The sequence below is a fragment of the Vicia villosa genome, linkage group LG1 (genome assembly GCF_029867415.1).
Source record: "Vicia villosa cultivar HV-30 ecotype Madison, WI linkage group LG1, Vvil1.0, whole genome shotgun sequence".
NCBI lineage: Eukaryota > Viridiplantae > Streptophyta > Magnoliopsida > Fabales > Fabaceae > Vicia > Vicia villosa.
The window spans coordinates 205,345,080-205,489,258 of NC_081180.1; the positions used below are offsets into that span (position 1 = coordinate 205,345,080).

Genomic DNA, 144,179 nt, shown 5'->3' on the forward strand with positions numbered 1-144,179 from the left:
ATGTCGAAGAACTCATCGATATCGATCTACCAATCCAAAAACTCCTCCACTCCCATCGTCCCATAGAATAATGAAATATCAAATATAGAAAGTAACATCTCAGCACCCGTTCTCTGTGTATATCCGCCTCTACCTCATCACTAGCAGCCTGATGTGTCGCAAGAAGCTCCACATCATATATCCGCTGCATGATGTGAAACCTCACGTGCGCCCCGCGGATCCTCTCCACCTCCTCAAGCGCATCATAAGGATCAACCCTCGGCTCCTCCATCAGCATCTCCATCGCTTCCTCCTTCGTCAGTCAGCCTACCATGACTATAAAGGGTAGCCCTAATAGGTAGATGCAGCAGACATGCAATGTTGTTCAGAGTAATGGTGATCTCGCCGTGAGGAAGATGAAAAGACGAGGTCTCAAAATGTCACCTCTCCGCAAATGCCATCAGCATCTCGTTATGAATTGTCTGGAAGTCGACTGTGTAGAGGTCCCTCAGACCAAAAGCTGCAAGTGGATCCTGAAACCACGACTCGTCCGGCGGCACGAGAGCATTAATCTTCCGGGCGTGGTTGTAGAACCACTAGGGTTCCGTCTCCTTAAATTTTCCAAAAAAAAAATAATATGAATAAAAAAATAATAAGTAATAAACAAATTCATAAAGTGAATTAAAAATAATAAGTAATAAACAAAGAAACTTTACCTCCCTCTCCTAGAGATTCCTAGCCGAATGATTTGTATACCCTATAAGTAGGGACGGATCTATAGGATACCCCGGGTACCAAACATGCTCTGGCACCGGATCATTCTTGCGTACCTCGGCAGATGGCACCAAAGATCCTACAGCATCCGTCATTGGCACAGGCACATATATAGAATAACCGTCACGTCGACGTCTGCGGGCGGCGGGCATCTATGAGGAATCCTCCTCATCATCGCGAGACCTCTATGATGCAGTAGTACGAATGAGGAAAAACCGACTGGAACGGGTGTGGTAGGTACATCGGGTGTGGCAGGTACCTGTCTTGGAACAGTAGCTCTATCTGTCACCTATGATACTACACGCATCTGTTCACGCCGCACAGATGCATGATATGCAGTCCTCCCATGTATAACCCTGTTAGGATGGCCGGCCATAATGTTTGCATTATCATTTAATAAAATCGAGTAAGTTACTAGGTACTTATAACAAGAAAAAGAAAGGAAAAAAATCAGCACATAACCTTTCGTAGATGCATCTACAAAAGTGTCTTACATTTGAAAAAATGGGTTTATTCCGTAGGTGCATTTATGGAACGATCCAATGTTCTACTCTTCCGTAGATGCATCTACGGAACATACTTAAACCTCCATTACGCAACAATGGCGTCTGATCACTGTAGTAGGGGGTTAAAAACCCCATTTTAATGGATTGATCTTCCATTTTACACTTGAAACAATACCTAAATTATCTCTAAACTATATTTCTAACACTACTCAATCATTCCTACAACTAAAAATCGAATTTAATCTCTATTTTTAAAATCTTTAAAATAACTCGAAACTTCGAAAACTTACCGATTAAATGTAGTTTGGAACTTCTTGAAATGTACTGGTAGTTGATCTTGACGTTCCCAACCGAACTCGAGAGGAAGAAATGAACTTGTTTTGCAGTTTGCGTTTTTTGTGTTTGAGAGAAAGAGAGGTTTTGGAGAATGAAAAAGTGAAGAGTGGGGGAGAGAAAGAGTTTGGCGTGAATATAACATCAAATGTTTCCATAGATGTAGCTACAGAAGCTTCTGTATATACATCTACAGAATAAAACAATGTTAAACAAAAAAGTGCTTCCGACCCGGTCCTGGCGGGCTCTGGGCTTTTTAGGGCTGGGCCAAAAAGACCCTGTATAATATGGGCTCGAGATTTACTATCCGAGCCCAGCCCTAGATGGGCTTCGGGCTACCCGATTCTAAATTGGATTTTTTATTTTAAAAATTAAAGTAAAAACTCCATAAAATTTATTATAAATAAAATTAAAAATTATATTTTTTTAAAACATAATATATTTTTAAGCACTATATTATCTCTTATAAATACTATAATGTGTTTCTAAATACAATATATGTCTAAATTGTATAAAATAATACTTGAATATTTATTATAAGAGAAAAACTAATATAATATGATGAAAAAATGTTGATTATATTAATGTATAATATTTAAAAGAGAAATATTGAATAGAATAGAGATAAAATTTAGTGAAGTGAGAAAAATCAATATGTTATTTTGGAGTAATATAATATAAATTTATTAATATATATTTTTCTAATTTATAATTATGCGGGTCTAATGGGCTACCCACGATCCATATGGGCTAGCCCTAATAGGTAGCGGACTTTTCAGAGTTTGGCTAAAAAGGCCCTGAAAAATATGACTCTAATTTTAGGAAATTTCTTTGTAGACCTCCCAGCTTTCTTGGTCACCCGCGGTGAAATCCTCAAAATGCCCATTTATTTCGGAAATGCATCTCCTGAAACACCTTTTTTTTTACCTAAAAACATTGATTTCGAAAATACATTTCCGAAAACACCACTTTGGAGATTCATTTTCGAAAAAATGCGTGTTTGGCTGTTTAAACAAAACAGTCTCCCCCCATTTTCATTTTACCCTAAACTTCAAATTTTTTGGACTTCTCAAGCATTTGCAGAAGCACACTACAAAGACTAGTTCAAGACAACATTCTATTTCTCTCCAACATTCAAAGACCACTTCTAAAGCACCTTCAACAACACCTCAAATCTATAACTTTTCAAAACTTAAAATTATGGATTGAAATTGATATTAGGGGTGTTAGAAATTAGTACAATGTAGTATATTTAAGTTATTATATGTCATTGACTATAGTTGGATAGGAAAAATTGCATTTTGAACTACTTAGGGTAAGGTGTGGAGGTTCTGCAACAATGGAGTTCACAGGGGGGTTTCAGAAGTACATTTCCGAAAACACCTCCTTAACCAGTTTCGGAAATGTACTTCCGAATTTAACCAAGATGTTTTTTTTTTTTTAATTTTTTTAATTGTATCACATTCTAATGGATTTCAATTTTTTCAAAAAAATGACAGTCGATCCCGCACGACTTAGAACAGGATAGGGAGACTCAGACAGCGTCGGCTAGACGCGAGCGGGCGACACAGCTGGCATCGACCCAAGGATGGGGTAGAGTACGAGTACCCATCCATATGGATAAGCCTGGTTCCTCATCTGGTTCAAGGAGTCGCCTGACTCGGGTGTCTTCTTCCCATCAGGAGGTACGGGAGGATGAGGAGGAGGTGATACCTGATGTTGACCCTCCACACGGGGAGGAGGAGGAACAAGGCTACCCGGGAGGTCCCAGGGACACTTCCTTGCTTATTTACTACCACGACTACGTCGTTGGACGTGTTTGGGAGGGACAGTTTTTTTTTTAAATTGCACTTTATAATTTAACCGTTTTTTGTTTAGTTTTTTATTACACTTTATAATTTAACCATTTTTAACTAACAATATTTTTTGTTTTTTGTTTTTGTGGTGACAGGATAGGCCGACGCTAAAATCCGTGAACCTCGCGCGGAAGATGTTTGATTTGTTTAAACCAGATGACTAGTGGTTTAATGATGTGGTAGCTGGTTCCGGGCTCGGCGGGTTGTGCATGACCGGGTATACTGACATCAGGATGATTAGCAGGAATAGGAATCTCTTGCACAATAGGAACCCTTTCATTTCCCAGTGCTTGGAGGGCTTCCAAAATTGCATCAACCTTACCCTTCATTTGGTCCATTTCCTCTCGAATAGCAGCTTGATCTTGTTCATAGTTCTCCATGATTCTTCTTCTGTGAGCTCTTGTCAAATATCGGTGTGGAGGAATCATCTTGACTGATCTGATGGAGAGGAAGAATGTAAGAGTCTTGGTGACCATGGATGCATATGCATGAATGCAAAATGTTAATGATGATGCAAATGCAGCAGAAATCAGGATCAAGGATCAACGACTCTTGGATAATAGCTTCTCATGGTCAATAAGATATGGTCGAATCCTCCAGATTCAGAGGTTCGATGTTGCTTTCTGGATAAATAGCTTGTGCATAAGTCAAAGATGGTCGAATCCTCCAAATTCAGAGGTTCGACGTTGATTCTGGTAGATAACCTTTGCATAAGTCACATAAGGTCGAACTTTCTAGATTCAGAGGTTCGACGTTGATTATGATGGATAGTCTGAATGGCATGGGGGAGTATGGAGGCATGTTTTCCTGCAAAACAAAATTTCCCAACCCCTCTCACAGGTATGGTCTAGTATAAGGTAGGTCACAAGGTCACCAGCGTTAACAGTTCTCCTGAGACACCATCATTGTTGCAAATACATGCCAACAATGGTATCCCATTTGAACCTCAACTGGTTGTGGGTCTCATGATCGCAATCAACAGAACCTGACATTCTGCTGGCGTCATGACTATCCACTTTGTCCTAGGTAGCCTAAGTAACACTTTGGCCTTGGTATTGGGCCTTTTGCCTCAAATCAGTAACATTCCATCCAAACGGAACAGGATAATAATAATCCATAGTATAGGAAAATGCAATGCATGAAGAAATAAAGCAATAAAGCAATAAAGCAATAAAGCAGTAAAGCAATAAAGCAATAAATAAACACCCAAAGAAAAGAAAACAAACAGAAGCTAGGATCGACTAAGATAAAGTCCCCAGCACAGTCGCCAGCTGTCACACGCTTGCGAGAAATGATGAATAGAGTCACCACTAATATATTCATCCCATAGAGGGAAAGGAATATCAGAAAACCTGGAATAAATAAAGGATAATAAAAGGTTTTGCAACCAAAGATCGGGTAAGAAGTCGGTTACGCAAGGGGAAGGTATTAGCACCCCTCACGTCTGTGGTACTCCACAGGATCCACTTATGTTTGTTCTAATCTAAGGGTATGTAAATCTAAAGCTTAATGCTAAGGGAATGCATGCAAAAGAAAGAAGAAGAAACACGGGGAAAATAAGGTTTATAAATAGTTGTGCTCGCTTAGGCCCCGCGACCTAATGCCTACGTATCCTTTTCAGGAATCAGAGCACTGTAGTTCGGCTCTTTAGTTTTTGTTTGTTTTTGTGTTATTTAGTGGACGGAGTTACATTCGCAATCTAGCATCAGGAAGCAGCTCGATGAGTGGAGTCTTATGCGTTACCTATCTGCGATCGAAAGGAAGCAATGTGTCTGATTAAGGGGAAGAATGCCCTTAAGGCAAGAGAGAGTAGAGAGAAGATTGGTTTGTGTTTTTTATGTAACTTCATGGTGAACAAAACCCAATACAAGGTTTTGCACCACTTCATTACTTTGTTTTAGTTTGAACCTTTATTAGGTGTTTTAGATGTTTTTGATTGGTGATTTTTAAGGGGAATTAGTATGCGAGTTGAATCACATAAAAGTGTGTCATACCCCAAAATTTACCCTACTTTGTTTAATATTTTGTTCTATTATTTAGCATATTATTACCATTATTGTTTTTTTCTAACTTATGGGAGGTGTGTATAAAAAATAAAAATAATAATAATAAGGGTGTTATTGGGCTTAACATTTTGATTGTTAAGCCCATTCTCCTATTAAACAAAAAAAAAGGGGGAGGAAGGGGTGTGTTTAGCATTTATTTGGGCCTATGTTGGAAGTTAAGCCCACTAACACTTTTTTTTATTAATATATTTATTTTTTTGAAAATAATAAGGGATATATATTTGTTTTCAGAAATTAACATTATGTTTAAATTATGGTTGCATTTTCAGAATTTATTAACTAACATATTTTGTTTTTATATTTATTCTGATTAATAAAAATTATATATTAATTTTTTTTGCTTCATTTTGTACTAATTATTTGACATTTTTGTTTTTTATTATTAATTAGATTTAGTAAAAATATATATAAAATATATTATAAAAATTGTTAAGTTTAATTTTATTGTTTTAATTTTATTTTTTGGAGTGTTGACCAAAAGTCAACTGGGGTTACAAAAAAACACCATGTTCATCTTTCTTCAAGCTCGCGGCGGCCGCCACCCTGCAACATCCAAACCCTAATTTTCAACCCAGGCCCAGTGGTATCAACCAAATCAAATTGCAAAGTTCGTGGAAAGAAAAAAAATCTTCATTCAAATAACAAACTTATTACAGAATCAATTACAAACAAGAATCAAATCAAAGAAATTTAACTCTAAGCATTAAATCCGAATCAAAACAAAAAAATACAAATCAAATCTTCCTAAAAACTAAAACAAATCAAAATTAATCTGAATCAAAGCTCTTAAAATCGATTTCCTAATTCGTTTAACCTAAAAAATACTATAAATCAAAACCTAACTCTAACAGAAAAAGGGAGATGAAACAGAAAAGAAAGGAAGTAGAGTCAGAGAAGATCAAAAGTTGTGCGCTGCCGTTAACACCTGCAACAAAATGAAAGAAGGATCAGATCGGAAACTCGGAGAGGAAAATCGAAAAGAATTTCTGGGGAGAGGTAACCGAAAACTTCTTAGCCTCTATTTATCTGCATGCATGTTTGATTGTGTTTTCTTCTTAATCTAGGGTTAGGATTCGTTTGATTTGGGGTTAGGGTTTTTGAATCTCGTGTTTTTTGGGTTTTTCTGGGTTTAAAAATGAATATGGGGTTTGGGAGGGATGAAGATCATGAAGATCTTCATCATCCTGGGTTTTTCTGGGTTCGAACGTTTGAGTATTTGAAGATTCCAGTTGATATTCAACCGGAAATCTGGAGGGGGCGGTGGTTTACGGTGGAGCTTATGGTTGTTTCTGCGTTTGGTCTCAGAAGAGGTTGAGAGAGTAGAGAGAAGGGAGAGGCGTAAAGAGAGAATGGAAAAACAAAAATGAAATGGATTTTAGAAAGAAAACTATGTTAATCTCCCCTGGGCCGTTGGATGAAAGCCATGTGGCCTCCTGATGGAAAACATGATGGAAACATAAGATGAAAAACCTCGTGTTGGTTTGTGGGGTTAGTCAGTAATCCTGAAAGTAGTTTGGGGCGTTGCAGACACTACATTTAATCTTGATGAAGTCAAAATATGATGGAAACATAAAAGGGTTGTAAGAAAAAAAATCTAAAACCATTTAAAAATGATGATCGTGCATACTTTTTAACTAACCCGAAAATTAAAAAAAAAATAAAAAGTTTAGGCAACAAACAACAACCGTGGCCAAAAGTAAATAATATAAAAAATAAAAAAGTTTAGGCAACAACTAAAAACCGTGGCCAAAAGTAAATAAAATCGTTATTAATAATATTACAAATCGGATAACTTGACTGCAAGTTATCCGGTGAAGAAAAATTACAATTCGGATAACTTGACTGCAAGTTATAGGGTGTGAAATGGTAAATATTAAATAATAAAATATTTTATAAATTAAAAGGATAAAATTGAAATATTTTAAAAAATTGTAGGAGTAGAGGATAATGATAACAGTACTAGGTGTAATTTTCATTCAGATTTTGTTGATTTCATTTTCAAATAATAAAAAAAAAGAAAATTAAATTAAATGAACAAAACAAAGAACGATGCGTTTCATGTATATGAGATTAGGGTTATTGAGTGTGACGATTCAACTTTCTCTTCAGACTCTCTTCTCCCACCCGTCTCTCTCTTCCACACCGGCGATTCCGCCGCGAACGCCGCCCTTACATCGCCTTGAATCACCAATCCTCAAACGCGAACCCAACCTCAAATCTGCCATAGATTTCTTGATAAAGCCAACTGAATGTTTAGATTTTGCGTAACGTAAAGAAAACCTAGTTCTTCAAAACTTTGATTAAACGGTGTTCCGGCACGTAATCACGCGATTGACAAAGGATAACGCATCCGCACCACAAGCAAAATGTCATGGCGAGAAGATTCAACGATAAGCAAGGAATTAGAGCTACCTACCAACGGAACCGAGGTTCGTTCCGGACGTTGTTGATGTCGAAGATGCACGTAGAAGATAAAGTCAGAGATGAGGTAATAGTTAGCTTCCAATAGTCTTATTTTCTTGATTGCCCCTTTTTGCTTGAGTAACTCTACTTCTTTCACCTTCTCCTTCCACTTTCGACTTTCTGTGTTCTTCTGTGTGTGTTGTTGTGTTGCGTGAGATTGAGAGTGTATGAAGAAGTTATGGAAGGGAGTGGCGGCTGAGCTCAGGTTGGTTCAGAGCTCAAGGCAAGCTCTAAGCAACCCTAGTGGTGAGCTTTGTGTGGCGAAGACAGGGGAGAGAGATTGAAGTTGTAGAGAGGGAGATGAATATGAGGGAGAATCTGAAGGTGGTGGTGAATGAGTGGAGAAAATGGCGTATGTAGAGAGGAGAGTGGTTCATAGTGAAGCTCGATTATATAGGTTGAGGAGATTGAAGAGTGGCAGTTAGAGAAGAGAACTGAGAGCTGTTAGATTGAGGGAGGAAGTTATGAGATTGGAGGGTGAAGATTGAGTTGGTTAGAGCTTGAGTTGTGAGTTGGAAAATTTGGTTAGGAATTGGTTATTTCTGTTACATGTTGGTTGAAGTCAGTTAGGGTAGTTATATGTTAGGAGATTGGTTTTTCTGTTATAGGTGAACTCTGTTTTTTGTTAAAAGTCAGTAGGTTAGTTATATGTCATGCGGAGCCGCGAGAATTTGCTGATGGTTAATTAGAAATCATGAACTACTGAACTGATTTACATGGTTCCCTTTTAGTAATGCTCTTTGATCGATTCATCTGTTTTGGTGTTTGGATATGTGAAAAGTTAGAGTAGAAATTTTGGTACTGATGATTTATTGATGATGCCCTTTGAATGTTGTATGTCGTCTATATTTTATGAATGAAGCCTGAGTTTGGCCACTGTATTGCTGCAAGTACCACAAGCTTATGAACTGAATGTGTGACTGATGGTTTCAATGTGAACCGAATCTGATCCATTAACAAATGTGCAGGGCTGTAGCTTTCTTGGTGACGACGGTTGCTCGGAGTTGGAAGTGAAACTGCAGATTAAAGTCCGAGACTGAAACTGTCACGAGGTGAATGAGATTCTTTTTTCCTTTTCAGATTTTTTGTTACAACTATCCCGTCATCTCAATTCTGAACCGACGTCTTTTTAAGTGTTGCATTATTTTATATCAGAATATGATGAATGGCTTGTATGTTATGAATTGTTAGGGTAGAAATTCTGTCTTGGCAATTAGTTTTTGATAAGCTGTTGGAGCAGGTGAGCTTGAAAGAATGGAGTAATTGGCTTTTTGGTTTGGCCTTGAATGCAGTGTTGGTTTGAAACTGTTTCATTGGGTTTTTCTGGATGGAAATACAGGGTTGGAGTTTGGTTAATTGTGTTAGGGATGTTATAAAGTCTGTGATAGGTTAGCAAAGTTAGAAATGCTTGTAGAATTGTCATGGATTTGAGATGTTATGAATGGTTTTTTGATGTTGTTATTGGTGTAATGCAGGCTGGTGGTGTATATGTTGTATGGTATCTGGCTGCAGCAGGTTAATGTGTTAGTAGGCCTGTGGCTGTCTTGCAGGAACATAGTAAACTGTAAACCTAATGATGGGGCTGCTGCTGATGTTGAAGCTGTTGTTAATGTTGAGGCTGTTGCAGGTATAGTTTTTGTTAATAAAAACTAGTAGAAGACCCGTGCGTCCGCACGGGTAAAAGCATTTGTATATCCTAAATAATTTATTTTTATTTGAAATGTAATAAAAGTTAATGAAAATTTATTTAGGGTAGAAGGATCAGATTATAATAGTAGGTACAAATTACACCAAGAAAATATCAAAATTTTATATACATTATTAAAATTGTTTAAAATGTGTTGCGGTGTTTCTTTTCTCTAAAGCAATTTATTGACCTCTTTTTATTGACCCATTATAATAATATTCTTCACTGATATATGCACCAAAAGTAAAATGACTGTAAAAACATTAATAGAATTGGTATAAATTTTGTTTTTTCTAAGAATTTGTACTAACTATGTACTAAGCAAAAATTAGTTTCAGCATCATAAAATTATACAGAGAGACAATATTGACTTGGAAGAATTTTCAACATTATATAAGCTAAAATTAGTTTCAGCATCATAAAATTTTCAACATGACAATTCCCATTAAAGTAATAACTATGTACTTTTATTAAGAGAGAGAACATTGACTTGGAAGTAGGGGTGGGAATAGGCCAGGCCGGCCTACAGGGGCCTACGGCCCAGCCTACATAGGCCTAGGCCAGGCCAGGCCTATTTAATAAAGAGACCAGGCTTAGGCTTTTTTAAAAGCCTATTTTATTAAATAGGCCAGGCTTAGGCTATTAAAAAAGCCTATGAAGCCTTATAGGCCGGCCTATATTTTCATATATATTAAAGATATGCTAAATAAATTGGTTCATGTATGCATATATATTAGAAAAAAACTGAATAGACTATCATATATATATATATATATATATATATATATATATATATATATATATATATATATAAAATAAATGCTGAATAGGTTCACTTATATATGTATAAATAGGCCGACCTACAAGACTTCTTAAGTTATATAGATTAATTGAAAACTTTAATGAGATACAGACTTTTTAAATAGGCTTTCAGGCCAGGCCAGGCTTTTAAAAAGGCCAGGCCAGGCCAAAATACTGAGCCTATGATAGGCCTTAGGCCAGGCTTAGGCCTTTAAAGTTTATCGTAGGCCAGGCCCAGGCCTTCTAAAGCCTAGCCTAGCCTAGCCTATTTCCACCCTTACTTGGAAGAATTTGTTTACCAATAAAAAAGATAGAAAATCTATAAATATATGATAAAATACTAACATAGAAAATGTATTAATTCATCTAATAAACACGTTGCTGCATATCAGGATTTCAATTTCAAAATGACAACGTTGCTTTGTGCTTTATTTGTAATCCTGTTAATGTTCTCCAACTAATTTGTGGCTGAAAAGCATGGATGGTGATGTGGCTATAGGATTATCATTGTAACAACTTATAAATCATATTGTGTGGCTTCGTATCGTATGCATTTATTTACATTTGCAAAAAGAACAATGAAGTTTCACACCATTTGTCTTAGTTTGATCAATGCGGATATTTATAATAGAAACTAAAACTTATCAAAGTGAACAACCTCATATCTGCTTACTCACAACATGGACAAGGCAAAGAATTTGTTTTAAGTTTAGTTGCTTCTTCCCACTGACCTACTTATGCACACATATTTGATAAAAGCACATAAACTGACATGTTGTTATGTTCTCTTTCTAAGAGATCAGTCTAGTAACCTTTCTTCCAAATATTAAATTACCATGAACTTCACATATTGGAGTGTGCTTTAAAATATCCATCTACCATTATTCTTTCTGCCTCATCAAGGTAACCACGACGATCCAACATATCAACTATGCTAGAAAAATAATCCACACTTTGGCACAAATCCATAAACTTTCACCATGATATCAAAAATACGGGTAACATCTTCAACTAAACCTGAATGATTTCAAGCTCAAAGTATTGCAGTAAAGGTATCTTCGTCTGGTTTGATTCCAGGGGTTATCCACAAGTAATGTAGCATGGACAAATATTTTTAATTCAAATATAAAAAAAAAAAATTTAAAACATAAAACAAATATTATAGTAACTAACTTTTTTGTAGTTCACAGTTTAAGTTTGTATAGTTTCTTTTGAATCTAACTGTACCAAATGTAAATTTTAAATAGGCAAAAAGTCAAATAACCCAAGTAAATGACAGTTGACATGAATTAAGCAACCTACTACTGTGCAGGCTGCAAAAAGATGTACAACAAAAACTGATCAGTGAGATTTATGACAGCAAGGTATAAAGATTTTCTAGTGCTTGCATTAGAAAAGTAAAACATTGAACAGGATGTCTGAACACTTTCTCGTAAAAGAGGAGTGAATCCCGTGAATCAATATTGCATTAGGCTAGAAGAAATGTATATTTTACTATGTAACAATGCCAACATCATTGAGCAGTCGAAATGTTAACATCAATGGTAAGAAAGCATGATGGTGGTAAGAAAGCATGATGGCACCAGGGAAACTTTTTTCACAACAGTTCATGTAGCATGCTTTTGGATCAAATATATGCACAAATTGTATTAAATAATTAAAACTCAGCCAAAAGATAATAGTGGTAGTATAAAGTAGTAGCTGGCACATGAGACAGGTCTCTGAAATGAGTTTCATCATAAGATGGAAGAGGAGAGGGTTGTGTGAAGGAGAAATGAGGATATACTACAAAGAAAAGAAAGAACAGGAGGATAACATCCTCACTCTTAGTGGAATTTCGACAATATATTAAATAAGCTACATGGATGTTGTTAGCAGCAATCAACATCACTCGAGCCAAACACAAATCATGGTGTGTGCTCAAAACACCTTGTACAAACAAATTAGGCTCGAGAAAAAATGGTTTATAAAAATGGCTCACAAAATTTATTGTTTACTTTGCAATTCATATTTGTTTTTTGCGTTCTTTAAAAGATTGCAGAAAAAGTGATCAAAAAAAAAAAAAAAAATTGCAGAGAATATTATGGTGGTTAAATTACTAAAGCACAGCCAATATCAATGCAACTATTAAAAAAAAAAAAAAACACACACACACACACATATATATATATATATATATATATATATATATATATATATATATATATATATATATATATATATATATATATATATATATATATATATATATATATATATATATATATATATATATATATATATATATATATATATATATATATATATATATCAATTTTACATTAACATGAGAAATTCAATTCATACCATCAATTTCAAAATACACTTACAAAACCGCGTGATACGTCAAAATATTAAACTTTTATTGGATTTAAAGTATAAAATTGGTTATATCTTAAAAATTAATTAGACAAAATTAATTGGTTATATCTTAAAAATTAATTAGACAAAATTAAGAGTATGTTTGAATTAAAAGACAAATTTTAAAAATCATAATGCACACTGAAGACCTTGATTCTACCCATTTCACCACCAATTAAACCGTACACTAAATTGACATATCAACGCATATTAAAAAAGTCTTGTTTTTTTTTTTTGTGTAAGCAAGATTCATTAATAATGGAGAACTAAATGTTCTCAATATCCAATTACACAAACGAGTAAAACCCGCAAAAAGAAATTACAAACCAATTTAGAATTACGATAGGAATAACAACGGATCCTTGTTAAACTCGTAAAAACTACAAATGGGATGAGTAATATCTCCAATAAAAGAACATTTCCAAACCAATGATTTAATCTTCCACAATGTATTATTCACATCCCAACTTTCATTTCGAAAACAAATCTCATTCCTACTAAGCCAAAGAATTCACATAGTAGCGAGCCACACCACACCTAATTTACCCTTCTTCACCTTGTTCTTTTTACAAAAAGAATACCAATCCATAAAACACGTTTTGCACTCTTCTTCCATCGCCCTCCAAGGCTTCCCAATCCAAGATGAAATTTCCCTCCACACCACCTCCACACCTTTACAAACCATAAAAGAGTGTTCCCGGTTTTCCGGATTAATCCCACAAAAAACACACTTTAAATTATCCGGAGTTAAAACTATACCTCTAACCAAGAGTAAATCCTTAAAAGGAAGCCTATTTACAAAAAACCTCCAACCAAAAGCTTTGATTTTGTAAGGGACATCCAACTTCCAAATTAAAGACAAAACCTCATTGAACTTCTCAAAAGGCCCACGGAATCCGCTTACTAACAAAAAGTCTATAACAAGACGCTACGGAGAAAAAGCTATCACCCGAACCCTTCCAAAAAACCTCATCCCTCCCTATACAAGCCGGCCTCCATCCCACAAGAGAATTTCGAAAAGAGACCCAAATCAAATTCAAGGAAACACAATTAATTTGAGATTCCAAAATGCCACAATTTCCCCATTCCCAAATGCCGTTGTTCCACCCTCCCATACTCGCCACCGATACTTTTTTCAAAGCCGAAAGAGAAAATAACACCGGAAACTCCTCTTTCAAACTCAAGTTATTCCTCCACTTTGCCTCCCAAAAAGGGGTAGCATACCCATTACCCAATTTAAAACCACAATTACCGGAAAAAGGATCCTCCCCCTCAATGCTACCAAGCGAAAGTAAATCTTTCCACCACCAAGAAAAAGAAGGAGTAGAAGAAGAATAGAAAGAAGAGTTATGAGAAGAAAGAGAAGACATACCTCCACAATAGCTTTTCATGGTGATGTCACCATACCGGGCTTTCAACAAGTTATACCAAAGCGAGTTCTCTCCCTTAATAATTCTCCACCTCCATTTGTTAAGAAGGGCCATATTAAAATCCGCGACATTTTTTATTCAGAGACCTCCGTATTCAAGCGGGAGGCAAACATTCTTCCAACTAACCCAATGAATATGTCTTTTATTATCCTCCACCACCCCTCCCCAAAGAAAATTACTTTGCAATTTTGAAATCTCCTTCACCACTTTTAGGGGCATCTTATAGAAAGACATCGTGAATATGGCAAGCGAACCAAGAATAGATCTCAAAAGGGTTAATCTTCCTCCCAAACTAAGGAAACGGTTCTTCCAACCCGCAAGGCGCTTCTTCATCTTCGATAAAAGAGGCAACCAAGAAGTGTATTTCCTCGGATTGCTCCCAATATTAATCCCAAGGAAAAGAAAAGAACTATCCTCCACTTTACAAGAAAGCACATAAGCGGCGGCCTCAAGAAAGTTTCTAGATACATTTAAACCAATCAACTTACTTTTATGGTAATTGATCCCAAGACCCGAAACCATCTCGAAAGCCTTCAAAACCACTTTAATAGCCCACACTTGCTTCCAACTTCCCTCCCCTATCAATAAAGTATCATCCGCAAATTGAAGTATATCCACCGCCACGTTGTCATTAAAATCCACTCCTTTAAAAACACCATTGTTTATCGACTTCCGAACAAGACCCGTAAGGCCTTCGACTATGAGCACAAAAAGGAAAGGCGATAACGGATCACCTTGCCTTAAACCTTTCTCAACACAAAACTCCTTTGTCGGACACCCATTAACTAAAACAGACATATTACTATGAAAAACCAACCTCTCCATCCATTTCCTCCACCTCTCTCCGAACCCCATTCTTCTTAACATATATCTAAGGAAATTCCAAGAGACTTTATCATAAGCCTTCTCGAAATCTACCTTAAATAAAAGGCACCCTCTACCTTCTTTCTTCGCAAAATCCACTACCTCGTTAGCAATCAAAACCCCATCGAGGAGATGTCTATTCGGAACAAAAGCACTTTGACAAGATGAAATAATAGAATGAAGAACCCTCTTCAATCTCCCCGCCAAGATCTTTGAAACCACCTTGTACATACATCCCACTAAACATATGGGCCTATAATCATCCAACGAGATAGGACTATAAGACTTGGGAACCAAAGACAAAAAAGAGGAAGTAACCGCCTTAGAGATGAAACCACCGGAATGAAAGTAATTAAGAAAGTTAAAAAAGTCCTCCTTGATGAAACTCCAACACTTCTTTATAAACATAAAGGAGAAACCATCCGGACCCGGACTCTTAGAAACACCACAACTATCTATGGCTTCTTTAATTTCCTCCTCTTGAAAAGGCCTTTCAAGAAACGTCGCATCATTAGAACTAATGCAATTAAAGGGAATTCCATCCAAAAGGATTCTATCCGAATCTTCTTCCAAATATTTATTAGAGAAATGCTTCCAAACTTCCTCCCTAACGTCCTCAACCTTGTCCACCATACCTCCTTGAGTAACAATGGGACCTAAATGATTAAATCTTCTTCTTTCTTTCACAACTTTGTGAAAAAACGCACTATTCGAGTCACCTTCATTTAACCATTTGATTCTAGATTTTTGAACTAACATATTCTCTTTTATCCTTAAGTTCAACCAAAATCTCTTATTGGCCTCTTGCCTACCTAAAAGAGACTCTCCAATCAAATCCCCCGTCGAGTCCTCCAACCTAGAATCCCCCTCATTGATATCTCTCACACCTTCTTCCACCTCCAAATCAATTCTACCAAAAACCGTCTTGTTCCACCATCTCAATCTATGTTTAATCCGGGAAAGTTTTTCTTTGAGCACATAATCACCTCTTCCTTCCACCACCATATCCTTCCATTCCTTTTCAACAAAAGGAAGAAAAGAACTAAAAGTAAATCATTCATTGTTGAATTTAAACGGTTTAGGTCCCCAATTAAGCTTATCCACCACAAGCCACACCGGGCAATGGTCCGAAATATCACGATCCCCGACTAATTGACCAACAACTCCCCAATCATTAATAACATTGTTCGACACAAGGAAACGATCAATCCGACTCATGGATCTACCATCACCACTATACCAAGTAAATTTTTTTCCTTTGCTAGGAACATCCACTAACCCACTATTATCAATAAACTTTGCAAAGAGCTCCGAACCCGACTCCATATCCCTCAACGATCTTCCTTTCCTTTCATGAACGTTTTTAGACGCATTAAAATCCCCTCCAAAGATCCATTCCCCATCCGAAAAAGAGCTTTTCAACTTTAACAAATTGTCCCATAATTCCTTCTTCTTTAGAAGAACACAAGAAGAATAAATATTCACAACATAATAAAAATTATCCTTCCACTTCACCTTTATCCCTAAGTAACCCTCTCCTTTAAAACTATTAAGAACTTCCATCCTATCCTTCCTCCAAAGAGTTAGAATTCCTCCCGATCTACCAATCGAGTTCGAAAAGGAATACCCCACTTCCAAATTACTCCACAAACCCCACGCAATAAAATCCTCCATCTTTGTAATTTTTGTTTCTTGTATCATAAAAATATCCGCATCCCCCTTTTTAATAATAGAATTGATCCTTCTCCTCTTAAGGGCATTCCCTCCCCCCCTAATATTAAAAGTTCCAATTATCATAAAGACGGCGTTGAAAGCTTCTTCCTTGGGACAATTATCAAATGCTCCTCTATATCCGATCTCCCCTTTTTATCAAAATTGGTGAATCGATCTTTCAAGTTACTCAGACCCAACTCTTCGCATGCCGACTTCATTTTACCCTCCACGTCTTTGTTAACAAAACCCCACTATTTTGGATTATTAATGCCAATCAAAACATTCTCTGAAAGATTCTCATAACAAATACTTTCTCCGCCACTGTGAGTTGAAACTGGATCAAAAAAAGGTCCCTGTAACGAGCCTGAAGGAACACCTCCCTTAACCTTCTTTGAATACCCATCACTAATTTTTTTCTTGGTCCTGTTTTTAATAATTTTCTTTCTCTTCAAACAGCTCCCAGCCCCTAACTCCATAAGGTTCCTAAATTTTACACTTTTGGGGCACAAAATTTTCTTCTTAGGCACACACTCAGTTGCTAAAGAAACAGGCTTTGGGTCCACAATCCGCCGCGATACAGCCACCGCATCGGCCTTCACTCCATCCGGAAACCCCATCTCCCTTTCATCCCTAACCTTTTCCAGAGCCAAACTGCTATTAGTAACAGCAGCCGCAGCAGAATGAACCTGTCCAGTAACAGTTCGAGCCACCTCCTCCCCTACAGTAGAAGAAGACGCTCCCAAACCGTCCTTCTTCTTATTCAAAACCAGACCATTACCCACTAGAGAATCGACCTCGTCGTCACAACCTACATGACCTACTGAACGGACCGCCTCATCAAAACATCCATTAGGAGCATCAATATTGGAATTCGGAACAACAGAGATATTCGAATCACCCACTAAAACATTATTAGCTAAAGCACCAGAATAACCATCCTTACTAACAGCACTATCCGATATCCGCGATACCGGATTCACAACCTTTAGAACACTCGAAAAGGCTTCAATACTATCTACCGATTCATCCTCAACCTCAATGTATTCTTCGGACCAGACACCTCCAAAACTAATTGAGTCAGAAGAAGCTGAATTACAAGCAGAAGATTTGATGTTACCTGACCCTGATCTGGATTGTGTCGATTCATGTTGAATTGCCAAACGGAAAATCTTGCCGTCAATTGAAACATCCACTGAGTCCGGAAAAACCACATTCATCTCCACTATCAATTGGATTCTAGCCATCTCCATTGTAATACGATCTGTAGTACTCGCATCCACACAAACCAAAGAGCCCCATTCCTTTGCTAAAGTCTGGAAGAAAGCAGAATTCCAGGCCACAGCCGGAATGCCCCAAAAACGAAGCCACACAGTTCTGTATGGGTCAACCAAATCATGCTTCCATTCAGAAATCTCGGTGAACCAATCCTGCCACCATACCTCACCTTCCTTCGTAAAATCAGCCAAAGAACCTTCCTCAATCTCCTCCAAAAGACACTTGGTTGCACCAAGAGGAATCACTTTAATAGCAAAGAATCCCGCTCTCTCCATCTGTGATTGAATCCCCAATCCCGACCCAGGAATCCGAAGCGTCCCGACCAAAGCTTTTGATAATCTAATTCTATCTTCCACCAACGAAGAATAAGCCAAAAGAGGTTTCTTATTCACTATCTTATCCCCACCCTCAAACCTGTCAGCCACCACATCGACAAAAGAACGCGGATTTCTCCTTGACGCATCAATCACGGAATTCGCTCCCTGACCTTCAAAAAACCTCCCTCCATTGAAGCTAGGAAGAACATCGTCCTTCTTCAACACTCGGCGAGGAAATCCCTCAGCAACTTTTCTCGAGAATCTGGGGACGTTAGCATGTATCTTGACACCATCGAAAGACACGTTATCAACCTTCACCGCCAATAAGCGAGCATCTGTAACATCGACAAATCTCGCGAAGCCGAAGCGTTTTCCCACCTTGTTCCTCCTGGGCGAAATTGCAACCTCAAAGATTTCCCCAATACACCCAAACACCTGAAATAAATCCTTCGCCTCACATCTGTCAGGAAAATGTGAAACATAGATCGATTCTAACCTCTTCATCGCCTTCATCTTACCCACCGAGAACACATCCCATTTAGGGATCCAAGCTTTGAAATGTTTCTTCGTCACAGAATTCCAAACCCCTTCCGTGCCGACAGCGTCACCGGACATGGCTACCCACCTGACTAAGGCCAATGGTAAACCCTAACAGAAATCCCAGATAAAACCCCTCGACAAGGTCCCTGTTCCTAAGAACAGGAGTTTAAACCGAAGACGAAGAGTTTAAGAAATCTCTGTAAACAGGCCCCACCGCGCCTTACCAGATCGATAGCGAGAGGTTGCCGGATATCTTTTAGGTCTATAAATGTAACATTAAAAAAGTCTTGTAATATCAATATGAAAACATAATCAATATTAAAAAAAAATTGCATTTTGATGTAGTTTTTACAAGTTATGAATTGAGCTACATTTATATAGGTTAGAAAGCTTTAGAAATATATATTTTAATCAAACGTTGGACAATCAAAATATACTGTTAACACTTATTTCTAGATATATTATTTTACATGATGTAATTCAAATTTATAAATTTGGCTGAGAGATATTGCCCCTCCTTTAATCCTAAGACAGTAAACTCTTGAGATATTATTTATGAATGTGATGTAAGAACATGGCAACACAGACTTTTTTTACTGACACACGCTGAGGGATTCGGCAATAAATGTGATGTAAGCTACAAGAATGTTTTGGTGGTTGAAAAGTTATTAAATCTGGGTGGTTGAATAGTTATTAAATTTGTGTATAAAATCTTAAATTCGTTTAGGTGGTTGAATACTTATTAAATTTGTGTATAAAAAGCACCCAATTTGTATATAAGTAGAATGTTACATGTTAGAATTCACACCTACATTTATCTATTTATGAAGTTACATGTTACAACACTTAACCAACCTAACCCACTGCAAAATCTTTAACTCCATCTTCCTACTGCTCCCACTTTTTCTTATCTCTCAAAACCGATCTCGAAATTCATTTCTCCCCCATGAAAACACTGCTGAAGTAGGTTCATTTCTTCCCCCATGAAAACACTGCTGAAGTAGGTTCATTTCTCGCTCATCATCACCTAATTTCTAGATTATTTTCTTTTTTACTCTTAATACTTTATTATCTTTTGAATTTTTTTTCTTCTGTTGATTAACATTGTACTTTCCGTAGCAGTTATTTGATGTTGTTGCTGCTGTGCCAAGAGTACATTTGAGGGAAGAGAGGAGATAAGGCAGCGTTGAAGGTAATCGTTTCCCCTTCTATCAATCTAAATGATAATAGTCACATTGGATGAAAATATCCTCTCGTTTCATACTGACACCTATTAGATAACTAGTTGAACACCAAGGTAAAAATTCAACAATCACTTATAAAATAATAACTTTAATTCCAAATGCTTCTCTTACAAATTAATCAAGTCACTAGACTCTATAATAATGAGACTTTGAAAACATTAATTTGTGCACTACATACATAAGATTCAAAATAGCTCAAGAATAAAAATAACAAGCAACACGGTTGAAATATTACCCATTATAAGTCTTGATAAGGAGGGAAATATAGAACTATGGCTATCATTCTTCAATAATGAAATTTAAGGGCTTTTCTAGTTGTGTCTTGGTTTTATGTATCACCACGAGTTCCATCAAATATGTACAATCCAATAAGATATCTTATCTTCTTTGGATGTACCTACAAGACCAAGTGAAAACCATAATAGTATGCATTAGCAATAATATGACTGATTGCTCTTAACACTTACTAGTACATTCACCACAGTCAATGAACCTAATTAAGCATACTTAGACAATAATAAAAAATATCAGAAAGAGAAACATGCTTAAAGTTATAAAGTAACATAGAATTATAAAAAAATTTAAACTTAATGTAGCATACTAAACAGTAAACACACATCATATGCAAATTGAGAAAAAAAACCCAAAACAGAGCATAGTAATACAAAATATGTAAGTAGAAGACCAACCAGAAACTTAAAGAACCAATCTTACCAAACTTGATTTTTGTCAATTTGATAACATGCCTCACACGGAAAAAAATCAGTGACAACACCAAATTAATGAACCTTCACTTTTCCTGTAAAAAAATCAAAAAAAAAAAAATTCAATTTAAATATAACGTCTAACAAGAATAGCTTTTAAAAAATTAGAAAAGAGATAAGTCTCTTACTAGAAGAAGAATATTGGCCTTCAAAAGGTATGATTTTACTGAATTACGTTGGAGCTCTAAAAGTCTTGCATCATCCTTCTAACCCAGTTGAACTATATGTCAAGAATCAACTTAGTATGTGCAAATAAATTTTAGAAATATGATAGTATTTCAGTATAATACAAATAATCCAATAAAACATATATGACAAGTGTTGCAGAATCAAGCCCACTCCATGGCCTATGTTCTTAGGATGATGACAATTTGTGTATTAAATAGATATTTGCTAATCCTGATTAGAAAATATTATCATTGCTATAAGAACAAGAAAAAATGAAGAACACCTATTATGTTTTTCTATAACAGAAGCAACATTTAAGTAGCTCAGAACATGACATAGTGAGATAAGCACAGTGAATGGCGGCCGTGACTCTTGAGAATTAGGTTTCACGTGAATAAAGGGGCTCTTCACTCTTTTAATTCTTATTTTTAGTAACTCCATATATAGTTTATAAATATAAAGTAAAGTAAAATTGTAAATGACTCATCAAATTACGAGAGCTTAAACCCTCCCTAAATAGTTTAATATTTATCGCATAAAATAGAAAAAGTCCTTTTCTATTCTAATTTGAAGGGGTTTTTCAAAATCGCCTCAAAATAACCCCCACAAACCAGCGCATTTTTTGTAGTGATATATAGGTTATGTGTGTGGTAGGTATTGAATTAAATGTAATGTTAATATAGGTTATTTATGTTGATATTACTTTTGTTTGCAGATTCATCACCATGAACCCCTCAAACCCTCCCTCAAATCCTCCTCCAAATCCTCCCCCAAACACTCCCAATACAACAATTCCTAAACTCTTACAGTTTTTATTTGGCCTAATAGGTTGTTTTTCTTTGGCTCTTTTGTTAGGTATGTATCTCATTTCAGGAGATACTAGGAGTTTAGTAGGTGATATAAAATGTAATCCAAATGTAAAATTTGTAGGACTTCTTTTTATTTTTGAAATATTTGCTTTTTCTTGTTATTTTGTTTCTGCTTGTCTTACTGCGGCTCTAAGAGCATTGTTTGGTAATCCTCAAAGGTTTACACCAGCATTTATTAGCAGGTTTAGATTTGCGACACAAGTTTGTCTAGGGTTTTTTGGGGTCGCCAACCTTTTTTTCATCCTCTCACTTGTATTTATCATTGAGACCCGACTAGGACTCCTCTCATGCCACATTGCATTATCGACACTAGGGGTTTCCGTGCTTGTCATCCTCACTGGTGGTGCTACCTTGACGATTGTTATTTGGTTTGGTAGAGAGATTCATAAACAAGTTGTTATTTAGGTATAAGTATTTTAGCTTTTTTATTTTAGTTTTTATTATGTATTTTTAGCTCAATTTGTTTGCATCGTTTTCTTTATTTCATAACTGCCCAATTTTCTTCTTCATTCTCCTTCAACCGATCCTCTTCCAAATTTCAAAACGGTTTCTTCTCATTATTCTACAACCGTTTCATCTGCCATGACTCACATACATAACCCTAAATACTTCATGCTCCTTTACCTTAGCGACACAAAAGCAGATTCAATCAATTGATTAGGTCTAGCAATAGCAACGAGAATTTCTGAGCTGCCACTCCTACTCTCTTGAAGCAAATTGTGATGATTGTTCCTCTGGATCAAAAGTTAGATATGCTATGGACTTTCATAAAAGACCCATCTACAGTTCAGAACAATTGTCTTTCTATCAAGTTGTAAAACAGGTAACTCCACTTCTCTCTCCTTTGTCAAGGAGATTTTTCTACTTGATTGGAATCACATTTTTTGAAAAATAGCTCTTCAAAGAAGTTTACAAAATGAAAAATTAAAAACAGTTTGCAGCTGAAAAATTAAGTACTCAATCAATCTGGCCCTTAGTCTGCATTTGTGGAACTTCTGTTCTGGTTTATCAGCTGTACCGTTGAAGTGCTTCCATGGGAGGATGAAACAAGAAAAAAGAATGGCAATATATTCCGCGTTCTGTGAGAATCACTCAGTTCTCTTCGCAACTGATGTGGCTGCAAGAGGCCTTGATTTTAATAAAGCAGTTGACTGGGTTGTTCAGGTGAGTGTTTTGCTTCTTGCTTCTTGTCTCAATACTTTTCTAACAATGTTGTTTTGGTATTTTTATAATTTCAATTGGGGCATACAAGTCTTCTGGTTTCACATTGCTGAGACTGAGACAAGTGGACATTCTTAATTGAAGCTTGTGATGGCTCGTGAAAAATTCACAATCTGATTTGTTTTAAGTAGGATTTGTGATATTTCTTGGTCGGAATCATTTGGTGCGGAGAGTCTTGAGCTTGTACTTTTTCTTTTACTGATTTAGATCTTTCGTATGCAGACTCGTTTATTAAAGAAAAAAAAGCTCAAGATTAACGTGCATAGACCACTTGGAAATCGGGTTGTATTCGATGACGAAGGCAACACACTCCCTCCACTAGCCAGGATTGCTGGCACACAAAGTGGCTAGGATTCATTGCTAATTGATCCAGGTATGTTCAACTGAAGCCATATTTTAACATAAATACTACCTCCGTTCCTTTTTATAAGAGAAAATTCATTCATTTTTTAGGTTCATTCAATAACTAATGTATTTGGTCTATTTATAGACTAGATACATTGATTATTCAATGAACCTAAAAAGTGAATTGTCTCTTATAAAAAGGAACGGAGGTAGTAACAATTTTTACAATCAGATCCTTTTACGTTTAAACTCCAAATTTTCTCCCTTTTCTATTGTTTTTCTTTTTCAAGCTGATTCAAAACTTAAAACCTATAACTTCAATCTTACGGTCTTTTGTTTTGGAAGTCAAATTGGACAAAGGAAATATGGTGTCCCATTCTATCTTTTTTAGTAATGGTAACAAGCATCTGGGCATTTCTTTCGTTATTTTTATAATTTTATTTAAATGATAAATTTTTTTAAAACTTTAAATTAAGTGCACAAGTAAAGAAAATGACAGCCATTAATTCCCAATAGATTCTGTGACATGGAGTAATACAATTTCTTTGTATGGTAGTATGATACCCCTTCTTTTGTTGTATGTGATCATTGTTGAGTTCAACCTAATCATGGCTAGTCCCCATCTGTTCACAATATGTTATCATTCCTAAAGCATGCAATATATTATTTATTCGGACATCTAAGTATCCGATCTTCATGCAGAACAAAAAGCTGAATACTATAAAAGGATGCGAGAGGATTTGAAGAAGGCAGACAAGGAAGACAAAATTGTGGTTGTGCGAGAGGATTTGAAGAAGGCAGACAAGGAAGACAAAATTGTGGTTGTGTAAATATATTGGTTTTAATATTCTCGCAGTCACTCCCCAGCTAGTATTATATGCATTTGTAGATTTCTAGACTTGTGTTGCATGTTGTCATTATTGGGTCTTTATTCTAAGTATGCACGCTTAGTTGAAAAGTGTAATATAGTTCATTGGTTTCTTAATTTAATCATTGTGTTCTTTAAGTTGTTCCGCAATATGCATTAAATTGCATATAAAGTAAAGGACTAAACACGTTAATAAAATGAATTAAAAGAGAAGGCATCTACTATAATGGTTTAAACTATGTATCAAGCATGAAATTAGGAGTAAAGATCCTCTCCATTTCTAAAAAAAAAGAATTCTCCATTACTAAAGTTTTGATGTAAATAAAAGATATATTTGCACACATTTCAAAAAATGGTGACATTAATTACACATTTATACATCCAAACTGATCGTACCTGATCAGAAGAATCGTTGCTGGCTGCTCGGACTAGATCTTTTAGGAAGGAGGAGGGGGTGTACCTGCAAGGTACTCCGATGCCAAAGTGAGTAGACGAGCAAAGGAGTGCAAGTACTAGCTAAAGGTTAGAAAGAAGTGTGTACCTGACCCTCTACTGAGAGAGGGTATTTATAGCCCCCAGCGCTGGGCCATGATCACGCTAGTGGACTGGATTTCCAGGCCCAACTAGGAGACTGCCAGGTTTCCTAGGCGAAAATATCGGAGGTGCGTGATGCCCTCTGTCCTGGTTAACCGCTCCAGAATCCAAGGGAGACGCGGTCTTATAGGGGCCACGTGGACTCCGTAGTATTCGGAGGATTGGGTGTGAAGGACCACTGCGCGGAGCAGGGTCCTCGGCAATTAGATGCTCGCGGGGAGCTGTGTGCCGAGCATCCACCTGCTCGTGGACAGCACTGTGCCGAGCACCAGCTAGAAGACGGAGAGTGGCGCCGGGCAAAGCCGAGACGAGCATGAAGCATCGTCTGCCAGTAGCTTAGGTTGGTTTGGGCCTTTAAGCCTAATGGGCTGAAACTAGGTGGGCCAAATCTTGGCCCAGCCCAGAACAGGAGCCCCCGAAGTCGGAGTTCCGAGGAAGGAGCTTCGAGTTTTACTTCTGCTGACCGGCCATCCCGAGCAGCGTTACCTCGAGGAGAAAGTCGGAAGGTCGCGCGTGGAGGGCACGCGCTAACGTGGCAGTGTAATGATTGCCTAGGGGTAGGAGGCGGCGCCTAGGGAATCTGTGTCAGCCGACGTGACGTTTCGTATTCCGGGCAAAATCTCCTATAAAAGGAACGAGGCTTCTCATTAGGGCATTTTTTCGCCTCTGTTCAAGTGCTCGGCGTCTGTGGTCGATCTTCAAGCCTCTCATTCAAGAATTTCTTCCAGCAATCGAGTTTTCCCAAAATCATGTCTGGATCAGGTACGACTGTGTTCCTACTGGACTTTGAATGATTTCCTGCATTTTTATGATAAGTCTAGCTATGAGATTATGCCATTTTTTGCCATCTAAGTCAGCATATTGCTGGAGTAGGGTATCTTCCTCGGGTTATTCATGCGATGCCCGGGGGGAACCAATGTAAACGTTAGATGCTATTTGTTTTCCGCCCGGCTTCTTCATGTCTCAACTCGTCGTATTCATAGAACGGACGGCATGTTTAAGTTTCCAATCGGTTCGTTCCAGAACGTCGCCGGCCTTATTGAGGCCCCGTTGAGTCTTGCCGAGGTGGACCCAAGCGTCCTGGCCGCTGTCTTGGTCGATTCATTGAAGGGGTTTGGTCGGTGGCTTAATTGCTCGCTGTTCCACCCTTTCACTTGCCTCGCGGTGGAAGGGTGGATTTGATGACCGGTCGAATTCATTTTTTCCTTCTGCGTGCAGGTGAATCAGGTTCAGGGTCCAGCTCGGAGTCAAGCTCAGGGTCTAGCTCGAGCTCGTGGGATGAGTCACAAAAGACGAGTGCGAGCAGCTCCGAGGTCGAGGTGGTAGAGGTTGATAGCGCACCTCTTTCAGTGATAGAAGAGGGTGACGATGAGGGGGTGTCCCCGGGGTCTGACGAGGAAGTCGGGTCCGACGAGGATGTCCCCATGACCCCCTTGTTTGAATATGACTTTAAAGTGGACCTAGATTGGGTGGCCGAGGAGCCCCAACTGGAGGTGTCGTGATACACCGAGTCGCTGTCCGGCGCGTTCCGTGAAGTTGAAGAACGAGGGCCGAGCGATGAACTGAACTTTCAGGTGGTATGCCCGTCCGCCGATGAGCGCATTTGCTCTCACTTCCATGGAGATAGTTTCGCCATGTATGAGTATGTTTTTCGGGAGCTCGGATTTCGTCTGCCGTTTACCAGCTTCCAGGTTTCGCTTCTGGCTCGTCTTGCACTAGCCCCGTCTCAACTACATCCGAACGCCTTTGCTTTTATGCGAGCCTTCGAAATTGTCTGCGAGTATCTGGGCATCGGGGCTACGACCGACCTGTTCTGCCGGTGTTTCAGAGTCCAACAGAAGGTGGCCGACGGGCGGTATGGCTGGGTTTCCTTCAAGAATGCCGACCGTAAGCTCTTCAAGATGTTTGTTGACTCGGTTAAGGACTTCAAAGACCGGTATTATGTCATTCGTCTGCACAGCCGGGCAGCCTACACTTCGCTGTCGAAGATGGTGACAGTGCGTGGCGAGGACGGGGCCCCGGAGAGGGACGAGGAAGGGAATGTTCAGACCAGACTCTGCAGTGTATTCCCCTTTGTCTGGTGGAAGGCCCACTTCAGTTTCCCCCCAAAACATTATGCTCGGGAAGACGGGGATTTGGACGAGCAAGATGCAGCATCGTACCTTCGTCTTTGCCAGTGGGTGGACAGCTTCACCCTCAATTCGTGGGTATCGAGGACCGGGGAACCTATTTGTGACGAGGATGGGGTCCCGAAGACAGAAGTTAGAGCCATCAACACCCGGGCTCTTTTGATGTGCCGGACGACGGCGGAGATGAAATCGTTGTTAGGTGGATTTTTAGTCTTTTTATTTTGTTTGTTGATTGCTGCTCGGCGCTAACCTGTTTGTTTTGTTTTGTTGGTTGATGCTCGGCACTAACCTGTTTGTTTTGTTTCAGATGCTATGCCCTTGAAGGAAGACAAAGTTCTGAAAGCGGCCCAGGATGGAAAAAGACTCCGGGCGTTGAAGAACAAGAACCGGGGAGCGACCTCGGGTGACCACTCCGGTTCTGCAGGCTCCCCCCTGGTAATCCCGGAAGGCGGGACGCCGAAGAGGCCGCGTCGAACGGAGACGCAACGAGATGAAATGTCGGCTCCAGGACCTGAGCGCGGGTTTGTTCTCCCCCTTGCTTCAACGAGGGCTTGTTTTTCGAGAAGTTCCCTTTGTCTGTCTCCCCGGACGAGGTCCGTCGAGTGGAGGGGATGTCCTCCTCTGCTCGTCAGAAGCAGTTGGCCGGCGACAGTGCTGCCGTCATGAGGGTCATTGGCATGGCCCAACTGTTTGCTCAGGGGGGCGGCGTTTCTGCTGATGTTTTGAAGAAGGTGGAGGACGAGAAGCGGATCGCCGAAGAAGAAGCTGTCAGGCAAAAGGCTCTTCGGGAGAAGACGAAGAAGAGGATGGAGGATCTGCTGAAGCTGAAGGATGATGAGTTGGAGGGTGAGAAGAGAAAGGTCACCGAGAAGGATGAGGAGTTAGAGAGGGAAAAGAAGAAGGTTGCCGAGCTCGAGCAGGTTTGGGATCCGACGCCGGAGGAATCTGCCGACGTGGCGGTGTTGAAATCGCGGGCGGAGTTCGTCGAGAAGATCGACGACCTAAAGATCGAGCTTGCCGATATGGCTGAGGCGGGGTTCAACTGCGCCGTTCAACAGTTGAAGCTCTTGAATCCGGATCTAAAAATGGACAACGTTGGAGTGTCGAGCAGGATTGTGGACGGCCAGCTGATCCCCGGCACACCTGAAGACGACTGAGTTTTAGGGCCTGCGCGTCCTTGTTTTCTCGGCCTGCGTGCCATTAATTTTATGATGATTTGTTGGGGCTGAATCCCGGGATATTTGGGGCCTGCGTGCCCGTCTTTCGTTGTAATATTAGAACATCGTCGGCCAATTTGGTCGGCAGTTAATGTCCATCAATTTTTCCATGTTTGTTTTAGCATTGTATGCTTTAAATTGTTTTTGCTGCATGTCCGTATATCGTCTTTGATTGTAGGCTTTGCTCGTATGCTCCGAGGATATAGTCCATACTTAGAATATTTTACAGCGTTTTGAACATGATCGTCTATTCCGATTGTATGTTTTATACTTAGAATATTTTATGGCTTTCGGTTGTGCTCAAGTTCTCCGGGGACTTGCTCCAACACTTGGTTGTTTCGATAGCAATATGCCGCAGTCGAGCATACCAAAGAGCTGCCTCAATATTTAGAATAATTGAGGGCTGTTGGTTATCCTTGGACATCCCGGGGGTATATTCTAATACTTGGAATATAATTGATAACAATTGAAATATGCTCGGCCTTGGTTGGTTGCCCGGAGGTGTAGGGAACGATCCGGGGGCGCAGAGCAGGTGTGCGCTATTAGCGAGCGCGAGACCGCGGTTGGGGCCAAGCGTTCGCGGCGTGAACGATCCCATCGCGAGCTGGGGTTCTGCCATGCAGGTACTTCCACGGAGGGTCTAGGTGTAGAATCCGCCGAGGGGTCGGTCCGTCCATCTGACGAGGGGGATCGACAGTTGCTGTCGTGGAATACTCACGTCCGTACCGACAACGTGGATCCGTGCCCGTCTGTTACCTGTGTTCGGGCCAGGTGCCGGGCGTTTTAGTTTATGTTTAACTGTAATAACGTCTGAGTTTTTCAGCGTTCCAGGGTCGAGCAAGTTTTTCGCCGAGAAGATTCTCGAGGTAGTAGGCGCCATTCTCGGTTTTGTCATAAACTCGGTATGGGCCTTCCCAGTTCGGGGCTAGTTTGCCCTCGCGCGAGTCTTTCATGTTTCTGCGGAGTACTAGGGCGCCGATTTCAAATTCGCGCTTTATAACTTTGGCGTTATGGCGAAGAGCTATTTTCTGTTTTAGTTTAGCTTCTCAGAGAGAGGATCCTGCTCGGATCTCCTCTACCATATCGAGCTCTTCCCTCATGGCCTCTTCGTTAAGTTCTTCCTCGAGGGGGGATTCGGTGCGCCGAGAAGGTTCTCGAATTTCCACGGGGATTACGGCTTCGGTGCCGTAGGTTAATCTGAAAGGAGTCTCGCCTGTGCTCGAATGGGGCGTCGTTCTATACGCCCAAAGTACACTATGCAGTTCTTCGACCCAAGCTTTTTTAGCTTCGCCGAGCCTCCTTTTCAGTCCTCGGAGGATGACTCGGTTGGCTGCCTCTGCCTGCCCGTTCGTTTGAGGGTGTTCGACTGAGGTGAAGTGCTGTTTTGTGCCGAGCTTGGTCACGAATTCTTGGAACTTCCTGTCAGTGAATTGGGTGCCATTGTCGGTGATTATAGCCTGTGGTACCCCGAACCGAGCGAGTATGTTTCGTTTGTAGAAGCGGAGCACGTTTTGAGACGTGATCTTGGAGAGAGGTTCGGCCTCTATCCATTTCGTGAAGTAATCTACGGTGACCACCAGGTACTTATTCTGGTATGATCCGACCGGGAAAGGGCCGAGGAGGTCCATTCCCCAGGTGGAGAAAGGCCAAGGAGAGGAGAGGGACTTAAGCTCGTTGGGGGGAGCTAGGTGCATGTCGGCATGCCGCTGACATCTGTCGCATTTCTGAACATGCTCTTTGGCGTCCTGCTGCATGGTCGGCCAATAATAACCGGCTCTGAGGGCTTTCCTCGCCAGCGACCGGCCGCCGAGATGCTGGCCGTTGATCCCTTCGTGAAGCTCTTGTAGTACTTCCAGTGCTTGCGAGCCGTCGATGCATTTAAGGAGGGGGACGGAGAAGCCTCGTCGATAGAATTTATTTTCGATGACTGTGTACGAGCAGGCTCTCCTCTTAATGGCTGAGGCTTCCTTCGGGTCGTCGGGGAGCTCGCCGTTCGTGAGGTATTTGTACACCGGGGTCATCCAGCAATGGTCGTCTCCGATGGCAAACACTTGTATGGCTTGCGTGTTTTTACCTATGCTTGGATCGGACAGGATTTCTTGTATCACCGACTTGTTCCCTCCTTTCTTTCTCGTGCTCGCAAGCTTGGATAAAAGGTCGGCCCGAGAGTTGTGTTCCCGAGGGATGTGTGCGACGTCTGCCTTTGTGAATCCTTTCATTTTTTCTTTGACGAGCGATAGATACTCGGCTAGTGTTTCGTTTTTGGCTTGGTAATCGCCGCTAACTTGGGACGCGACCAGTTGAGAGTCAGTAAAAATCATGACTTCCCGAGCGCCCACGTCCTCGGCGAGGCGTAGGCCCGCTAGGAGGGCTTCGTACTCGGCCTGGTTGTTCTATGTGGTGAAGGATAGGACTAAGGATACTTCGATGACGAGCCCCTCGTCGTTCTCCAAGATGATACCGGCTCCGCTGCTCGCGTGGCTTGAGGCGCCATCGACATAGATGGTCCATTTATTCTCGGTGGGTGTTAGGGAGTTGGAGATCGTCGTCATCTCGGCCACGAAGTCGGCGAGTGCTTGGGCTTTTAACGCTTTCCTGCCCTCGTATTGTATGTCGAACTCGGACAGTTCGAGGGACCATCTCAGCATTCTCCCGGCCATGTCTGGTCGGATGAGAAGTTGCTTGATCGGTTGGTCTGTCTGGACGATGATAGTGTGGGCGAGGAAGTAGTACCTCAGTCTTCTGGCGGCCGTTATTAGGGCCAGTGCGATTTTTTCTATCTGTTGATAACGCACCTCGGGCCCTTGTAGGGCTTTGCTAGTGAAGTACACTGGCTTCTGCCCGTCTTCCGTTTCTCGGATCAGGGCCGCGCTGGCCGCCTCGCCTGAAACGGCCAAGTAGAGATAGAGAACCTCGTTGCTGTCTGGTCGGGATAGCACCGGGGGTTTGGAGAGCACTTGTTTGAGGTGGGGTAATGCTTGTTCGCATTCCTCGGACCACTCGAAAGCTGCTTCCTTCCGAAGAAGCTTAAAGAATGGAAGTGCATGCTGGGCGGATTTCGCGACGAAGCGGGATAATGCCGTGAGCATTCCGTTTAGTACTTGGATGGATTTTTTATTGGTGGGGGTAGGGAGGTCCGAGAATGCTCGGCACTTATCAGGGTTGGCTTCTATTCCTCGTTCTGTTAAGTAGAAGCCGAGGAATTTGCCTGCCCGTACTCCAAAGGTACACTTTTCCGAATTGAAGCGCATCTTGCAGGACCTGGCCTGCTTGAAGACCCGCTCGAGATGTATCGTGTGGTCGGAGTCTTCTCGAGATTTGACGATCATGTCGTCCATATACACCTCGAGCGTGTCGCCGATTTCTCCTCGGAAGACCTTGTTCATCATCCGCTGGTAAGTTGCCCCGGCGTTCTTGAGTCCGAAGGGCATTACGTTGTAGTAATAATTGCCCGATTCGGTCATGAAATCCGTGCACTGCTTGTCGCATCTCGCCATGGGAATCTGGTTGTAACCAGAATAGGCGTCCATGAAAGACAACAGTTTATAGCCGGCCGAGTTGTCGACCAGTCTATCAATATTAGGTAAAGGGTAGGCGTCTTTTGGACATGCCCGGTTAACATCAGTATAATCAACACACATTCTCCATTTTCCATTAGATTTTTTAACAAGTACAACGTTTGAGAGCCAAGTTGAATACTTGGCCTCGGAAATAAAATTTGCCTCTAGGAGGTCTTTTACAGCTTTCTCGGCAGCCTCCGCTTTCTCGGGAGACTGCCGACGCCTACGTTGTACTACGGCCTTGGCGGTCGGATTGATGGAGAGGTGGTGGCAGGCGACCTCAGGGTCGAGTCCGGGCATCTCTGCTGCGCTCCAGGCGAACAGATCGGCATTGGCTCGAAGGCAGGCTACGAGTTGCTTCCTCGGCAGGTCAGGGATGCCTTTGCCGATCTTCACTGCTCTGTCGGGGTTGTCCCCCAGGGGGATCAGCTCGAAATCTCCGTCGGGGACAGGCCGGACGGGATGAGGGGCCTTTGATTGTGTCTCTTCCCCGGTCTTCAGTTCTTCTTGTGTAAACCTTGCATCGAGGTCGACTGAGCTGACGTTGGCCGTTGGATGCGGATCTTCCCGAGGATGCTTGTCTTCGGCCCTTGGTTTTTTGTTGGAGCTGGTCGGAGGGGCGATCAGCTCTAGTCCTTTGACGGAGGCATCGAAGATCCTCCTCGCAGCTTCAATGTCGGCGTTGATGGTGGCCACTTTCCCTGTCCCCGTGTAGAACTTCATCTTCAGATGGACCGTGGAGGGCACGGCGGTTAGCTCGGCCAGTGTTGGGCGTCCGATGATGCAGTTGTACAATGTTTTGCAGTCGATCACCAAAAACCTGGTTTTGACTTGTCTGGACGCTTCCCCTTCCCCGAAGGTGACAATCAGCTCGACGTAGCCCCACGGTTTGGTGGTGGCTCCATTGAAACCCTGGAGGTCGGAACCCACATAGGGAGTGAGGTGCGAGTCGTCCAGCTGAAGCGTTCGGAAGAGGTGAGAGTACATGATGTCGACCGAACTACCTTCATCTACCAGGACCCGTCGAACATTGAAGTTTGCCATTCTGGCTCGGACGAGGAGGGGAATGGTGGCGTTTGGAGCTCAGCCGGGCAGTTCCTCGAGGTAGAAAGTGATTGGTTCTGACTTTCCTCGGAATTTCCGCAGAGTAGGGCCGAGATCGGCATTGGCGCTGAGTAGCTCGTCGAACTTTCTCTTGACTGAACTGACGGTGAGAGAGCCGGGGTCGCCGCCGTTGGAGATGACCATTGCGGTGGGGAAACGTTCCCAGGTGCTGAGGGCGGTCGTCACGCCGACTGAAGGGATGAAGTCTTCTGGTCGGGTTACGGACAGTGCGACTTGAAGCGGTCTGCTATCTGGTGAGTTCCCCTTGTCAGAGTCCCGAGGGACATCTCTTCGGGAGGGTTCTCTCTTCTTCGTGTACTTTGATAGGAGTCCCTCTTTGATCAAGGTCTCTATGGCATCTTTGAGATGTATGCATTCGTCGGTCAGATGCCCGTGACTCTTGTGGTATTTGCAGTATTTGGATTTGTCTGTCCCCGGTCTTGTAGGTTTTGGCTTCGGGGGCCTGATGTTGGAGTTCTTGAACTCGGTGTTCTGGCAGTCGGCCAGGATTTTCTCCCGCGAGGCGTTCAAAGGAGTGTAGTCGTTGAACCGTCCTGCCGGTCCTCGGCGCTCTTTGGCATCTCAGGACCTGTCGTTCCTCCCTTTGTCCTGTCCTCGGCGTGATCCTGGATCCTCGAGGTTTGAGCTGCGAGCAAAATCACTGCCCCTCGAGGCTTTGATCGCGGCTGCCTCGCCTTCCTCAAAGTCGATGAATGCCTTTGCTTTGCGGAGGAGGGCATTCATCGAGTGCACCTTCTCAATCTTAATGGCCTTCTTGAAGTCACTGCCGGGGAGCAGTCCTCGCTCCAAGATGTATCTCTTCATGTAGTCGGCCGTCTGCACTTGGACGGCCTCCTTGTTGAATCTTTCAAGGTAATCCTGAAGAGGTTCGTTGGGTCCTTGTATCACGGCCTCGAGATTGGCTTCCGATTTCGGTTGTCGTCGGGAGGCTGTGAAGTGACTCAAGAAGAGTTCTTTGAGCTCGGTCCAGGAATGGATGGAGTTCGGAGGGAGGTTCCTGTACCAATTCATCGCTCCCTTCCTGAGGGTGGTCGGGAAAATGCGGCACTTGATCGAGCCTCTGACGACGTGATAGTCCATGACCGCTTCGATGCTCCGAATATGGTCGTCGGGGTCAGTGGTCCCGTCGTACTGGTCCAATACTGGCGGTTTTTCCATCCCCCGAGGGAGGTGGGCTCTCCGGATACTGCCGGACAAGGGGCTGCGGAAGTCCTCCTCGTCGCTTGGTCCCGGTGAAGTGTAGTGTCTGTTTCGCCGGGGTTTCCCTTGGTTATTGTCCGAACTGGTACGGTTGTCCCGAGGGGGACGTTCGCCAGGTTTCGTTGCAGCTTTGGAAGGGCCCCGATGATCCTGTTCGGGGGAGGAGCTTCTCGCTTCAGCGGCTTCTGGCCTCTGGTTCTTCTTGCTCTTTCTTGGCGGAGAGCGGGAACGTGTCCTCCGACGGCGATATCTTCTTGGTGGAGACCTTGAAGAGGATGGGGAACGCCGACGGTACCTCCTTGGCGGTGAGCGCGAGGAGGAATAAGAGCGTGACCTGTAGTGCTTCCTCGGAGGGGAGCGACGTCGTCGCTGTCTTTCCAGCTCGTGAATTCGGTCGTCCTGAATTCGGAGGAGACTGTTTGTTAGTTGTATTTCTTTGAGCAGACGGACGGTGATGGGGTCAGCGTCCTCGGGAATGTTGAGCGGCTCCTCTTCTTCTCCGTGACGGGCTCTCCGCCTTTCGGAGGTGTGGGTGAATGAGGAAGCAGGCTGCCCGTCTCTGGTGTCGGCCTCATTCACATTCTGGGCATGTTCTGGCCCATTGTGAGTTCGGTGCTGCCCGTCCTCCCCGTTCTGAACGTGTCCTTCGGGAGGGACTTGGTCAATGTTCTGAACCTGTTGGAGGCCCTGCAGCTGCTGGATGCTATGGATCTGCTGCCTCCTGGGTGGTGAGGCTTCATGCCCGGGCCTTCTTTGCCTGGTGGGGGTATGCCGATTTCCCACCTGTCGACGACGATTCGCCCCGTCACGGGTGGACTCGTCGATCAGGTGTTGCAAGAGGAAGGGATCAGCACTTGGGATGTTGTTGTCAGCCATGACGATTGGAAAAGGATTAGCTTTGATCTTTGTTTTTCTAAAGACGGGGAGGCAAGTTTCCCACAGACGGCGCCACTGATCGTACCTGATCAGAAGAATCGTCGTTGGCTGCTCGGACTGGATCTTTTAGGAAGGAGGAGGGGGGTGTACCTGCAAGGTACTCCGATGCCAAAGTGAGTAGACGAGCAAAGGAGTGCAAGTACTAGCTAAAGGTTAGAAAGAAGTGTTTACCTGACCCTCTACTGAGAGAGGGTATTTATAGCCCCCAGCGCTGGGCCATGATCACGCTAGTGGACTGGATTTCCAGGCCCAACTAGGAGACTGCCAGGTTTCCTAGGCGGAAATATCGGAGGTGTGTGATGCCCTCTGTCCTGGTTAACCGCTCCGGAATCCAAGGGAGACGCGGTCTTATAGGGGCCACGTGGACTCCGTAGTATTCGGAGGATTGGGTGTGAAGGACCACTGCGCGGAGCAGGGTCCTCGGCAATTAGATGCTCGCGGGGAGCTGTGTGCCGAGCATCCACCTGCTCGTGGACAACACTGTGCCGAGCACCAGCTAGAAGACGGAGAGTGGCGCCGGGAAAAGCCGAGACGAGCATGAAGCATCGTCTGCCAGTAGCTTAGGTTGGTTTGGGCCTTTAAGCCTAATGGGCTGAAACTAGGTGGGCCAAATCTTGGCCCAGCCCAGAACACAAACTATAGTAATGGACACCTCCATTTATTTTAAGAAATGGAGAGGATCCTAACACTGAAATTAGATACAATGCATGATAAATGTCAAACTATATATATATATATATATATATATATATATATATGACATTAGACGTAATACAGGATAACCAGATATAAATATCGTATGAACTATGTATCAAGTATGAAATGTCAAACCAGATATAAATATTGTTTGAACTATGTATCAAGTATGAAATTTATTAAACGAATTTTTTTCTCCAATGCCACACTAAGTGAAATGAATTTCCTCCAATGCCATGATGTGCCACGCCTCAAAGGCATGTCGCCAAATGGTCTGGCGTAACTAAGCCCTTTTTATTTTATTTTTATTTTTTTTACTTAAATGATTTTTGATTTATATATTTATCATTTATAAATTCAATATATATTTTTAATTGATTGAAAAATGATTTTAATTAAGAGTGTAGACATATTTTGGTCCCTCACAAAATTTACACAACTTAAATTAGTCTCTCACATAAAAAAAGACTCAATTTAATCTTTTACAAAATTTAACCGGACCATATTAATCCTTATGTTAATATTTTTTTCAAACCGGTTTTTTTCATACTATGTTAGCTTTTATTTTTTATTTTTCATTTAGTAAATACTATTTTTAATTATAATTCTATTTCTAAACAATTCTGAAAATTTGTTTTTATATGGAATTGAACCTAACACCTTTAACCAATATTTTATGTCTTTCTCACTAGTTCAATGTACATTTTGGAATAAGAATACTTTATTACCAAAAACCGTTAATTACAAAGGCGATATATCCAGCCCTTCATATGAACAAACAAAACTAAACTCTACCCCATTACATCATTAGAGAACCAATATGTGTTCTCAACTTGGGGTTCATCCTGAAGGATAGAAAAACACTTAGAAAGGGGGGGTTTGAATAAGTGTAGTTTAAAAACTTGAATGATAAAAACAATTTGCACAGTTATTTTTATCCTGGTTCGTTGTTAACTAAACTACTCCAGTCCACCCCCACGGAGTGATTTACCTCACCTGAGGATTTAATCCACTAATCGCAACAGATTACAATGGTTTTCCACTTAGCCCACGACTAAGTCTTCTAGAGTATCCTGATCACAACCTGATCACTCTAGGAACAAATGCTTAGACACAAGCTAAGACTTTCTTAGAGTATCCTGACCACCACGTGATCACTCTAAATACAACTGCTTAGACACAAGCTAAGACTTCCTAGAGTATCCTGATCAACACTTGATCACTCTAGTTACTTACAAATTAATGTAATCAATTCTAAGAGTATTACAAATGCTTCTGAAAAGCTATAATCACAACAGTGATATTTCTCTTAAAGTTTAAGCTTAATCTCACTAATATATTACAACAGCAATGTAGTGTGCTTTGATGAAGATGAAGTTTCTGAGCTTTGAGTTGAACAACGTTTCAGCAAGTTAATATTCACAGAATTGGTTCAGAGTTGTTAACTTTGTTTCTCATCAGAACTTCATATTTATAGGCACTTGAGAAGATGACCGTTGGGAGCATTTAATGTTTTGCGTGTTCCGTACAGCATTGCATTTAATGTTTCACGCTTTTGTCAACTACCTCGAGCCTTGTTCACGCTGTGTCTACTGACGTTGCCTTTAATAGCTTCCAACGTTCCTTTTGTCAGTCAGCGTAGCCTGCCACCTGTACTTTCTTCTGATCTGATGTTTGTGTATACAACGTTTGAAAATCATCAGAGTCAAACAGCTTGGTGCATAGCATCTTCTTGTCTTCTGACCTTGAAGTGCTTCTGAGCGTGATACCATGAGAACTTCAGTGCTTCTGCTTCTGATCTCAAGTTCTTCTGATGATTCCATAGACCCATGTTCTGATTCTGCCTTGACCATCTTCTGATGTCTTGCCAGACCATGTTCTGATGTTGCATGCTGAACCTTCTGAGACAAAGCTTCTGAGCGCTGATTTGTGCATACTCTTTATATATTTCCTGAAAAGGAAATTTCAATGTATTAGAGTACCACATTATCTCACACAAAATTCATATCCTTGTTATCATCAAAACTAAGAATATTGATCAGAACAAATCTTGTTCTAACAATCTCCCCCTTTTTGATGATGACAAAAACATATATAAATGATATGAATTTGCGATCAGAAAGAGCAGACAGATAAAGACAAATTACACAGCTAAAACATAAGCATGTGAATATGTCTCCCCCTGAGATTAACAATCTCCCCCTGAGATGAATAATCTCTCCCTGAAATTAATACTAGAAGAATTTTAATAATAAAAGACTTCCCTGAGTATTTCAGTAGAGACGTTCACAGTGTTTGATCTTCAGAACATTCATGACTTCTGATTTCTGCTTCCATAGGACAACTTCAGAACATTGAATTTCTTTAGATCCTCAGAACATTCACAGCTTCTGGTTTGTGCTTCCATCGGACAGCTTCAGAACTTGAATTTCTTTGATCTTCAGAACATTCACAGCTTCTGACTTCTGCTTCCATCGGAAAGCTTCAGAACTTGAATTTCTTTGATCTTCAGAATATTCACAGCTTCTGATTCTTGCTTCCATTGGGACAGCTTCAGAGCTTGAATTTCTTCTTACATCACTTCATGCTAGATTGTATCAGAACATTGTTGAATGTACCAGAGCATCATCAGAGCATCTCTACATCCTGAAATGTTACAGAACAAAACTAAACGACAAAATTGCTTCTGATTCTGAACATTCTTCCTTCTTGCTTCTGATTCTAAAGCTTCATAGCACTCAGCTTGCTTCAAGAGTCCAAGAACTTGATTCATCTTGTTGCTTCCTATGTTGATCTTGCAAAGAGAGTCTTCAATTCCTGCAACAACACAACTTAAAGCATAGAACTTTGCAAGTTCTGTTAGTAATGTGAGGCCTTTTTACCCGGTAACTGATAATATTAATCAGATCATTTATCATATATTTTCTCCCCCTTTTTGTCATAACATCAAAAAGAATATAAAAGATTCAGATGTAGAAAACGACAAAGGAAAGAAACAAAAATAAGCTTTTTCATTGATTTGAACAAAGAAAAGTACACAAAAGGATGCAGAACAAGCAGATGCAACAAGGAAAGAAAAACTACAAAGACTCAAAGACTAAGACCCTAGCTTGGACAAAATCTGCGCGAGTATGTCATGAATCCCGTCAGTGCTTGTAGTTTGCCTTGCCATGAAGGAGCGAAACTCAGCATTGGCTGCTTCTTGCGCGTTCAAACGAGAAGCCAGCATAACTTGATTCTGACGAAGAGTTTCCAAGGTCTCCATCAGAGCTGAGGTTTCACCAGAAGAAGGAACACCAGAATTTCTGCCAACAGGGACAACAATCTCAGCAGGACGATCTTCTGGAAGGTCTTCAGCTTCTGTTCCTTCCATCTCAACATCTGAGTCTGACTCATGAGCAGCCTCAGCATATTCTGGTTCAGGCAACTCAGAAGCTCCAACTTCCAACGCCTGAAGAATAGCTGCTAGGTTTGTTGGTGGAGTAGGACCAGCAACTTCAGCAGGATAAACCACTTCTGGAAAGACCATGTGAGGTGCGCTTTCAGAAGGGTTCATTCTGAACCAATTGAACAACCACTGGAAATCTCCAGTCAGCACTGGATACCATGGTCTCCAACCAGCTATTTACATCAGAATGTAAAACCTCTAGAAAAGATTGAGTGGTAGGTGTTGGAGGGTTGATAGTGAATCTGGAGTCAGGAAACACAAAGCTGTAGGGGTTAGGTGTTCTGGTGGGAAAAGGGTGTGAGAGAGATGAGGAGATATCAGATTGTGAAGATGGTGGTTCCAGAGAGGTAAATGAATAGGCAGAGGTGGTGGAAGTTTGTTAAGAGGGAGGTGATTGAGGACTACCATCAGGGGGTTGATACACACGTCTAGAGTAGTTTCCAGACATCATAGCTTCAAAAGGGTTCACCTTCATAGGATCGTAGGTGATCCTTACTTTCTTTGGTTTATTTTCTGGTTCATCAGTTGCCTTTCTCTTTTGTTTACGATCAGATTCTTGATTTGGAGAACTTGAAGAAGGATTCATGATGAAGTGCAGATAGTGAAAACCGCTAGGGTTTATGATATGCAAAAGAGAGAGAGAGAGAGAGAGAGAGAGAGAGAGAGAGAGAGAGAGAGAGAGAGAGAGAGAGAGAGAGAGAGAGAGAGCGAAAAAGAAACTGAATGCAGAGAGAGAAATATAAGAAGAAAAAAAACGTTTGAAGAAATATAAAAGAAAAAGAAATAAAAGGAAATGATGGATAGCATTTAATGTTACGTGACGTGAGGAGAGATAATAATGACAAAAGAAGTGATTAGAACAGTTACCTAAGTAGGCGTCCCCTCAACTGCACGCACGCTTGTCCAGAAATAGTGAACACGTGTTTACCATCTGGATAGCCAGTTACAGCTGTTTTACTTTTAAAGAGATTTTGAGTCAACTTAGACAATGAAACGTTAGTAATAACAGAATCACTACTTCTAATTGATTACAATCAGAACTTCTTATAAAATACTAATCCAATCTCATTTCAGAAGATACTCATACATAAGATCTTCTCATCTTCTCATTCTGGGCATAAATCCATACTGATATTCTTCAGAATGAACTTAAACCTATCTTCAGCAAGGGGTTTTGTAAAGATATCAGCCCAATGATGGTCTGTATCCACAAAGTTTAAAGATATAACACCCTTCTGAACATAGTCCCTTATGAAATGATGTTTAATCTCAATATGTTTAGCTTTTGAATGTAAAATAGGATTCTTGGATAAACATATAGCAGAAGTATTATCACAGAAAATAGGAATGTTACTCTCATATATATGATAATCTTCTAGTTGACTTCTCATCCAGAGCATTTGTGTGCTACAACCAGCAGCAGCAACATATTCTGCTTCTGTTGTTGAGAGGGCAATTGTAGCCTGCTTCTTGCTGTACCATGAGATCAGATGACTTCCAAGAAATTGACAACTTCCAGAAGTACTTTTCCTTTCAATTCTATCTCCAGCATAGTCAGCATCACAGAATCCTACTAAGTTGTAATCTTTGGATCTTCTGTAAACTAAACCAACATTAGTAGTACCTTTCAGATACCTCAGAATTCTCTTAACCGCAGTTAAATGAGATTCTCTCGGATCTGATTGGAATCTAGCACACAAACAAACACTGAAGAGAATGTCAGGTCTAGAAGCAGTTAGGTATAGAAGAGATCCAATCATACCTCTGTACAACTTCTGATCTACCTTCTTACTTACCTCATCCTTACCTAGGACACATGTTGGATGCATAGGAGTTTTAGCTTCTTTGCTTTCAGAAAGATTAAACTTCTTCAGAAGTTCTTTCACATACTTCGTTTGATGAACATAAGTTCCGTCAGAAGTTTGGTTGATTTGAATTCCAAGGAAATACTTGAGTTCCCCCATCATGCTCATTTCAAATTCAGCCTGCATAGACTCAGCAAACTCCTTTCCAAGTGTAGCATTAGATGTTCCAAAGATGGTATCATCAACATATATTTGACATATTAAAATATCCTTTTTAAAGGTTTTACAAAAGAGAGTAGTGTCCACTTTTCCTCTTAGTGAAACCATTTTCCAGAAGGAAGGAACTTAAACGTTCATACCAAGCTCTCGGAGCTTGCTTCAATCCGTATAATGATTTCTTTAATTTAAAAAATGATTTGGAGACTTGGAGTCTTCAAAACCAGGAGGTTGATGGACATAAAATTCTTCATCTATATAACCATTAAATAAGGCACTCTTAACATCCATCTGATAAAGAGTGATGTTATGTTGAGTGGCAAAAGAAATTAATAGACGAATAGATTCTAACCTGGCCACTGGTGCAAAGGTTTCTGTGTAGTCAATCCCTTCTTGCTGACTATAACCTTGAGCAACCAGTCTGGCTTTGTTTCTTACCACTTCTCCCTTCTCGCTTAGCTTGTTTCTGAACATCCACTTAGTGCCGATGATGTTAAATCCTTTTGGTCTAGGAACCAAGTCCCATACGTCATTCCTTGTAAACTGATTTAGTTCTTCTTGCAGGGCAATTATCTAGTCAGGATCTTATAGAGCTTGATCAACAGAAGTTGGCTCGATCAAAGAAACAAGACCTAATTGACATTCTGCATTGTTCTTAAGGAATGCCCTTGTTCTGATGGGATCATCTTTCTTTCCAAGGATCACATCTTCTAAATGAGCTGAAGCAAGTCTAGGTGATCTTCTGACTGTTGGCTCTTCAGAAATCCAGAGATTCTCTAAAGAAGCAGCAACTTGATCTTCTAATCCATTGCTTCTGAGACTGCCAGCTTCTGCAACATTGCTTCTTGGTTCTACTGCTTCTGATATATCAATATCAAAATCTGCAAAATTCTCAAACAATACTTATGGTTCCAGAGCCAATGATTTTGCCCTTCTGATCTCCTCCAAACTTGACTTCTCCACCTGGTTTAAGCACCAGGTCTTGGAATGTAGACCTTATTCCCGTCATGTGTCGCGAGCACCCAGAGTCCAGGTACCATGACATTTTGCTTTTTGTCCTCTTTGCTGCCAAGGATATCTGCAACAGAAATTATCTTCTCCTTAGGTACCCACAATTTCTTGGGTCCTTTCTTGTTAGTTATCCTCAAGTTCTGATTGAACTTGGGTTTAGCAAAATATTTAACAGGAGGAACAGCATGATATTCTTTAGGTTTTTCAGCATGATATTTCTTAGGATGTGTCACATGCTTCTTGGTGTGAACAGTGTTAAACTTTTGTGCATGTGAAGTGAGCCTAATATCATGAGCATGGCCATATTTGAACTGATCATACAATGGCTTGTATGTGATCTTCAGATCATCAACAGGTTCAAATTTCTGTGAGGTATCACCCTCATAGCCAAAACCAAACCTTCTGTTTCCAGAAACACCATATATCATAGAAGCAAGATGACTTCTGCCAATACTTCTAGATAAGAACTTTCTGAAGCTCGAGTCATATTCTTTCAGAATATGATTCATGCTAGGAATGGATTTTTCTGTTTCAGAAGGAGATCCACTATCTTTGGATAGATTTAAAACTTTTTCCTTCAGTTCAGAATTTTCCACTTCCAGCTTCTTAGTTTCAAATTCAAACTGCTTCTTCAGCTTTTTGTATTTGATACTAAGATGAGCCTTGAGTTCCAGAAGTTCTGTTAAACTGGAAACTAACTCTTCTCTAGATAGTTCAGAAAATACCTCTTCAGAATCTGATTCTGATGTAGATTCTGATCCATCATCTTCTGTAGCCATCAGCGCAAAGTTGGCTTGTTCTCCTTCAGAGTCTGATTCTGATTCTGATTCAGAATCATCCCATGTTGCCATAAGACCCTTCTTCTTATGAAACTTCTTTTTGGGATTCTCCTTCTGAAGTTTTGGACACTCGTTCTTGTAATGTCCAGGCTCATTGCACTCATAGCAGACAGCCTTCTTCTTGTCAGATCTTCTGTCACCAGAAGATTCTCCATGTTCAAATCTTTTTGAACTTCTGAAGCCTCTGAACTTCCTTTGCTTGCTCTTCCAGAGTTGGTTTACCCCTCTGGAGATCATGGACAGTTCATCTTCTTCTTCTTCAGATTCTGATTCTTCAGGATCTTCTTCTCTAGCCTGAAAAGCGTTAGTGCATTTTTTAACATTTGATTTTAATGCAATAGACTTACCTTTCTTCTGAGGCTCGTTTGCATCCAGCTCTATTTCATGGCTTCTCAAGGCACTGATAAGCTCTTCCAAAGAAACTTCATTCAGATTCTTGGCAATCTTGAATGCAGTCACCATTGGACCCCATCTTCTGGGTAAGCTTCTGATGATCTTCTTTACATGATCAGCCTTGGTGTAGCCTTTATCCAGAACTCTCAATCCAGCAGTTAGAGTTTGAAATCTTAAGAACATCTTCTCAATATCTTCATCATCCTCCATCTTGAAGGCTTTATATTTCTGGATTAGAGCAAGAGCTTTAGTCTCCTTGACTTGAGCATTTCCCTCATGGGTCATTTTCAATGACTCATATATATCATAGGCAGTTTCCCTATTTGATATCTTCTCATACTCAGCATGAGAGATAGCATTCAGCAAAACAGTCCTACATTTATGATGATTCTTGAAAAGCTTCTTCTGATCATCATCCATTTCTTGCCTCGTAAGCTTTACGCCACTAGCTTTCACTGGATGTTTGTAACCATCCATCAGAAGATCCCATAGTTCACCATCTAGACCAAGAAAGTAACTTTCCAGTTTATCTTTCCAGTATTCAAAGTTTTCACCATCAAATACTGGTGGTCTAGTATAACCATTGTTACCATTATATTGCTCAGCAGAGCCAGATGTAGATGCAGATGTATTTGTTGAAATTTCACCAGCCAACTTGTACTGAAGCGTTTTTCTCTTCCTGAATCTTTTCTAAACACGGTTAAGTGCTTGCACCTTAGAACCGGCGCTCTGATGCCAATTGAAGGATAGAAAAACACTTAGAAAGGGGGGGTTTGAATAAGTGTAGTTTAAAAACTTGAATGATAAAAACAATTTGCACAGTTATTTTTATCCTGGTTCGTTGTTAACTAAACTACTCCAGTCCACCCCCACGGAGTGATTTACCTCACATGAGGATTTAATCTACTAATCGCAACAGATTACAATGGTTTTCCACTTAGCCCACGACTAAGTCTTCTAGAGTATCCTGATCACAACCTGATCACTCTAGGAACAAATGCTTAGACACAAGCTAAGACTTTCTTAGAGTATCCTGACCACCACGTGATCACACTAAATACAACTGCTTAGACACAAGCTAAGACTTCCTAGAGTATCCTGATCAACACTTGATCACTCTAGTTACTTACAAATTAATGTAATCAATTCTAAGAGTATTACAAATGCTTCTGAAAAAGCTATAATCACAACAATGATATTTCTCTTAAAGTTTAAGCTTAATCTCACTAATATATTACAACAGCAATGTAGTGAGCTTTGATGAAGATGAAGTTTCTGAGCTTTGAGTTGAACAGCGTTTCAGCAAGTTAATATTCACAGAATTGGTTCAGAGTTGTTAACCTTGCTTCTCATCAGAACTTCATATTTATAGGCACTTGAGAAGATGACCGTTGGGAGCATTTAATGCTTTGCGTGTTCCGTACAACATTGCATTTAATGTTTCACGCTTTTGTCAACTACCTCGAGCCTTGTTCACGCTGTGTCTACTGACGTTGCCTTTAATAGCTTCCAACGTTCCTTTTGTCAGTCAGCGTAGCCTGCCACCTGTACTTTCTTCTGATCTGATGTTTGTGTATACAACGTTTGAAAATCATCAGAGTCAAATAGCTTGGTGCATAGCATCTTCTTGTCTTCTGACCTTGAAGTGCTTCTGAGCGTGATACCATGAGAACTTCAGTGCTTCTGCTTCTGATCTCAAGTTCTTCTGATGCTTCCATAGACCCATGTTCTGATTCTGCCTTGACCATCTTCTGATGTCATGCCAGACCATGTTCTGATGTTGCATGCTGAACCTTCTGAGACAAAGCTTCTGAGCGCTGATTTGTGCATACTCTTTATATATTTCCTGAAAAGGAAATTTCAATGTATTAGAGTACCACATTATCTCACACAAAATTCATATCCTTGTTATCATCAAAACTAAGAATATTGATCAGAACAAATCTTGTTCTAACACATCCAAGCCCTATATATCAAGGTATCTATAATGCTTGGTCCTATGGTATCAATTTGTACAGTATTACCAAACACGGTATCGTTTCTCAGCCTCCAGCAAGCATAGATAGTTTCACTAAAAGCCATTTTAAGGACTTTAGTTTTCCAGCTCTTTTTCTTAGTCTGCTGCAGCATCCATGCCAGTTCCATAATCCAGCCCCTTGGGTTATGCTTCACTTGTAACCAATCCAAAATTTGGCTCCAGATTTGTTTCATCACTCTGCATTCAAAAAACAGATGTTCAATGGTTTCTTGAGCCCTGCAGAAACCACAGTGATCAGTTTGCAGCATACCAAACCGTTTCAATCTCTCCTTTGTTGCAAGATTTCTGTAATACGGTGAACTGACTTTTTATAATCGAAATGTTGCGGATAGCAAGAGTCGCCACCGACTTTTATTTTATCCAAATTAAATCAGAAAGGCTAAAAGAAACAGAAAAAAACCTTTTAAGAAATCTAAGTTCGGGGGGTAATTTATGCAAAGGGAAGGTGTAAGGCACCCTTTGCATCCATGGTTTTCCATGGGCTCTTAATTGCTTGGCTTGCTCGTTTGTCTTTAGAAAAAGTAGATGAAAGAAAAAAAGTGGACTTTAGCTCGTTTGTTTTTAGAAAAAGGTAGATGAAAGAAAAAAAATGGACTTTAGCTCGTAAATGAGCGTAGCCAGTTTTCGAAGAATTGTGAGAAAGAATATTAAAGATGAGCATTGCAGGGCAATTAGGGGCAACTACCTTAAATTCAGATGATAGGTCTCTTTTTAGCCTTTCAGAATGAAAGGGTCTATCCTTGCCATGAGAGGGCAGGAAGCCTTTCGTTTGGAGGTTGAAGGGTCATCGAATTATCATTCGCCCAAAGACTGACCCATGCCATAAAGAGGCAGGTAGTCTCAGAGGAAGGATCAGAATAGCCTTTTTTGTAGGCAACCAGAAGATACCTCAGCCTTTTTCGTAGGCTACTTCCGAGGGTCGAGGTCATGTTAGTGTATCGAAGGCAGCATCATTAGGGACCATGACCTTTAATCGAGGCAACGTGGCTGAGGTATCCTCGTATTCGAGGGACTGGCTATTCTGCACAAAATACAAGGCAACAAGGCAACAAGGCAACAGGCAACAAGGCAACAGAGAGGATACCCAAAAGCGTGCGTGTGTGCACCAATCATGTGATTATATTCAAATATATTATCTTGTAAATTTAGTGATTCTATGTTCAATTCAAAGGTTGCACTCCCTAGGATTACTAACCACGCATTTAAATAATATAATCAAAACTGATATGGGGAGGGAAATTGTAACCAGCGGATCCCTTAATAGGGTTTGACATAAGTAATAATAAAAGAAACAGAACAGATGGTTTAGGGTTACCACTGACGTAGCTTTGGCATTCGACAAACCCTGAAAATGTGGGAAAAATGGAAAACAAAAGAGGGTGAGTGCGTTATCGATTCAAATGATAATTAGGGTTAACCCTAATCAATAATAATAACAATAAAGTGAAATAAAAAGGTAAAAGAAACCTAGCTTCGATTGATGAAAGTAATAGGAAGTGAGTGTAGGAAGAGTTCATTGACTTTTGAAGTTAGACCCTAATTTATTTTATAAGGTAAAAAAATAAATGAATAAATAAATAAATATAAAAATCAGGGAACTTAGCTTTGGATTTGATCTGATATGGTTTGCAGTCCGGAACTCGGGGCTAACCCTGAAAAAAATTTGCAGAGCAAAGGCAAACAGAAAAAAAAGAATTGAGCGTATGCGGAATTCATTATATTTAAAGGTAAACCCTAAAAAAAATGGGTAAAATAACAAATATTTAAATAAGTGTAAAATCAAAACTTAGCTTTGGTTCATTGTGGCAGCCTTTAAGGGTGCACGGTAAACCTTCAGCTTTATGTGCGTTAGATCAGGATGGTAGGAGATTGAGGATGAATTTGCGAATATTTGCAAGAATAGATGAACAGCTCGAATGTACCTCGCAATAAACAAGAAAATGGTAGGAAAGTGAAATAGAAACATCAAATAATATGATACATACTAAGGAGTTTCTAATTAAAACAAGAAAAACAATTCTAATAAAATACAAAATTAAATTATGAATTGAAACAAAATATTTATGTCGTGTACGACAATATTTTTCATGGATGTTAATCCTCACTACTTTAAAATTTTAAAATCCTATTAGGATAAAACAAAAACTAACGTTAAACATTAGTAGAAATCTCCATAAAAATGTGATTGCTTGACAACACAATGCCCACAAATTAAAACAATGTTAAAATCACCAATAAAATAAATTCATATTAAAAATGGTTAGACCTTTTCAATCTCATGGCTACACACCAATACATACCGCTACACCTGTCAACATTATTTTCTAAATAAAAGGAGCTAAATATGAGCAATAAATAATCAAAGAGAAAACACACATCACAGATTACTGAGTCTTATCTCCTTCGTTCTCTTCCATTCTCATCTTCACTTTCTCATCCAAAAATCAACAAATACAAGACTAAATCCTCACAATTAAACACCAAAAAACATACTTAATCAAAATTGCAACACTAAACTTTGGCAATTGATGAAGAGAAAAAAAAAGTAAAGCGGTTACCGGTGACGGATTCGATGGTGAGCGGCGGTGCTGTGATGGTCGACAAATCCTTGTGCTTGCTCCATGGTGGCGCGCGACTGATCGTTTGAACGCAGGAGGCGGCCGTGAGTCATGGCGGAGGGGCTGCATAGATCTGGAGTGACTCGTCACGGAGAAGCTGGTTGCGGGACGGCGGAGCTCGGTGAGGAATGATCATCGGAAGCATTGGAGGGTCCTATGCGATAGCTGAAGAAGATCGCGTGCGGCTCGACGGCTTTACGTCGGATCTTCGATTTGAATCCTCTTCTTTGTGCTTTTCCGTCGTCGTTTCGATGTCGACTTTGAACTGCTTCCAATTGTGTTGTCTTGTTATTTTCTTGTATCTTGCTGTCCGTGGTGATCAAATACTAATCAGAGGCTTCACGTGTCTTCCAATTTCTCTGTCAACAATTGATTTTCTGGTAATTTGACAGTGTTTTTGAAGTGCATATTGTCAATGAATGTCGTGATTTCTGATTGTCTCTACTTCTCCTTTTGATCTCTTGGATTCACTGCTTGTTCTTCCATGAGAATTGTTTGTGAGAGGAGAGTATCAGGTTTTTTTGGTGATTGTAGTGATTGAAAAAGCTGAAAATTTAGAATGGTTTGTAATGGGATTACTGTAAGTATGGATGGAAAAGTGTTGTCTCGTGAGAGTGAAAATTTTGTACATGGATGTCGTTTTTTGTGCGACTGGAATTGTACGTGAAATATAGGTTAGGATTGAAAGTGGTGGAAAATAGGTTAGAAAAGGTGGAGAAAATTGTAGGTGTGTGGTCCTCGGTTCGGTTAGAAAGTTTTGGTTTATATAGGAAAAATATTAGGTTAGAATGAATAAAAGAGAACAAAATCAATAATCAATCAAAATAATAAAAATCCAAAATCAAATATTGTTTGATTTAAATTTATGATTATTTTAACCAATTATGTAAATTCTCTCTTAAAATAGAGATTACCATCTAAAAAAGAAAAGTAGAACAAAATCTTTCAAAAATTTTATTATTAAAAATATTTTTAATAAATGATAAATAAAAAACGAAAATAATATTTAAATACTAAAAAAACAATTTTTTGTGAATTTTTAAATAAATGTGAATAAAGTTAGAAGTAAAATTAAAAACTTATAAAAGGGAAGCAATGTTAGAAATGAGATTCGAACTCGGGGCCTCACGCTCTTGTACCTTCTACCCGCAAATTCTTACCAACTGTGCTATGTCACTTAATCAAAATAAAATGACATTTGCGATTATATGAGGGCAAATTTTGGGGTATGACAGCTGCCCCTGTTCAATTTTCTTATATCTGAAGATGTAGACTGGCTTGTGTGCCTGTCGGAATCTGAAGGTAGAAGAGGATTGAACACTAGAATACCCAGGAATTTGCCCTAGCTGAAGTATGGACTTCTTGTAGGAGATGGGCTTAAAGATGCCATCTATCTCGATAAGTTTTGAAAGTCAGAATGAATCGTACGTTAGATTATATCTGAATTTGAAGTGTTGAGAAGTAGTTGTTTGAGTGTTAATTGTTACGCAATTTCTGCTTTTGCTGTCTTCCCTCTTTTGAATGTTGAGGAACCGTCAAAGGTATCGACTCAAATCTGTGTTGGGTTATTTAAGGAACCGTCAAAGGTATCGACTTAAATTCGAAGCATATTGTTAAGGCACCGTCAAAGGTATCGACTCAGATATGCGGATAGATTGTATAAGGAACCGTCAAAGGTGTCGACTTATATCTGAAGTATGTCGTTAAGGAACCGTCAAAGGTGTCGACTTAACTCTTGATGTGGGTTGTTAAGGAACCGTCAAAGGTATCGACTTAACTCTGAAGTATATCATTGAGGCACCGTCAAAGGTATCGACTCAGATATGTAGATAGATTGTATAAGGAACCGTCAAAGGTATCGACTTATATCTGAAGTGTGTTGTTAAGGAACCGTCAAAGGTGTCGACTTAACTCTTGATGTGGGTTCTTAAGGAACCGTCAAAGGTGTCGACTTAACTCTTGATATAGAGGTAGTAGTATCCTGAAAAGTAGAGGTTAGTTTTCTTATGTCATGATGCATGTGTTTATGTAATGAGTATCTCAAAATAAATGAGAAACTTCGTATGTCATGCATGAATTCATTATGAAGTTATGTATGCAATGCATGAATATGTTTGTGTCATATGGTATGTGATTATGATCCATGTTGTTTTAGTCGAAAAAAATAAATAAATCTCCATGTCTTCGTGATTTTGATGTCTGATTTCGTCTTGAAGATGCTCAGCTGGGGATTTATAGTTTCCGCTTGGGGATGAAAGTAACTTGATGTATCCTGATTGGGGGTGAAATATACTAGTAAGCCATGTTGGAGAAGAGCAAAGTGTTGGAGAACCGGTAGTGTTGAAGATGTCAACTCTGTTGAGGAGCTATGTCTTTTATTGGACGAGAGCATTTGGAGATATCTTCTTAATGATTACTCTGTGGGGATGTGATTTTATGAACCTGGCTCTGTGGGGAGACATGGGCATCTTGAAAGTTGCCCCCAGTATTATAGTAACTATCATTTGATTTAGGGCACGCCACTGAGTATTGATCAAGATGTCAAACTGGACTTGCATAGATTTGCCCCCAGCTAGTAGGAACTTTGGAAAGATTCGCCTCGCGAGGACTTTATGAGATATGCACTATGGGCGACATGCCCCTAGTAATCATAAACTTAGGACGATGCCCCTGACTGTTTTTGCTTCTGAGAGATTCTCGGAATCTTGACTTGATTGCCCCAGATTGATTGGGCAATAGTTTGAACCCTATTTGGGATGTATGCCTTTCGATTGTTTGGTATTTGAGAGATTCTTTGAATCTTGACCTGATTGTCCCAGATTGATTGGGCAAAGCGTGTCATGCCCCTTGTATACGTAGGAGACATTGCTTCTCGGAGTAATCTTGTCTGTCAGGATAACTTTCAGTCATTAGTTGTACCCTGTGCAAATTCTTTCTGTTGCTAACACTTGAAATTATGTAGCAGAATATGTTTAATAATGAATTCATGAGATACAATGCATACATTTGTCTTGAATTTTTTAAAAAACATTTAAACATGTAAAAGCGTGATATTTGTAAAAACGTGGTGTTTGTAAAAATATGAAATACCAACTCAGCATTTGTGGTAAACCTTAAGGAGTCAGGATACCCTTTTGGTGACAGACAGTATGCTTTCGAATTAACCATGCTTCAGTTAGGACTTTCAAGGGTTGTAATGTGGCTTGGTTCACGGTTTAAGAAACAAAGGATAAAGGCTCAAAATTTGATTGTACCCACCCCTCTTCGTGATGATCTTCAGTCCTAAGCTCAGTTAATTCAACTTATGCATTCAGGTTCCAAGAGACTTTTGGATTTGCACCTTTGATAATGATGATGGTTCACAAGCAGAGAGAAACTCTGAGATGACAGTCACTTCTTCATATTGGTAATCACAACATTGTGTTGTTTAGGAATTTATTGACTTCTCTGTTTTCATCTTTTTGATATCCCTAACTTTTGCCTGAACTGTTTATTTTTGAGATTACAGTCAGCGGGATGCCTTGATTTTTGCCTAAGTTACCTTTTTTTGATTTTCGACTTAGCAGGCTTTTCTTTGTATATATGTTTTTTCGTTTTTTTTCTTTTTTTTTTTCTTTTTTGGAAGATATTGACCGCCTTGCTTGATGATTGATCATTGTCTTTTGACTGTCATCTCCAACGCTTATTTGATGTGTGCGGATGAACGCTTGTGATTGAAACCTTTGTTGAAAGGTGTACAGAGTGATTCTCTTAAAATAGAATGCACAGCCAAACTAACTGAGAACTACCCTGCCCCAGGTTAAAAATGCGGTTTTTTCGTACAAAAAGAAACTTCTACTCCTTAGGCTCAAAGGGGTCGACGAGGGATTATCATCCTTATATCTCCACTGTTTAGGAATTGAAACAATGCCTGTACATCGTCAGCATAGTCCGCTCAAAAGCATATTGTATGAGGTTGCGGTATCGTTTTTGTCATCCTCCCTTACAAGGTGTACAGCTTTAGCAGAAGTTGAGTATCATAAAACATATGCAAAGTAAAGATGCAGTTTAAATGAGTGATAGCGAAATAAATTATTCAAGACAAACATATGCAATGCACTGATGATGATTATTAAAACAGATAATGTCTATCATGATTAGAATGTTTAAACAAACAGAATAGAAATTGCAAATGAAAGTAAAGCTAATGATTGAAAGTTCATCCATTTAGACATCAATCAGTCTTGTCATGACTAGGCATAGGAGCGGTGGTCACCACAGGGGTTTCAGGAGGATGGTGTTAGAATTCGTTGGCTCGATTTCCCTGAGCATCTGGATCATATGAGTGAATCGATTGTTGTGACTCAGTTGTCGTGATTCCATTATCGTGCCTCAGTTGTAGTGACTTTGTTGTCATGAATGTTGATCGTGTCAGTACCGTTCGTAGTAACTGAATTAGACCTTGGAAGATTGTGCACAGCATTGAGTCATACATTGGACCATATCTGAGGAGGGTTTCAGAACGAGTCATACATTAGACCATATCTGAAGAGGAATAGCAGAACGAGTCGTACATTTGACCATATCTGTTGGAGGATGTCAGAACGAGTCATATATTGGACCATATCTGAGGAAGGATACCAGAACGAGTCGTACATTTAGACCATATCTGGAAGTAGGACGTCAGAACGAGTTATTCATTAAACCATATCTGAAGGAGAATGTCAGAACAAGTCATACATTTAGACCATATCTGATGAAGGATTTCAGAACGAGTCGTTCATTAGATCATATCTGAAGAGGAATACCGGAACGGGTCATACATTAGACCATATCTGGTTGAGAATACCGGAACGGGTCATACATTAGACCATATCTGATAGAGAATACCAAAACGGGTCATATATTAGACCATATCTGATTGAGAATACCGGAACAGGTCATACATTAGACCATGTCTGATAGAGAATGCTGGCTCGTTAGAGTTGATGAGTTTTTTGATGAAGTTTTGGTATGTAAAAAGACTTGTCAGAATGAATCTTAGGCTTGATTATATCTTAGAGGAATGCTTGTCGGGGCGGAACCTGAAAACAACGTTAGAAGTATGCAATGTCATGATGCATGTGAAATGCTTTCAAGGATCTTTAGGTATTTAGTTAGCAACATTAGAAAATGATTTGGTCGCGTCTTTGTCTGAAGAAATCTGAACTTTGTCTTTGAACGTCTTTCTTTGAGAATTAAGCTCACCATATCAAGTGGGTCATCGCCTCTGATTCGAGATACTTCTGAATTTGAAGATACATGGCTAGAGGAAAATAAATCCTCTTGCCCCTTGATAGGTGTTGAGTCTCTGAATTGGAAGGTATGTGGCCAGAGGAAAATAAATCCTCTTGCCCCTTGATAGGAATTCAGTCCTTGATAAGAGAACCTGAAATTGTGCGCCCTAAATTCCTAAGATCCTTGAAAGGGTTAGTTAATCATGTTATGCTTATGATGTCATGATGTCATGCTGTTGTGCGAATGCAGTTCGTTAGGCATAGTATGAAATAGTAAGGGCAAACACGTCCTTTTGACAAAACCTGCAAAGAACGAAGGTTAGTAGCAAACACAAACAAGTCACACAAGTCACACAATTTTGGCTTAAGGCTTGCATGAAGTCTGATCAGGTGTCCTTCTCAAGGGTATTTCTATGGATAAGGAGATTTCAGCAACGGGTTCTACCAAGTGACTCAGAATTGTCAGCCCCCTCTAAAGCACCCTCGAACATGGTAAATGCATACCACGCAATGATACTTTAGGAAGAAACCTATCTGAGCTGTAGTATCGGGTAGCGACCATAACTTGGCATGCACCAAGAATAGCCCTCCCACTACGTTCCTAAAAGTCAGGATGGGTTAAAGGTGACTAAAGGTCCTTGAGCTCCGACGCACCCAAAGATACATGCATAAACCTCTCTCATGCAAAAGAGGTACACAATAACCAGTGGAGGCCTAACTCAAGTGCGAACTTCATTTTGACCAACCCCAAGCATGCACAAGGGGGGTCTCCATGACTATGCCGCTCCTAATCTTAAGTGTTCTTGAATCCGGGAATAGGATTCGTCCTTCAATTTTCCCAAAACAGCCCTGAAAAATAAAACAAGCAAAGCAAACAATAGAAAACATTTAAGGTGAATCCTAAACTTTTAAGGTAACCCCTCTTTTATCGAATTTAATCCCCAGCAGAGTCGCCAGTTCTGTAATACGGTGAACTGACTTTTTATAATCGAAATGTTGCGGATAGCAAGAGTCGCCACCGACTTTTATTTTATCCAAATTAAATCAGAAAGGCTAAAAGAAACAGAAAAAAACCTTTTAAGAAATCTAAGTTCGGGGGGTAATTTATGCAAAGGGAAGGTGTAAGGCACCCTTTGCATCCATGGTTTTCCATGGGCTCTTAATTGCTTGGCTTGCTCGTTTGTCTTTAGAAAAAGTAGATGAAAGAAAAAAAGTGGACTTTACACTACAACGCGCAAGGCTTTTAAAAGCGCTTTTTTTGGCCTTTAACAGCGCTTTAAAGCGCTGCCAAAGCCAGCGCTGGCATAGGCTACGAAAGCGCTTTTAAAAGCGCTCTGGTAGGCCCCCCTATAAGAGCGTTTTTCTGGAAAAAGCGCTCTTGTAGGCCCCCCTTTAAGAGCGCTTTTCAGGAAAAAGCGCTCTGGTAGGCCCCCCTTTAAGTGCGCTTTTTCCAGAAAAGCGCTGTGATAGGCCCACCTGTGAGAGTAAAAAATAAAAAAAAACGCAACATACTAAAGCGCTTTTGTAAAAGCGCTCTTATAGGGTGGGCTTTAAGAGCGCTTTTTCCAGAAAAAGCGCTCTGATAGCCCCCCCTATAAGAGCGCTTTTACAAAAGCGCTTTAGTATGTTGTTTTTTTTTTTTTTGCTTTTTTATTAATCTTTGGCAGCGCTTTTAAAAAGAAGCGCTTTAGTATGTGGGCCTTTAAGAGCGCTTTTTTAAAAAGCGCTTTAGTAGCTAAATGAGGTATTTTAATGTGCAGCCTGTAATTTAATCCTCCCAGTCGACCTGTAATATTTTCGACCTGAAATATGTTTTCAGCCTGTAATATTTTCGACCTGTAATTTATTTTCGACGATATTATTTCAGCCATCAGTAGATTCAATATATATATATACTAATATAATACCATTATAATATCCAAAATTATATATATACATCATTACAACATCAATAATATTATAGTACTTCAATTCGACACAAATCCTACATGAAAAAGCGCTTAATATAAAAATGACACAAATCCTCTTTTATTTCTTCCAACTTAAGTCTCGGGTATCCAGCGGCACGGAATTCGTCAAGGTACTACAAAACAAAAACAAAATATGAATGATAGATTTAGTTAAATGTAATAAATTATATGAAATTATCTTAAGTTATAAATTCATACCGTGAGCGGAATCTCTAATTGATTTGCCTGAAGGATTTCTTTCATAAACCTCAATACAAAGTATCCGCAATCGTAACTGTTTTTCTGTTGCGGACACTACATAGAAAAACAAATAAGATTCTATAGTTGTGCATTGTTTTATCAAGTAGCATAAATATATTATAAGCAACATTGTGAAAAATAATGTACCTGCACTTGGATCCAAGTAATGTTGCTAGATTTAGTTCGGGATACCTGTGCGTCCCGTTGACTTCGGAACACTTGTATTGATCTAATTAACAAATATATAAAAGCATATGTTTAGATCAATCCCACAAATAAGTAAATATATATATAAATATACACGAATATATATTTAGAACGATCCCACTTACAAATCAACGATGTCCTTCATGGCCGGATAATTGGTCCATTCACCATTTACCGAATTCAGATAATACACGACTTCCCTTATAGGGTTGATAGCAAGCAGCAACCAGTGTGCTCTATAAATAAAAACAATAGGTTATATGAAAATTTTGCTATACACAAAAGAAACAGAGATTAGATGAACAAAGAATGAGAAACTAACCCTACTGGTCGGGTATTATACGCCCAAAGATGCAGACATTCTGTATTGCCGGTGGACATGAATCTACCTACTAAGCGCTGTCTAACTGATTCCGGTTCCGAATCAATTGCCATTCCGCTGCAGTGGGCGGAAGACACGAAACGGAATCTGTTAGACAACGGAGTCCCGCGCAACACTCTGTCATACAACAACCTTAAATAAAAACATAATAAACATTAGATTATTTTCATTGAAATGTGTAAATAAATTATATTGTGGGACTAATTAAATAATATATCGGATGAGGGAATATTACCGAATGTATGAGTGCATGTTATTGACGCCTAGTTGATCATGCTTAAAAATCTCCTTCAAGTCATCAAGTGTAATAAATGACTTGAATTCAATACCGAAGACACTCTCATCCATAACGATTTCACGTAAAGCACCATCCTTCAAATCGGACATATCAACCATTGTTGCGAGCGTCGACCGGTACCGAGGCACAAAAGCACCGCCTTTTTTTCCCGCTGGCTTCGGAGGACCAGTGGGTGGTACGGTACGAACTTGCTGCGTCACTTGTTGTGACTCTCGAGCGGATGCCTAAAAATCATATAAGTTATGTAAAATATAAAATCATGCAGATTTAGATTCAGATTAATTATTAACACTTTAAATGTACCTCTTTTAGTGATGCAACGGACTCCTCCTCCTGTAAAATCCCTTTACCCTTAACTGTGGGTTTTATAGGAGCAGTCTAAAATTAAAATGTAAAAAATAATTAATAAACGGTTTAGAATTGACATTCGAAAACTAAATGATTCATAATCGTTTTCAATATACCTCATCACTAATGGTAATGAGCTCCGAGGGCCATGCAACAAATGATCCTATTGCATCTCGCAGCAATGTCGTCTCTGAGACCATGTCAGGTACCGGTAGCATCGCATCATGATCTACTACAACATCCACCGATACTTTGAGGTGTCCATCCGGGAGCGGTCTATGGTGAAGTAAATCTCCCAAAGTGTTGTGCACTTTTCCCTTGCCAACTAGTCGATAACTCGGTTCCGATAAGTATAGTTGGCAAGATGAAATGCCCTAAACCAATAGTAAATATAAAGTCATTATCATTAATAAAATAGAACAATTTAAAAGGAAAAAAATTATAATTACCTCGGGAAATTTCCTTTGATAGTTGATACTAGCCTTATCACTAGTTTCTTTCACCGATATTGAAGTGTTGCACTTTTCTCTCATATACGCCTCTTTATCTCTTTGCAATTCAGAGACTTGTGCTTGCAATTCCGCCAACTTTTGCAACACTTCTTCATTTGAAGGATTTCTTCTCCTAGGACTCTTGTAAAAAGAGGTTGGAGTCACACCATGACCCTTACCCCTCACCCGACCGGGATACTCAGGCGCATCTAGTGCTATATTAAGTACGCTCCCCTCACCGGTGGATGCCGATTGCGACAAGGTCTCCTGTAATTCATTTACATTAAAAAATCATTTATATATTAAAAAACATTTGATTTAATTAAAGACACAGTATTATACTTACACATTCAGTAAAAACTCTCTGAACTTCGGGATCGACAGCATGATCCTTGCCCACACGAGCTTCCCTCCACAACACATGTTCAGGAAGTGAGGTTTCCTCACTTTTAGTCTCCTCTAACTATGCATTGACACAAAAGATAAAATCGTCAAATAAAACACATTTAGACAATTAATTAAAACGCATTTCTATTTACTTACAATTTTATCCTCCAAGCGTGCATATCCCAAACGCCCTTTTTTGTATGGATATGCGGGTTTGGATGCTCTCGCACTATTCTTGGCACTCCTTTTCCGAAAATCTTCATCTCTTTGCTCTACAAACTTAGCCCAATCTTCTTCACCAATGAAGATCTCATACTTTTTTGGCCGTCCCGGTGCCTCTTCAAGAAAGTTTCCATCTTTATCCTTAAGATAAGTGTTTGTCAAAAAAGCTTTCCACCCTCTATATCTTTTGCCGGCCAAACCAAGTATGTAGCTTCTACGATCATCTGGTATCTCAAAAGTCCTCTGCAAAAAAACATACTCATGGTGTGTTAGTATAAGTAATTTAAACAATTTATCATCAAGATAATAACAACAATTAACCATATATGATATATACCTGAAGCTCGTCCCAAATCGCTTTTTTTTTCGCATCCAAGTCTTCGCTTTTCAGATTCCATCTAGCTACGGAGACCGGAATATGCATACGAACAAGTGTACCAATATAACTTGTCAACTTTGCAGAATTAGGACCAATTGCTTGTTTATCAGAATTCCATTCCAATCGGTATACTAATCCTTGGTCTCTATGTCGAACGATTCCCTTCATGATAGTGATGCCTCGTGCAACCTCTTTTGCTTCAGTATCAGGTGGAGCATTTGTATCCGTGGCATCTCTTTCTTGAGCATCTCTTTCTTGTGAGTTTTCAGGTGGAGCATCTCTATCCGGAGCCATTTAACCTGTATCAAACAAACTAAAGCATATTAGTACACTATTAATAAGCTAACAATCTATACAATTAAAATGGAAGTCAAACCATGCATGTACAAGTAAATCGGAAACGAAATCGGTACAAATCAAAATAAGCGTCAAAAAATAAAGTTGTCGGAATTGAACGAAATTTACATGGCTATGGTAAAACGTCCCCACGGACTCAAAAATAAAGTCGGTTTTCCGAAATTCAGACCCTAAGCCCGACTTTTGATTACGGGCAGAAGCAAAACCGATAAAAAAACAGTCCCGAAATGAACATATAAGTGCATGAGCAGCTCCGGAATCGTCAAAATAGTATAGTTACATGTAAAGAAGTCGACAAACGGATACATGGTTCAAAAGTTATGTACAAAACGAGAATATGCACCAAAATTGAATAAGTACTATACTATTGATTAAAACAATCGGTACAAATTGAATAAAACAAATTAGTCGGAATATGTATACTATTACCTTTATCACTAACGTCTCTTTCTTTTCTTTGTAGGATTGTGTTCTACGCGTCTCTTAACAACGCGGACGGTTGGATTGATCCAAATACCCTCATTATGATCATTTCTAGTACAAGATTCATTCTCATTATGATCGTTTCTTGTACAAGATTCAATGCCAACACCAATATCACCTTGATCTTCAATGTTTTCATCTACTATTTTGTTAGATAAAAGAACTATAGACCATTTCGTACTTGTCGGATCATTGACATAGAACACTTGTTTAGCTTGAGAGGCTAAAATGAAAGGCTCATCTTTGTACCCTACCCTATTGAGATCCACTTGCAAAAATCCTGACTTATCCATTCGTATGCCACTATTATTTTCAACCCACTTGCAACCAAATACAGGAATCTGAAACTTCGCGTAATCAAACACCAAAATGCGCTCGATAACCCCAAAATATGACAAATTTGCAAATTTCGGATTTAAGTCATTCGCACTTGATATGTGCATTGCTTCAACTACCAAGGTAACACCACTATTTTGCATAGTACTTTTATCATCCTGTTCTTTGGTATAAAATGTGTATCCATTAATTGCGTATGCGCTATAAGAAAGCACAATTACACTTGGACCATAGGCTAAACATCTCAACCTTTCTGTTACTGAAGCAGGATCTGAACGATACTTTGAATAAATATGATCCCTAAACCACGGTATGAAACTTCGATTGTGCTCTCGTACTATCCAGTTCTCATTTCTATTTGGATTTAAATCTCGGAGAACAACCTTGTGCATTTCAACATACGGCTCAACCTCAATCTCATTGTGCAGAACATACAAGTGCGCTTGATCCCGTTCGACCATTGATACTGTCACAACTTTATTTCCAATTAGCCTTTTTCCTTCTTTTTTTTCGACAATATGAGATTTGGGGAGTCCAATTGATTGAACATTTGACAGATATTCAGTACAAAACTCAACCGCTTCTTCAACAACGTATCGTTCGGCAATACAACCCTCCGGTCGACTTCTGTTTTTCACGTACCCTTTTAATATTTTCATATAACGTTCAGCAGGGTACATCCATCTCATATAAGCTGGTCCGCACAATTGTGTCTCTTTCACAAGATGAACGACTAGATGAACCATTATGTCAAAAAACGAGGGAGGAAAATACATTTCAAGATCACATAAAGTAACAACTATCTCTTTTTGCAATGTTAGTAAGATCGCGGGATCGACCACCTTACTGCAAATTGACCTGAAGAAGAAACACAGCTTAGTTATTGCGCTTCTTACTTTTTCTGGCAGAATAGAACGTATACCTATTGGTAAAAAATGTTCCATTATAACATGACAATCATGCGTCTTCAAACTCTTTAACTTGAGGTCTTTCATGGACACAAGTCTTCTAATATCTGAAGAGTAGCCTTCTGGAACTTTAACTTCACTGAGGAACTTACACAATGTTTTCTTCTCCTTTCTAGATAGAGTGTAAACAGCAGGTGGCAGATATGTTCGTCTTCCTTTCGTCACGGGTCTCAATTCAGTTCTCATCCCCATGTTTACCATGTCATTCCTTATGTTAACGCCATCCTTAGACTTTCCTGGTATATTGAGTAACGTACCTATAACGCTGTCAAATACATTTTTTTCAATATGCATAACATCCAGGAAATGTCTTACGTACAACGACTTCCAATATGGAAGTTCAAAAAAAATGGACTTCTTCTTCCACCCACCCTTGACAAGTGAATGTGCAAAAGGCTTGCCAAACTGAGTGCTCACATCTTTCACCTTTTCAAAAATTTGATCACCTGACAAAAAAGGCGGGGCTGTACCATGTTCGGCCTTTCCGTTGAATGCTTTTCTCCACCCACGGTAGTGATGATTAGAATTTAAGAATCTACGATGACCGAGAAAGACATTCTTCTGACAAAGATCCAATCGTGTCGTATCGGTTTCATCTTCACAAACGGGACACGCCTTTTGACCTTTATTGCTGTACCCGGATAAATTTCCGTATGCTGGAAAATCATTAATTGTTCCAAACAACATCGCCCTCAAGTTGAAACTTTCCTTCCTATACCCATCGTAAACCTCCACACCGTTGTCCCACAAAAACTTTAAATCTTCGATTAACGGTGCCAAGTATACGTCTATGTCATTCCCTGGTTGTTTAGGCCCAGAAATTAGCATTGATAACATCATGTACTTACGCTTCATACATAGCCACGGAGGTAGGTTATAGATCATAAGAATCATAGGCCATGTGCTATGCGAGATACTTTGAATACCATGCGGGTTCATTCCATCAGTAGACAATGACAACCGAAGGTTTCTTGCTTCTTTTCCAAATTCAGGATATTCAGTATCAACTTTCATCCATTGTGGTGAGTCTGCCGGATGTCGCAACTTTCCATCAATAATTCTTTCATCTGCATGCCAAGTCAAGTGTCTTGAATCGGTCTCACTACGATACATGCGTCTAAATCTCGGAATTATAGGAAAATACCATAAGACTTTAGCAGGAGACAACTTTTTCTTATATCGAGGGGCACCACATTTAGGACACTCATTCAACGCTGCATACTCGTTTCGAAACAAAACGCAATCGTTTGGACATGCATGTATCTTATCATAGCTCATGCCAATAGAGGACAACATCTTTTTGGCTTCATACGTTCGATTGGGAAGAACATTATCCTCTGGTAGCATATCTTTCATAAGGGCTAATAACTCTGTGAAACTTTTATCCGACCATCCATTGTCCGCCTTTAAGTTGTACAACTTTAACACCGCAGACAATCTTGTGAATTTTGAACAACCATCATACAACGGTTTCTCTGCATCGCTTACCAACCTCTCAAACATTTTGGGACAATCCGCAAGATCTTCTTCAAGCGCTTCTGCAATCTCTTCGACTCGATCGCAATCGTATGTGTCTGTGCAATCGTCGTTTGAGGCATACTTCCTATTACAACTCGACCCAGCATTCCCGTTACTTTTCTCACCATGCATTGTCCAACATGTATAACTTCTATCAATTCCAAACCGTAGTAAATGGGATGCCAACTTATTCCCGTCAACCTTACCCCCATAACAGCAACCCAAGCAAGGACACGGCATTCGAAGCGGGTCTTCGGAGTGCTTAACCGCAAACTCAACGAATTCCCATACCCCTTTCTCGTACTCTTTCGACAATCGGTTTGATCTCATCCATGTCTTATCCATGACTTAATTAAGCTAAACAAATGCTTCTTGGTTTCTCTATCAGGTACTAAGGAATTCTGTCAAGATATATAATAAATAGCTATCATCATAATAGAATACCTAATCAGAATACCCGATTTCTTAAAGAAGACATTACCTTATTTCAAGGTAATATAAGTCCACAAACCAAAAAATGGATTGAGAGACACTAAATTGAAATTAAATAGAACCATAAACAATAAACTATAAGCAGACAACAACAAATTATAAGCAAGAAGAAAGGGATAGTAACCTGAGTTAGACTTGATGTGGGAGACAGGTAGGTTTGAATCGGCGTTGAACAAGTAGAAACCAGAGGATTCAAAGTAACTGTAAAATTAAACACACACGATGCAGTTAAATACACCACTACTAACACAATATCAAAAAAACCCCAATATAGAACTCAATTATTTAAAATGATATGAAATCAATTATCAATTAGCTAGTAACTACAAACACCCGAATTTACAAAACCGAAATGCTCAAATATGTTTTGGCTAGATGCTTTATCTTTATCTTTTGTTATAGAAATAGCTTATAGATAGGCACTTATATGATATGCACTAATGCAATATAGTACTTAATTAAACTGTTTATCTAAATAGTGCCTAAGTTATGTTTAAGAGTCACTTCTAACATCAATGATATTAATTTCTTTTTACTTGAATATTGAATATTTCTCATTAACAATGAAAAGATGTGAACAATATTTCTAAATAAGAATGTTATTCTATCGTTAATTTCAAAGGATACTATTAAATCTTAATAATCAATAAGATAGCACTCAAAATATCTTCACTAATTTGTCGGTGTCGTGTTGTATTTACACACAACATAACCTACAATCACTCAAATTATCTTCACTCAAAAACCTATAATAATTTGTAAGTTGTTTTGACTAAACCTCTTTTGTCTTCAAACAGAGCAAAACAATGTATCAAAATAATGTATCAATGTATCAAAACAATGTATCAAAACAATGTATCAAAACAATGTATCAAAACATATGCCACAGACCCTAGTAAGGACAGTTGCTCTATAAGCCAATTAACTCTAGTAAGGACAGTAGCTCTATAAGCCACAAACAGCACCAGGTAGAAGAAATCCAAAAGAAACCGTGACTTAATTTTTCAACAAAACCTACACCAATTCATTGATTCAAAGCATTCATGTAATACCAAATTCATTCAGATTCACAATTGAAGCATAAAGTATGCTTCCAAATCCAATGACAAAATATTTGCAATCAAGAAATTTGTCAAACCTGATTTAAACAAAAATGGAGATAAAAATGTCGACACAGCACATACGGTATTCTTTCATTCAGAAGATTACATTTTTATATTATGGTTGTACAACTCAGCTAGGTTCATCAAAACAAGCTTCTAAACAATTTTCAGTTAGGAATCATGTACCTGGTGACGGCGAACCAGCGGCTGAGAACGGCGAACCAGCGACTGAGACGGCGAACCAGAGGCGGAGGGACGGTCGGAGAACTGTGGATGAAGGTAGTGGTGGAGTGACGGCCGGAGCTGCAATTGAAGATGAAGGTCGTGGCGGAGGAACGGTCGGAGAACAGTGATGAAGGTGGTTAGGGCTTCAGGTACGCGAGGAGAAGAAGAGAGACTGAGAAATTAATTGGGGCAAAACGTGTTTTTGTGTTAATTAGTTTAATTAATTTAATTTTAAAATAGCTACGAGAGCGCTTTTGAAAAGCGCTTTAGTAACACCCCTTATACCAGCGCTTTTTAGGGGAAAAGCGCTTTCGTAGGCTACCCCTATAGCAGCGCTTTTAAAAGCGCTTTCGTAGCCCACCCTATACCGGCGCTTCTATAAAGCGCTTTCGTAGCCCACCCTATAACAGCGCTTTTTAAAAGCGCTTTCGTAGGACCCCCATATACCAGCGCTTTATTCCCCTTGTTTTATATTTTTGTCTTTAGTGAAAGCTATAGCAGCGCTTTCTCTCAAAGCGCTGTTGTAGTTGCGCTGCTAAATGTAACATTTGGCGTAGTGTTAGCTCGTTTGTTTTTAGAAAAAGGTAGATGAAAGAAAAAAAATGGACTTTAGCTCGTAAATGAGCGTAGCCAGTTTTCGAAGAATTGTGAGAAAGAATATTAAAGATGAGCATTGCAAGGCAATTAGGGGCAACTACCTTAAACTCAGATGATAGGTCTCTTTTTAGCCTTTCAGAATGAAAGGGTCTATCCTTGCCATGAGAGGGCAGGAAGCCTTTCGTTTGGAGGTTGAAGGGTCATCGAATTATCATTCGCTCAAAGACTGACCCATGCCATAAAGAGGCAGGTAGTCTCAGAGGAAGGATCAGAATAGCCTTTTTTGTAGGCAACCAGAAGATACCTCAGCCTTTTTCGTAGGCTACTTCCGAGGGTCGAGGTCATGTTAGTGTATCGAAGGCAGCATCATTAGGGACCATGACCTTTAATCGAGGCAACGTGGCTGAGGTATTCTCGTATTCGAGGGACTGGCTATTCTGCACAAAATACAAGGCAACAAGGCAACAAGGCAACAGGCAACAAGGCAACAGAGAGGATACCCAAAAGCGTGCGTGTGTGCACCAATCATGTGATTATATTCAAATATATTATCTTGTAAATTTAGTGATTCTATGTTCAATTCAAAGGTTACACTCCCTAGGATTACTAACCACGCATTTAAATAATATAATCAAAACTGATATGGGGAGGGAAATTGTAACCAGCGGATCCCTTAATAGGGTTTGACATAAGTAATAATAAAAGAAACAGAACAGATGGTTTAGGGTTACCACTGACGTAGCTTTGGCATTCGACAAACCCTGAAAATGTGGGAAAAATGGAAAACAAAAGAGGGTGAGTGCGTTATCGATTCAAATGATAATTAGGGTTAACCCTAATCAATAATAATAACAATAAAGTGAAATAAAAAGGTAAAAGAAACCTAGCTTCGATTGATGAAAGTAATAGGAAGTGAGTGTAGGAAGAGTTCATTGACTTTTGAAGTTAGACCCTAATTTATTTTATAAGGTAAAAAAATAAATGAATAAATAAATAAATATAAAAATCAGGGAACTTAGCTTTGGATTTGATCTGATATGGTTTGCAGTCCGGAACTCGGGGCTAACCCTGAAAAAAATTTGCAGAGCAAAGGCAAACAGAAAAAAAAGAATTGAGCGTATGCGGAATTCATTATATTTAAAGGTAAACCCTAAAAAAAATGGGTAAAATAACAAATATTTAAATAAGTGTAAAATCAGAACTTAGCTTTGGTTCATTGTGGCAGCCTTTAAGGGTGCACGGTAAACCTTCAGCTTTATGTGCGTTAGATCAGGATGGTAGGAGATTGAGGATGAATTTGCGAATATTTGCAAGAATAGATGAACAGCTCGAATGTACCTCGCAATAAACAAGAAAATGGTAGGAAAGTGAAATAGAAACATCAAATAATATGATACATACTAAGGAGTTTCTAATTAAAACAAGAAAAACAATTCTAATAAAATACAAAATTAAATTATGAATTGAAACAAAATATTTATGTCGTGTACGACAATATTTTTCATGGATGTTAATCCTCACTACTTTAAAATTTTAAAATCCTATTAGGATAAAACAAAAACTAACGTTAAACATTAGTAGAAATCTCCATAAAAATGTGATTGCTTGACAACACAATGCCCACAAATTAAAACAATGTTAAAATCACCAATAAAATAAATTCATATTAAAAATGGTTAGACCTTTTCAATCTCATGGCTACACACCAATACATACCGCTACACCTGTCAACATTATTTTCTAAATAAAAGGAGCTAAATATGAGCAATAAATAATCAAAGAGAAAACACACATCACAGATTACTGAGTCTTATCTCCTTCGTTCTCTTCCATTCTCATCTTCACTTTCTCATCCAAAAATCAACAAATACAAGACTAAATCCTCACAATTAAACACCAAAAAACATACTTAATCAAAATTGCAACACTAAACTTTGGCAATTGATGAAGAGAAAAAAAAAGTAAAGCGGTTACCGGTGACGGATTCGATGGTGAGCGGCGGTGCTGTGATGGTCGACAAATCCTTGTGCTTGCTCCATGGTGGCGCGCGACTGATCGTTTGAACGCAGGAGGCGGCCGTGAGTCATGGCGGAGGGGCTGCATAGATCTGGAGTGACTCGTCACGGAGAAGCTGGTTGCGGGACGGCGGAGCTCGGTGAGGAATGATCATCGGAAGCATTGGAGGGTCCTATGCGATAGCTGAAGAAGATCGTGTGCGGCTCGACGGCTTTACGTCGGATCTTCGATTTGAATCCTCTTCTTTGTGCTTTTCCGTCGTCGTTTCGATGTCGACTTTGAACTGCTTCCAATTGTGTTGTCTTGTTATTTTCTTGTATCTTGCTGTCCGTGGTGATCAAATACTAATCAGAGGCTTCACGTGTCTTCCAATTTCTCTGTCAACAATTGATTTTCTGGTAATTTGACAGTGTTTTTGAAGTGCATATTGTCAATGAATGTCGTGATTTCTGATTGTCTCTACTTCTCCTTTTGATCTCTTGGATTCACTGCTTGTTCTTCCATGAGAATTGTTTGTGAGAGGAGAGTATCAGGTTTTTTTTTGTGATTGTAGTGATTGAAAAAGCTGAAAATTTAGAATGGTTTGTAATGGGATTACTGTAAGTATGGATGGAAAAGTGTTGTCTCGTGAGAGTGAAAATTTTGTACATGGATGTCGTTTTTTGTGCGACTGGAATTGTACGTGAAATATAGGTTAGGATTGAAAGTGGTGGAAAATAGGTTAGAAAAGGTGGAGAAAATTGTAGGTGTGTGGTCCTCGGTTCGGTTAGAAAGTTTTGGTTTATATAGGAAAAATATTAGGTTAGAATGAATAAAAGAGAACAAAATCAATAATCAATCAAAATAATAAAAATCCAAAATCAAATATTGTTTGATTTAAATTTATGATTATTTTAACCAATTATGTAAATTCTCTCTTAAAATAGAGATTACCATCTAAAAAAGAAAAGTAGAACAAAATCTTTCAAAAATTTTATTATTAAAAATATTTTTAATAAATGATAAATAAAAAACGAAAATAATATTTAAATACTAAAAAAACAATTTTTTGTGAATTTTTAAATAAATGTGAATAAAGTTAGAAGTAAAATTAAAAACTTATAAAAGGGAAGCAATGTTAGAAATGAGATTCGAACTCGGGGCCTCACGCTCTTGTACCTTCTACCCGCAAATTCTTACCAACTGTGCTATGTCACTTAATCGAAATAAAATGACATTTGCGATTATATGAGGGCAAATTTTGGGGTATGACAATTTCCATGGCATGTCATCCATGTCACAAATTTCGCTCGTGGTCTAGCCTTGTTATCAAACAGTATTTTTCTCCATTGTACATCAGGCCCAAAATCACTAATATGAAGGTATATGTCTCTCACTTTTACCCTGACCAGATCCTTCAATTTCTGCCAGAGATTCAGTTGTATTACAGCATCCCTCATCAACATTATTGCCTTCATGATCCAAGATCCATCAATCTTATTTTCCTTTTATATAGAAGGTGTGTATCCATCGCACCCATAGGCTGTCAGCCTTGTTGCAAATGTTCCATAAGAGCTTTATAAGGTTGGCACGATTCCAGTCCTCCAGGTGCACTAGGTTCAGCCCACCCTAGTTTTTTGGATTTCAAAACTTTCTCCAAGCCACAGGGGATTTCCTTGATTCCTCCTCTTTACCTGTCCACAGAAATATTCTACAAATTTTGTCAATGCGTTGGATGATTGTTTGGGGCAGGGGAATACAACTCATCCAATAGTGTGTTATGGAGTGAAGCACATTATTTATCAATTGTAGCCTCCCAGCAAAACTGAGTAATCTTCCACTCCAGTGTCGAATTTTAGCGACCAACTTGGCAACCAAAATCATGCATTGTTGGACAGTTAATCTTTTGCTAGTTAAGGGTATGCTCAAGTACCTAAATGGTAAGGACCCCTCAGCAAAATCAGTCACACCAAGGATCAAAAGTTCAATGTACATTCATTACAAATAATTTTCATGATTTTTAATAATATTAAATAATTCTGAATTTAAACCAAAATAATTCTAAATATAATTAATCAATATAATAGTTTTAATTTAATATTTAATTGAATTTCTATTAAACTAATTGATCACTATTTAGTTGAATTTCTATTATACTTTAATTTATTTCTAATTGATTAAATATATGAAGATTTGTATTCTATAAATTTTATTTTTAAATTGGTGTATTATTTGAAATTAGTAGATATTTATTTGTGTGTTATTTGAAATAAGTAAATGTTTGTTCTAAATTATTAAATTATTTATCATTAAGAATATTAACAATAAAAATTGATTTGTCTAGTTGTAAAGTGAATATCATCTATCAGACTTAGGATCGAGACCCCAATGATATGACTTTTGTAATTTTTATTTTAAATTCAGAATTATTTAATATTATTAAAAAATTTGAAAATTATTTGTTATGAATGCATGCTGACTTAGTGGTAAAGACTTAAGATATTGTTTAAAATTCTTGGGTTTCATTCCTTATAAGAAATAATTTTAACTTTTTGGATATTATTAAATCAGAATTGTTTAAAAATAAAATAAAAAATTATTTTACTATTTAAAAAATGAAAAATAAAAAATAAAATACAACGTGGCAATCCAGTCACGGTTTAAAAATAAGAAAAAAACTGATTTGAAAAAAATATTAGTAGAAGGATTAGTAAGGTCCGGTTAAATTTTGTAAAGAATTAAATCAGAACTTTTTTTGGTGAGAGACTAATTTGAATTGTATAATTTTTGTGAAGGACCAAAATGAGTCTTCACTCTTTAGTTAATTTTAAATAATAAAAAATAAAATAACGAGTGTCGTCATTTGGTTATTTTAATGTCGACCTCCAAAAAGAAACATGTGAACATGGGCAATTTCAAAATTTTAATGTGACATCAAATTTGTGAGGGATTAAGATGATTATTCACTTTTATCCAAAACTATTTTTCAATTATTTAAAAATATATATTGAATTTATAAATGATAAATATATAAATTAAAAATCATTTAAATAAAAAAAAAGGGTTTCATTACGCCAGACCATTTGGCGACATGCCCTTGAAGCGTGGCACACTGGGAATATATTTTCACAGTGTGGCAATGGGGGAAATTCATGAAAAAAAATTAAAATAACCAGGTTTAATAAAAAATTTACAGAAAAAACCAACTTTTCGGGGTATTTACCAAACTGTCTAGGTTTGGGACAGACTGGAAGAGAATGCGCCAAATGAAATGGCGCATGCATGGTCCACACGCCAAACCATTTGGCGCAAATGAACAAAAATTACGGCAACGTTGTTTTAGCCATTTGAAATGGCGCATATGGCCATGCCTTAACACATAGACGCCAAACCAATTGGCTCATATGTGTGTGCCATTTTTTTTTTCAAAATTAACCCGTCTCGGGTATTTCCGCGCACTGTTTTTTATTCCGGTCTTTTATTTTCGTAAAAACGTCTTATAAATCGAGTTCGTAAACCCAGTGTTGATGGCTCTAACAATTCTCTGGAAATTTCAATGGGGGTTAAGGCAAACCCGCATGTGACTACCTTCCTCAAAGAAGACCACAGCCCAAACTGAGTTCATTTTTTGGTGTTTGCAGTAAGAATGAAAGAAGAGTTAGTCCTTAAACTCCACACATACACCTCTATTTATAGCGGGTGAAATACGGAATTAAAAAATTGTTTTAATTATTAATAACTTATACAATAACTAGAAACTATGAAACAATAAAAAATCATTTCATTGAAATATGCTTAGAGCATTTAATTGAACAGTACAGAAGTCACTGAAATGATAAAGAAACTGCGGTGTCTAGGATATTACAACGGTTAAAACAATGTCTTCTCTGTCCTCCATCATTCGAGTACATTGGATGTCGTCTTCCATAGTCTCCCACCAACGTTGTCTTTCTAGAAAAACACCACCCCTTGTTCTAAGTCTCTTGATAGATCTGATTTGTTCGCCTGGACTGTACTCCCCGTCCAAAAACCTAAGGATGGTTCTCTTAAGCTGGTCCATGGAATGGATATTCCAAAACATTACCTGCATGGGAGGTTTGACGGCAGAGAAGATAACGTATCCGTTCCTTCGACGAAAGTCTGGTTGATAGTCCAAACGCCTCACAGGTGGTGGAGGCTCAGAAGTCCGATGCGTGCTATCTGGCCTTATTCGAGATCTCATTCTTTTGAGTGTGTACTAATGCACACAAGAAACCCTAATTTATAGAGAGACGAACGAGAGTGTGTACTCCTGCTAATTGGGAAAGTTTTGTTCCCAGATAGCACTGGTAATACTGTTAACTTTATGTATCTTCGTCTACTAATAGATTTTACCAGGGTTGGTCTATATAGCTAGGGGTCTGCAGTGCTGGCCACGGTGTACCAATCACTGTGCAAGAACTCAAGAGCTGATTCTTGCACATTTTATGGATGCGCCCTGTTGGTGCAGGTGTGGGGGTGGTGGAGGATGCCCATACTGGCACCGGTTAACAATGGCAGCTGGACCTTTCCGTATGCGCTAAGGTAAGTTTTTAGTATACCATTTTTTTCGTACACATTCTACTCCATTCTAACTAAATCATAATATTTTCGTTGTAGATTTTGTGTGAAAAAAATGGACTTCACACTTAATCCGCGGTCAAATATCACAATGTACCGCACGCTAATTGATCACCTAGGACCCCATCAAGTATTATCTCTAATCCTTTCCTTTTTTTTAGAGTATTTTTTTTAAATAATTTTTCCCGAAATAATGTATAACTCTCATGCATGCAGTTCATATGGCGACCGTATCTCGAATGCGAGTATGAGCCTAGAGCTCAGGATGTAGAAATTTGGACGACAAAGTGTTGCCTAATCCGGTACAACATCATAGAAATGCATCAAAGTGACCAGGTAATGCTTTAGTTTGGGATGCGTCAACGGATACCCGACCCTCCAGTTGACTTGGGAGTGTGGCACATCAGAAGAGTTAACCATCAATGGACACACCAAAACTGGAAGGATTTTGCACCCGATCACCGCCAGATGTGGAAGGACCGTCGCCAGTATGTCCTGAACTTCCCCTTCAGTGACCATGAAATGAAACCTTCTCCTGAATACATGAGTTGGTATCGTACAGCTACAACCCCTAACTTGTTTATTGCAGCTCCGTTCTATTTAATTGATCCCCGTGCACACAACTACATCTTGCCACAACAACAACAACCGGAAGAGGAACAACAGCAACAACAATAACAACAACAATAACTACGACAACAACAACGACAACAACAACGCCTACAACAACACCAACAACTACAACAACAACAACTCCAACAACAGCAACAACAACAACAACTCCAGCAACAACAACAACTCCAGCAACAACAACAAAATCTTTTCAGTACTCCATCCCGTTCGGCACGCAACTACCGACAATCAAATATTTTCCAATCCCAGTCTCAACCATTACAAGAATATGAAGACCACCATCATTCCTCGGACCAATATCAGACCCAATCACAACCATTCGGATTTGCAGTGTTTGCAGGGTCCACAAGGGGATTCGGCCAAAATCTTACTCCCGGTTCGTCTAGCCTTCATCTTAGTCCCGACGATGGTCCTCATGGTGAATCCTCTTACCGTGGCACCCCCTCCGGCTACGCAACACCTTCAAACCAATTCGGCTTTAATCAGGGTAGTTCTAGTGCTGCTGGATGCTACGAACCTGAAGTCTTTTCCCAACCCACTCCACCACCACGACTTAACACGTTTGAGGGGATGGGTAACCGACTTTACAACAACGGTTTTCCGGATAATTATGGGGGCGTCGACGAATTCATAGACAGCGATCCACGAGACATCCCAATTCCAGGCCCAGTGACACAAACCCAACAAGAAGCACAAAGGGGCATAGGTAGGGGTAGAGCTAGGGAAAGGGGTGGTGCCAATATTCGCGGCGGGATCAACGATCGCGGCAAACGTGTCATAACAAGACGAAATTGCGGAACGGATGGCTATCTTGGCGATGGACGCCATTGATCATTTTGTTGTATTTTCTTTAATCAATTGTATCGTTTCTCTAATTATTTGTAATCGATGTTTCGTTTCTTTATTATATTGAAATCGATGTTACATTTTCGGTTTACAAAATGTCAATTTGCGTTTTGTGCACTACATTTTTTAGGCTAAAAAAATATTTTGAAAATTTATTTATATATATATATATATATATATATATATATATATATATATATATATATATATATCTTAACAAATAAAATAAAAGTGGATTTTTAAAAATAAATATATTAACAAATCTTAACTAAAATAAATAAATAAAAAAGAAAAAAAAGGATTAGGCCTTATGCGCCAAATGGTTTGGCAATTAGGGCAAACTATAGAAGTAAGTGTTTGTTTCATGGAATCAAATAGAATTTTCAGGAATGGAAAGATGGAAATCTCATATTTTCATGTTTGTTTGAAAGTTTAAGAAATTATTCCTTAATATTTTTTATTCTTTGGAATAAAATTTACTCATGAAATTTAAAAATTTTATTCTCATGGTGGAAATTTTATATTCCCATGGAAATAAAAATAACCACCAATAACTATTCATTTATATATTACTTTTAATATTTTAGTATTTGTTTTTAAAATTCTAAAACTATAAATAAAATAAAATTTTAAAATATTTCTAAAAACCTTAATAACTTGTCAATGAGAACTATTTTTCCAGCAATAACATTCTTAGGAATATCATTTCTGGAATTGTAAATTTAATCCATCAAACAAACACACTCAATATATAATATAGGGTTAAATATACAAAAATTCCCTTAATTTTTTTTCAAACACCCCCCTTAAAATATAAAATTACTATGTCTTTTGCCCCCTAAGTGTAAAGTTTAGCCCCCTGTAATATTTTTTTGTTTGATTTCCCCCCTCAGATTTTGTGTTTAAATTGCACGTTTAGGGGAGTAATCCAAACAAAAAAATATTACAGGGAAAAATTAAAAAATATATATTATCCAGGAGTAAATCAAATTTACAACAAGAAGTCCAAACCTATGTATTATTGTATTGTGACTTGTGATGATGTTTCCTACGCGGTTTTGCTTAATTTCCTTGCGGATTTATTTAGAAGCATTAAGAAAGGTCTAACTTCAATTAAGAAAGTTTTTCAACGCACCCTAAGCATATTTTATACACCACACAAATTTCTATTTTTGCCCCCTACTTCCGTAGATGCACATCCGGAAGCACCTCATATTTTAAAAAAATTTGTTCCTTTCCGTAGATGCATCTATGGAAGCGTATAAAACAAAATAAGACAATTAATTTTACCTTATATTCAGTTTATCAATACTTCCGTAGATGCATCTACAGAAGCACCCAATATTTTTGAAACAAAGATACTTCCGTAGATCCATCTACGGAACAATATTTTATTTTTTGTGTTTTTTAATGTATTGTAGATCACCCAATTTTTTGAATTCATCAACTCGTTTCTTTGAAGTTAATTTTATGGCATGTCTGTAATATATTAGTCTCACCAGTTGAGAGTTATTTAAACAGTAATGCATTTAAAAGACAACAGTACATAGACAAATAAAAATACAATATATAAATAATGAAATTCAAAGTGTCGAGTACATCATCAAAAACATACGAAAATAAAATATAAATACATTATCTAATATAACTGCCGAGTATGCCAGATGTCCTCATGCCTACCATCCTGCGCATCCCTTTCGAATCCACCAAGGACTCTGCAGGCTCTACCCCTAGCATCAAGTGTCCCACGGGTCAAGGCACGATGTCGACGGTACAGAAATGCACTATCTTTCATCCCAATCATATCATCCAGCACACGCCTAGAAGTAGTCCGCTTAGGGAATAAACCCTCTGCAATGGCATCGATCCCCCCCGTCAGCTATCTGACGACACAGAGGAAGAAGACCCTTAGTGTGGTCCAACTGAGCCAGTTGCGAACGGAGAATTTCCTCGTGGGCTGGTCTGGGAGGACCTCCCTCTGCAGCTGGAAGCATGTATGAATGTGAGACTCTATAGTACCATGTGATGTACCCATCTGCACAACTCCAGACGTGCTCTGCTAGCGTCGCCCGTGCCTCCTTAGGGACCATGTCTTGCTCCCAGTCTGCAAAGACCTCGTCTAATTGCCTGTGAGTCATGGAGAGAGGAGTTGAGACTGTAGGATCGCGAGGTATCGTCTGCTCATATTCAAACTGACGCATGACGCGCTCCAGAAGATAGCATACAACAATGGCCGAGCTGGCGACCAACCATCCAGAATACAGAGCTATCTTGTCAAATGGAACCGCCTCCCAGTGCTCATCATGGCAGCAGTACTTGATGTCCTCTACGGCCATGCGGTCAAGAGCGTGTCTGTAGGGATCCGGCACCTGGTTACCTCTAAGGGGGTGAAAGCACTGGCACGCGGCACGACCTCTGTGTACTCCTCTACCTCTCCCTAGCCAATAATGTCTGGGAAGAGCTGTAGTATCCAACCCTGAAAAAAATACGGTTATTTTAAAGTACAATAAAAAAACTATAAAAAAAAGTAGAAGAGTATAAGATTGTTACCACCAAAAGAGTACAGCTGCCCGCAATTGTCCTTGCCCTCCACAGGCATCCCTCTCCAAGTCTATGGTAACTGTACGCCAGTACAGCCGCTCCCTAGTTGTACACATGGATACGTGCTATATTTGATAATTACGTCAGGTAGACGACGTCTGTGTGCAACGAGCTCGTGTCTACAAAGAGCTGAGTGCCTATCAAATATAGGAAGTAGCACCTCAGTGCCAGCTCTTTGTGTGTAGCCGGCTCCAACTCGTCCCCCTCAACCTGATGTACCATAGTGAGCTATGCATCATACTATCTTTGACAAATCTAAACCTTACATGGACCCCTCGTGTCATCAACACCTCTTCAAAGACGTCATCAGGATCGGCCCCTAGCTCAATAATTAGCATCTCCTGAGCTTCCGCCTTCGTCAGCCTACTGTGACAAAGGAGGGTACCCTTGATAGGTAGATGAAGTAGGCATGCCACATCATCTAAGGTGATGGTAATCTCATCATGGGGTAGATGAAATGAGGATGTATCAGGATGCCATCTCTCCGCAAAGGCCGTAAGCATACCATTATGTATGGTATCGTAGCCGAGCATACAGAGGTCCCTCATGCCTGAAGCTGCCAGTACCTCTTGAAACCATGGCTCATCAGGCTGCGTGAGATCTTTAATATTCCTCCCATGGTTGTATACCCTCTAGGGATTCCTACTCTGAAATTTTAAAATAATTCAAACGGTTAGTAATAAGCAAGGTCGAAACTGACAAAAATAAAAAGTAATTAACAAATAAAATTTACTTCTCCGTCCCATATACGCCTAGTTGCATGCTCGTCATACCCTGTCAAAAGGGATGCGTCTACAAGACCTCTAGGGTACCAAATAGGCTCCGACACATGCTCATCCTCGTGTCCCTGCGTAGGTGGCACATCAGATCTTGCATCGCCCGTCACTACTACAGGCACAGGAGTAGAAGTAGAAGTAGTGAAAGTCCCCTCAAGTGGGACAGTTGTAGAATGCTCGGTTGTAGCAGGTGTATGAACAGGAACGACACCTGAGACCCCCTCAAGTGGGACAAATGTAGAAGTCCCGACTAGAGCGGGTGTATCAGGTGAAACAACAGCTCCATCAGTCACCTGAGATATAACACGCACCCGTCCGCGACGCACAGATGCGTGCTGCGCAGTCCTCCCATGTATATCTCTATCTGGCTCGTGAGTCATAATGTCTGAGTCAGTCCAGCCACTACAAACTCTTTTTTGTGGCCTGATCGTCCGTTTAAAACATCAAACAAACCCTACATTGTCTCTAAAGACTATTGCTAACTCCTAAATATCACATTTCAATTCAATTTCAAAACTACTCTACATTAACAAAAAACTCGATAAACTTACCGATTAAAATATCGCTTTGAGCTTGTTTGAAGTTAATGTTGGCAAGAGATTTGAAATTGAACTTGAAAGAGATTTGAATTTGAGAGAGTATGAGGAGAGTTTGAGTTTGTAATTGAGTTTGAAATGAAGAGACTGAGGGAGGGGAAAGATCTGGCGTGAGTTATAGCACCAAACCTTTCCTTAAATCCATATACGGAAGACTTTTGTAGATTTAGATGCATCTACGGAATAAAGCAACGTTAAACAAAAAAAGGTGCTTCAAGAGATGCATTTACAGAAACACGAGAACAAAATGGTCGGTTCGGTAGTGCGTGAGAGATGCATGGGTATGTTGAAAAATTGTCTCAATTAACTATAGTAATATCATACTATATCATAGATTTTGTCGACTCATATTGCATGTTCATCAGAAACTAAAATATGTATAATATTTTTAGAATTTAATTACCAATGAACCAAAAGTATTTAACTAGCTCGTTCGTTAAAACACATCTCTCTATGTTAAATTATTTCATTAAAATACTTTTGCAAATAGCTTTATGATATTTTTAAGCTGCCATAAATATGTTTCGAGTTGATGACATTTATATAGTATAGATGATATTTTATAGGCTTAAATGCAGTTTTGCCCCCTCAAATTTCTCAATTGTTTGATTTTGATCTCCCGTGTTTCAATTATTTGATTTTGATCCCTCAAATTTTGTAATTGCTTGATTTTAACCCCTGAGTTCGAATTGTTTGATTTTCACCCCTCAAGTTTGTCCCCTTTTGCATTTGACAGTTCCTAATGACACGTGGACTAAATTTCTCTTTTTTTGTTACTTTATCTCTTCTTTTTTTTTTAAAAAAAATTCTTCTCTACAACTTTATTTTTCTTCTCTTTTTAATAGTTATACTTTGAAAGTAATATTTAAAAATCTTAAATATTTCATTCAACTTATGCGTAATGATAAATTATTTTGACAAAATAAAATAGATCACTAACTAATTAAAATAACAAACTCTTTGGTCAATAACTCTCTCATAGTTAAGCATAAAGTCCCAAAGTCTAATAATCATATTAGTCCTATAAAATTTCAATTTTTTATAAGGGATATTGCGTGTTTGTCCGTATATTCTAAGCTGAATAAAATATTTAAGATTTTCAAAATATTACAATTAAAACTTAACTATTAAAAAGAGGAAGAAAAATAGAATTATAAAAAAGAAAATTTATTTAAAAAACAACAAAAAAAAGAGAAATTTAGCCTACATGACATCAGATGACTATTAAATACAAAATGGGACAAACTTGAGAGGACAAAATCAAGCAATTAAAATTTAGAGGCCAAAATTAAGCAATTAGAAAACTTAGGGAACCAAAATCAAACAATTAAATTATAAGGGATCAAAATCAAACAATTGAGAAATTTGAGAGCCAAAAGTGTCTTTAAACCTATTTTATAATATCTAGTCACAAATTCTTTGGGCGCATAGGTATTTGAGTCATGTGCACTTTGATTTGAAGGAATTAGTATTTGGTCTACTAAAACTCAAATTAAAAAAAAAAGTTATGTGATTATAGCCAAATGTTAAAGCAAACAGGAGTGTCTTTTAAACAAAAAAAAAAAATTCTAGTTTCTACGAATAAAAACTTTGAGTTGTTCGATCTAAATCTATTTGACCATTTAAGAACTAAGAGTCATGGAGGTAAATATTGTGGCTTTTGTTGAATTATTTTATTAATCCATTAAATATGACTCATGTAATTAAACATTTTACTTTAAATAAAAGATATATTAATATAATGATTATTTAGGTTGATGGATAATTAAGTAAATGGGTTTTTTATTTTGAAATTTAAAATAAAATTTAAATCCCTCTTCTCCCTCTTCATGACTATTGGGACTTGACTCTTAGGATATAATTGGATTGTTGGAATAAAGTCCCTATAAAAGGGCACCTTTTGTAAAGCAACACAAACTTTTCTCATTTCCTTCTCATTTTTCACAAATACACAAAGGTATCGTCATCATCAAAGATACATATAAGGAAGAAGAAAGAGAGGAGAGAATAAATGAAATCAAGAATCACTGATATGAATTCGGATACGTTCTTACTGTTTATTATAGAAATTAGAACACCGTCAAAATCATGATATCAAGATCCAAAACATAAATTTTTTGCTAACAGTTGGTATCAAAGCCTTGATTATCGAAATTGTGATTTTCCAGTATTATATGTGTTAGAGTATAGTGCCTTAAAATTGAATTAAAATACTGCATGTGTGTTTCAGTTCATTGCATTATGAATCGTAGTTAATATGCATTTGGAAAGCGCTTTGATGATGAAAATGCATACTTGGCTTATATTATTACTGTTTTTTATAGGCAATGCAATTTCAATAATCTAAAAGAGTACAAGGGATACTTGCTCGATAATACAACGTCAGTCATTAAGGAAATCAACAGACCAATGAGACCATAACGTAAAATTACAAGTTAAATTTTATATATTTAATGATAGTAAGAAACAAGTTTCAGTCAAAAAGCTTATATCAAATAGAATATGCCAAAAGGAATGAAAAGAAAGAAGCTGTGACATTCCTTATTGCAAAATACACATCATCATAACCAAATGAAAGTAAGCTTACTTGTATAGTATATCCAGTGTTTTTTAGTTTGAAATTGTTTGGTTAATTATGGTTCAGAAATAATTCAACAAAGGACAGAAATAATTTAACATCAGACTTTAATAGAACCAACTGTTTGATTCATTGAAAATAAGTTTGTAACAATAAAGATTTTTCTACCAACTGTTTGATTAATTGCTTTAACATGCCAGGATTTTTCTTTCCATTTAGGAGTATGCCAACTCAAAGTTCATCCGAGCGCATTATGTGTATAAGTTGGCTATAAAAAACATTTTGTTCACGTTTATTTTGAAATTGTAATGTCTTATATCAAATACATCACAAGAGTGGATGACACATTTAACACAAGATGTTGAAACTTGATATGATTTTAGAAAGGATGGAAGAGATTACCAAATTGAGCAGCAATAAAAGAGAAACAAATAAGAAAAGATTGAAGAATGAACCACCAATATATTTAGGCAGCAACTAATGTTTTAATGCATTTTAGTTGTAATCTAACAATGTAACACATTTGCATAATGTTATAAAATTGGATGGTATGTTTTGGACTTTTTTGTGTTTTGAAAATTGACTCTGCATTACACTATGATTTTTTTCAATATTGTTTTTTGGTGGTTAGCATCTCCGGACACACCTTGTTATTTTAAGAAAAAAAACAAAACAGGAAACTTTACGAAAGTGCATTTTCGGATAAATTCTTTTTTTTATAGAAAAAATAGATGGATTCAAAGATGTATCTCCAAAGTCTTCCATGAGGATATGATAGAGTTTATAAGGTTCTTATTGCTCTACTTCTTCTATAAATCGGGTCACTTATCCTATTTTCTTTACAAAAATCTGAATGAATCTATATCCCCATCTTGCATTTGTGTATTTCGAATACTCAAATTTCCTATTTTGAATCTCGAACTAAAATCCAAATTAAATACTCTGTTGTGATATACAAATAATCGGAGATGTGTCAAGCTCGAGTATCGTTCACCCTCCGTTGACAAAGAATGGAAGATATGATACACTATGTTTGAACTGAAGACGTTTGATTATTTGAAAATTATGTAGAGCGCCTTTTACTGTTACTTAACAAATAGTTTGATTGAAGTGGATGCAATATTTCAAAGATAAGCCAAAAATATTATAAGGATGTCGCAATGTCCTATATGTTTCAAATGACATATACTATTAAATTTATGTAATGGTTAGTATGTAATATTTATTTTAAAGTCTTGCTAACCAATGCCCTCAAGACACTCTTTAAACATACTAAATAAATAAAATATTTTTTTATAAAAGTCAACATTTCAATTTCCAATATAATTTTAATGCATTGACTACACGCATTTTAATAAAAACTTACCACTTTAATCACTTAAAGAGTGGCTCAAAGACACTAGTTAGCATTTTCTTTTATTTTAATGTTAATTTATATTAGTTTTACACTATGCCATTATATGCATCATGAAAAAACTCATAGACTAATGAACTAAGAAGAGTTATGGAAATACATCTCTTAAACAACCTTTTTGTACATACAAAGATGCATCTTCCAAACAAATTTAAACATAACAAATATTTGTCAACAATTTCGATGAATTGTGTGAATAAAATATGTCCAGAAATGCACCTCCAAAAGCTAAAGACTTTTACAATGGTGTAGTTGAATACATGAGGGTGAAAATAGCAACTCCCAAGAAATATATGATTTTTTTTTAATTTAACACATCAATTATTTTAATTTGTTTCTAATACTACTTTTTAAAAGCACTCATAATTTTAAGGATTAACTATTAAAATTGCAAAAGAAGATAATTGAACTCAACTTTCATCAGGATAAAAAATGGTACCTCCCTTTAAAATGCCCATACATTGGACTACGATACAATTTCCTTATATTCGATTACACATTTCTATCTCACACTCATCAGATCGCAATGGCATGAACACTACCTTCTTAATCTATAAGATCACAAGTATTGCCGAAGGCTCTCCCCACTCATAGACTCCATTTCCTGTAGAATTTCTTGAGCAAGAGATTTAACTGAAAGCTCCACATCCTCAAGAAGTTCACCAAGGAATGGGATTGTATCCGCTAGTAATACTAAATATTATTCTTTCAAGTTATCTATAAAATGTTTAATAATTCTCAGGCTCAGTATTCTAGTTCGCGTCTTCTCACTACGCGTCTCCATCAAAACCTGCAAAATAACCAAAAAAATAAAGATAAATATTCAGCTGCCAGATAATGTGGATAACTTGAAATGATTACTTTAAATTTTACTAAAGTACCAGAAAAAATAGCATTTTCAACTTAGATGAAGTACAAGATACTTTATTTTCATCTTACTATCTTAGATGAAATAATAGATACTTTATCCTGGGATATTGTTAATGGTATCATATACGCAACACAGCATCAATTGAGAGTACACCAAAAATAGAAATAACTAATGATACCTCGTGGTTCAGAAGTTTCCACAAAAGTTCGGAACCAGCTGTGACATCCATTTGGCCGATGCACAAGACAAGTAGGTCATCAAATTCCTTCACGCTAGGTATACTCGGGTTGTTGTCATCTAGTGATGCTAGTGAATCTAGGACAAGTTGAGAGACGATAGGTTTTAACAACATCTGTAACAAGCAACATAGGAGAGTCAGATTATGACAAACAAAATCACTGCAAAAGGAGGCTTAATGTCTAAAATAAATATTTTACTTAATTATAAAGTAAGTAACAATAACTTATAATGTAGATAAGATAGTGAAGATAACATGCAAATTAATGTCTGATGCAATGAAAATTTTCACAAACAAAGATGCCGAAAAATCTTATAATGGAAGGTTACGTTCAAGCTAACATAAAAAAATATCTGCATAAAATTTTTCATGACAACTCTATACTGAATAAATAGTGTAAAAAATATACTAACCTGGAAACTTGAGGACTCAAGAAACTTCAAGCTCCCAGTGTCATAGAGGAAACACTTGTGTAAGGATGAAGAGACTAGTGTCCTGAGATGCCATCCCTTGATAGATAAGCTAATCACGAACCTAAAACCCTATCCATGGTGATTCTTTCAAACAAGCATCAAACTCAAATTAAATCTCCAGAAAGATCATAAACATCAATGTAAACACAAATATACAACCAAATTCAATTCATAATGCATGAATTCGTGAAATCGAATCTTAAAATGTATGGACAAACCGTAAGAGCATGGACATAATTCCGGATCTCCCACACGTCGAAGATGATTGGAAGAGCTTCCTGGATGTTCAGTGATTGCCTCTAAGTCTTCAAAGACCTCTGATCTTCCCTCAAACTCCAAAAACGATTTCTCTTTTTCTTTGATTTCGTTGAAGCTTTAATACAATTTCCTGGGCTGCAATCCTTATGAAAATCCGCCCCCTAGCATTTGAGCATGTTTATGTATTTATAGAGAACCCATTAGGTCAACAATTATAGACAAAATCTTGATAAATCAAAGATTGAATTTTTGGAAAATTTGTTTTGTAAAACTTCTAAAATAGGCCAATTTCAATCCAATCTTTTGCCAATCTTCTTTCCACGAAATTAGATCAAATATATTGTCTAATTGATGATTAAATATGATTGGAATGCTCACTTCAATCAAATCTTTGCTAATTATTTTATTTATTTGAATTATATCACTTTTTAAATGAATAAAATTCAATATAAATTCAAATAATCAACATAAATTCGTGGCCTTGGGATTGGATCTCTTTGATGACTTGGGGGACAAGTTTGGACCATAAAATACTGGGCCTATTTGCAAAGAAATCCATTTTGAAGCCTTTTGTTTCACATTTTTCCCTTTGAAATCGTCCAACTTTGACAAGGCATATCTCCCTCAATTTTTAAGATATGGAAGAGTTCTAGGACTTTTCGGAAACCTCAAGATGTCCTTTACAAGCCTATTTTCGAGATTTTTTCCATTTGAGGATTTTATCTTGATGATATGGGCTATGACAAAAAACTGCTTTTGGTTGACTTTCAAAAAGGACCTATAATCTTTTGATCCATATCTCTCAAATGAAGCATTTTTAGACTTGGCATGTGAGAGAAAAATTTGTAGAGAATTCATTTTCCTTTAAAACGAGCTTTGGATGGGAAATTTGTGATGTTCCATGTAGAAGTTATGGTTGGTCAAAGTTCAGTTGACTTTCTCCGATGAAACCCTAATTTAGAAACTTTAGGTTTTGTTGATTTCTGAACTTTCCTTGATCAAATGATGAATGATACTTCAAAATAAGGATGTTGACAAAAAATCAGGAGTTTTGACTGTACTTTGACCACAGTTGGCTTTTAGGTCAAACTAGTCGACTGTCAACTTTCTAAGCAAATATTTGGCTGGGAAATCATTGGAATTGAAGCTTGTACTTTGCCATAGAGATAGTTTGAAACATCATAGGCCATATGAAATACATTGGAGACTTTGATTAATTGATTTTCTTCAGAGAAGTCAAAACCCTAGTTTAGAAGGTCATTGTTTAGGAGGATGTGTCTTTGAGCCTTGAACTTTGGTATGAGCTTGAATAGGGGAAATGAGATGGGCAAATTTTGGGGTATGACACCAAGCATGCACAAGGGAGGTCTCCATGACTATGCCGCTCCTATCTTAAGGTGCACTCGGATCCGGGTATAGGATTCATCTTCCAAAAAACCCAAGCAACCTTGAAAAGTAAAGCAATCAAAAAAAATACATTGGTGATGTAAGCCCTAAGGTAAACCCCTCTTTAAAGACTCCCCAGCAGAGTCGCCAGTTCTGTAATACGGTGAACTGACTTTATTATTTCGCAAGCAATGTTGCAGTGAGCAAGAGTCGCCACCGACTTTTATTTTGTCCAATTTCAGGAAAGGTAAAAAGAACAGAAAAAGACCTTTTTTAGAAGAAACGGGCTCGGGTGGTAAGTTATGAAAAAGGAAGGAGTAAGCACCCTTTTCATCCACAGTTCTCTGTGGGCTCTTAGTTTGCTTAGCTCATGTTTGTTTATTGTTTGTTTGAAAAAAGAAATTTTTGAAGATAAAAGGACTTTAGCTTAAAAGCGTAGCCTTTGTTTTTGAAAGAGGTGTGAAAAACAATTTCTTTGTTTTGAGCAAGCAAACTAGGAGCACTACCCTATACTTTGTCTTTTCTATACATTTTAAATTTCCTAGGACTAACCATACCATTTATGGGTAGGTAGTTCCTTTTTATTGGACGTGCGGGACAATCGAAGGGTCGTCGAATGGTCATAGAAGGGAACGTGTAAGGATGTCTTAGCATTCGAAGGGACTATCTTCATTTTCGCAGGCAACTCGAGGGACAATATCATTTCATTGTAGGCAACATTGAAGGGACATCGAGGGACTATGATATTTTTATCGAAGGGACTATGATGATTTATTCGTAGGCAACCTTGCTAAGACATCCCTACATTCGAGGGACTTGACCATGTTAATCGAAAGGCAACCAAGAGGGGTGTAACAGTAAAATGAGTGTGTTAGATTCGAGTATTTAATTATCTTGAGTTAGTGATCTAACGATTACTTTTATCTTACCATACAATCCTAAACCATACATCTAGACAGATAATAATAGCAGTTATAATATGCGGAAAGTAAAGGCAGAAACATAAAATCCTAACCATTACAGGGCTTCGGGGAGGGGGTTATAATCTACCAAATGGGAAATTAAAAATTATTACAAACCCCAAAAATGAAATTAAAGCGAGAATAAAATATGTACGAAATTAAGTATAAAGCTTGTGAAAGTCCATAAAGCCTCAATAATAGTACCTCGCAAAAATCAAGAAAATGTTAGAAAAACATTAAGAAATAATGATGAGAAATAGAGCAAAAATATGAAACAAGCGATGATAAAAATATACAAAATAAAATCTAAAATATCAACTAATATTGAATTCTAAAAAAAGAGATAAAAAAATGACATGCGTTTTGGAGTTTTTTTCTTATAAAGAGAAGATAACAGTCTAATTCTAAGATATATAGAAAACTATTAAATTTTGTATTTTTAGATATTAAAGGGAAAATAAAAGAAATCTGATTAAATGACATGTATTTTTGGATTTTTAATAATTAAAAGAGAAAATAAAAATCGAAGTATAAATATGTTTCTTATATTTTTGCAGGAATTAAAATGATTATAAAACAAAAATCAAACTAAATGAAATAATAAAATAAACTGGGCTAAAAAGTAACCCAGTGGGGTGTGATTAAAAAAAACTGGGCGATGGCCCAATGGGAGAGTGCAGGCCCAAAAGATAAAAACAAACTCAGCAAGGGGGTTCATGGGCTCAGCTGCGGGTGAGAACAAGCGATGATAAAAATATACAAAATAAAATCTAAAATATCAACTAATATTGAATTCTAAAAAAAGAGATAAAAAAATGACATGCGTTTTGGAGTTTTTTTCTTATAAAGAGAAGATAACAGTCTAATTCTAAGATATATAGAAAACTATTAAATTTTGTATTTTTAGATATTAAAGGGAAAATAAAAGAAATCTGATTAAATGACATGTATTTTTGGATTTTTAATAATTAAAAGAGAAAATAAAAATCGAAGTATAAATATGTTTCTTATATTTTTGCAGGAATTAAAATGATTATAAAACAAAAATCAAACTAAATGAAATAATAAAATAAACTGGGCTAAAAAGTAACCCAGTGGGGTGTGATTAAAAAAAACTGGGCGATGGCCCAATGGGAGAGTGCAGGCCCAAAAGATAAAAACAAACTCAGCAAGGGGGTTCATGGGCTCAGCTGCGGGTGAGAACTAAAATCTGGTTCATGGCCCAATAGTTTTTCATTGTTACTCATTGCAAATGTATTTTTAATGACATAAATAAAAAAGATATAACAAAATCATGTGGCACATTATCAATTGGTCATCTTTGAATTAGTCACTAAAAGACAAAAAAACTGGGCTGGCCAATCACACGATGACACGCAGTCGTCTTCTTCATAGGAACACAAGGTGGATCGTGAACCACCACCATTCAAGACCGAAAAATGCAGCTCCACCCTCCCATCTTCACATGCCCATAACTCGATCAATTCTCCATGAAATCAAACGAAATTTAAACCAAAATTGTAGATCTAAGTCCCACGAACACAAACATCATTAATTTGAAGCAAAGAAGAGGCTATATCATAGAGAAAATATACCTCAAAGTCACGAATTCAATATGTTTCAACAACATAAACACATAATGAAACTCAAACAAAACAGTGTTATCCTAACAAAGAAATCACCCAGATCTCCTAATTCAAACATGGTGAGTCTAATGGTGCAATGTTTTTGATTTAAAACCGGCTATAACCCTATGAACGAAAAGGGAGACCTCTATGCCCTAACAATGGCGGATGTTTATTCCTGCATCAAACCTTGTAAACGATGGTTCCAAATGACTCTAAACAATATAATTAACATGAATATGTGAATGGAAATCATTTAAATTGTATGTATTAAAAATTTGAAATTCAAGAAAGTGAACAAACCAACGATATTCGAAGGGAACGTTTGGAGATGCTTCAGGCATCAAAGAGAGTATGGTTGTGTTCCTGGGACCTTCAGGAGGATAATAGAACGTTCGAAATCGATTGATACTTGTTGGAGAGAATTCTTTCGCATGCCCTAATTTGTTGAAAGTTGGAAAGCTTGGAGGCATGTTTGGAGGCCAGATTTTTTCGTTTCTTGTTGGCTGCATGATCCCATAATATATAGAGGGGAGAATTAGGTTAAATATTTTGAATCAAATCTCCTCCATTCATGAAGAAAATATTTTGTTGAAGCTTAAATTATATCTTTCCAAATTGGACTTTTTGAAGCATAATTTGCATAAAATCTATAATGCCACGTTTTTTCTTGATCCCATGTTGATGTGGAGATTGGATTTCGTCAAAAATAACTTGCCATATATTATTATTATCATTTATTCATATTTTATTCCATTTATTTTGTATTTAAATGAATGAAAAATAGAATAAATAGAATAAAAAATATGGGAAGCAAGGGAATGGTCTTAGAGGTCATTGGTAACATGAGAAACATGTTTAAACCGTGAAACATAGGTTACATGCCCTAAAAATGTAAGTTCCTTCCTTATGACCTTTTGCATCTTTCACAAATTCGCCCAACTTTAGCAATCCATAACTTTCTCAAATTTAATCCCATGAGGATGTTCTTGACCATTTTAGAAAGCTCAAGATGTCCCCTAACCATTACTCTTTGTTTCATCTCAAATGGGTCTTCCATGTCCATGTTCAAATCTTTTGAAAAAGATGACTTTTTGTTGACTTTAAAAAGGCCCTGGAATGTTTTGGCTCATATATCCCAAATGGTGCATTTTTTTGGCTTTGAGCCCAACATCAAAGTTGCAGAGAATGAAATTTCCTTGAGAATAAGCTTTGGTTGGACAATTTCTTATGAACCATGTGAGAATTATGCGCGGTCAAAATTCAGTTGACTTTCCTCCTTATACCCTAATTTAGAAGCTTTTCCTTTTGATGATTTTGGAGCTTTCCCTGATGAATCATGATCAAATCTTGATCAAATGATGAGTGTAACTTCAAAATGTTGACCAAACATCACGAGTTTTGACTGTGATTTGACCATAGTTGACTTTCATGTCAAACTAGTCGACTATTGATTATTTGAACAGTTGAATGAGCAATCTTATCAATCAGGGTTTGAAACTTGGCATAAGGATACTGTGAGGCATATGAGATGCTAAGAAGTCCACTTGAGGTATCAGAGGTCCCATTTTCCTTGATTGAATTCAAACCCTAATTTTGGTCCTCATTGCTTAGGAGGAGAGTGAACATGCTTGCAATTATAGATTGTATGAGCCTGTGGAGACTACCTGAGCCAAACTATCTTGAAATATAGTGGAAAAATTTTGGGGTATGACAGTATCCCTATATCCGAGGGGCTTGACTATTTTTGATCGAGAAGGCAGCATAAGAGTGGTTACCTTAAAGGTGTTTGTGTGCGCCAATCATGTGATTGTATTCAATTATATTTATCTTGTATAAATTATTCTAATTCAATTCAGGGGTTGCACTCCCTAATTACTAACCATGCAATAAATAATTGTGCGGAAATTAAAATGCGGAAAATAAAACCTATGCTATAACAGTTTTATGGGTGGGGGATTTTACAATAAACACCTGTGGGGGAGATGCGAAAAATAAAGACGGAAAGTAAAACCATGAAATTAAAACTATAATTATTATATTTAAATAAACTGGAATCGTCGTCGAATCTTTGATAATCCTAAAAATCAAGAATGAAAATAGGATTAGTGTATGAAGGATTAGTGTATGAATGAAAATAAGTTTTCGATTAAAAACAATTTTCGATAAAAAATGAGTTTTCGATAAAAAACAAATAATTGACAAAATATATCATTATTAGTAAATATAAATTTTAGTGAAAATAATTAAGGAAAAAAAAAAGAGAAAATAAATAAAGAAAAGAATTATGTAATTAAACTAAAAAGAAATTAAAGAAAAAAAACTTAGCTTCGGATCCAGTGTGTGCAGGTCCTGGAGGTCTATGGTGAGGCAGCATTTGGAGGCGTTGGATCACTCCTTCGGGGAGATTCGAGAGCTGAGCAACGAAGGTCCACCATAAGTGTCAACAACCCAGGCGCATAGGATCCTACAGGAACTTGTAAGTCAAAAAATACTTGTATGACACCCCTAGGAATCGAACCTGGGTTTTGAAGCTCAATACATATTCCCCTTGGCCACTTTTGCTGTGTTAGTTCGCTGTTTAATAAACAAATATAATACATAATATATGAAAAAAGGATATTAATGGTTGCAGGTCAAAACAACATGTGTGGCCCCTAGGAAACATTGACTGGCCAACCAAGAATGGAGAGAGAATCCTCACGCACTGACCCACCAATTCCCATACGCCATTATGCCACGCACACAAGTCAAAGAGTCCGTGAGACTATTCATCGTCTCTCCCCCTTTTCCTACGGATTTATCCACGATGTTTGTTGTGGAATCAGCAGCGGAAAAACCTTTGAATCTTAAAAATCTGCAAAACAGCATTAACTAAAACAAAGAAGAGCCCAGATTTAATAATTGAGGTCCTACGGATTCAATGGCGTTGTCGTTTTGGTCTGAAACTTCCTGGAAATATGAGAACAAAGAGTTGTCTTGGTTATGCCCTAACCATGGTGTTTCGTGATTTGGGCTCTCAAGCTTTGTTCCAATGGTTCAGTCCTTCTCTACTCATCATCAGTAACTCATACATGTAATTAGATTCCATTTAAACACGTTAAATCATGAGATACAAAAAAATAATAATGCATGTGAATATGGTGAACATGGTATACGAGTCTCTAGGCACATTCGAGTATGGTTAACGATTCAAACCTTCCTTCTATTACCTTAGGAGATGAATGGGACGATTGAGAAACTTCGAAGGTGTTTGGACCCTTCTCCACAAATTTTGCAACTTCCTTGATATTTTGCAACTTGGAACCCTAGCCCTTGCCACCAATTTTTCGTGCCCTTGATGCTGAGTGATTCTATGCTTATATAGAGGGAGAATTAGGGTTGAAAGCTTGGGCCAAAAGTCATGTGATTGGTAAGAGAAAAAATGGAAAATATTTGATTCAATTTGCACCAAATCTTACTATTTTGAGCTTCCCATTATTTTGTGCTTATTTTCCACGTTTTTATATTCTCATGAATCAATTTGGATCAAAAAAATCAATCACATAATTTTGGATGATTCTATTTGATTTAATTTTGAATTTTACATGAATAAATCCAAAAATAAAGAAATAAAAAACCCTAAGGTGTTATGAGATTATTTTGTGGGTCCTCCCATGATTTTTGAGTTGATAAAAAAAAATAGAAAAATAAACACATAAATTTTCATCATTTAATTATGATTTTATTTAATTTTATTTGAATTTAAAGAATAAATTCAAATTAAAAGAAGTGAAAATCATGAAATAATGATGAATATATTTATGGGCTTCCTATAAGCTTAGAATCACATGGGTAACATAAAAACATGGTCCCATTACTTAAAAGTTTGAACTTTGTCATTTAGGGTTTCATGTTTTTTCCTAAAAATTTCTCAACTTCAACCATATGTATCTCTTTCACTTTTAACCCTATAAAGGTGTTATTGACCATTTTAGAAAGCTCAAGATGTCCTCTAAAACCTCCTTTTGGTTTCATCTCAATCGAGTTTACCATGTTCATGTACTATTCTTTGAAACAAAATGACTTTTTGTTGACTTTCAAAAAGGACCTATAATATTTTGGCTCCTATCTATTAAATGAAGCATTTTTAGCCCTGGAATGTGAGAGACAAAGTTGTATAGAATTCAATTTCCTTCCAAATGAGCTTTGGATGGGAAATTTCTAATGGTCCATGTGAAAGTTATAGCTGGTCAAAGTTCAGTTGACTTTTAGGTCCAAAACCCTAATTTAGAAAGTTTGAGTTTTGATGATTTTAAAGCTTTACTTGATGAATCATGATCAAATTTTGATCAAATGATGAATGTAACCTCAAAATATTGATGTTAACCAAAAATCAGGAGTTTTGATTGTGATTTGACCATGGTTCCTATTGTTGTTTAAACTAGTATGAATTGTTAAAATGTTGTGATAAACTAATGATCTGATATACTAAGTGTTGGCAGCTCTATTGTATATTACTGTTTGAACTAGTATGAATTGGTATATTACTGTTTGAACTAGTATGAATTGTTTAAATTTTATGATATGTGAAAATGTTATATATAAATTTTTATTGTTGGCAGCTTTATTGTTTGCTTCTATTCAAATGACTGGACAAAACGGAAAGAGAAAAGTACCATCGAGCACAAATAAGTAAGATGACTTAACATTTTCACTAGTTGGTTTCTTTGAAATTTAATATTTTTTTATGCATTTTTGCTAATGTTATTGATAATGTCAATTGTGTAAAAAAGTGTTGTTGACAGGTTATGTCGTCAACGATAAATTCCACCGGGGAGTATTGCTATAAAGAATTCTCGCATGGTCCATAGGATACCTGGTTCAAACAACCCACCACCACCACCTACTCAGAGAAACCATCCACCACTGATTCAGACAACTAAAACATCACTGCCTACGCAACCTTCACCATCGATTTAGACAAAACTAATGCCACTATCCACTCAGCCTCCACCACTGATTCAGACAAACCCAACACCACCACCTTCGCAACCTCCATCAAAGACTCAGAAAAACCCAACACCGCCACCTTCACAATCTGCATCAACGATTCAGACAAACCCAACACCAAAACTGATTCAGACAAACCCAACACCGCCACCTACAAATCATCCTCAACCATCAATCTCGACTTCTGAGGAATTCAGTTTCATTCCTACCCCGGGATATACTCAACAAGTTTTGCAAAGTCCTCCCCATCACACCATAGAAGATGGCATTCAAGAAGAGGACCAAGAACTTTCTAATGAGGAACAACAAGAACAAGATGGTGGGCAAAGACCGAAGATCTATATATATATTAATGCGTAAACAAACTTTAAATAAATCACCTTTGTTTTCATTATACAATTCAAATTTTTTTCCTGGCTTGTTCGTAGTAGTATTAGATGCATATAAAACATTTATAAAACATGAGTCAGGCTCAAGATAAGCCAAGAATTCTCACTAAGAGAAAGGTTTCTTCAAGGGGAATCAATAAACTATTCTGCCAATGAAACATGATTCAGAGTACCTAACCCAAAAATTACAAGATTGATATCCAATATTTATATTTTCATATTACAAACTTGGAAGTGTTGTAATCTTGTATACTTTAGGTAGCAATTTTAAACTATGTAACAATAGCATAAAGAAACCCTCCTTTTCAATTGTTGTAATCTTGTATACTTTAGGTAGCAATGTTAAAGAAAGAATGAGGATATAAAGAGAGAATGCTCTGTGGCATTTGTTTGGACCAGAAGATTAGCATTGGTAAAAAATCTGGTTTATTATGAAAGAATTGGACTAGTCAGAAACTATAAACATTTATTTCAGCTTGTTCCCATAATAGCTTACTGAATACAACTTATAATGAAAACAGAAAAACTTTATTTTATTAGTGCCAAGAATTTTAGACAAACCGGCCAGCCGGCTTTGACGCTTTGCACAGGATTATATATGTGTGTGTGTGTGTTTTCTCTCTCAGGAAATTGATTTGGGTGTTATATATGTGTTTTAATTAATGAACATTTTGCTTGGTAGGTTAAGTCCAGGCGACCTTGTTGCCCAAATGTGCAGAAAAGTTGTAGAAAAGCTTTACCGGGGTACTTTTTATAATTATAGTGAGCTTAAACGCGATAAAAGAGAACCTGAGAGAAAGGAATGGTTCAACATGTTTAAAGTAAGATATGTAATTTCTTTTTTAGTAGTTTGATCATAATATATATTGTCGAGTTTAATTTATTTTTTGTATATTTTGTCAGTCGCTTGTAAGCTGAGACATTTGCGATGATGCTAAAATGGAAGACTTGTTTCATAAAAAATGTGCTACACGACTGTGCGATATATTGCAAAAGGCTAGAGACAAGGGGTGCAGACTGCCTTGGATGGGTGTAGATACATGGACATTTCTTCTTAAAGAGTGGCAGTCAAAAGAGTTCAAAGATGTCTCCAAACAAAATAAGATTAATCGATCATCAAGCAGAGGTGGGGCAGTCCATATGTCCGGGCGTATAGCTCACCATGATGTTGCACTTGGATTGGTGTGTATTGTATTTGTAATTAAAACGCGTTAATATAATTATATCAAATATACATTGTGACCATATATATTGTCTTTAATTTTATAGGCTAAAAAACTCAAGTGACCCGCATATCCGGATGAGCTCTTCATTCACTACGCCAAAATTGGCTTTTAAAAGCGCACCTACAACAGCGCTTATTCACAAAAGCGCTTTCGTAGGTTTGGTTAAAAACAAAATAAAAAAACACGCTAGAAAAGCGCTCTTAAAGGGGGGGGGCAATGAAAGCGCTTTTCAAAAGCGCTCTTATAGGAGGTGGGTATGAAAGCGCTTTCCAAAAGCGCTCTTAAAGGGTGGGTTATGACAGCGCTTTTCAAAAGCGCTCTTATAGGGGTCTTATAGGGGGTGGATATGAAAGCGCTTTTGAAAGCGCTCTTAAAGGGGGGGGGGGGGGGGGGTTACGAAAGCGCTTTTAAAGAGAAAGCGCTGGTATAGAGTGGCCTATGAAAGCGCTTCTGAAAAGCGCTCTTGTAGCCCTCATTAAAATAAAATTAATTAACTAACAGAATAAAAATAGGGTTTGTGTTGGTCAAAACACGTTCTTTTCTTTTCCTCCTCAACACAAGAACGACGCCCTTCATCTTCAACAAAACTGTGGCGGCTTCTCTCTTCCTTTGATCGTCTTCCTCTTCTTCTCCGATCAATCACCGGTGACTTAAACCCTCTTTCGATTTCGTTCTATTTGTCTGACGTGAATCTCCGTTCGTCCTCTTCTTCTCTCTGATTCGAAGCTTTCTCCGATTTCGTGGAGATGATGTTGTTGGGTTTTGGTGATGGTGACGCGATTTCAGAAGCAGATGATGATGATGATTTTATGGTGAGATCTTTCTGGTTTTTTGTTCGTTGAGTCTCTCTTCTTCCCTTTCAACAATTTCTGGGTTTTTTCTAGGTTTGATGCTTGATGAATATGATGAACAATGTTCTTTCTTTTTTTCTTCAAACGATTTCTGAAGGTTTTGTGTATTTGGATGATGATGATGTTTGAAATTTTTTTAGGGTTTTTGTGATGTTGGCTCAGCTTTTGCTTCTCATAATTTGTTGTTTTGGTATAATGGTTCATACTCAATTATTTTAGTGTTTGGCCTTTTTTGATATAAGGAATCTGAAAAGTGATCATTTATATATTATTTAGTAACTGAAGTTTGTTAATTTTTTATTTGCTCAGTCACGTAAAGTTCCTGAAACTCCAAAAGAGCTGATTGAATACTTACTTGACAATGAAGCTCAGGATTTTGAATTTGAGATTGCCAGAATGAGACCTCGGTTCGTATCGTAGTACTTTTCTGAGTGAATGTGATTTGTATTGTACTTGTATTCTGTTGTGATGGAGTGTTTTGTTATGCAGATTAAACGAGGAATTCTTTTCGGAATTAAAATCTGAGTTAGGGCAGATTCTATTTGCGGTTAACAAAACCCCGGTTGGTTGGTTTCTGATTTGTGTTTTGTTGGTTATATTTTCTGTTGAACATATTGTTTTAGTGTTTGGCCTTTTTTGATGGTTTTTTCAGGCTATGGAGGATAGATTGGTTCAGCTCGAGGCCCTAGAGAAAGCCATACAAGAAGGAAAAGGTTTGTGAAAATGGAATCGAATAGATCGAATTGCTTATGTAGTTTGTGAAATTGTAGGCTAGTTTGTGAAATCATCTCTAAATTTGAATATTCTCAATCAAATTAGTCATTGTAGATTTGTCATTATGAATGTCAAGGACTATTTTAAAATATCAATGTAGTTTCACATATTCTAGCACTTTCACATATTCATGCTCTATAGTTTTTTTTTCACAGTTGCAAGGCAAAGGTTCTGCACCTTTAGCTCCAACACTAATTACGTTTTTCTATTGTAGGTTGAGCTTCAAAGTTTACTTCTAAGTTTAATGTGAATGTTGTGTAAATAATCACGTTTTTCTATTGTAGGTTGAGCTTCAAACAGTGGATGGATTGGTAAAGGATAGAACACAATGTGCCCCTTCCGATTATGTTCCACAGAATATGAATCAAGTAATGTACCCCGAAGTCGTCTTCTGTGGCAGGATCGTTCGGGGTACAATTATTTGATTCATATTCTGTGACACAATACAACATAGCTCAGGTGACTACTGGTTCTCCACTAAAGCATCAATACAACATAGCTCCAGATAATACAGGAAGCGTACATTGGTTGCATAAGAACTCGGAAGTTGTTTCCCATTTAGTTGTTTTGGTTTAGAAATATGTGAATTGGTTTAGTTGTTTTGGTTTAGAAATATGTATATATGTATTTTGATTTACATTAATGGTATATAATATAATACTTTTTTTTGTATATAATCGATATCGATTATAATGGTATATATCGATTTGAAATGATAAATTATAGGTTCATGAAAAAATACTGCCAAAAAATAGTAAATTACAGGTTCTAAAATATTGCTGCCAAAAAGTGCAGGTTTAGAAATAATAAAAAGCATAAAAAAAAAAAACGCAACATACGAAAGCGCTTTTGAAAAAAGCGCTCTTATAGGGGTGCCTACTAGAGCGCTTTTTCCTGAAAAGCGCTCTTAAAGGGGGGCCTACAAGAGCGCTTTTTCCAGAAAAGCGCTCTTATAGGGGGGGCCTACCAGAGCGCTTTTAAAAGCGCTTTCGTAGCCTATAGCAGCGCTGGCTTTGGCAGTGCTTTAAAGCGCTGTTAAAGGCCAATAAAAGCGCTTTTAAAGCCCTTGAACGGCGTAGTGATTGCCACCCATAAAAAGAAGAATGGGGAGTGGGTTGACGAGCGTGCAGCGACAACACATGTAAGTTCATTAAGGCTTAGAAATTTCACACTGAAGAAAATAAGCTTATTAGTATTAAACTGCATTTAAATGCCTACTAGTAAGAAACTGAAGAAAACAAGCTTAAATTACACTCTGTATAGGTAATGTTGGGACTTTTAAGTATATATCAATTTTTTGTCACTATTTGCGCCATGTTCTTGAAGATTTCTTTAGTCCATCCTAATAAGGATTTCATTGGTTTGCAACATTCTTAACTATACCATTTATGAGTGTTACTGTATGTTGAACAAAGAAAGAGCCTTTAAAAATGAATTCTCCTGTATGAATGGATCCACATTAAAATAGTGAAAATCTAAATAACATAAATATATCATCTTAGATACTACCTCCTTTATAGTATATAATATTTTGTAAGGTACTTATTTTCAATCATGATAATTCTGTCATAATACAGACTTGATAATTTCAACCCACTACTTGTTAGATTTAGTTTCAGTAGTATTAATAATGTGCTGTCAATGTTACAATGAGTTACACCTTATTTATTTTCTTGATTTTGTTATGGGTTTACTCCAAAATTTGGAAGTGTTACTGCTACATCAGATCTGTGATGTATTGCTTAGAATCTTAGATCAAATGATGAAATTGTTGAAGCTTATGTGTTTGTAGTTTGGAATTTGAATGAATTAAGAGAGCATTAGTGTGTTTACTGTAAGGATATTAGCCTCAATTGCAGTTTTATACACATTCATTTTTACTAACATGGTATACTCTTTGACACATTAATCTTATGTTGTACAGGAAGCATACGTGAGTTGTCTTACACAAGCCACGCAAACTGGTAATGATGTGGATGGATCAACAAGAATACAAATGTGGAAATAAGTTGCCGGAGGTAAAACACGGGGGAGGTGTTATGGAGTTACACAATTGGCGTGCAACGTAAGATATGGAATGAGATTCTTGACACATGTGTCAATTACAAACCCCAATAGAGAAGCAGATAGCCAAGCCATTGAGGCTGCTAGAGCTGAAGCTGCTGCTGCACGAGAAAAGGCTGCACGAGCTAATACGCTGACAGATGAATTGGCAAAGAAATTTGAAGATCTTAGGAAAATGTTTGATATGTTTCAGTCTCGTCAGGCGGGATTACTATTGCTCCTTTGAATGAACATTCTCATTATAACTCTTCGGTACTTTTACTATTCCTTTGACTTTCATTTCTTTCACTTTTTTTGCATCTGGATATATGGTTTTTTGAGATGGTGTTGTATGAATTGTATAAAATAAAGCATACAATAACATCAGTGTATTAGAGTTAACATGCTACGATACGACCTAACGATACGAGAGCTATTAAATATATATAGTTAACATAACAAGCCTTCTTTTATGTAAATTTTAAATAAGGTGCTACAATCACATAAGTGCATTAGAGTTTTCCCCAGTGCAACATACTTGTAGACAACACCACATGTATTAGTTCATATGTTGCAAGATGATATTGAAGTAACATGTAATGTTATATAGTTAAGCATGTGTTTGTATGCTCACATTAAAGGAAACTAGAAGAGGAGTGAACAATGTAGTTTAATGTAGCTAACCATTGCGGCACAAATGGTTCCATCCAAATAATATCATAAGCCTGAACAAAGTACTTGTTCACATAAAAATCTCTCTTTCAATATAGAAGTAATGTTTATGGGATATATCATGTACCTGAGCTCAAAGACTGAGAACTTCTTTGGGCAATAACATTAACACTTATAACAGTAGCATTCATTAGTATTAAATAGACTCAATAGTATTACTTTCTATATGTTTTGATATTAATGTGTAGGTATTAGTTAAATGCATCTATGGCAATGGATTGATGATCTTTTATGCTGGATATATCATGTCTGTGTATGCTAAGTTGGAGTACAAATATCATGTGAAGGTTTGTATATGCCACACTAGTGGTGCTGCTGCAAATTTGACCCTAGCATCACATGTGGGTAAATGGATGTTTTTCTTCTCCGTAAGGCTTAATTATAAATGGATGTTTTTCCATAATTATTCAGGCCCTATTGTAATACGGTGAACTAACTTTAAAGAAATGTCGCGGATAGCAAGAGTCGCCACCGACTTTTATTTTATCCAATTGGAAAGGAAAAAAGAACAGGAAAGACCTTTGAAAGATTTTGAGTTCGGGGGGTAAGTTATACAAAGGGAAGGTTTAAAGCACCCTTTGTATCCATGGTTATCTATGGGCTCTTAATTGCTTTAGCTCACTTTTGTTTGAATTGTTTGAAAAGAAGTGTCGTGTGTGATTTAGGAAAAGATTTGAATAAGGACTTTAGCTTGTAAATAAGCGTAGCCTTTTTGAATTGATTTGAAAAAGAGGTGTCACAAGTAATTTGAAAGTTTGAATGTGGAGCAAGCATTTAAGAGCACCTACCCTAAGATTGTCTTTCTTGTTCTTTAAGTTTTCGTTTGAAAGGGCTATCCATACCATAAGAAGGGTAAGTAGTCCTTTCATTGGATGTGCGGGTCATCGAGGGTCATCATTTGCCATAAGTCTATTCATACCATAAGAAGGAAAATAAGTCTTTAGTAAAGGATGGAATAGTCATTTGTAGGCAACCAGTAAGGATACCTTAGCATTTGAAGGGATGATCATCATTTATCGAGGCAACATCGAGGGACGAGATCATTTTGTATCGTAGGAAACTCGAAGAGACTATTATCTTTACATCGAGGGACTATGATGATTTTATCGAAGGCAACAGGTGCTAAGGTATCCCTACATCCGAGGGACTTGACTATTTTATCGAAAGGCAGCAATAGAGGGGGTTACCTCAAAGGTGTGTGGGTGGAACAATCATGTGATTCTGATTCAATTATAATATCTTGTAAATTAGTGATCTAGATTCAGTTAATAGTCTTGCCACTCCCTATTGTTACTAACTACGCAATTAATATCATGCAGAAAAATAAAGTGCGGAAATTAAAAGTTCTTATGCTATTACAAGGCTTCGGGGAGGGGGGTTACATAACCAAAACGGAAAAGGCAGAAAATAAACATAAAACTATTACAAGACTTTGGGGCAGTTACATAATAATTAATAAAATATGCGGAAAATAAAAAGCCTAATTACTATTACAACCCTTAGTAGTTACATAATATGAAAAACTATGAAGAAATAAAATACGGAAATAAAAATCCTAATTACTATTACAAACCAGGAGCAGTTACGTAAATTATAAAAAAAATACGCGAGAAAGTAAATAGCGGACGAATTGAGAAATCGAGAAAATATTTGAAGAATAGGATGAAAAAGATTTGATGTTTAGAAAAATGCTTTAAGTTAATGTTTATTGAATCCTAAATTAAATTATGAATATCCTAAATCTAATCAACTATTGAAGAAATTATCTAATTATTAAATCAAATGAAATTAAATATAATCTAATTGAATTTTAAATTGAAATTTAGTCTTAATTAAAAAATCTAATCTAATCCTAATTATAGATAGTTAAAATAAATGTTAAGACAATCAAATCAAATTAACTATTAAAACTAAATGTTTTTGTGATTTTATAATTTTATGGAAATTAAATGAATTAAACAACCTAATTACTAAAATTAAATTAATTAAACAAAAAGGTAAAAGAAAAATAATTAATAGTCTAAACACTAATCCTAGTCCTAATTAGTTATGGGTTGATTTTAATTATGTGGTTAAATAAAGAAAATTGTAGAGAAAGAAGAAAGAAAAAAATTGACAAAAAGAAAGGGTAAACCTGGGGGTTGAACCCGAGTTGGAAGGTGATTGGCGCTTGTATGCCACCAGCTATGCCATCGTGCTTTTGGTGTTAGTTGATGGATCGCCGGCGGTTGATGCGGATCCGGTTGATTCGGCGGTTCTAACTGAGTTTCACTTCTCTTTTGTTTTCCTCTTCTACGTCTTTGGTAGATTATTTTCTATGTAATTTCATCTTCTTCCCCATATGTATTCTCTCTTCTCCATTCACACAAGCAAAATCAAATCAAAAGAAAAATAACACTTTCAAAACAATAATCATGGCCATCAATTGAACCAATAAAAAGCTGGCAAAAATAAAAAATAAACAACACCACCTGAGGGCAACGATGGCGGTTTGTGGAGGAAAGATGCGCGTTGAACCGCTCGGTTCTACGGTGGAGTCTTCAACGGAGGTTGAACCGCTCGGTTCTACGGTGACAGGAAGATATAAGTTCTTGAGTTTTTTGAAAGTGTTCTTGATGTTCTTCAATAAGCTATGAAGTTGTTATGATATTCATGAGAGAAAGTAAAGTTTGATCTTAAAGAGGATGAGAAAATATTTTTTGTGTTTGTGAGAAGAGAGAGAGTGGGAGTAAGGGTTAGAGTTGTTGTGTGAATAATGTGTAAAAACTAGTGATATTTATAGTGTAACTTAGGTAAAAAAATATGGAATAAAAAAATCAAATATTAACTATTCATTAAAAGCTTAAATCAAAAATAATTTGATTGTGATCTTTTAAATGATTAACTAATATTTTCTTAAAAAGATCTTTACTTGTTACCCAAGTTGTGAAAGTGTTAAAAATAGAACAAATAAATTAACAACTTCCTTTTTTTGGATTTTTTGAATATTTTATGATTTTTGGTGATTTTTTGACTAAAAAATGCATAAAAGTGAAAATTGACTATTTTAAAAAATGCCTATTTAATTAGTGCGAAAATTAAATTAAAATAATTAAAAAATGCATTTTTTATGAGTTTTGAATAATGGAAATAAAGTTAGCATTATAATTAGAAAACAAATATAAAAGGAGAAATGTTAGAAGTGAGATTCGAGCCCAAGACTTCTCGCTCATGTACCTTTTAACCTCAAATCCTTACCAACTGTGCTACGTCACTTATTCGAAATAAAATGACGTTTGCAAATGTATGAGGGTAAAATTTGGGGTATTACAGCTGCCCCTGTTCAATCTTCTTAAACCTGAGGATGTAGATTGGCTTGTGGGCCTATCAGAATCTGAAGGTGGAAGAAGATTGAACACTAGAATACCGAGAAATTTGCCCTTGCTGATGTAGGGACTTTTTCTGGAGATGGGCTTAAAGATGCCATCTAGGCAAAGTGTTGTCGGACACGGGCTTAAGATGCCATCTGGACACAGTATTGTTGGAGATGGGCTTGCAGATGCCTTTAGTTGATGTATTGACGTGTGTCATACTGAATTGTACATTAGACCGTATCTGTGGTGTCAGAATTAAGTTATTGGCTCGATTACCCTGAGCGTCTAAAACATATAAGTGAATTGATTGTCGTGACTTAATTGTCGTGGCTCCATCGTTGTGACTCCCTTATCATGATCGTTTCTGAACTGAATACCGGGATTAAATATGTGACTTCACTGTAGTGACTTCAGTGTCGTGACTCCATTGTCGTGACTCCATTGTCGTGACTCCATTGTCGTGACTCCATTGTCGTGACTTCATTGCCGTGACTCCATTGTCGTGATCATTTGTGGTGACTCCATTGTCGTGAATCCATTGTCGTGACTTCATTGTCGTGACTCCATTGTCGTGACTCCATTGTCGTGGCTCCATTGTCGTGACTTTATTGCCGTGATTCTATTGCCGTGATTACATTTCCGTGACTCCATTGTCGTGACTCCATTGTCGTTACTCTATTGTCGTGACTCAGTTGTCGTGAATCAATTGTCATGACTCCATTGTTGTGACTCCGTTGTCGTGACTCAATTGTCGTGACTCCATTGTCGTGACTCCATTGCCGTGACTCAATTGTCGTGACTCCATTGTCATGACTCCATTGTCGTGTTCTTTTCTGAATTGAGTGTCATAATCAAGTCTGTCTCTTTCTTTGATCGTGTCAGCATCGTTCGAGGTAACCGAATCAGATCTTGGAAAGATGATCGTGTCTACAATGTTCGTGATGATAGAATTAGATCTTTGAATATTGACCGTTCGTAGTAACTGAATTAGATCAGAGATATTTTTCATTTGCTTGTTCCTGTATCCTGAAAAAGGTAAAGTTAGTCTTTATGCAATGTCATGATGCATGTATTATGTGACGAGTTTCTCAACGTAAATGAGAGACTTGCATGTTATGTATGAATCTATTATGAGGTAATGTATGCAATGTATGAATATGTTTATGATATATGATGTATGAATATGATTTATCATGTCTTGATTGAGAAAATAAATCTACGTGTCATTGTGATTTTGTTGTCTGATTTTGTTTTGAAGATATTCAGCTGGGGATTCATGATTTCTGTTTGGGGATGAGAGCCATTTGAATGATTAATCTTGATGTACCCTGACTGGGGATAAGAGATATGCATAAATCCGGTTGGAAAGAAAAGGAGTATTGTCGAACTGGTAGTGTCGAGGATGTAAAACTTAGTTGAGGAACTAAGTCTTTGTTGGGATGATAACTTTTGAAGATATCTTCTTAATGATTACTCTGTGGGGATATGATCCTGTGAAACCGGCTTTGTGGGAAGGCATGGGTGTCTTGAACGTTGCCCCCAGTATTATATTGACTGTCATTCCTGGATTTGTATTGGTTAGGACACACCAACGAATGTTGGTTGAAGTGTCAAACAGGATTTACACAACTTTGCCCCTGCTAGTAGGGATCTTGGAGAGATTCGACTTGTGAGGACCTTTGGACATATACTATGGGTGATACCCCTAGTACTCATAAACTTAGGGTGATGCCCCTGACTGATCGGGAAGTATCTTCAGACTCACTTGGGTGCATGCCCCTGATTGTTTGGCATTCTTGAGAGATTCTCGGAATCTTGACTTGGTTGCCCCAGTATTGACTAGATAAAGCACATCCTGCCCCTTGTATTTATTGACTTCTAGTCAACTGAGTTAGTTATAAGGGATGTTGCTGCTGAAATAGTTTCGCCTATCGGATGACTTTTAGTCATTAGTCGTCCCCTGTGCAGATTCTTTCTGATGCTAACATTTGAAATTACGTTGCAAAATATGTTTAATAATGGATTCATGAGATGCGATGCATTTGTCTGTCTTGTTTTATGGAAAACATTAAAACAGGAGATGTAAACGCGTGATATTTGTAAAAACGTGATGTTTGTAAAATGAAACATCAACTCAGCATTTTTTGGTAAACCTTAAGGAGTCAGGATACCTTTTTTGTGACAATTTGCTTTCGAATTAACCATGCTTCAGTTAGGACTTTCAAGGGTTGTAACGTGGTTTGGTTCACGGTTTAAGAAACAAAGGATAAAGGCTCAAAGTTTATTTGTACCCTTCCTGTAATACGGTGAACTGACTTTTATATCGAAATGTGCGGATAGCAAGAGTCGCCACCGGCTTTTATTTTATCCAAATTAAATCAGAAAGGCTAAAAGAACATGAAAAACCTTTTAAATAAAAAACTGAGTTCGGGGGGTAATTATGCAAAAGGAAGGTGTAAGGCACCCTTTGCATCCATGGTTTTCCATGGGCTCTTAATTGCTTTGCTCTTTGTTTTCAGAAATGTAGAAGAAGTGAATACGGACTTTAGCTCGTAAATGAGCGTAGCCATTTTGAAGGTTTATGACAAAAAATATGAAAAAGTTTTAGCCAGAGCAAGGCAATTAGGGGCAATTACCTGGTTATTTGATAAAAAAATTCTTTTAGCCTTTCAGGGTGAAAGGATCTATCCACGCCATAAGAGGGCAGGAAGCCTTTCATTTGGAGGTTGAAGGGTCGTCGCAATATCGTTCGCCATAAGACTGTCCCATGCCATAGAGAGGCAGGTAGTCTAAGGGAAGGATCAGAATAGCCTTTGGTAGGCAACCAGAGGATACCTCAGCCTTTTCGTAGGCAACTTTCGAGGGTCGAGGTCATATTGGTGTATCAAAGGCAGCATCATTAGGGTCGTATGACCTTTGTATTTACCGAGGCAACATGGCTGAGGTATCCTCATATTTGAGGGACATGGCTATTCTGCAAAAAAAAAAACACAAGGCAACAGGCAACAAGGCAACAGGCAACAAGCAGCAAAGAGGTTACCCCAAAAGTGTGCGTGAGTGCACGAATCACGTGATTAGTTCAGAATATTTATCTTATAATTAGTTATTCTAGGTTAATTACAAGCTTGCACTCCCTAGAATTACTAACCACAGCAGTCAATAAATAAATATAATTAAAATAATACGGGGAAGGGGAAAAAAAACCCAGCGGAGGGAAGGGGAGATGAAACCAGTGGATGACAATAAATAAATAGGTCTGAACAGGTAATAATTAAGATCAAGATTTAGGGTTACCGATACTCGAAACTTTGGCAATTGGCAAACCCTGAAAAGGTGGAAAAATGGCAAGCAAAAATAGAGTGAGTGCATTATCAGTTCAGGGTCAATTAGGGTTAACCCTAATTTAATAAATAAAAATAACATTAAATAAATAAATGTTTTAAAACAGAAAATAGCACTTAGCTTTAATTTGATCTGATATGGTTGGCGGTCGGAGGAAGCCTCGGGGTTAACCCTGAAAAGGCAAAGAGACAAGACACGTGAGTGTAAAATGGTCCATTGACCTTCGAGGTTTTTTAACCCTAATGACAATCTTATAATGTAAATAAATATTTAAATGATAAAATAAAAAAGGATGAAGTCGGGACTTAGCTCTGTAGAAGGCGAGGCACATAGTCGGAAGATGTTCGATAATAAACCTTGAAAAAGATACAGACAAATATTTTTAGTGTAGGGTTAATTCTCGTAAACCCTGATTCGGGCGTAAATTTAATAAAGCAACACATTCGATTTAATTAATTATTGGTTTCGCAACCTAATTAATTAAACCGAAGGAAAGAAAATATAATCAGGCAAAAAGCATTTTTACGATTTTTGTGAGTTAAAATAAGATACAAATGAATTATTGAGAATATTTAAATAAATTATCTAACAAAATAAATAAATAATAAATATATTAAGAAAATAAAATAATTTAAATAATATAAATAAAATGAATAAAATAAATAAATAAAAGAAAATAAATAAATAATAAATATATTAATTATTAGGAATAAAATAAATATATTAAAAGAAATAAGTTAAATAAAATAAATACTATTATGATATATATAAAAGAAAAAAACGTTTTTTAGAAAATAAATAGTTTTTTAGGAGTAAAAGAAAAAAAAACAAATAATAAAAAACATATATATAAATATAAACAATTAAAAAAGGATTATGTAATTAAATATAAAAAAAATTGAAAAACACTTAGCTGGTCATCTGGTGTGGCGTTGGTAAGGAGCATACGGTACACTTGCGGCTCCTGAGGCGCAAGATCTGGGAGTACGACAATCGAACGGTCCTGATGATGAAGCCACATCACACACGCGTGAAGTGGATGCACCCAATTACCAAGGGGGAGTGCGCACAGGGATTTTGAATCCGTCCAATCACGAAGCTACACGACGTCGTCTTCTTCCTTGATCCGTCGCCTTAGCTCCAAGTTTTTTTACCTATGGACGTTAGTCCGTTGCCATAGCCCCTGTAACAAGAAAAAAGCACAAAACACACGCAAAAACACAATACGACACCATGGATCGATCGGGCTCGTCCTTCCGAACACAATGAAGGCATTATCCTGTCCTAATTTTGGCTATATCATTAAACCCTAATTCGAAGCACTCAAACCCTACAATGGCGAATTATGATCCAGGCACGTAGCGATTAATGTAAACGCCCAGAAACGTTCAGAATGTCATCACAAACTAATATACATCATCAAAATATGTTTATGCATCATGAATTGTAGCAATCGAATCCGAAAAGTTCAAGACAAAATTTTTCTTACCTTCACCGATTCTGGGTTTGTGAGGGCCTGAGAGTTATCAAGATAGCTTCAAGAATATCCAATGAACGTGTTTGAATCGTTAGAAACTCTAGGATCAGTGTGCCACCTTAGTTTTGTACTTTGCTTTTTGCTTGCAATTTTGAGAGCTTGGTTATGTCTATGGCTGCCGAATTTTCTGTCTCCTAGGGGCTGCCCTTTGCTCATTACTTATAAGGGTGTGAAATAGGTCAACAAATTTGTATGAAATCTCCATAAATCTTTGATTGAAGCTTGATTGAAATTATGGAGAAAATCTTTCTATTATTGGCCAATTTCAATCTTTTTCTTCATCACATTGGTTTGCACGAATTTGGATGGGATATTGGGATATTATTAGGATTAATGATGATTGAAATTGAAGAGAAATCAAATCTTTGATATTTACCTTGAATTTTTTGAATTATTATAATTTTAAATGAATGAAAATCCATATAAAATTAAATAAATATTAAAAATTCGTGGTAATTAAACTTGGGGCCTTAGATGACTTGTGGATCAAGTTTGGATCATAAAAACTTGGGCCTCTTTGTAAAAAATTGCAATTTGAATCTTTTTTCTTCACATTTTTTCTCTTAAATTTGCCCAACTTTGACAAGGCCTATTTCCCTCAATTTTTGAGGTATGGAGGGGTTCTAGGACTTTTTAGAAACCTTAAAGAGTCCTCTAACCAATGTATTTGGTCTCATGTCAAAATGATTTTCCATTCTCCTTGCGTGTCCTTTTTAAAAAAATGACTTTTTGTTGACTTTTGAAAAGGACCTATAATGTCTTAGTCCATATCTCTCAAATGAAGCATTTTTAGACTTGGCATGTGAGAGACAAATTTGTAGAGAATCAGATTTACTTCAAAATGAGCTTTGGATGGACAATTTATGATGTTCCATGTGAGAGTTATGGCTGGTCAAAGTTTAGTTGACTTTCTCCTATACAAACCCTAATTTAGAAACTTTTTGATTTGTTGATTTTTGATCTTTCCTTGATGAACCATGATCAATACTTGATCAAATGGTGAATGATACTTCAATATTAGGATCTTGACAAAAAATCAGGAGTTTTGACTTTACTTTGCCCACAGTTGACTTTTAGGTCAACCCAGTCGACTGTTAACTTTCTGAATATTTGAGTGATCAATCTTTTAAGCTGAGACTTGATACTTGTCATAGAGGTAATGTAAAATACTTTGAGCCATATGGGATGCCTTGGAGCCATTGATTCATTGATTTTCCCTTGAACAAACCAAACCCTAGTTTCTGAGCCTTGTATAGGAGAATGTGTCTTGGAGCTTTATGTATTGATTTGAATTTGTATAAAAGAAATAGTATGGGCAAATTTTGGGGTATGACAGCTGCCCTGTTCAATTTTCTTAAACCTGAAGATGTAGAGTGGTTTGTATGTCAGTCGAAATCTGAAGGTGGAAGAGGATTGAACACTAGAATACCCAAGAAGTTGCCCCTGCTGATGATGAAGGGACTTTTGTCGGAGATGGGCTTGAAGATGCCATGCAGGTGTATGATAGGGATGGGCTTAAAGATGCCATCCAGTAAATCATGCATTAGATTATGTTTGGAGTGTTTGAGAAGTAGTTGTTTGAGTGTCGATCGTGTCATTACTGTTCGTAGTAGACGAATTAGATCTTTGAAAGATGATCATGTCTACACCGTTCGTGATGATAGAATTAGATCTCTTGTCGTGTCAACACCGTTCGTAGTAGCTGAATTAGACATTAGAAACAGTTGATCGTGTCCACACCGTTCATGGTAAATGAACTAGACCTTCGAGCGTTGACCGTTACGGAACCGTCCGAGGTTACCGCTTTTAGATTTTGAAAGTTGATCGTTATGGAACCGTCCGAGGTGTCCGCTTTATATTTTAAATGTTAATCATTACGGAACCGTCCGAGGTTTCCGCTTTAGATTTTGAAAAGTTGATTGTTTAAGGAACCGTTTGAGGTATTAACTTAAATTTGGAGGTAGATTGTTTAAGGAACCGTCCGAGGTATCGACTTAGATCTTAAGGTAGATCATTAAGGAACCGTCCAAGGTATCGACTTAGATCCAAAGGTAGATCATTAAGGAACCGTCCAAGGTATCGACTTAGATCCAAAGGTAGATCATTAAGGAACCGTCCAAGGTATCGACTTAGATCCGAAGGTAGATCATTAAGGAACCGTCAAAGGTATCGACTTTGATTCAAAGGTAGATCATTAAGGAACCATCCAATGTATCGACTTAGATCCAAAGGTAGATCATTAAGGAACCGTCCAAGGTATCGACTTAGATCCAAAGGTAGATCATTAAGGAACCGTCCAAGGTATCGACTTAGATCCAAAGGTAGATCATTAAGGAACCGTCCAAGGTATCGACTTAGATCCAAAGGTAGATCATTAAGGAACCGTCCAAGGTATCGACTTAGATCCGAAGGTAGATCATTAAGGAATCATCCAAGGTATCGACTTAGATCCGAAGGTAGATCATTAAGGAGCCGTCAAAGGTATTGACTTAGATCTAAAGGTAGATCATTAAGGAACCGTCCAAGGTATAGACTTAGATTCGAAGGGTTTTGAAGTTGTTTATTTGACTGCAGCAGTAACCTGAAAAAGGCAAAGTTAGTTTTTTTATGTCATGATGCATGTAATGCGTTTATGTGACGGGATTCTCAAAATAAATGAGAACCTTGCATGTTATGTACGCATTTGTCGCGATGCATTATATGTATTATGTATGAACATGTATGCAATTGTATGAATATGTTTATGATTTATGACGTATGACTATGATTTATGCTATTTGACACATCTTGATTGAGTAGGTGGATCTCCATGTCATTGTAATTTTGATGTTTGATCTTATCTTGAAGATGCTCAGTTGGGGATTTATGATTTCTGCTTGGGGATGATCAGTAACTTGATGTTCCCTGAATGGGGATGTAATACGGTGAACTGACTTTTATTTTTGTAAGCAACAATGTTGCGGTGAGCAAGAGTCGCCACCGACTTTTATTTTATCCAATTAGGAAAGGTATAAAAGAACAGGAAAGACCTTCTTTGAAAAGAGATTGAGTTCGGGGGGTAGGTTATGAAAAGGGAAGGTGTAAGCACCCTTTTCATCCGTAGTTATCTACGGGCTCTTAATTGCTTAGCTCACTTTGTTTGTTCAAAATGTTTCGAAAGGTGTCGTGTGTGTTTAGAAAAACAATTTGATTTTGAGAATGTCTAAAAAGACAATGTTAGAAAACGGGGTGTGAAAATTATTTGTTTTGAATTGTTGTGAGCAAGCACTTAAGAGCTACCTACCCTAAGTTCGAAAGGTCTTTCCCATACTTTAAAGTTTTCCTTGGGCGATAGTACTATCCATACCATTTGAGGGTAGGTAGTCCTATACATTGGATGTGCGGGTCATCGAAGGGTCATCGAATCGTCATAGGAGCTATCCATACCATAAAGAGGGTAGGAAGTCCTATGAGATGTGAATAGTCATAAAGGCAACATGTAAGGATACCTTAGCCATCGAAGGGACTATCACCGTTTAATCGAGGGACAAGATCATTTATATCGAAGGCGACGTCGAAGGGACTATGATCTTTAAATCGGAGGGACATGGTGATTTTTGGATCGAAGGCAGCATAGGCTAAGGCATCCCTACGCTCGAAGGGACTTGACTATTTGATCGAGAAGGCAACCAAGAGGGGGTACCCTAAAGGTGAGTGGGTGCGGCAATCACGTGTTTTATGTTCAGATAAATTAATCTTTGAATTAGTTATCTACAGTTGATTTTAGTCTTGTGCATACAATCCTAGAACATACATCTAAACACTTATATCAGCAGATTATATGTGCGGAAAGTAAAGGCGGAAATTAAATCCTACGCTATTACAGGGCTTTGGGGCAGTTACATAATTATAGGCGCGGAAAGTAAAAGTCCTAATTAACTATTACAAAACCAACTGAAAATAATATATACGAAATTAATTAAGATTGCAAATGAGAAATATCCATGAAATTCGAGAGTCTCAATATCGAATTATCAATATTAATTAAGAATTAACAAGAATATCTAAGAAAATATTGAATTTTAAAGAGAAAATTATCAATATAAAATTCAATTCTCAAATCTAATTCTAATTACTTTTTTTTTTGGTATTTTTTAATTGAAAATAAATAAAACTTTATTCTAAAATTTAGTATTTAATTAACTAATATATATATATATATATATATATATATATATATATATATATATATATATATATATATATATATATATATATATATATATATATATATATATATGGTCACGTGAGTTTCATTATCAAAACAAATTTTATATACCTCACATACATCAAAGCTTGTTCTCTTCACTCCCATTTTTTAAGCAAAGATATTAATATATAAAGAAAAACAAAAAAATTAACTTTGAAACATATATTAATTTGTAATAAAAAAGAAGTTAGAAACATACAGAAACATGGTCAAACAAATCACATGTGCTCACAGTAACGAAAATCAACTCAGCAACAACATTGAATATCAGCTTTTCCAAAAAAAGCAAAACAAAAACAGCAAACATAATATTTGAATAACGTATTCATGGATCACCTCGAAAATTAGCGTAAACCGAAAGTTAAAAATTGGATTTCAAGGTAGCCTTACTGTTATATCCTAAAATGTGCCCACATCTTTTTTAAAGAAGATGGCAACAAACTTCTGTCTAAAAATTGAGAGTTTCATATAATCTTGGATTTTATTTTTTGATTTTATGAATACTCGGTTTTTAGAATTTTTATTATACGGTATTTTGGCTCGCTGTTGAATTTATTCTTACACAAACGCCAAGTACTGTTTATCATTTCACACACGTTGTTTATTTGAGATTTATTTGCAGATAAATAGTACTGACGCAATTGGTACAGAATTAAATTTTGCAGACGCAAAGTCCGGGGATTCAGACTGTACTGGTAACGAGTAAATTATTATTAATTTTTGTTTCCCACTAATTTTTGTACTATATTCTATTATTTTCAAAATCTTTTCCTTTATTTTCAAATCTCTTTCTTTCAAAATCAAATCCTAACTTTATTCTATACATCTCTCTTTTTCAAACCCTACCATACACTTTCTTTCAAATCCTACTACCACTCAAATTTTCCTTTTTTATACGGAATCACTTCATTCCCCAACGTCTCTATCCTTCTTTTCACTCTATAAATACCTCTCATTTTTTCCATAAATTCTCACATCAAATTTCAACTCATCTCTCAAATTTCTACATCATATTCATTCTCTCTTCTTCCCCGGCAAAAATGGCAAAATGGATGGATACGTGTTTTCTTATGGTCATCACCGTCGTGGTGGTGATCATGTCCTTTTTCTGTCTGCATAGTTCTGAAAAATGCGGACCTGGGTTGTTTACACTCCCAATCATCTATATGTTTTTATTTATAGCATGGGTTTTTAATCGTCATTTTTAAAGTTTGTCGTATCTTTTGTTTTCAAATAACGTATCGTTTATTTGTCGTAGTACTGTTCATTATATTATGTAATATTTGTACTGTCAATATTAAATGTCGTACTATCTGTCGTACCGTAGTTTAATTATCCAGATAGTATTTTGTGTGTTTTCTGCCAGTTAAATATTTATTTTTTCTGTGCCTTAAATATTTTTCAAGGTTATTATCCGTAATTTCGTTCGCGTACAGTATATTTTATTTATTTATTATGTATGTGTTTTTCTAACAACTCATGTAAATAAATTCTCACCATTAACACAACAAAAAACAAAAAGAAAAAATTAACTTTAAATGTTGAATTTTCACTTTAACTGCAACGTTAATGCCTGAACAGTCAGTTGACAGTCAAACCCGCTGACAGTGCAATTCTCCGTGTTTTGTACCATCAATCAAATCAATCTTTTGCATTTCAAAATTCCAATATTTTTGTTCTTGAAGTCTTCTGATAATCACATGATCAGCAGAGACTCAGCACTGCATAAAAATCAGGTACGCTTAACTGTCTCCTACACGAACAGTTCCTAACTAGGGTTTTTGTTTTTTTTCAGGAGAACAAGTTTTTTGAGACCTCAAATGGATTTCATGGACCTCCATATATCTCAAAGTACCACCATAAAAATTTTCAAACTTCAATTCGCTCAGACGCGCAGTCAGCAGCTCAAATAGTCAACAGACGACCAGTTTGACCGAAAAGTCAACAGACAGTCAAAAATGAAATTTTTTGTCATCATCCATATTTTGTCAAAAGATTCATCATTTGATCATTGGTTGATCATAATTCATCAAGGAAAGATAAAAAATCAACAAAACCCTAAGTTTCAAAATTAGGGTTTTCTCCTAAAAAGTCAACTGAACTTTGACCGGCCATAACTCTCTCCTCGTTCATTCAAAAAATTCCAACTAAAGCTTGTTTTGAAGGAAATTCAATTATCTTTCAAATTCAATTGATCCCATGGTCATTGGATTCACCATTTGAAAAATATGAGCTTAGACATTACAGGTCATTTTCAAAGTCAACAAAAAGTGGTTTTTTGTCAAAGGCCATAACATCAAGATAACTTCTCCAAATGAAAAAAAGTTTCCAAAGTAGCTTGTAGAGGACATCTTGAGGTTTCTAAAAAGTACAAGAAATCCTTCATATGATAAAAATTGAGGGATTTATGCCTTGTTGAAGTTGGCTATATTTTTGGAAAATGCATGAAACCAACATTGATCAAAAATGTTTTTTTTCCAAAAGGGGCGAAGTTTTCATGATCCAAACATGATTCTAACAATGTTAAGGGCCTCCCACGACCAACCAAAGGCCCATAACATTTTTATTTCTTTTTTGGTTTTATTTTATTACATTTAAGGTTAAATTGAAAAAGAAATGGTGCAAGATTCTTATCCAAAGCTTTGTCTCTTGTTTGAGTCATCAAGATAGCTTATTTTCTGCAACAAGAGGAAGTACAAAGCAGGCCTAGAGCAAGAGAGACCAAGAAAGAGCAAGCCGTGGTCAAAAATTCAAAGATTTTTAATATAAAAAAATCAAAAGTTCAACAAAGCAATCAATGCTTCTTAGCTTCAATTTCAAGCACCTCTTTTCTTATAAATGAAGTAGTATGCTTCATCAATGTAAGAGACACGAAATATAGCAAGAGTATAGCAAAGAAATTCACAAAATTCTCAAAAAAATTCCATAACTTTGTAATTTTTGTTTTATGCTTTCCAACCATTATCAATACAAACAAACACTTTCAATCATCTTCTAAAGTAGTATAGAGTAAGAATAAACTCTTAACATGGTCCCATGAGAGTCATAACTCATGCATAGTGTTTTCCATGAACATACATATGTAACTTTCGTTTTCTTATGCATGCCCTATTATAATGAAAACTAACCACTTGAATGGACTCATGGCATGACATAGAGTAGATTTGAGTGATTACATGCAAGCTTTAACGTGGTTTTGAAGCTCCACCATTTTTGAGCTTCAAACATGTGAAGCTTTCGTTCTTCATGATGCAAGCTCCAAATGGCAAAACTAACAACGCTATCATGCTTAGAAGGGTCCAATTAGGTGAACTGGGTGGCCCTTGTTCTTTTTTATTTTCATTTTGTAGGTCGTTCAAAAGATTGAAGATTTGGAAGCAAAATCCGCAGGTAAGTTTGTAGGAAATTCTGCAGGTACCAAGGAAGAAGATGATGAATAGTAAGGTGGAAATTTTGACCAGCACGCGTGGCAATTTCGCTCCATCCCATTCGCCAGTCATCAAACATGGGTCACACGTTGGACTTTTAAATTCTGAATGATCCAATGATTCACCTCTATCCATGTGCATCATGTGTCCCTCAATCTAAGCCACTGGATTAATCTTACAACACATCCAACGCATCAAAACACACATCCATATCATGGGCTCCACTAATTACCACACAGGATCACAACTTTATTTTATTTTCTATTTTTATTTGATTTAACTTCTAAAATTAATTTAAAATAGTTTAAAAAATCAAAAAAATATAATAAAAATATTTTTAGGTTTATAAAATAATCTATTAATTTTTTAAACAAAAATATTTTATTTTTCTTAATAATTAAAATATTTTGTTTAATTAATTAGTATATATTTATATATTTGCTTTTTAATTATTTCAACCTATCAAAAATATCAGAAAAATTTTGTTATTTTTATTAAATTTAGTTTATATATTATAAACAAATTTTGTACATATTTAAAATATTTTTCTCTTTAAGTTTTAATTATTTGTATAATTGTTTATATAATTATATATTAATTAGCTTAATAAATTTCCAAAACAACTTCAAAAAATCCAAAAAAATTAGTTTTATTTTGAAATTAATTAATAAGCAATATGAACATATTTTAAACTTAATTTTAGGTTTAAATTTTATTTCTACCTTTTTCTCATTTTAATTAAATTAATTATGCATTAATTCTAATTAAAATCAACCATGCAAAAAATCAAAAAACACTTTCCTTTATCTTATTGTAATTTAAATACATAGATATAGTGTATAGGTTGTCAAAATCATGTAAATAGCGTAGTTTACATTTCTCGCACAATCGATGTAATAGCGTAGATTTACTTTCCGCATTTTACATTCCCGCATTTTAATTCCTGTACATGTAAAACTGCGTGTATGTCAAGATAAAAATTGAAGCGTTAGGTCACTAACTTCAAAGATAAAAAATATCTGAATCAGAACACAATCACACTTGCACCTCTTAGGGTAATCCCTCTGTTACACTTTTCAAAATCAAATTCTACTGTTTCAAATACAAATTCAAACTTTTGTTTACATCCGATAAAAGGAGAATTTTCTAAAGGAAATAGGAAAAGACCTTATAAACTTAGGGTAGATCTCCTAATTGCTTGCTCAAATCCAAACAAACAAATGTCTCATATATCAGTGTTTTTCAAAATAAAACTTTCAAAAAAGACAATACTTGGTATATATCCAAACAAGGATCATTACGAAGTTAAAGCTCTTTTTTCAAAACATCTTTCGAAAGATAAAACACTTTGTATACATCCGCACAAGGATCATTACAAAGCCAATTTACAAAGGTATTTTAAAACGACATACAAGCATTTCAAGGCAAGAAAAATGATTCAAAACAAGTGAGCTAAGCAATTAAGAGCCCATGGATAACCATGGATACAAAGGGGTGCTAATACCTTCCCTTTGTATAACCTAACTCCGAACCCAAAATCTCTTAAAGGTCTTTTTCTGTTTCTTTTATAAACCTTTCCTTAATTGGATAAAATGAAAGTCGGTGGCGACTCTCTGGTTTTCAAAACTCAAAAGCAAAAGAAGAGTCAGTTCGTATCTCTCTCACGAGGGATAGAAAAAACCGAGGGCGACAGAACTGGCGACTCTACTGGGGATTTCAAAAACAAAGTGTTTTCAAAAAGGGGTTACCTTAGAGTTTAGATCACTTCGATGTTTTCAATTGCTTGTCTTGATTGTTCTATTTTTCAAAGGTTTGTTTGGGTATTTACTTGTGTGAAAGATTCTAACCCGAATCTCGAGATACCTTAAGTATGTGACAATAGACCAAGGAAACTGTACCGATACGGTTGATCTGGTAGTCACCGTTAGTGCGACACTTTGGTCTGTACTGATATCCCTTGAAAACGATCAAGGAGTATGTTAGGCTTCCGAAATGTCATTAAACACTAATTTGTCTTAGAACCTTTAGTTGAACTTGACTTGTGGCCTATTAAGTGACTAGCTTTGAAATTGATCAAAGTTAGTTATCCTCGAGGAATATTTTGATCGGCCGTCCGAGCGCCGTATTGAGATGTTGTCTCCAAGGATCATAGAACCCGAATACTATTTTATGACAGGTTTAAACCAACTCAACTTCAGTGGGGAGGGTATCACCTATCAACTTCATGCAAACCTTTAAACCTAAGGCTATTGTTTGATTTGTTTGTGTGTGCCACATGTTTGACATCATGACATCATAAGCATCATAAACATATCATTTTCTCACTAATCATTTCAAGGATCGAAGAGTTTACCTTTGTTCTGTTGTTGCAGGTAATGGCTCCCACTACCAGAGATTATATCCAGATCAACATTTCAACAGTACCATCTGAACTTAAGGACTTAATATCATAATTTCCCAGAAATGCTCAATTCACCGAAAAGCACGGTCACCTACTCCATTTGGTTACCTCAAAATTTGGAGAAGACATGATACGGGTCCTGTTCCAGTTCTTTGATCCCGAACATCATTGTTTTACATTTCCTAATTACCAGTTAGTACCCACCTTGGAAGAGTTTTCTGAACTAATTGGATTACCTGTTCGAGATCAATTACCTTTCACTATTTTAGAAAAGATTCCAAAACCTGAAATCATTGCTGCTGCCTTACATTTGCGAAAGTCAGAAATCGAGTCCAATTGGGAAACAAAGAGTGGAGTCAAGGGTTTGCTTGCTAAGTTCTTAATGGAAAAGGCTCAATTACTACTAAAAAACAGAAGTTACCTAGCTTTTGAGGAATTTGTGGCTCTTTTGATTTATGGTTTGGTTTTATTCCCTAATCCCGACCAGTTCATAAGTGTGCACATTATCAACATTTTCCTAACCCGCAACCCGGTACCTGCCTTGCTAGGAGACATTCTACATACACTCGTACCATGAAGAAACGAGGAACTCTTATGTGCTGTGTACCACTACTGGCTAGATGGTTTACATTACACCTTCCCCGATCAGTGTTGAGAAATGAACAAAGGATGCAATGGTCTCGCAGGATTATGTCTTTGTCTCATTCAGATATCCGGTGGAACAACTTCTTTCAAAGAGACATTACTATCATTGACCATTGTGGAGAGTACCCTAATGTGCCACTCCTTGGCATCAAGGGAGGCATCACTTACAACCCCTCTTTAGCTTTACGCCAATTCGGATATGCACGAAGAAACGGTCCTCATGACATGATTATCCGTGGCATTGTGTTTGACTACGAAGATGATTCCCAAAGACATCGACAAAGGTTTATACACGCGTGGGGCAGTGTCTATAAAGTAGAAAGCAAAACTTTAGGACAATGGAACTTTATTCCTATGGAGCCTTACCTCAAATGGGTGCGTGCTCGTGCTCAGAAGTTCATCATGCCATATCCCGCTATTTTACCTATGACAATTGAGCCAGAAGTCGAAGGGAGTGAACCTCGAGTTACTCTACATCCGGACATGCCAACTGACCTAGAAGAACTGCAGAAATCTTGGGTTCAACTAAAAGGAGAAAGAGACACCTTCAAAGCACACTTTCAAGACTATGAGAGGAAAGTGTTGGAGCTCACCAAACAACTCCAGGAAGAACAGCAGATCAACACATTCCTGGGTGCAAAGAGAAAGCGTCCATGGGAGGCTTGAGGAATCCTTTATTTTCTTTATTTTGTTTTGTAAGCCCGAAAGAGGCAAAGAAAAAAAAAAGAAAAAGAAAAAAAAATAGAAAAAGAAATAAATTGTTTGAGTAATAAATGTTTGTTTCTCTTTTGTTTTAGAAAATTTAAATTCTAAGATCCTTGAAAACATTGCATATGCATTTCATTCATAACCATTGCATAACAGGTTCACATGATGGGTTTCTCATCTCCTCGCTGTTTATTTCAGTTAGAAGAGATGGATTCCGAAACAAGCGTCAAGAATCTCGAAGCACAGAACGCCCAAGTTCAGGTAGCAATTCTGGAGCTAACAAAGGGGCAACAAGAACTGAAAGCCCTGATAATCAAGAAGAAAAAGAAGCCCAAAGGATCTGTAGGCTTGAGTCACCTGATAAGGAAGGTCGAAATCCCAGTCAAAAGGCCTAAAAAGGCACCAATCCTTGAAATAGTCGGTGAAGGCGAAGGAGACAATCACAGCAACCAGGGTTCTGCCAAACCCTCTCTCTCTTATAACGAAGAAGATTATCATTCTGAAGACGAACAGGGTGATGACAAGTACCAGCTGTTGGAAGAACGCATGCAAGCTATGGAGATACAAAAAAATACCTGGTTTAGACTTCAAAGATCTTGGACTCGTTTCAGATATTGTTATTCCTCCAAAATTCAAAGTTCCTGTCTTTGCAAAGTATGACGGAATTTCTTGCCCAAAACTACATCTGAGGTCCTATGTAAGGAAGATACTACCCCATACAGCAGATAACAAATTGTGGATTCATTTCTTCCAAGAAAGTCTGTCGGGTACACAACTCGAGTGGTACTACCAACTGGAAAGTACAAAAGTTCATACCTGGGAAGATTTGGCTGCTGCTTTCTACAAACAATACCAATACAACGCTGACCTTGCACCAACCCGTACTCACCTACGGGGCATGTCTATGGCACCAAAAGAAAGTTTCAAAGGATATGCCCAAAAGTGGAGAGATCTGGCTGGAAGGGTTCAACCACCCTTATCAGATCGCGAGCTAGTTGACATGTTCATGAGCACTTTAACTGGCACTTTCTACAGTCATTTGTTGGGAAGTTCATCATCAGGTTTCACTGACCTGATATTAACTGGAGAGCGTGTCGAAAGTGGCATTCAAAGTGGAAAAATTCAAATAGGCTCCTCCTCTGGTACTACAAAAAGGCCCATCAGTGGGAGAAATAAAGTCAATACAATGCACAGTCAGAAAGGTCGCAAAAGTGAGCATCACCAATCTGTAGGGGCAGTTTTGATCTCCGTATCTGCACCTCAAAAAGATCAACCGCCAAAGTATACGCATCGACCAGATGCACCAAGAAGAAATTTCACCAGAATCAATATGCCAATCTCTCAAGCATTGCAACACTTGTTAAAAGCAGATCTGATCACATTGAAAGATCCTCCAAAGAATGTCAACACTTCCTCTCCGAGTTATCGCCCCGATGCCACATGTGCATACCATTCTAACTGTCCAGGACATGACGCAGATCACTGTTGGGCCCTGAAAAATAAAATACAAGATATGATAGATGCTGGGGAAATTGAGTTCGATCCTCCAGAGACTCCAAATGTTATCACTGCACCTATGCCAAAGCACGACAAAACCATTAATTCTATCATAGACATTGTTTATATCTATGATGTGAGAGAATTGTCAACTCCGCTCCTTGAAGTCAAAAGAAAGTTAATCCGAGTTGGTTACTTTCCAGGTTGTGACCCTGATTGCTTTTATTGTGCACACCTACCCAATGGTTGTGAGAATATGAAAATAGGAATTCAAAAGTGGATGGATCGCCGTATCATTATGTTTGAGAGGCTCCCTTCTATGGACGATTTATGCGAAGTCTTTTCAAATGGGATGAGAATAGAGGATGTCTCGGTGGTTTCTAATATACCATTGAAATTTCCCTACCAAAGCTCCTTTCAAAATTTCTGCTGCACCCAAAGTGGCATCTGTAATCATCACCAGTCCGACTCCATTTCCATACTCCTCAGAGAAAGCTGTCCCGTGGAGTTATGACACTAATGTTTATATCCATGGAGTTAAGCAAGACACATTGACTGAAGAGGCCATGAATTTTACTACTCCAACTGTTGATAATATTGTGGGTACTAGTAAGATTACGAGAAGCGGAAGGATCTTTTCACCCGAAATTTCTCCAAATATTGCTACTAATCCAGTCCAGGTCCCAGTTCCTAATCAAGATATCAACGCTCGAGGCAAGGAGCCACTAGTTGAACCAGTTTAAGTACCGGTGGAAGTCACTGTTGAATATCCGTCGAAGCAAGAAATGGAGGAAATATTGAAAATCATCTGCAAAAGTGATTACAATATTGTCGAACAACTAGGGCACACTGCTTCAAAAATATCAATGTTGTCTTTGCTAATATATTCAGAAGCTCATGCCAAGGCCCTGATGAAGTTCCTGAAAGCTGCACATGTACCACAGGAGATTTCAGTCGATCAATTCGAAAATTGTGTTGCCAATCTAACAGTGAATAATGGTCTCGGTTTCTCTGATGCTGATTTAACCCCTGTTGGGAAAAATCACAATAAAGCCCTGCACATCTCTATTGAATGTAATGGCACCACGCTGTCTCATGTGCAGGTAGATAACGGTTCCTCTTTGAACGTGTTACCAAAAGCAGTACTGGAAAAACTTGATTTCGAAGGAGTTGTGTGACAACCAAGCGATGTTGTGGTAAGAGCCTTCGACGGGTCAACAAGAACAGTGTACGGAAAAGTGAAGCTCCCAATCAGAGTGGGCTATCAGATCTTTGATTCTACCTTTTATGTAATGGAAATTCACCCAGCATATTCCTGTTTACTAGGACGCCCTTGGATACATGGGGCAAATGCTGTAACTTCTACCCTACATCAGAAGTTGAAGTATCCGGTAAAAGGCAAGGTCGTCACAGTTTATGGGGAAGAAGAGTATGTGGTTAGTCACCTGAGCAACTCCAAGTATGTTGAGATGGATGGAGAATTCATCGAAACTCCCTGCCAATCTTTTGAGGTAGTTCCTCCAGATGTCTCTACTACCAAACATATTTCTGCTACTCCTACTACAAAAATAACTCCAACAATGGCTTCTCTCAAAGATGCCAAAGCTGTGATCGAAGAAGGTGGTTGCACAGTATGGGGACAACTCCTCGATGTACCTTACAAGTTCGATAAGCTAGGTCTGGGCTATGCTAATGGAAATCAGAAGAACGATCAAAGTCCTCGTTCTGAAGGATTAATGTCACATTTCATCAGCCTAGGAGTGAATGCTATTGAAGACGATGGAGTGTTTTTGAACCATATTATTCAGCAATATCCAAATGAAATTCCACCTGTTTCCATGGAAGTTTGGGATACTTTGGGAGAACCAAGCGGTGGATATGATTTTCTAGTAAAGTATACTGCACCTCAGAGTTCTTTTATTGCCATGGAAGACATTACCCCAACTGGATGGGGTGATCAGTTTGAAGATTGCAAAAGTTTCACAAGTTCCATCACTGAGCAATACCAAAGTCCACCTAGTCCAAAAGAAGTCTGAGATACACTAGGAGAACCAAGTGGTAAGTATGACTATATGGTGAAGTATTCTGCTCCCCTGAGCTCGCAGATCGTTATTGAAGACATCACCCCAACTGGATGGGATAACCATTTCGAAGACAATATGACATTAACAAGCCCTGACGCTCCTGAAGAAGTCTGGGAAACACCAAGTAATGAGAATGATTTCCTGACACAATACATTGCTCCCCAGAATGCACAAGTCTCCCATGAAGACATCATTCCAACCGGATGGGATGATCTTATCAGGTATCTCGCTCAGCCAACCAAAGTATCTCAGCCCGGGCTCTCGTATCCAGCAGAGTATCTTACTTATCCCGAAGGATCAACAGCTCATTTCCCCACCAAAGAAATCAATGCTGTGGAAGATGAAGAAGACAACTGCAACTGGAACAGCTGGATACTCCCTGCTCACAACAATGGATTGAACAACTGGGAAGCTGAGGATGTGATCTCCTTTGATCAAGAGTAAATGCAATTTCCTGTTTTCGTTGTTTATATGTTCAAAGATAAAAATGGTTCCTGTACTATCGAACCATGAACTTAAAAGCCAGGTGCCTTGCCCGAAGCACACTGGTCCTTTTTATAAGGGTTTGTCATACCATGATCATGTTCATTCAATAAAATCATGGGACGTTTGCATATTCAAATTTTGTGATCCTTTTTCTTTCTTTGCTTTATTCATTTTCAAATAGCTATATGTTCTTACACACACCCACATAAATAAATGCAGATTCACATTCACTCTAGATCCTGTTGGTAACGATTCTGCTATTGCCAGTCATGACTTTGAAAATCCGATCTACCAAACTGAGGACGAAAGTGAGGAAGATTGTGCAGTACCGAGGGAACTTGCAAGGCTATTAGAACAAGAGGAAAAGACTATACAGCCGCATGAAGAACCAATTGAAGTTATCAACTTGGGCAGTGACGAAGAAAAGAAAGAAGTCAAGATAGGGGCTGATCTAGAAGACAGTGTCAAGCAAAGACTGATTCAAATGTTACAAGACTACGTTGAGATATTTGCCTGGTCCTATGAAGATATGCCTGGCCTTGACACGGATATTGTGGTTCATCGCCTGCCGATCAAAGAAGGTAGTACTCCAGTTAAGCAGAAACTGCAAAGAAGTAGGCCCGATATGTCCAAGAAGATCAAAGACGAGGTTGAGAAGCAATTATACGCTGGCTTTCTGAAAGTTGTGAGTTATCCTCCGTGATAGCTAACATAGTGCCTGTGCCTAAAAAAGACGGGAAAGTCAGAATGTGTGTAGACTACAGAGATCTGAATCGGGCAAGCCCCAAAGATGATTTCCCTTTACCTTACATCGATGTACTGGTTGACAATACTGCACAATTCAAGGTATTCTCCTTTATGGATGGATTCTCAGGGTACAATCAAATCAAGATGGCGCCGGAAGACATGGAAAAAACAACCTTCACAACACCTTGTTACAAAGTAATGCCCTTTGGTTTAAAGAATGCAGGAGCTACATATCAGCGTGAAATGGTAGCTTTGTTCCATGATATGATTCATCAGGAGATAGAGGTTTATGTCAATGATATGATTGCAAAGTCCAACACCGAAGAAGAACATCTGGGTCATCTGCACAAGCTGTTTGACAGACTCAAGAAGTACAGGTCGCGACTGAATCCGAACAAGTGTACCTTTGGAGTAAGATCCGGTAAACTCTTAGGTTTTATCGTCAGCAGCAAGGGTATTGAGGTTGATCTTTCCAAAATCAAATCCATTCAAGAAATGCCCATACCCCGTACCGAGAAACAAGTCAGAGGATTCTTGGGACGTTTGAATTACATAGCCCGATTTATTGCCCATATGACTACTACTTGTGTGCCAATCTTCAAACTGTTGAAGAAAGATCAAGTGGAAAGATGGAATGACAAATGCCAATTAGCCTTTGATAAAATCAAAGAATATCTCCAAAAGACCTCTGATAATGTACCTAACAGTATTAGAAGATTCAATGGGGTGTGTACTGGGGCAACATGACGAGTCTGGCCGAAAGGAGCATGCAATCTACTATCTTAGCAAAAAGTTTACCGATTGTGAAACAAGATATTCAATGCTCGAGAAAACTTGCTGTGCCTTAGCATGGGCGGCTCGCCGACTAAGACAGTATATGCTAAACCATACCACTTTCCTGATCTCCAAAATGGATCCTATCAAGTATGTGTTCGAAAAACCTGCTCTCTCTAGAAGAATAGCAAGATAGCGAATGATCTTAACAGAGTATGACATCCAGTACACATTGCAAAAAGCGATCAAAGGAAGTGTGGTAGCTGATCATCTGGCTCATCAAGCCGTGGATGATTATCAAGCGTTAAACTTTGACTTCCCAGATGAAGACATTATGCTAGTTACTGACTATGAACAACCAGGACCGAAGGAAGGACCCGAGCCAGGGTCCCGATGGACTATGGTTTTTGATGGAGCTTCTAATGCACTTGGCAATGGCATCGGAGCTGTGATCATTTCCCCTGCAGGAGGTTATACACCATTCACTACCAGATTATGCTTCAACTGCACTAACAATATAGCCGATTATGAAGCATGTATTCTGGGTCTCAAAGCTACAATCGATCTAAGAATCAAGTTCCTGGAGGTCTACGGAGACTCGGCGCTTGTAATTTATCAAGTCAAAGAGGAATGGGACACGAAGCACCCGAATCTAATTCCTTACAAAGAATATGTGCTGATTTTGATTCCTTACTTTGAGGAAATTAGCTACCATGTCATCTATGTTCAAAGTCAGGTGGGACAATGAGGCGCCAATGATCACCATTTACAGACAGGATGAACCAGCCTATTGCAATGAGATTGATACCGAAGGAATGGAAGAAAAACTATGGTTCCATGAAGTAAAAAGATATCTCGAAGCTCAAGAGTATCCTGAAGGGGCATCCATTAACGACATAAAGTTTCTAAGAAGATTTGCTGCTAAATTCTTTCTAAGTAATGGAATCCTGTACAAACGTAACCATGACTCGACTTTGCTTCGTTGTGTAAACAAGAAGGAAGCAGAACAGATTATGGAAGACATACATGATGGTGCTTTTGGTACTCATTCAAGTGGACATACAATGGCTAAAAAGATCTTAAGAGCAGGTTATTACTAGTCTACCATGGAGACAGACTGCCATCGTCACTCCAGAACCTGTCACAAATGCCAGATATATGCCGACAAAGTACATGTACCTCCAGTCCCATTAAACATCCTGACGGCTCCTTGGCCTTTTGCAATGTGGGGTATTGATATGATTGGAGAAATCAAACCTACTGCCTCCAATGGACATCGTTTTATCCTAGTCGTTATTGATTACTTCACAAAGTGGGTAGAAGCAGCCTCGTTTGCTTCTGTCACCAAGAATGTTGTGGCTCGGTTTATCAAGCACAATCTCATTTGTCGGTATGGCATCCCTGAAAGGATCATCACAGACAATGGCACAAATTTAAACAACAGAATGATTACTGAACTCTGCACGCAGTTCCAGATCAAACATCATAATTCCTCTCCATATCGACCAAAGATGAATGGCACGGTGGAAGCTGCCAACAAGAACATCAAGAAAATCATACAAAAGATGACAGTAACCTACAAAGACTGGCATGAGATGTTACCTTTTGCTCTTCATGGTTATCGCACATCAGCGCGTACTTCAACAGGGGCAACTCCATTCTCCTTAGTCTATGGTATGGAGGCAGTTCTTCCAATTGAAATTCAGATTCCTTCCCTAAGGATTATAAAAGAAGCCGATCTAGACGAAGACGATTGTCATGGTCAGTTGTACCAGAAACGTATGATCAAAGCCTTCAACAAGAAAGTCAAAAGTCAGGCATATCAAACCGGTGATTTGGTTATTGAACGCATCATCCTACCACAAGGTGACCCCAGGGGCAAGTGGACTCCCACTTACGAGGGACCGTTTGTAATCAAGAAGGTATTCTCCGGCGGAGCCATGTTACTTACCACTATGGATGGCGAGGATTTCCCACACCCTGTAAATGCGGACATAGTCAAAAAGTATTTCGCTTAAAGAAAAGCTCGCTAAGTTGAAAACTTGAAAGGGCGACTTAGGCAAAAATGAGCGTCTCGGTGGATTGAAAACCTGAAAGGGCGATCCAGGCAAAAATTAGAGACTAAAAAATATAATTATCCCGGTAGGCTGAAAACCTGAAAGGACAGCCTAGGCAAAAGTTAGGGAATAAAGCATACGACTATGTACCGTTTGGCTACCTACTCACCTTCAAGGTTTAACACATCAAAGGCACCAATCAGTCCAATTACTTTCTTCCAACAAGTGAGGGATGAGATACTCGAAGACAGATTGGCAATAGCAGAGTTGAAACTTGACTGGATTGTTTTCACATAGCTATTTCCCTTTATAAGTACTTTTCAAAGTGTTATGACAATTTCCTACTACTAGGGTTTTTGTCTCCTTGTACTAATCCGCCTATTATGGCTCTCTTTCAAAATCAATACAGCTCATGCTCAAAATCAATGTTTTCACTTTTCTATTTTGAATACATAAACGTCCCAATGATAATTTTGAATGAACATATGCATTTGAATATGATTGATGTTTATAAGAAAAACAAGAATAACATTCAGGTAATGTCCCAATCATCTGGACATCATCCCGAAACCAGCATCAGAAGAAAAGCTCCCCAACAGAGATGCATTTCTCAGCAAATTCCTCAATGAGATTTTTCTCTCCAACAAAGTGATTCGAGAAATCTTATCCCCAGCAGGGCTGTTCAAGATCACTATCCCCAGAAAGTGTGATCCTCCACACCAAGGCTTAGTCAAATAGTGCATCAGAGGATTATGCATCTTTCTCACTCCCATTTAAAGGGCATCAAAATTAGAACTTTCAAATTACTTTCATCTCCAAGCAGTAGTCAAAGATCCCTCAACAGAGTACTCTGGTCCGTGAGGAATTTCCCCAGCCGAGTATACTCGAACAAGATAGCAAAGATGATCAACAATCACAATGCCTTCATTTCCAAATAGCAAGCAAGGATTTATTTTCCCAACCAGAAGTTTGATACGCTCTAAACTGCATGAGTCATACATCATACGCATATTCATACATAGCATATAATGTTTCATGACAAACACATACATAACATGCATATTTCTCCTTTAGTTCGAGAATCTCAACATATACATGCATCATGACATTGCATGTCACTAACTTGACTTTTCCAGGTGGACGAATATCCTCAACAAAAGTGTTCTCAATCACATGCAGTGTTCCCCTGAATTCTATTTAGACGAACATCCCTCTCAGATATAATCAAGCCAAAGATTCATTCTGAAGGGATCTTTCTTTTCAAAACACCTATCAACTCAAAAAACAAGCAACACAGATCTAAGTCGATACCTTGGATGGTTCCTTCATGATCTACCTACAGATCTAAAGCGGATACCTCAGACGGTTCCACAATGATCAACCTTCAAATATCTAAAGCTGATACCTCAGACGATTCCACAACGATCAACCTTCAAAGATCTAAAGCTGATACCTCAGACGGTTCCACATAGATCAACTTTCAAAATCTAAAGCGGAAAAACTTTGGACAGTTCCGTAACAATCATCCTCCAAGACTTAAAGCGGTAACCTCGGACGGTTTCGAAACGGTCAACGCAGAGGTCTTCAAATCCTTCATCAAGATATAATCAATGGATTCATTCTGGTGAACAAACCATCAACACATTTGCCAGATGGCATCTTAAAGCCCATCTCAGGTAATGTTTCGATCTGCCAACAACATTTCTCAGACAAACATTCAAAGACAAATTCCAGCATCACTTCTGGTGGAGGTAAGTGCAAATTTTCAGGGCATCTAAATATTCAATCATCTTCTACTTTCAGATTCCAATCAGGTTTAAGAAGATTGAATAGGGGCAACTGTTATACCCCAAAATTTGCCCACATCTTTTTCAAAGAAGAAGGCAACAGACTTCTGTCTAAAAATTGAGAGTTTCATATAATCTTGGATTTTATTTTCTGATTTTATGAATACTCGGTTTTTAGAATTTTTATTATACGGTATTTTGGCTCGCTGTTGAATTTATTCTTACACAAACTCCAAGTACTGTTTATCATTTCACACACGTTGTTTATTTGAGATTTTTTTGCAGATAGATAGTACTGACGCAATTGGTACAGAATTAAATTTTGCAGGCGCAAAGTCCGGGGATTCAGACTGTACTGGTAACGAGTAAATTATTATTAATTTTTGTTTCCCACTAATTTTTGTACTATATTCTATTATTTTCAAAATCTTTTCCTTTCTTTTCAAATCTCTTTCTTTCAAAATCAAATCCTAACTTTATTCTATACATCTCTCTTTTTCAAACCCTACCATACACTTTCTTTCAAATCCTACTACCACTCAAATTTTCCTTTTTTGTACGGAATCACTTCATTCCCCAACGTCTCTATCCTTCTTTTCACTCTATAAATACCTCTCATTTTTTCCATAAATTCTCACATCAAATTTCAACTCATCTCTCAAATTTCTACATCATATTCATTCTCCCTTCTTCCCCGGCAAAAATGGCAAAATGGATGGATACGTGTTTTCTTATGGTCATCACCGTCGTGGTGGTGATCATGTCCTTTTTCTGTCTGCATAGTCCTGAAAAATGCGGACCTGGGTTGTTTACACTCCCAATCATCTATATGTTATTATTTATAGCATGGGTTTTTAATCGTCATTTTTAAAGTTTGTCGTATCTTTTATTTTCAAATAATGTACCGTTTATTTGTCATACTGTTCATTATATTATGTAATATTTGTACTGTCAGTATTAAATGTCATACTATCTGTCGTACCGTAGTTTAATTATCCAGATAATATTTTGTGTGTTTTCTGCCAGTTAAATATTTATTTTTTCTGTGCCTTAAATATTTTTCAAGGTTATTATCGGTAATTTCGTTCGCGTACAGTATATTTTATTTATTTATTATGTCTGTGTTTTTCTAACAACTCATGTAAATAAATTCTCACCATTAACACAACAAAAAACAAAAAGAAAAAATTAACTTTAACTGTTGAATTTTCACTTTAACTGCTATGTTAATGCCTGAACAATCAGTTGACAGTCAAACCCGCTGACAGTGCAATTCTCCGTGTTTTGTACCATCAATCAAATCAATATTTTGCATTTCAAAATTCACCTATTTTTGTTCTAGAAGTCTTCTGATAATCACACGATCAACAGAGACTCAACACTGCACAAAAATCAGGTACGCTTAACTGTCTCCTACACGAACAGTCCCTAACTAGGGTTTTTTTTTTCAGGAGAACAAGTTTTTTGAGACCTCAAATGGATTTCATGGACCTCCATATATCTCAAAATACCACCATACAAATTTTCAAACTTCAATTCGCTCAGACGTGCAGTCAGCAGCTCAAACAGTCAACATACGACCAGTTTGACCGAAAAGTCAACAGACAGTCAAAAATGAAATTTTTTGTCATCATCCATATTTTGTCAAAAGATTCATCATTTGATCATTGGTTGATCATAATTCATCAAGGAAAGATCAAAAATCAACAAAACCCTAAGTTTCAAAATTAGGGTTTTCTCCTAAAATGTCAACTGAACTTTGACCGGCCATAACTCTCTCCTCGTTCATTTAAAAAATTCAAAACAAATCTTGTTTTGAAGAAAATTCAATTATCTTTCAAATGCAGTTGATCCCATGGTCATTGGGTTCACCATTTGAAAAATATGAGCTTAGACATTACAGGTCATTTTCAAAGTCAACAAAAAGTGGTTTTTTGTCAAAGGCCATAACATCAAGATAACTTCTCCAAATGAAAAAAAGTTTCCAAAGTAGCTTGTAGAGGACATCTCGAGGTTTCTAAAAAGTACAAGAACTCCTTCATATGATAAAAATTGAGGGATTTATGCCTTGTTGGAGTTGGCTATATTTTGGGAAAATGCATGAAACCAACATTGATCAAAAATGTTTTTTTCCAAAAGGGGCCAAGTTTTCATGATCCAAACATGATTCTAACAATGTTAAGGGCCTCCAAGACCAACCAAAGGCCCATAACATTTTTATTTCTTTTTTGGTTTAATTTTACTACATTTAAAGTTAAATTGAAAAAGAAATGGTGCAAGATTCTTATCCAAAGCTTTGTCTCTTGTTTGAGTCATCAAGATAGCTTATTTTCTGCAACAAGAGGAAGTACAAAGCAGGCCTAGAGCAAGAGAGACCAAGAAAGAGCAAGCCATGGTAAAAAATTCAAAGATTTTTAATATAAAAAAATCAAAAGTTCAACAAAGCAATCAATGCTTCTTAGCTTCAATTTCAAGCACCTCTTTGCTTATAAATGAAGTAGTATGCTTCATCAATGTAAGAGACACGAAATATAGCAAGAGTATAGCAAAGAAATTCACAAAATTCTCAAAAAAATTCCATAACTTTGTAATTTTTATTTTTATGCTTTCCAACCATTATCAATACAAACAAACACTTTCAATCATCTTCTAAAGTAGTATAGAGTAAGAATAAACTCTTAACATGGTCCCATGAGAGTCACAACTCATGCATAGTGTTTTCCATGAACATACATATGTAACTTTCGTTTTCTTATGCATGCCCTATTAGAATGAAAACTAACCACTTGAATGGACTCATGGCATGACATAGAGTAGATTTGAGTGATTACATGCAAGCTTTAACGTGGTTTTGAAGCTCCACCATTTTTGAGCTTCAAACATGTGAAGCTTTCGTTCTCCATGATGCAAGCTCCAAATGGCAAAACTAACAACGCTATCATGCTTAGAAAGGTCCAATTAGGTGATCTGGGTGGCCCTTGTTCTTTTTTATTTTCATTTTGTAGGTCGTTCAAAAGATTGAAGATTTGGAAGCAAAATCCGCAGGAAAATCCGCAGGTAAGTTTGCAGGAAATTCCGCAGGTACCAAGGAAGAAGATGATGAATAGTAAGGTAGAAATTTTGACCAGCACGCGTGGCAATTTTGCTCCATTCCATTCGCCAGTCATCAAACATGGGTCCCACGTTGGACTTTTAAATTCTGAATGATCCAATGATTCACCTCTATCCGTGTGCATCATGTGTCCCTCAATCTAAGCCACTGGATTAATCTTACAACACATCCAACGCATCAAAACAACATCCATATCATGGGCTCCACAAATTACCACACAGGATCACAGCTTTATTTTATTTTCTTTTTTTATTTGATTTAACTTCTAAAATTAATTTAAAATAGTTTAAAAAATCAAAAAATATAATAAAAATATTTTTAGGTTTATGAAATAATCTATTAATTTTTGACACAAAAATATTTTATTTTTCTTAATAATTAAAATATTTTGTTTAATTAATTATTATATATTTATATATTTGCTTTTCAATTATTTCAACCTATCAAAAAAATCAGAATTTTTTTGTTATTTTTATTAAATTTAGTTTATATATTATAAACTAATTTTGTACATATTTAGAATATTTTTGTTTTTAAGGTTTAATTATTTGTATAATTGTTTATATAATTATATGTTAATTAGCTTAATAAATTTCCAAAACAACTTCAAAAATCCAAAAAAATTAGTTTTATTTTGAAATTAATTAATAAGCAATATGAACATAATTAAAACTTAATTTTAGGTTTAAATTTTATTTCTACCTTTTTCTCATTTTAATTAAATTAATTATGCATTAATTCTAATTAAAATCTACCATGCAAAAAATCAAAAAACACGTTCCTTTATCTTATTGTAATTTAAATACATAGATATAGTGTATAGGTTGTCAAAATCATGTAAATAGCGTAGTTTACGTTTCTCGCACAATCGATGCAATAGCGTAGATTTACTTTCCGCATTTTTCATTCCCGCATTTTAATTCCTGTACATATAAAACTGCGTGTATGTCAAAGATAAAAATTGAAGCGTTAGGACGCTAACTTCAAAGATAAAAAATATATGAATCAGAACACAATCACACTTGCACCTCTTAGGGTAATCCCTCTGTTACACTTTTCAAAATCAAATTCTACTGTTTCAAATACAAATTCAAACTTTTGTTTACATCCGATAAAAGGAGAATTTTCTAAAGGAAATAGGAAAAGACCTTATAAACTTAGGGTAGATCTCCTAATTGCTTGCTCAAATCCAAACAAACAAATGTCTCATATATCATTGTTTTTCAAAATAAAACTTTCAAAAAAGACAATACTTGGTATATATCCAAACAAGGATCATTACGAAGTTAAAGCTCTTTTTTCAAAACATCTTTCGAAAGATAAAACACTTTGTATACATCCGCACAAGGATCATTACAAAGCCAATTTACAAAGGTATTTTAAAACCACATACAAGCATTTCAAGGCAAGACAAATGATTCAAAACAAGTGAGCTAAGCAATTAAGAGCCCATGGATAACCATGGATACAAAGGGGTGCTAATACCTTCCCTTTGTATAACCTACCCCCGAACCCAAAATCTCTTAAAGATCTTTTTTTGTTTCTTTTATAAACCTTTCCTTAATTGGATAAAATAAAAGTCGGTGGCGACTCTCTGATTTTCAAAACTCAAAAGCAAAAGAAGAGTCAGTTCGTATCTCTCTTACGAGGGATAGAAAAAACCGAGGGCGACACTACACTTATAGTGAGATGAATGGCGGTGTTTCGATGGAGATAGCAGGCTTTACCAGCGGTGGCTTCTGGGTACACGTCGGATAGTGATGAACCGTGAATCGGATCTGGAGAGAGATCGGTGAGGATAAGCGGCTTGTTTCCGACGGGAACGAGCTAGAGATTCGTCGCGATGGTTGTTGTCGGTGAGTCACGGTCAAAGGGGTTCGGCGATTGTGCAACCTTCTCGCGGCAGAGCATGCGAACGCGAAAGTCTGATTCGATTTCGTCGGCAACGAGCTTTAGCAGCGTCGGTTTTGGATTCCCATGCTCTTTCAATTTGTGTCTTTAACTGCAAAAAAAAAAAGAAAAAAAAAGAACAAATATGTTAGCTTTATTGTTGCTTATGGAATGTCTTTTGTAGTTTTGATTTGGTTTGTTTGAAGGTATTTTTGTGCAGGTTATATTTGGTTGATGGTTGGATTCATGTTTGATTCATGGAATGGTGATGATAAAAGTTGTAGGTGATGATTAAGGCTTATTTTGAATTTCGTGTGATAGTGATAATATGGTGAAGATTGGTTTTGATGATGTTTGTTGCTACTGTACGTGAAGGTTTGTAGGGGTATTTAGGAATTTTAGTGGTGTATGGGAAAGAAAGTGTTAGTGTGAGGCAAGGTTTTTTTTTCCCGGAAAGGTTAGGATTAGTGATGTATTTATATTACAAAAGTTAGGTCAAACAATAGAAAAGGAAAATATATTTACGTTAAAATCATTAATACAAATTTTATTTACATTGATTTTGGTATCCAAAATTAATATTTTTTATTTTAGATTTTTTGAGCTATAAAATGCATAAAATCAACATTTAAATGAAAAAATATTTTAAAAATACTCCTAAAATGGAAAACAAAAATAATAATTTAAATAATAAAAAAAACTTATTTTTGTGATTTTTAATAATAAGTGGAAATAAAATTAAAACTAAAGTTAGAAATCAAATAAAAAGAAAAAAGTTAGAAGTAGGATTCGAACTCAGGGCCTCGCACTCTTGTACACTTAAATCCTTACCCACTGGGCAATGTCAATTATTTGAAATAAAATGACATATGAAAATATATGAGGGCAAATTTTGGGGTATGAAAGGGGATTAGAGATATTAATAAACCATGTTAGAGAAGAGCAAAGTGTTGGAGAACCGATAGTGTTGAAGATGTAAACTTTGTTGGGGAGCCATATCTTTGTCGGGACGAGTATGTTTGAAGATATTTTCTTGAGGATTGCTCTGATGGGATATGATCTTGTGAACCCGACTCTGTGGGGAGACATGGGTGTCTTGAAAGTTGCCCCCAGTATTATAGCTGCCATTCATGGATTTGTATTGATTAGGACACACCAATAAATATTGATCGAAGTGTCAAACTGGCCTTGCATAGGTTTGCCCCTGCTAGTAGGAACTTGGAAAGATTCGCCTCGCGAGGACTTTATGAGATGCGTCCTATGGGAGACATGCCCCTAGTACTTAGTATGATGCCCCTGACTGATCGGGCGGTAGCTTCGGCCCCACTTGGGTGCATGCCCCTGATTGTTGATGCTTCTGAGGGATTTTTGTATTTTGACATGATTATCCCAAATTGATCGGGAAATAGTTTGAAACTCACTTGATATAGGCATTTGAGAGTTTCTTGGAATTTTGACTTGATGTCCCCAGATTGATTGAGCAAAACGTGTCATGCCCCTTGTATACGTAGGAGACATTGCTTCTCGGAGTAATCTTGTCTGTCGGGGTAACTTTCAGTCATTAGTTGTACCCTGTGCAAGTTCTTTCTGATGCTAACATTTGAAATTATGTAGCAGAATATGCTCAATAAAGAATTCATGAGATGCAATGCTTACGCCTGTCTTGAGTTTGTTGAAAAACATTAAAACTGGATATGCAAAAACATGATGTTTATAAAAACGTGATGTTTGTAAAAATGAAGTGTCAACTCAGCATTTGTGGTAAACCTTAAGGAGTCAGGATACCTTTTTGGCGACAGTATGCTTTCGAACTAACCATGCTTCAGTTAGGACTTCTAAGTGTTGTAACGTAGCTCGGTTCACGGTTTTAAGAAACAAAAGATAAAGGCTCAAAATTTGATTGTACCCACCCCTCTTCGTGATGATCTTCAGTCCTAAGCTCAGTTAATTCAACTTATGCATCCAGGTTCCAAGAGACTTTTGGATTTGCACCTTTGATAATGATGATGGTTCACAAGCAAAGAGAGCTTTTGAGATGGCAGTCACTTCTTCCTTTTGGTAGTCACAACATTGTGTTGTTCAGGAATTTATTGACTTATCTTCTTTCATCTTTTTGATATCCCTAACGTTTGCCTGAACTGTCTATTTTGAGCTTATAGTCAGCGGGATGCCTTGATTTTTGCCTAAGTCTTCTTTTGATTTTTGACTTAGCAGGCTTTGCTTTGTATATATGTTTTTTTATTTTTTGTTTTAAAGGATATTGACTGCCTTTCTTAATGATTGATGAACCATCATTGGCTTTTGATTGACATCTCCAACACTTCTTTGATGTGTGCGGATGAACGCTTGTGATTGAAACCTTTGTTGGAAGGTGTACTGAATGATTATCTTAAAATAGAATGCACAGCCAAATTAACTGAGAACTACCCTGCCCTAGGTTATGATCAAGGGTTTTTAATTAGTACAAGAAAGAAACTCCTACTTCTTAGGCTCAAAGGGGCTGACGAGGGATTAACATCCTTATATCTCTGCTATTTTAGGAATTGAAACAATGTCTGTACATCGTCAGCATAGTCCGCTCAAAAGCATACTGTATGAGGTTGCGGTATCGTTCTCGTCATCCTCCCTTAAAAGGCTTACAGCTTAGCAGAAACTGAGTATCACAAAACATATCCAAAGTAAAGACATAATTAAAGATGAGTGGTAACGAAATAGTTTATTCAAGACAAACATATGCAATGCACTAATGATTTTTATTAAGACAGATAATGTCTATCATAAGTCAGAGGTTTAAGCAAACAGAAAAAGAAATTGCAAATGAAAGTAAATCTAATGATCTAAAAAGTTCATCCTTCTAAACATTGATCACTCTTGTCGTGACTAGGAATGGGAGCAGTGATCATTACAGAAGTCTTGGGATGATTGAATTCAATTTCACCAGCGTCGATCAAGTCTTGAATCTTGTTCTTCAACGCCCAACAGCTATTTGTATCATGGCCAGGGCTATTAGAGTGATGCGCGCATCTCGCATTGGGCTTATAGCTAGGGGCGGAAGTGTTGGGTTTCACAGGAGGATCCCTCGCAGTGATCAAGTCTGCTTTCAGTAGATGTTGAAATGCCTGAGCCAGTGACATGTTGATCTTTGTGAACTGACGCCTAGGGGCATCTGACTTGTGTCTTTGTTGTGGAACTGGTGTCGAGATCAGAGTTGTCCCCACAGATTGGTGGTGTTCATTGCGACCTTTCCGATTGTACACATCATTAGCCATATGAGGTTCCTTACGTGAGTTGAAGTCAATGATCTTGTCGTCAATTAAATCTTGGATCTTATGCTTCAACGGTCCATAATCCTCTGTATCGTGATCAGGACTATTTGAATAATAGGCACATCTCGCATGATACTTGTACCCAGGAACAGGTTTAGCAGGAAATGAATATGGAGGTAATAGAGTTATCAAGTTCTGATTGAGCAGTTGTTGCAAAATTTGAGACAGCGGCATGGGTAACAGAGAAAATGATCGCTTAGGCTTGGATCTCTGATTATTTTGACCACTTTGATGCTTATGTTAATTCTTCTCCTTCTCGATCAGAAGTGCCTTCAATTCTTCTTGCCCCTTGGACAAGTTCAGGATCAAGGCTTGAAATTCAGCATTATGAGCTTGGAGATTCTTGACAGATTGTTCGAGATCCATCTTTTCTTACTGAAATAAACAGCGGAAAGATGAGGCATTTGCTTTTATGAAACCTGTGATGCGATGTTCATGAATGTTATGATTATGCATATGCAATGTTTTCAAGGAATTAAAGGGACTTTTAACACATATTAAAAAAAAGAGAAAAAAAACAATATTATTAATTAAATTACGAGCTTATAAGGTCATAATTCTTTAGTTACATCAGACTGAAAAAGAAAGAAATAAATAAAAATAAATAAAAGTCTAAATTCCAGGATTTTTGTCTTCTTGACGACGCCTCCTTTTAAGAACCCTGACTTCTTCCTTGTGTGCCTTGATCATTTCTTCTCTTTCTTGAACAAGCCTAGAAATTTCATTTTCCCATGAGTTAATCTGACCCGGGGAAACGAAATCTTCAATTTTCCATTTATGAGAAAAATAGTCAAGTAAAGTGTCTCGCTCTTTAGCATCTTGTGTCAACACTTCTTTTTCAACTTCAACCTTTCGTAAGCGTCTCTCAAAGACATCCCTTTCCCTCTTCAGTTGGTTAACAGTTGCAACAAGATCTTCGTTTGGAGTAGGAAGATAAGGCTCGAATGCAACTGGGACAGCAGGAGGAGCTACCCTTGGTACTATGGGCGTATCAGAAGGGTAAGGCATCCCAAATTCCATAACTCGATCATAAACCCATTGGAAGTACGGGTCCCATGGCATGTAATTTCTTCTTCCCATGTCTTTTGCACCAACTTTCTTTACTTTCGACCAAGCCTTGATGAAAAGATCTCTTTTCTTTGACTTATCTGAATCATAGCTGAAGTATTCTGAACTGAGATACAAGGAACGTGGCTTATCCTTCAAAGCAAAACCAAACTGATGTCGAGCTAGAATAGGATTATACGTTATTCCCCCACGAACGCCAAGAAGCGGTATATTAGGGAATTCCCCACAACTATCAAATAGTAAAGTTATTTCAAACTCCTTTTGGTACCAAATGACGTTGTCAAAAGAAAGCTTCATAATTCTTTGAGCCCAAGTTAAGCCTTCTTCATTCTTTCTTACGGAGAGAGGTAAGTGCGAAATAAACTTATGCAATAGCGGAGCACATCCAAGGACACAACCTTTCCTTTTTGATACTCGGAAGTGAATAGAATGTAACAAATCACCAAGTAAAGTAGGAACGGGATTCTTACTTAGAAATATCTTGATAGCAGCCACATCAACAATTTTGTCATAATGGAAGAATAGAACTTGTCCAAAGATTAAAAGAGACAAAACAGCTTCTAAAGCATCCATACTTGAAGCCTTAGCAAAAATCTCCGCTTTTTCGTAGAGGAAATCAAGGGGTAATCCAGAGTACTCTTTCTTACTAATCCAAACTTTCTCAACCTCAGATCTTGGCAAGTGTAGGGCACCAGCGATGACTTCCAACTTAGGATCTTCTTCTTTACCAGTGTAAGGGATTTGGTTGAGCACAGGGAGCCCCAGCAAGTGTGAGAATTCTTCCAAATATGGTACCAACTGAAAATCTCTATAAGTGAAGCAATGTAGTAACGGATCATAGAATTGAATCATGGTGTTGAGAAGAACCTCATCCACATTAGTTCGTACTAAACTGATAAGCATGTTGAGAGACTTACTGAATCTGAGAGAACCAGAAATGTTGCCGCAGAAAACCTTTAATGGAGTAGGTACTTTCTTGAAATTGAGGAAGAACGGTTTACGGCCTTTGGTTTCCATATTCAAACAACCTACAAAACAATATTCGGTTAAAAATCCCCAATTCCTTGAAATGGGTTAGCCATGCCATGTATGAATGATGCGTGTATGCATGATGCACAAACACAAATAAGTCCACACAAATCACACAATTTCCTTAGGCTTGGCTTGCATGGAGTTTTAAATCATGTGAGATACCCTTCCCAAAGGTGTTTCTAAGGATGAAGATGATATCAACAACGGGTTCTACCGAGTTACCCAGAATTGTCAGCCCTCCTAAAGCACCCTCGAACATGATACATACATACCATGCAATGATACTTTGAGAAAGGACCTATCTGAGTTATAGTATCGGGTAGCAACTATGCTCTCAACATACATCAAGAGTAGTCCCCCCACTACGTTCCTAAAAGTCAAGATGGGTTAAAGGTAACTAAAGGTCCTTAAGCTCCGACTCACCCACGGACATCCGCACGAACCTCCCTCATACAAGAGAAGCATGCAAACACCCATAGAGGCCTAACTTAAGCATGAGCTCTCATATTGACCAATCCTCCACATACATGAAGGAGGTCGCCATGACTATGCCACTTCCTATCTTAGATGTACTTGAATCCGGGTGTAGGATTCGTCCTTCAGTTACTTCCCAAAATGCCCCTGAAAAATAAAACAAAGCAAACAATGGAAAACATTTAAAGTGTTCCTAAACTTTTAAGGTAACCCCTCTTTTATAAGAAAATTCTCCCCAGCAGAGTCGCCAGTTCTGTAATACGGTGAACTGACTTTTATATAGAAATGTGCAGATAGCAAGAGTCGCCACCGACTTTTATTTTATCCAAATTAAATCAGAAAGGCTAAAAGAACAGGAAAAACCTTTTAAATAAAAAACTGAGTTCGGGGGGTAATTATGCAAAGGGAAGGTGTAAGGCACCCTTTGCATCCATGGTTTTCCATGGGCTCTTAATTGCTTTGCTCTTTGTTTTCAGAAATGTAGAAGAAGGGAATACAGACTTTAGCTCGTAAATAAGCGTAGCCATTTTGAAGGTTTATGAGAAAGAATATGAAAAAGTTTTAGCCAGAGCAAGGCAATTAGGGGCAATTACCTGGTTATTTGATAAAAAAAATTCTTTTAGCCTTTCAGGGTGAAAGGATCTATCCACGCCATAAGAGGGCATGAAGCCTTTCATTTGGAGATTGAAGGGTCGTCGCAATATCGTTCGCCATAAGACTGTCCCATGCCATAGAGAGGCAGGTAGTCTAAGGGAAGGATCAGAATAGCCTTTCGTAGGCAACCAGAGGATACCTCAGCCTTTTCGTAGGAAACTTTCGAGGGTCGAGGTCATATTGGTGTATCGAAGGCAGCATCATTAGGGTCGTATGACCTTTGTATTTACCGAGGTAACATGGCTGAGGTATCCTCATATTTGAGGGACATAGCTATTCTGCAAAAAAAACACAAGGCAACAGGCAACAAGGCAACAGGCAACAGGCAGCAAAGAGTTTACCCCAAAAGTGTGCGTGTGTGCACCAATCACGTGATTAGTTCAGAATATTTATCTTATAATTAGTTATTCTAGGTTAATTACAAGCTTGCACTCCCTAGAATTACTAACCACGACAGTCAATAAATAAATATAATTAAAGCAATACGGGGAAGGGGAAAAAGAAACCAGCGGAGGGAAGGGGAGCTGAAACCAGTGGATGACCATAACTAAATTGGTCTGAAATGGTAATAATTAAGATCAAGATTTAGGGTTACCGATACTCGAAATGTGAAGGTAGTTCAAAATGTAGCTGCTACTGCTGTTAAAGAGGTTGTTCCAGAAGAAGTTATTGCTGAAGTTGTTCAGGCTGTTTCAGTTGAATTTGAAAAGAATAAGAAGGAGGCTGCTGATAAGAAGAAGAAGAAGTCGAATAAAAATGTTGAAAATGTTAAAGTTGTTGAGAAGAAGAAAATCAGAAAAAGGAAGCTGATAATAAATGACTCCGATGAAGAAGAGGCTGTTCAAGAAGCTGTGAATCAGCAAGTAGAAGCTGTGAGTCAGCAGGAAGAAATCTTACAAAGACCAACAACTCAAGCAGTTGAAGGTCAGAATGTTGTTGAAAATAAGAAGGAAGCTCTGGAATCTGCTAGAAGAAGAGAAATCTCTCGTGGCAAAGCAAAGATTGTTGAAGAGCAGAAGAGTAAGAAGCAGAAGAAGCTTGAGGCTGTGTTCGAAGCTGTTCAGAAGGTATCCAAAGGTATACATCTCTCTGAACCTGATTCTATTCCTGCTTTACATTCAGAAGTTGCACCAATAGCTGTTGCCCTAACCCCTGAACCAGATAAAGCCCCATCAGAATCACCCATCAAAGTTCATGTTCTTACACCTCCCACTTCTCTTGTAACCAAAATTCTTACTCCTCCTCCTTCACCCATTCCAGATGCTCCCATTCCTTCTCCTCCACCCTCAACCAACCTTGTTTCTGACCAGGTCCTGGATAACCGTGTTCTTGATATACCACCACTACAAACTCTCTTTCCAACTCACACAAATTTATCCACTTCTCAACCTCCTCCCCGTGCCAACTGTGAACCCATTCCTTCCACCTCTCAAAACAACCCATGTGTTTCTGATCTTCCAGACTCTGCATCACATGAGGAATTGCTCCGTGATTACAACTACACTCCCAAGCCTCGTCCTGAAGCTGAACTGGTAGTGTTAGACTTTGAAAATGAAGCAGAATCTTCTTATCGGTTGGATAGAGAGCCTCAACCATATTCTGTCCCTAACCCTGATTGTCCCTTAACCAAAATAAAATCCCGCCGTTTATACCCTATTGGTGTAATTTTAGAAATGGTAAAGAGGAATCTCAGAAGATTGTTTGATACTATCAGAATCGCTGAAAGTTCTGGCCTAAATGAAGTTGCTATGCGAAAGTTTTGGAGAATCTTACGCAGAAAAGCAGATGCTTGTTTTATAGAACTTCAGGAAGCTTGTGTAGAAGCTGCTCCACGGCCTCGTGGAATTCTGAGAAGTTATGAAGACTTCTGGTTTGTTCGTCTCGGAGGGAGATATATCTTTGAGGAAAAGAGGTTTGTGGATGAACTGGAGGAAGCAAGAATTGCTGCTGTAATGGAAGCTAACCCTTGCAGGGAAATTGTGGTCTGGAAACCTCAATATCATGTTCTGCTCGGAGATTTCAGGACTCTCTTTGAATTTCTGAGGGAAAATCCTTCTGAGGAAGACCCAAGCTTGGTCATTCCTGAAGTGGTTGACCCACCAGAAGTTGAAGGTCCTTCTGCTCCTAGGAATCTTGCTGCCATTCTTCAGGCACTTGAGAATGGAGATTCTGAGGTTCCTACTGCAGAGCATGGAGATACTTCTATGGAAGAAGCAGATACTGATGATCATGTTGCTGAAACCATTCCTGTTGAGGAAAATCCTGCAAATGATCTAACTATGGAAGCTGCGGATCATAATGCCATCCCACTAGAAAGAAGTTGTGAAGCTTCTTCTGATGAACCTTCCCGTCTTGCAAGGACTCTGGAAGTCATTCACAAGAACCAGGATGAGCAGAGATCAATCAACGCTGAGATTCGTGCTTTCATGGAAAGGCAGAATGAGCGCAACAGTGGGATTCATGATATGCTGGCCAAGATCATGTCAAAGCTAGGGTCATCTTAGATTGAGTCTTAGAATGTGTTCTTTTTGTTTTGCTGCATCTGTTTTTTGCATCTTCTTTTGCCCTTCCTCTTGTACTTCTGAACCTTTGTTTCTTTGTGCTTAATGAAAATTATCCTTTCGCTTCTATATGTTTGTCTTGTTTTTCATCTGAATCTTTTATGTTTTTGATGTTATGATAAAAAGGGGGAGAAAAATGTGATAAATGATCTGATTTCTAACAGAACTTGCAAAGTTCTATGCTTTTGAGTGTTGTCTTGCAGGAATTAAAGATCCTCTTTAAAGCTCAACAAGAGAAGCAAAGAGATGAGGAAAAGCAATTCTATAAAGAATCAAGCTCTTGGAAATTGAAGCAAGCTGAGTGCTATAAAGCTTCAAGACCAGAAGCAAGAAGGAATAATACTCTGATATTCTGATGATAAAATATACTTTCATTCTTATTCTTTATATGTTCTGATGCATGTTTTTTGTTACAATATATGCTCTGAAACATTTTGTGTGTGTGTTCTGATACATAGTATAAAATTCTGAAACACTTTATATGATCTGATTCATTCATGCTGACTGTTGTCGTTTAGTTTGTTCTGTAACATTTCAGGATGTAGAGATGCTCTGATGATGCTCTGGTACATTCAACAATGTTCTGATACAATCTAGCATGCAACGACTCAAGAAGAAATTCAAGCTCTGAAGCTTTCCAATGGAAGCAAGAATCAGAAGCTATGAATATTCTGAAGATCTAGGAAATTCAAGTTCTGAAGCTGTCCTATGGAAGCAAGAATCAGAAGTTGTGAATGTTCTAAAGATCTAAGCATATGTTTCACGTCTCAACTGAAATACTTAGGGAAGTCTTTTATTTATAAAATTCTTCTAGTATTTATTTCAGGGGGAGATTGTTAATCTCAGGGGGAGACATATTCACACTTTGTCTATATGCTTATGTTATAGTTGTGTAATTGTCCTTAGCCGTCTGTCTTTTCTGATCGCAAATTCATATCATTTATGTATGTTTTTGTCATCATCAAAAAGGGGGAGATTGTTAGAACAAGATTTGTTCTGATCAATATTCTTAGTTTTGATGATAACAAGGATATGAATTTTGTATGAGATAATGTGGTACTCTAATACTATGCAATTTCCGATTCAGGAATTATATAGAGTATGCACAAAATCAGCACAAGAAGCACTGACTCAGAAGGTTCAGCATGCAACATCAGAACATGGGTTGGCATGACATCAGAAGATGGTCAAGCAGAATCAGAACATGGTTTATGGAAGCATCAGAAGAACTTGAGATCAGAAGCAGAAGCACTGAAGTTCTCATGGTATCACGCTCAGAAGCACTTCAAGGTCAGAAGACAAGAAGAAGCTCTGCACCAAGCTGTTTGACTCTGATGATATTCAAACGTTGTTTACACAAACATCAGATCAGAAGCAAGTACTAGACTGGCCGGCTACGCTGACTGACAAAAGGAACGTTAGAAGCTATTAAAGGCAACGTCAGTAGACACAGTGGAAACAAGGCTCGAGGTAGTTGACAAAAGAGTGAAACATTAAATGCAATGCTGTATGGATTACGCAAAGCATTAAATGCTCCCAACAGTCATCTTCTCAAGTGCATATAAATATGAATTTCTGATGAGAAGCTCTATACAACACTTGCGCATTATACAGAAACGCTGTCAAATTCAAAAGCTATCAAACTTCATCATCAAGCTCACTACATTGCTGTTGTAATATCTTAGTGAGATTTATGCTTAAACTTAAGAGAAAATCACAGTTGTGATAATAGCTTTATAAGAAGCATTGTAACTCTTAAAAGAATTTGTTTACATTAATTTGTAAGTTCTAGAGTGATCAGGTTGTTGATCAGTATACTCTAGCAAGTCTTAGAAGTTGTCTAAGCAGTTTGTTCCTAGAGTGATCAGATTGTGATCAAGATACTCTAGTAGACTTAGAGTGTTTCTAAGTGGAAAACCATTGTAATCAAGTGTGATTAGTGGATTAAATCCTCAGGTGAGGTAAATCACTCCAAGGGGGTGGACTGGAGTAGTTTAGTTAACAACGAACTAGGATAAAAATCACTGTGCAAGTTGTTTTTATCTTACAAGTTTTAAAGCTACACTTATTCAACCCCCCCTTTCTAAGTGTTTTTCTATCCTTCAATTGGCATCAGAGCGCCGGTTCTAAGGTGCAAGCACTTAACTGTGTTTAGAAAAGATTCAGGAAGAGAAAAACACTTCAGTAAAAGATGGCTGGTGAAATTCCAACAAACACACCTACATCTACATCTGGCTCTGCTGAGCAATACAATGGTAACAATGGTTATACTAGACCACCAGTATTTGATGGTGAAAATTTTGAATACTGGAAAGATAAACTGGAAAGTTATTTCCTTGGTCTAGATGGTGAACTATGGGATCTACTGATGGATGGTTACAAACATCCAGTAAAAGCTACAGGCGTAAGGCTTACCAGACAAGAAATGGATGATGATCAAAAGAAGCTTTTCAAGAATCATCATAAATGTAGGACTGTTTTGCTGAATGCTATCTCTCATGCTGAGTATGAGAAGATATCTAACAGGGAAACTGCCTATGATATATATGAGTCATTGAAAATGACCCATGAGGGAAATGCGCAAGTCAAGGAGACTAAAGCTCTTGCTCTAATCCAGAAATATGAAGCCTTCAAGATGGAGGATGATGAAGATATTGAGAATATGTTCTCAAGATTTCAAACGCTAACTGCTGGATTGAGAGTTCTGGATAAAGGCTACACCAAGGCTGATCATGTAAAGAAGATCATTAGAAGCTTACCCAGAAGATGGGGTCCAATGGTGACTGCATTCAAGATTGCAAAGAATCTGAATGAGGTCTCTTTGGAAGGGGTAATCAGTGCCTTGAGAAGCCATGAGATAGAGCTGGATGCAAACGAGCCTCAGAACAAAGGTAAGTCTATTGCATTAAAATCTAATTTTAAAAAATGCACTAACGCTTTTCAGGCTGAAGAAGTAGATTATGAGGAATCAAAATCAGAAGAAGAAGATGAACTGTCCATGATCTCCAGAAGGGTAAACCAACTCTGGAAGAGCAAGTAAAGGAAGTTCAAGAGCTTCAGAAGTTCAAAGAAATTTGAACGAGGAGAATCTTCTGGTGGCAGAAGATCTAACAAGAAGAAAGTTGTCTGCTATGAGTGCAATGAGCCTGGACACTTCAAGAATGAATGTCCAAAACTCCAGAAGGAGAATCCCAAGAAGAAGTTTCATAAGAAGAAAGGTCTTATGGCAACATGGGATGATTCTGAATCAGAATCAGAATCAGACTCCGAAGGAGAGCAAGCCAACTTTGCACTGATGGCCACAGTGGATGATGGATCAGAATCTACATTAGAATCAGATTCTGAAGAGGTATTTTCTGAACTATCTAGAGATGAATTAGTTTCCAGCTTGACTGAACTTTTGGAACTCAAGGCTCACCTTAGTATCAAATACAAAAAGCTGAAAAAGCAATTTGAATTTGAAACTAAGAAGCTGGAAGTGGAAAATTCTGAGCTGAAGGAAAAAATTTTAAAATTATCCAAAGATAGTGGATCTCCTTCTGA

At 37.6% G+C, this 144,179-nt stretch overlaps 4 protein-coding genes, 2 long non-coding RNA genes and 1 pseudogene across 8 annotated transcripts; 2 read left to right on the top strand and 5 right to left on the bottom strand.

The window, feature by feature from the left end:
• The first annotated feature begins 7,567 nt into the window (after positions 1-7,567).
• On the top strand, positions 7,568-9,727 carry LOC131644821 (uncharacterized). The gene is made up of 3 exons (XR_009296691.1): positions 7,568-8,002; positions 8,946-9,029; positions 9,453-9,727. It is a non-coding gene; the product is annotated as an uncharacterized LOC131644821 (long non-coding RNA).
• A 9,858-nt stretch (positions 9,728-19,585) lies between these two features.
• LOC131621955 (DEAD-box ATP-dependent RNA helicase 32-like) lies at positions 19,586-24,581 on the top strand. Of its 2 annotated transcripts, XR_009289711.1 has the most exons (5): positions 19,586-20,196; positions 21,896-22,872; positions 22,984-23,213; positions 23,493-23,643; positions 24,318-24,581. XR_009289711.1 is itself a non-coding variant. In XM_058893022.1 (2 exons), the coding sequence occupies exons 1-2, from the start codon at positions 23,091-23,093 to the stop codon at positions 23,619-23,621; spliced, it is 252 nt and encodes an 83-aa protein (XP_058749005.1). In that variant the 5' UTR covers positions 22,886-23,090; the 3' UTR covers positions 23,622-23,643. The 2 variants fall into 2 exon arrangements, 1 of the variants encoding a protein (XP_058749005.1); XM_058893022.1 differs by lacking the exons at positions 19,586-20,196; positions 21,896-22,872; positions 24,318-24,581 and having other exon boundaries at positions 22,886-23,213.
• Positions 20,400-21,532, bottom strand: LOC131621964 (uncharacterized). The gene is made up of 3 exons (XR_009289720.1): positions 21,141-21,532; positions 20,963-21,047; positions 20,400-20,645 (listed from the first exon to the last, which is right to left on the bottom strand). It is a non-coding gene; the product is annotated as an uncharacterized LOC131621964 (long non-coding RNA).
• A 4,113-nt stretch (positions 24,582-28,694) lies between the features above and the next one.
• LOC131593479 (uncharacterized) lies at positions 28,695-35,184 on the bottom strand. Its single transcript, XM_058865983.1, has 2 exons — positions 34,398-35,184; positions 28,695-28,861 (listed from the first exon to the last, which is right to left on the bottom strand). Exons 1-2 carry the CDS (start codon positions 35,182-35,184, stop codon positions 28,695-28,697), a joined length of 954 nt encoding a protein of 317 aa, XP_058721966.1.
• Positions 35,185-55,400: 20,216 nt separating this feature from the next.
• LOC131644822 (uncharacterized) lies at positions 55,401-67,346 on the bottom strand. Of its 2 annotated transcripts, XM_058915416.1 has the most exons (14): positions 63,931-67,346; positions 62,766-62,842; positions 58,446-58,786; positions 58,043-58,351; positions 57,846-57,962; positions 57,458-57,766; positions 57,125-57,382; positions 56,964-57,038; positions 56,598-56,884; positions 56,303-56,494; positions 56,106-56,216; positions 55,921-56,002; positions 55,732-55,827; positions 55,401-55,646 (listed from the first exon to the last, which is right to left on the bottom strand). In XM_058915416.1, the coding sequence occupies exons 3-14, from the start codon at positions 58,779-58,781 to the stop codon at positions 55,548-55,550; spliced, it is 2,271 nt and encodes a 756-aa protein (XP_058771399.1). In that variant the 5' UTR covers positions 58,782-58,786; positions 62,766-62,842; positions 63,931-67,346; the 3' UTR covers positions 55,401-55,547. The 2 variants fall into 2 exon arrangements, with proteins under 2 accessions (XP_058771399.1, XP_058771400.1); XM_058915417.1 differs by lacking the exons at positions 62,766-62,842; positions 63,931-67,346 and adding an exon at positions 59,274-59,423.
• A 13,772-nt stretch (positions 67,347-81,118) lies between these two features.
• On the bottom strand, positions 81,119-82,366 carry LOC131593488 (uncharacterized protein At3g06530-like; annotated as a pseudogene).
• A 53,093-nt stretch (positions 82,367-135,459) lies between these two features.
• LOC131593496 (uncharacterized) lies at positions 135,460-136,793 on the bottom strand. Its single transcript, XM_058866000.1, has 3 exons — positions 136,783-136,793; positions 136,330-136,723; positions 135,460-136,173 (listed from the first exon to the last, which is right to left on the bottom strand). Exons 1-3 carry the CDS (start codon positions 136,791-136,793, stop codon positions 135,460-135,462), a joined length of 1,119 nt encoding a protein of 372 aa, XP_058721983.1.
• Positions 136,794-144,179: the final 7,386 nt, after the last annotated feature.

What these genes read in the sequence shown, in the direction of transcription:
- LOC131644822 (XM_058915416.1), bottom strand. Translation starts at nt 58,781, where the DNA reads ATGGCTCCGGATAGAGATGCTCCACCTGAAAACTCACAAGAAAGAGAT. An exon ending in AGAGAGTTTTTACTGAATGT is followed by an intron (nt 57,767 to 57,845) that starts GTAAGTATAATA and finishes AATGAATTACAG; the next exon opens with GAGACCTTGTCGCAATCGGC. An exon ending in ATGAAGGACATCGTTGATTT is followed by an intron (nt 56,003 to 56,105) that starts GTAAGTGGGATC and finishes TTTGTTAATTAG; the next exon opens with ATCAATACAAGTGTTCCGAA.
- LOC131593479 (XM_058865983.1), bottom strand. Translation starts at nt 35,184, where the DNA reads ATGGCTGACAACAACATCCCAAGTGCTGATCCCTTCCTCTTGCAACAC. An exon ending in ACGTCCCCCTCGGGACAACC is followed by an intron (nt 28,862 to 34,397) that starts GTACCAGTTCGG and finishes TCCAAGTATTAG; the next exon opens with AATATACCCCCGGGATGTCC.
- LOC131593496 (XM_058866000.1), bottom strand. An exon ending in TACATTCTATTCACTTCCGA is followed by an intron (nt 136,174 to 136,329) that starts GTATCAAAAAGG and finishes TGGTACCAAAAG; the next exon opens with GAGTTTGAAATAACTTTACT.
- LOC131621955 (XM_058893022.1), top strand. Translation starts at nt 23,091, where the DNA reads ATGAAACAAGAAAAAAGAATGGCAATATATTCCGCGTTCTGTGAGAAT. An exon ending in CAGTTGACTGGGTTGTTCAG is followed by an intron (nt 23,214 to 23,492) that starts GTGAGTGTTTTG and finishes TTTCGTATGCAG; the next exon opens with ACTCGTTTATTAAAGAAAAA.